Source organism: Gorilla gorilla, chromosome 23 (assembly GCF_029281585.2).
Source record: "Gorilla gorilla gorilla isolate KB3781 chromosome 23, NHGRI_mGorGor1-v2.1_pri, whole genome shotgun sequence".
Lineage (NCBI taxonomy): Eukaryota > Metazoa > Chordata > Mammalia > Primates > Hominidae > Gorilla > Gorilla gorilla.
Genome location: NC_086018.1, coordinates 33,386,675 through 33,528,696, shown reverse-complemented (window position 1 = coordinate 33,528,696; position 142,022 = coordinate 33,386,675). Strand labels below are relative to the sequence as shown.

Genomic DNA, 142,022 nt, shown 5'->3' with positions numbered 1-142,022 from the left:
TTAACGACCACATGCCAAGCACTGGGCTGGGTGCAACATGAATTTGGAGGCTGATCTCTTGGTTCTCCCCCATCAAGTGGGCAGACTAAGGGTCCCTGCCCCATTCCGATCACTCCCCATGGGATCCGCCCCAGTTTGGTTACAGCCTCTAAATGCTGGGGCCTGGACATCAGCCCACGCTGCTTTAAGCCTCCATGGCCACCCTGGGAAGTGAGCAAGATGGAAGTTGTTCCTCTTGGGACAGATGAGGCAACTGAGGCCCAGAGGAGGAGGTGACTTAACTCAATGCCATACAGCAAATCCCTGAAGCAGGTGGTCTGGAACTCAGGCCCCAGTTTTCATAAACTCACATATCTGACTTCAGCCTGCTTACACCTTCCTTGGATTTGGGAAGAGGTGGAATAGGAGGGACCTCATTTTCTGTTGCGGGGGAGAAGGTAGAGAGACCTGCCGAGCCCAGATTGGCATCAGTATCCACCTGGGGTTTGCAAAACCTGCCTGGTGGAGGCAAAATCACCCTTGGTTCCCTTCTTCCCCTGTGTCTCAATGGACGTAGGGGGGTACCTGATGTCCTTCCCCTGGTCTGAAAGACATGAAAGCTAAAAAAAAAAAAAAAAAATCCTGAGAGGTTGAAATTAGTTTTCCACCTTCTTCTGCCCCAGAAAGAGCTGACAACTCACCTGAAAGGAACTCTCCTTTCTGGGAGCTGAGAGGGGCGCTGCATGGGGGTGTCAGTGTCGGGGCTGGAAGGCTGGTTTTTTTTCCCCACCTCCATCATTTCCCTCCCCCACAGAGAAAGCTTGGCACTTTATTCTATTTTAATAATAAAAGTCAAAAGAGATTTGTTTCTGCCACAGGCCCGGTCCCCCTAATGAGAGTATCAAGAAGCTCTGGGGCTTAGCACCGGGCTCAGACGCAGGGAGTCCTGCCGGTCACAGTGGCTGACAGTTAAGGCCAGTGCCAGGCAGCAGCGACAAGAGTGCAAAGGAAGGCAGAAGAGCTTGTGTAGTTCCTGGCCCTGCCCAGACCCCCTGTGGACCCGGAGCCCCTTCCTTCCCCTGGCTGGGCCTCAGTCCCCTTATCTGTAAAGCGGGCTCCTACTGCCTATCTGAATGGGATCCAGTGAGATGGGAAAGGGAAGAGAAGGGCCCCCCCTTAACTGGATGCTGCCTGCTGTACAGACGCCAGGCAGGGACCAGGTGCATAGCATCATGGTTTCGTGTCACCACTCTCTGAGGCTGCTGTCACTAGGCACATCTTCTAGTAGAGAGAGTGAAGCTTAGGAGCATGAGCTGTGCTGGTATTCAAGCCTACATCCTGGTAACTGTGGGGCCCAAGCTCTTTCCCAGTGGCCCATCCGACTGCGTTTTGCAAATTGTTCTGTGCCTTTCGAGTATGCATGGTCACTCCCAGGATTATTCCAGAGAAGCCCCCTGAGCTCCATGGCTGCCCCTGGCCCTGCTCTCAAGTCGGAAGCCCTGAAGCCCCTTCTAGGATCAGGAACCCCAGAGGCCTTTCACCTGGCTCCCATCCATCCATTGCATCTCCCACCCCTAGAGACAGTCCTTCTGCATTCCAGCGCCGTGTGCAGCAGGAGTGCCCCCTACCCACGTACCCCACACCCCTTACATGCAAGAACTTCCCACAGAGAATGAGAGAGGGAGCAGGGGATGGTAGTTTCCATAGCAACCTTGGGCTTCTCATTCCCAGCACATAAAATGCCAAACCAGGGTTGGAGAGGTGCAGTCCCCTCTCTCATTGGAGAAGGTTCTCTCCTCCTTCTCCACCCGCACCACCTCTACCTTGCTTGGTCCCATCCAGACAAGGAATGCTGGAGGAGGGGCTCTGGGGACACATGGGCTGCACTCCATGGACGCCAAACCCACCTGGGGCTGAGGGTGGCCTGGAGGCTTCCCCAACCAGTGCATGGTCGGAAGGAGGAGCAGAGAGCAGAGGAAAAGGGGGAGGGGAGGAGACGGAGAACAGGATGGTCACAAGGCACCCCCTCCCCTCCTTCCTGGGAGAGAGCTGACCCTAAGGACGGACTCTGCCAATGCTCAGAGGCTGTGGGTGCCCCAGGACAGTGCGGGCTCTCCTTGTAGTCAGGGGCCTGGCCTCTGGGGTCCACTGGACCTCAGTGTCCATCCAGGCTCTGGCAAAGATTTGATGAGTGGCCCCCGAGCCACACTGTTTTTTGCATTCTGAGGTGCAGTGCTTGGTATCTCAGAGTGCAACAAATGATGCTTGTTATTATTGCTTTGCTATTATCACTAATAACACTGAAGTCCAAGCACCTCGGCCTGGCAGGGGACATTCCGCAGCCCTCCATTCTGCTCTTGTCAGTTACCCACCCACGACATGAACCCTCTGCTCAGGCCCAGCCAGCTGCTCAGCCCTATCTGTGGACTTAGCTGAATCAGAGGGCTTGGCGGATCCCGGGAAGCTGGCTTTGCACACAAAGCCCAGTCCTACCTCCCAGCCTTTGCTCAGGAGCCCCTCCCGTCTGAAGTTCCTTCCACATGGTCCTTATTCAAATCCTCCCCATTTACATGGCCCAGCCCAAGCTCTCCCTCCCTTAGAAAGTCTTCCCAGCCCACAGGGGTCTTGCCCTCCCCTGAGATCACCTTGTTAGTTGATCCCAACTCTGTCTGTTTCCCAGGAGCACCTTTCCTTCATAAAGAACCACCATTGCACAGCTCTGGGGGGCAGGCTGCAAGCGCATTTGTGGACCACATCCAGGGTGTTGTTCACTGTGCTAAAAATTAATACATTGGACAGCACCCAGTGCCCCGCCAACACCCCACAAATCCTTACCACTCCAGAGGCTTCACACGCATGCTCCCTTAATCCTAACAATCTCAGAAAATGGGTAGTGCTGTTATCTCCATTTAAACGATGAGGAAACTGAGACTCACAGATGTTGAAGGATCTGCTTAAGGTCACACAGCCAGAAAGTGGCAAAGTCAGGATTCAAACCCAGGACCCTTTATGGAAGCAACAAGGCTAAACAGCATTCATGGCCAGCACCAAAATCCGTCCTGAGGAGGAGGCGTCCTTTATTTGGAAAGCTTGGACAAGTCTCTCTGTTAGGAGATGACAGATGAGCCCAAGAGCTCAGGAGACTAATAAAACCTGAGATTTCATGAGCACCTGCTGTATACTAGGTGCTTCCCTAAGTACTTGATGTTGGTTAACTCAATTAATCCTCCCAACAACCCTTGGAGAAAGGGGTTAGCACTAATTCCATCTTGGCGATGAAGAAACTAGGAAACAAGAAGTGATGAAGCCATCTTGAGGTCACACAACTAGTCAGCAGGGGGCAGGATTCAAACCCAAGCCAACTGGCTCCAGTTCCCATGCTTGCAACCCATCTGCTAATGAGCTAAACTGCTCTGCATAAGACAAGGAGTGAGGCCAGGCACGGTGGCTCAAGCCTGTAATCCCAGCACTTTGGGAGGCCGAGGCGGGTGGATCACCTGAGGTCAGGAGTTTGAGACCAGCCCTGCACAACATGGTGAAACTCCGTCTCTACTAAAAATACAAAAAAAAACAAAAAACAAAAAAAGCCAGATGTAGTGTCAGGCGCCTGTAATCCCAGCTACTCGGGAGGCTTAGGCAGGAGAATCACTTGAACCTGGCAGGCGGAGGTTGCAGTGAGCTGAGGTTGTGCCTCTCCACTCCAGTCTGGGCAACAAGAGTGAAACTCCATCTCAAAAAAAAATACGAGGAGTGAAATTTGTCGCTTTGCTTCTGAGAGAAGAAGAGGAGGGACGGTGGCAATCAGTATAGACAGATGATATATAAAGAAGGCATCAAAATGGGTCACGATGGGCGAATGTGGATACACAGCCAGTGAGAACCCCAGTGGTAGGTGGTGAGAGGCTTCTTAAGAACTCAGATGCCTGGTGTACATGGTTACATTACTTGCATTTCTGACAGAATCCCTTGGGCTCTCCCAAGAAATCTTTAGCGAAGTGCTCTCTACTCTCATGACTGTGTTGTGGGAGTGGGCAGGGGGAGGAAAGAAGTTGAGTGGACAAAGAAAATTACCTTTAGTGAGCCCATATGGGGAGAGAGAATGGGTATTTAGGAGATTAATAAAGCTAACCTTTGTCTCACACATGCACACATACACACATACACACATGTGTGCATGCACACATACACACATGTGTGCATGCACACATACACACATGTGTGCATGCACACATACACACAAGCTGTATGCAAGTTTGAACTTTTGCAGCCTATTTTGCATCCTTTTGTGAAACTTGAAGAATGGCCAGAAATAAAGAAACAGTGGCCAGGCATGGTGGCTCACACCTGTAATCCCAGTATTTTGGGAAGCCGAGGTGGGTGGATCACTTGAGGTCAGGAGTTTGAGACCAGCCTGGCCAATGTGGTGAAACCCTGTCTCTGCTAAAAATACAAAAATTAGCTGGGCATGATGGCAGGCACCTGTAATCCCAGCTACTCAGGAGGCTGAGGTGGGAGAATTGCTTGAACCTGGGAGGCGGAGGTTTCAGTGAGTAGAGATTGTGCCACTGCACTCCAGCCTGGGCGACAGAGTGAGACTGTAAAAAAGAAAGAAAGGAAAGGAAGAAAAGAAAAAAGAAAGAAAGAGAGAGAGGGAGAAAGAAAGAAAGAGAGAGAGGGAGAAAGAAAGAAAGAGAGAGAAGAAGGAAGGAAGGAGAAGGGAAGGGAAGGGAAGGGAAGGGAAGGGAAGGGAAGGGAAGGGAAGGGAAGGGAAGGGAAAGGAAGGGAGGGAGAGAGACTGTAAAGGCCAATGGGAAGCAGCAAGACTTAGGAGAAAGTTTGAAAGGTTTGCCAGCTGAGAAGTGTAAGAGTGAAATGTAGGCTAGGTGTCGTGGCTCACACCTGTAATCTCAGCACTTTGGGAAGCTGAGGTGGGCAGATCACCTGAGGTCAGGAGTTTGAAACCAGCCTGGCCAACATGGTAAAACTCCATCTCTACTAAAACAAAAACTAGCTGGTGTGGTGGCACGCACCTGTAATCCAAGCTACTTGGGAGGCTGAGGCAGGAGAATTGCTTGAACCCGGGAAGCAGAGGTTGCAGTGAGCCCAGATCATGCCACTATACTCCAACCTGGGCAACAGAGCAAGACTCTGTCTCAAAAAAAAAAAAAAGAAAAGAAAAGAAAAGGAAAAGAAAAAGAAAAAAGAAAATATGAGTGAGAACTGGCAAGACAAAGAAGAGAGTTTTGAGAAATAGTATGAAATATGATGGAGGTCCTCTTCAGGGTGATTTGAAAGATGAACATAAAAATTGGAATCCCCCTCCCTTTTTTTCTCACACGAGATTTTGCTATGTTGCCCAGGCCAATCTTGAACTCCTGGGGTTGAGGGATCCTCCTGCCTTAGCCTTCCAAAGTGCTGGGATTACAGGCATGAACTACTGTGCCCAGCCTGGAATTACTTTTTAATTACCTTTGTTTACTGGACTGTGCATCCTGAATACAACTCCATCCAAAAACTGGGCCATATGGGACCCTTGCTTTTAATAAGATTACAGTAGAAAATAAGAAAAAAAATGATCTTTGAGTCTCATCAGTTTTGTGTGAGACAAAGGCGATGCTAAGAGAAGCAATCTCCTGGAGACACCAGGTAACCTTGACAATAGGAGTCCCGACCCTCCCTCCAAATTCACAGAAATTCTGATGTAGACTCCAGAAGGCATAGAATTGAGGAGTTCATACTAGTATTTTATTATTATTATTATTATTATTATTATTATTAAAGACAGGGTCTTGCTCTGTTGCCCAGGCTGGAATGCAGTAGAATAATCATAACTTCCTGCAGCCTCAAACTCCTGGGCTCAAGCAATTCTCCTGCCTCAGCCTTCCAAGTATCTGAGACTACAGGCACAGGCCACCACACGCAACTGATTTTTTATTTATTTTTTGTAGAGACAGAATCTTGCTATGTTGCCCAGGCTGCTCTCAAACTCCTGGCCTCAAGTGATCCTCCCACCTTGGCTTCCCAAAGTGCTGGGATTACAGGCATGAGCCACCGCACCTGGCCACATAAAAGTATTTTTGAAGTTCTCAAAGTGTAGGAAGGCTCTAGCTGATATTTGAATTATATAGGAATTATTAACTACTAGAAAAATGCAAGGAAAATCTGAGACTCCCACTCCCTCCCCTGCCAGCTAGCAACTGATGAATAATCAAGCCTGACATGCTGTTTCTAGTTCCCCAAGTCTAGAAGAGTTTGCTAGGCTGTTGCAGCACAGCACACCTGTGACACAATACTTGTCATTGTTCCTCTCAATGCTGAGTTATTTTAGTAAGCCTGCATAGAACTCACCTGGAATTCTGTTCTGAGCCTCCCTCACTAATTTCTTTGGCTCTTTCCAATTCTAGCGATTTGTAAACCGCACGTCTATCTCTAATCTACGGGGTTGCCCAACCAGCAGAGTTTTGATGCCAAGGTAGATTTTCCCATGACATCTGTTATGCAAGTAGAGACCCAAAAGGGATCTCCCTAATCACATAAACTGACAAAGGTGGCCCAAATAGGACTGTCCCTACCCTTGGGAATGATCTTGCCTGGGCCCTCAGTGAATGTTTATGGAGAATCCCACTGAACAGTGAGATCTGGAAGGCAGACATTATGTCTTCATCATCTCCTTTCCCTGTGGCCTTCCCCACTAGAGAGCATCTAAGAATTCCTGAACAGCCACCATTTACCTGCTTGCCCAGGCTAAAATCCTAGCAGTTGTCCTTGGCTCTGATCTTGTTCTTGCTCCACATATCCAAAGTGACAGCAAATCCTACTAAATCTGTCCACTTGTCCCCATCTGTCCTACCCTACCCACCATCGTTTCTTGCCTGAATGAGAGCAGCAGCCCCTAAGTCAGAGTGTTCCTTTGAAAACAGAAGTCAGATCATGTCACTCCTTCCAATAGCTCCCCTAGACCTTTAACTAGAACCCCAAATCCTTACTATGCCCTGGAAGACCCCCATGGGCTGGCCCTGTCCATCTTTCTGCCCTCTTTTCCTGCCTTTCTCCCTCTGGCTCTCCCTGCTCCAGCCTACAGATCTCCTTGCTGGCCCCTCAACATAGCAAACATGACCCTCTCCCAGGGCTTTGCACTTGCCATTCCCTAAACCTAAGATGTTCTTGCCCCAGAATTCTGCACTGCTCACTCCCTCATTGTATGTGAGTTTTTGTAAGTCATTTCTTTTAAAAGCCCTTCACTGATCATCCTAAAATTACATCTCCTATCACTCTCTATCCCCTTACCTTGATTTATTTTTCTTCATAGCATTTGTCCCTGCCTGTCACTATAGTACACACACACACACACACACACGCACACACACACACTATCTCTCTCTCTCTCTCTCGTTAGAGACAAGATCTCACTTTGTCGCCCTGGTTGGAGTGCAGTGATGTGATCATAGCTTACTGTAACCTTGAACTCCTGGGATCAAGTGATCCTCCTGCCTCCTGAGTAGCTGGGATGGTACTGTACCTGGCTCTATTATATTTTTAATCGGTTACATTGCCCTTCTCTTGCACTAGGATGTTAGCTTCCTAGCTGACATCAGGGGGTTGGTTTTCTCCACTGTTGAGTCCCCATTGCTAGAGCTTGGCACACAGTGGCTGCTTTATAATTATTTGTCAAATGAATGAATGAGTCATGTGTTGAAATGAATATAGGATGAAGTACCTAGTTGTTAAATTAATGACAGAAAAGAGATTTTAAAATTAGGGTAGTGTGATTGCCATGAGGATGATGTAATCCCCAGACCAGCTGCATCAGCATCTCTTGGAAGCTGGTTGGAAATGCAAGTTCACAGGCCCCCCTTAAACCTACTGAATCAAAAACTGCGGGGTCAGGGGCCAGCAGCAGCCTGCATTTTAACAAACCTTCCAGGTGGTTCTACAGCACACTCAAACTTGAAACTGCTCTCTGCTAAGGTCCCCTGAGCCAAGTGTCTGACTCCTAAGCCCACACTCTTTCCCTTTCCTACCGTCATTCTCATGGAAAACATGGGAATAAGCAATAATGATGATCCTGGTATAAAGGGGGTAACTTGGCAAAGACTCTGCTCGTGAAAGCAGAATTCATGAGGAACACATGCTGGTATGAGTGTGGGAGCTCCAACCTCAATTGTTTAAACCCCAAAGGGGCTGGCCTGGCACCTCCATGAAGTCTTCAGAGACTGAAGGTCCTTAGATTGTTTTGCTCTGCCATCCTCAGCATGTAGCTTCCCTCCTCAAGGTCTCATCATAGTTCCAGATGGCTGCTGAAGCTCCAATCATCACATCTATGTTCCAGGTGGGAAGCAAGAGGGAGAAGGAAAGGACACAAAGGGTCCATGCTGTGCTCTTCTTACAGAGACTTCAAAACAAAACCTAGTGCTTCCATCTCATCGGCCATGCCAACTGCTCTGGGAAAGATATCCTTTTAATTGAGCACATTGCTGTCCAGAATAAAACCAATGCTCTGTTACTAAGGAAGAAAGAGAGAATGGATGCTGTGTAGACAACTAGTAATGTCTTCCATAACAGCTGAGGTCTTTCTGCTCCTTAAGATGTAGATAAGAATGATTCCAATTCTCATCTATTTCCCAAGGAAGTTCCAAGTCCTCTCCAACACTGATGCAAATTCTCCAAGTATTTATAGGCTGATGATCGCCTCTAGCTCCTTTCTGCTGAGTTAATTCCATTTATGGATTAGATCACCATCCTGCATGTTCTGGCCATTTGGGGTCAATCCAACTGTGGAACCCAACCCCTAACCCTACGTGTACACACACACACACAGACACACACACACACACACACGTATACACACATACACACACACACATATACACACACACATACATACACACACACACTCACACACTTGCAGGGCATTTCTGTGTATAACAGACTGTACTTAAGATCGGAGGGGATGGGCTAAGAGCTTACATCACAGCAGAAGATTGAAAGACCTGCCCATGTCTACCCAACTAATAAGATTCATACAGAACAGTTCAATTCATATGGATTATAGAACATTAAATATTCATGTGCTTAAAAGACCTTAGTCATTGGCTGTTTTGTCCCATTTGAGGGGCCTTATCCAGCCCAAGTGCCCCACTTTCCTCCTCATTTCCGTATCCTAGGTCATAGGTTGGCTCTGCAGAACTAGCATCTGAGGCAGAGGTCCCTGTGCAGGTCATCTATGGAGGGAAGGAGTACTCTCAGGAGGGACTTGTAAGGAAGTGGGGGAGTCAGGATAGGGCAGCGGAAGAAGCCAGGCAGGAATGTGGGGACCGTGGAAGCCCAGCCTCAGCCAGGTCCTACCAGAAGCTCTGGACTGTGGAAGGAACCACAGATTTATCCTACCTTGAGCCCAGGGACTTGGCCTCTTTGACCCCTTGTATAGGTCAGTCATTGAATGAGGACAGGGTGGTGTGATCTCCCAGGCTTCTTGGTTGGGGGTGGTTCTCAGTTTAAGGGTACAACCGACACTCCCAGTAGGAGGGGCCTGGGTGTTTCATTCCTGCAGTGGGGATCTGGGCAGGTCACCAACAGTGCTTGTGATATTCTGCCTTCTCCATGGCCTCTGGAAATGCTAAATTCTCTTCCCTTATTTAGGCAGAAGATTTAACCTCCCCACCACCCCAGCTCCCCACTCCCAAACACGTTTTTTGCAAACCAATCAAACCTGTTTACCTGCTCTGCAAAACACAAGCCAGCTCCAGGCCTGGATTTAGAAGGCAAAGGGTTTCAAAAAGCAGCTCTGTTTTCCTCACTAGATGCTGGATACCTCGAAGGCCTGATTCTGAATCCCAGGCTGAATGCACTCATCTCGCCCCAGGCTGTAGGCCGTGGAGATTTTTTTTGTTTTTCTGGCAAAATTAAATTATTTCCCTCGTTAGCCCACCTTCCTGAACTTTGGGGTAAGTGGGCCTCACCAGCTACTCCCAGCTGCTATCGGGGAGGGGGTGACCACCTCCACGTGACCTGCTCATTAGCTTGGGTCCATCAGCAGGTGATGCTGAAGCTCTTGAAGGAATTGTGTAATCCTGAGCTGTGCAAGTTTATTTTCACTAAAAATACACCCTGAAACTGGGGCACGATGAAGGATTGCTGACAAATGGGGAACAGGAATGAAAAAAAGACTCCGGGGCTGTCTGATTCCTCACTGAGTCACCTCCAAACCGTCACAATTGAGCTCAGTACGGACCCTCTCCACCCCTCATTGGCATCAGTAAAAGTTCAGGCAGCTCACTGAGGCTTTGGGGGGCTTGTGAGTCACTGTTAGGAGACGCCACTGCTGTCATGCAGCCCCTCATTTTCCCAGGAAGAAAATGGAGTGAGAGAGGAAGTGACTTTGCCCTGGGTCAGGCCACTAATTGGTGGTGGAGTCAGGGAGAGTCCATGTTGGCTGACCCATAGGTCAGCGCTTTCCCTCCTGTCTCCTTGTGCCTGAACTTCCTATGTGCTTCCTAAGGAGGTGAAGGCATCCTCACCCAATCAGTAAAGAATGCTTTCAGCTTCAAGTTGCAGAAAATCAAAGCAATGGCGACTGGGCTGTAAGGACAATAGTGCTTACCTAATGAACCCTCCGGGGGGAGATTATCAAGAAGGATCCAGGCTCTCTCCACACTGCCTTTCTCAGCATTTAGACTTTTCAGCCTCAAGCTTATTGCCTCATGTCACAAAATGGGTGCCACAGCTCTGGACATCAAGTCCTCATAAATGATACCCAAATGATATCCAAAGCTAGATGGAGTTTTACACACACACACACACACAGAGAGAGAAAGAGAGAGAGCTGCAGTCTCCCTAGGTAGCCATCTCTTCTATAGGGAAGCCCTTTCTTCTACAGGGAAGGAAAAACTTTCATTACAGTTAATTGGCCAGAATACAATTAATTAACTCCCAGCATCACACAGGGACTTTGTATTGAAAAAAAGACAAGAACAACTTGAAGAACTGAAAAGATGGCAGGGGGAGGGTGAAGATGTCTCTTCATTCAGGGGCTGTGCCTGTAGCCCTGGCTGTGTGGGTCCATGCTAGAGGGTGTCTGAGAGCAGAAGTGGAGGGGCTGGGGGGATTTGGGAGAGGCCCGCCGATTTTCTGGGAGGAGGCATCCAGGGACAGGCTTTGGAAAGCTCTAGGGAAAGGGTGGGACAGCCACTGCGAGGGAGGAGGGAAGGGCAGTGAGGGCCAGGCTGAGCCGCTGGGGCTGGGGCTACTGGCTAGCAGGGGCATGTGGCTGAGAGGCCAGGTGGGGCAGCTGGGAGAATCCGGCCCCACAGGCGGCACCTGCACCGCCCTCCCAGCCCCACCTCCGCTGCGTTGAATAACCTGGTCAGGTTGCTCCTCTCCGGGGGGGGTCTCAGCTTTTCTGTCCATTACATGAGAGTTTGATTCATTTTGTTTTTCATTCTCTCTTTTATTTATTAGTCACTCATTCAACAAATACTTACCAAACTCCTGCAGGAGGCATGTAATGTCAGAGTTGGTAGTGATATTACTTGACTTGCTTAGCTGAACCTCAGTTTCCTTGTCTGTAAAATGGAGATGATCATTGTACCTGTCTCCAGGCATTCATGTTGATTACAGGAATGTGCTACGTGTAAAGTGCTGACAACGGGGCCTGGCACATGGTAAGCGCTCGGCCAATGCTAGCTGCTGTCTTTGTGTTCCATGGAACTGTGCTGGATCCTGGAGATATGGCAATGAGTAAAGCAGGAGAACTGCTGCCCTGGCACTGCCAGTCTAGTGCAGGATTCCTCAAGTCCTGTGATCAAATAATATCTCAAAACAGAATGGTGATAAATGGTGGTAAGAGATCTGAAGTGGCATCGCAGAGTCCCATGACCCTAGGACCTGGCCAGGCATGGGGATCATGGAAGGTTTCCATGAGGAAGCAGTTCTCAGGCCAAGATCTGAAAAATGAAAAATGAGGGGGCTTCACTAGGTGAAGTGGAGAAAGAAATCTTCCAGGCAATGGGAGCAGTGTGTGTACAAACCCTGAGTTGGGTGAAGCCAGCATGCTGGAGAGACTGAGAGGAGGCCCGAGGGTCCCAACTCTGGGTGGCAAGGAGATCCCAAAGAGGGAGTCAGGGCTGCCCGAGCCTGACCCTGGGGCCTTATTATAGACTTGGTGTTTTATCGTCAGTGAAATGAGAAGCCACTGAATGGCTATCAGCAGAGGAATGACATGATCATTGTGATTGTGTATGTGTGTGTGTGTGTTTCTAAAAAAATGTATCTCAGCCAGGCACACTGGCTCATGCCTGTAATCCCAGCACTTTGGGAGGCCAAGGTGGGAGGATCGCTTGAGGCCAAAAGTTTGAGACCAGCCTGGGCAACACAGTGAGACCCTGTCTCTTAAAACAAAGGGGGGTGGTGAAAGGAGACTTTTCTCTGCCTACCCTTTTGCACCTTTCTAATTTTGAACCATGTGTTTACCAGTTTAAATCAATCCATCAAAACCTTAAAAATAAAGCAGCTCCTCTGGCTGCCACGTGGAGACCAGAAGATGGACTGAGAGTAGAAGGCAGCAGGTCAGTGAGGCACCCACCGGGGTCGTCTGGGGTCATACCTGAGGTTCATTGCTTCACACCAAGGAAATCAAGGACAGGAACACACGAGGCACACAAGGAGTGAGGTTAAGAGCAGAGGTTTAAATAGGCAAAAGAAAGAGAAATGCTCTCCTTCCTGTAGAGAAAGAGGAGCTCCCAAGAGGGTCTTCCGGTTCCCTGGTGAAATGCACCAGGTTTTATAGATGAGCTTGAGGAGACAGTGTCTGATTTACATAGGGCCCAGAAGATTGAGCAAACCAAGTGTTCCATTTACATAGCTCACGAAGAAGCTGGCTTCCCGCCCTAATCTTTTTTGGGGGCGAGTCTCGCTCTGTCACCCAGGCTGGAGTGCAATGGTGTGATCCCAGCTCACTGCAACCTCCGCCTCCTGGGTTCAAGTGATTCTCCTGTCTCAACCTCCCAAGTAGCTGGGACTACAGGCACACACCACCATGCCTGGCTAAGTTTTGTATTTTCAGCAGAGACGGGTTTCGCCATGTTGGCCAGGTTGGTCTCGAACTCCTGACCTCAACTGATCCTCCCTCCTCGGCCTCCCAAAGTGCTGGGATTACAGGCGTGAGCCACTGCGCCCGGCCGCTAATCTTTTATTACGCAGATGGGTCCTCTACCTGGCTGGCTCCATGTTCCTTGTTTCTTTCTGTACACGTGGTGACAAAGAAAAGGGAAAATGGAGCCTCCATGTTGAAGATACCTGGCTTCCAGATAGCCTTTTCCTATTGGCACAGCTGCCAGCATTCACCTGTGCAAGCTTCCAGCTTGCTTATCTATGTCTGCAGCTCAATTTTACAGGCTGCTCTTTGTTAGAAAAGAAATGATTTGGGGACTGCTTTTTGTTAAAAGGGAGGGCTTACCGAGGACTATCTTACCCTCACTAGCTGCCTAAATCATTTCTTTTTAGCTCCTGTATCAATGCGAGGCCTACACTGTGGGGGTATAGAGAAGCAGATGGAGTCAAACACATTCATGAGCTGGGCACGGTGGTTCACGCCTGTAACCTCAGCACTTTGAAAGGCCGAGGCAGGTGGATCACCTGAGGTCAGGAGTTTGAGAACAGCCTGACCAATACGGTGAAATCCCATCTCTACTAAAAATACAAAAATTAGCCGGGTGTGTTGGCGGGTGACTGTAATCACAGCTACTCAGGAGGCTGAGGCATGAGAATCACTTGAGCCCCGGAGACGGAGGTTGCAGTGATCTGAGATTGTGCCACTGCACTCCAGCCAGGGCAACAGGGTGAGACTTCGTCTCGAAAAAGAAAAAAGAAAAAAAAAAAAGACATTCATGAAGTAAAACTGAGTTCTCTGGATAGCCCCTTCTGCTCTGATTCTGTCCTCGTCTTAAAGGAAGCATCTGAGACAGGAAAGAGATTTCCCTGGGGACCTTTCATCCAACGCTCCTTTGTCTCTAAAAGATGCTTGCTTTGCACTGGTGACAGAAAAAGTGGAGTCTAAAGAAAGTACGCAGGACCTGAGCAAAAATGGCAAGGAGCAGTGTTAGAGAAGGACCACTCCGGCAACCTCTTCTCTCCAGAGCTGTTTCCTCTGCCTGGCAGAATCCTGGATGTGGGAGTACTCAGGGGATTCATCTACCTATAGTTGCAGGCACACGTACGGTTCACTGGTACCCATATGGCATTCCAAACGCACCCTGTCTAAGGCAACAAGACCCTCCTGCCTGCTAGCTCATAGGAAATCTCTCCCATGGAGAATGAAGCCAATTCTACGACTTGAAGTTTGGGGGAGTGTTTGTTGAACAGAGTAGTTGACTTCTGTTTAAAATGCAAATACCTTTAGGAGAGACAACATATGCAGCTAACATTCGTCCAACAAGAGTACAAAGCAACCCTTATAAACCTGTGAGCCACGTGGCTTAGTTTCACAATAGGGTCATAGTCAGAGAAACACAGTTCACCAACCAAAGTAATTCCAGTTTGTCAGTTTCTCATAAAGAGACACATCACCTGACCCAACAATTGCACTCAGATATTTATGCAAGAAAAATGAAAACGTATGTCCACACAAAGACTTTTACATGAATGTTCATAGCAGCCCTATTCAAAACAACCCCAAACTGAAAACGACCGCAGCATCCATCAACTAGTAAATGCATAAACAAATTGTGGTGTGCCTAGTATATTACTCAGCAAAAAACAGGAACAAAGATGGACGCATGCAGCAACACGGATGACTCTCAAGTGAAAGAAGCCAGACACAAAAGGCTAATCCTTGTATGATTACATGTATGTGACATTCTGGAAAAGGACAAAACCATAGGGACAGAAATTAAATTGAGATAGGTTGAATTATCTTTAATGCAAATCAGTGGTTGCCAGGAGCAGGCGCTGGAAGAGGAACTGGAAGGAACTACAACCTATGAAATCTTTGTATAGGTTAATGGCGTAACTTTGGTATGTAATTGGCTTTGTGGCTTGCTCGTCTGTATCTCTCTGTATTTACATCAGTGAGTGTATATAAAGATGAATATTGCAGGTTTGTTTTTTACTGGCTCGAGTAGAGAGAGGGTGCCCTGGGCACCTCTACACCCAGCTCTCTCTCCTCTCTATTACTTGATCTCAGATAAGGATGGATCCTTCAACACTGTTACAGGAAACAGCAAACATCCTTCTAAGTAAAAGGGCATGGGGGAATTTTCAAGGTAATGGAAATGTTCTGTATCTTGACTGTGACGGTGGTTACATGGCTGTAGGCGGTCATCAAAATTCACTGAACTGTACACCTCCAAAAGTGAATTGTACTGCATGTAAATTACACCTTGATAGACCTCACTTGGAAAAAAAAGCCCTCATGTTCCTTGCTTGTTTTTCTCACTCTGTGAAGTATGCAGTCTTTAGCCACACTTCTTTAAAATCCCTTTTGTCTCCCACATGCTGCTTTTGTCGCCTGTCATTTTGTCCCTGCAAAAAAGGAAACTCCTCCCCCAGGTGGAGTCCACTCTCCCCACGCTCTCTGCCCTTCCCCAACCCCTGCAGTTCTGAGTCTCCCAATCCTGCACCATAAAAACCCCAAAGACAACATCTGGGTGGGAAGGCTGGAAGTCTTTTTTTTTTTTTTTTTTAAAGAACGTGCTCTCTTTCTTGCTTTTATTATTATTTTTAATTGACACATAATTGTGCATATTTATGCAGCACAGTGTGATATTTCAATACACGTATATGACGCATAGTCATCAAATAAGGATAATTAGCATATACATCACCTCAAACATTTATCATTTCTTTGTGCTGGGAACATGCAAAATCTGCCTTTCTGACGAATTGGAAATATACAATAAGTTGTTCATTGCAGTCGCTCCACAGTGCTGTAGAATACTAGAACTTATTCCTCCTATCTGGATACACTTTTGTATCTGTTAAGCAACCTCTGGCTGTCCTCCCATCCTACCCTTCCCTGACTCTAGTAACCATTATTCTACTCTCTACTCCTACGAGATCAACTTTTTCATCTAACACATAGCAGTAAGAACATGCAGTATTTATCTTTCTGTGCCTGGCTTATTTCACTTAACATCATGTCCTCCAAACTCATTCACATTACCGTGAATGACAAAATTTCATTATTTTTGATGGCTGAATAATATTGTGCATATATACCACGTTTTCTATTGAGGAACACTTAGTTTGAGTTCATGTCTTGGCTATTGTGAATAGTGCTGCAATAAACATGGGTGTACAGATATATCAGCAAACTGATTTCATTTCCTTTGGATAGCCACCCAATAGTGGGACTTCTGGATCACATGGCAATTCTATTTTTAGTTTTTTAAGGAACCTCCATGGTGTTTCTATAATGGCTATACTAATTTACCTTCCCACCAACAGTGTATAGAGTTTCTCTTTCTCCGCCTCCTTGCCAGTATTTGTTAATTTTGTCTTTTTAGTAATAGCCATTTTAATTGGGGTGAGATGATACCTCATTATCGTTTTGATTTGCATTTCCCTGATGATTAATGACGTTAAGCATTTCTCTGATATGCTCATTGGCCATGCATATGTCTTCTTTTGAAAAATGTCTATTCAGATTATTTGCCCTTTTTAAAATTAGATGATTTGGCTTTGTTGTTGTTATTGTTTTGCTGTTGGGTTGTTTGCATTCCTTATATATTCTGGTCTCAAACTCCTGGCCTCAGGCCATCCTCCCTTGGCCTCCCAAAGCACTGAGATTACAGGTGTGAGCCACTGCACCCAGCTTTTATATATTCTGTTTATTAATTCCTTATCAGATGAATAGTTGCAAATATTTTCTCCCATTCTGTAGACTGTCTCTTCACTCTGTTGACTGCTTCCTTTACGTGTAGAAGCATTTTAGCTTGAGGTAATCCCATTTATCTATTTTTGCTTTTGTTGCCAGTGCCAAAAAACCTTTGCCCAGAGCGAAGTCCTCCCGAAGTGTTCCCCCAATGTTTTCTTCTAGTAGTTTTGTGGTTTCAATTCCTGCATTTAAGTCTTTAATCCATTCTGATTTGATGTTTTCTATATGGTGAGCGATCAAAGTCTAGTTTCATTTTTCTGTATATGTGTATCCAGTTTTTCCAGCAGCATTCCTTGAAAAGACTGTTCTTTCACCATTGAATGTTCTTGGTGCCTTTGTTGAAAATCAGCTGGCTGGTCTCAGTGGAGACTCTGCTCTGGGAAGGAGAAAGAGGTGGGACCTCATGCAAGCCGTGAAGGTGCACGGTAGGCAGCTGCAATGGTGCTGCCGTGCACCCTAAACAGGTATCTGCTGCTCATGGTCAAGGAGCACCTGGAGTTCCACCTGCCAAACACTGAATGGTAATTGTCTGATGTTGAAGCTTAAATGCCTTAGGAAATAAAGTCTTTGCTTTCGTTTTTTGGAGCTCAGTTCACCAGCAGTCAAGAAACATGGAAAGTCACCATTTTAAATTCTTGGCATTCCCTCTGAAGATATTGCAAGAGATTTCATGAAATGGACAGTCTATGTGTGAACTATGGGATCATGCACAATCTCCCGAGGAGCTGTACAGTTCTCTTAAAAATTACCCTGTGGACAAGATGGTTCCATTTCTACAATCAGACTCTACATATAAAATAAAGATTCACACTTTTAATAAGACATTGACACAAGAAAGGAAAAATCAAGAGAATAGATGCAATTGAATGTCTGCCATCTGAAGAAAAAGTGAATTTAAAGAAACCACAACATACATTCTCTGTTTTGGAGGATCATGGTTTGGACCCAAACTGCATCCCTGAGAATCCACATAATAATTATTTTGGCAGATGGATTGCAGATGGACGGAGAGAGCTTATTGAGTCATACAGTGTCAAAAAGAGGCACTTTGTTGGAAATACAAGTATGGATGCTGGTTTGTCATTCATCATGGCTAACCACGGGAAAGTGAAAGAAAATGATATTGTCTTTGATCTGTTTGCTGAAACAGCAGCGTACTGTAAACTGTGTCTTCTCGAAACTCACTCCACCCGAATGGATAAGCTTTTGTTTAAGAGAGCAAAGGAAAGCTTTTCTGTTCCTCTTGACAACTAGTTCTTCTAGGTGGCCTCCTGATAGCATGTGCCCATTTTGGTGTATATGTTTATGGGACAGACATAGACCACAACATAGTTCATGGCTTGGGAATGGCCAGTAGGAAAAAACAGATATGGAGAGGACCAGATGAAAATATTAGGGCCAATCTTTGTCAATATGGTTTAGAGAAGTATGACCTTGAAGTTCTGGTTCCAGATGCATATAAACCTTCCTGGAGAAAGGGCATATATATATATATATATATATATATATTTTTTTTTTTTTTTTTTTTTTTTTTTGAGACAGAGTCTCACTCTTTCGCCCAGGCTGGAGTGCAGTGGTGGGATCTTGGCTCACTGCAAGCTCTGCCTCCTGGGTTCACGCCATTCTCCTGCCTCAGCCTCCTGAGTAGCTGGGACTACAGGCGCCCGTATTTTGATCCTCCATACGGTATCAGAGAATCTACGAGAAGAACAGTTTCACCGAAGGAAATACCAAATGAGATAGAAAAATGTCCAGAAAGCCACATTCCTGTTTCCTTGAGTTATCATCTGAGTGATATGTTTTTTTGACTTGTTAAACTTCTCAGCTGAGACCCTTGTGGTAGGTGGAAGACTGGTCTATTGGTTGCTAATGTATATACCAGAATACACTGAAGAGATGGTGCCCTGGCATCCTTGCCTGAAACTCATTAGCAACTGCCAGCAGAAGCTTTCCAGTCACACATCAAGGTGCTTGATAACAACGGAAATGGTGAAGAAATTTGAGAACTGCAACCAGTATTCACATCTGCAAAGTGATCATTTTCTGCCAATACCAAGGTCATAATTCCTTCCGTGAGAAATATTTTAGTGGGGTAACAGAAAGAATTGCCAAGGAAAAACAATCCAGCTACGAATGAAAATTAAGATTTTGACAATGAAGAAAGGATGAGAATTTGATAGAAAAGACATGTGGATGTGAACTTTCATGTATGATCCAGACAATATGTCCTGTTTTTCAATATTTTATATAAAAAAGGTACAAAGTAAATTGAGCAATGGTTTTAAAGTTATCTTTGTTTTATAGAATTTTTTCTTGTATGTGTTACAATTCTTTTTTTTTTTTTTTTTTTTTTTTTTTGAGATGGAGTCTCACTCTGTCACCCAGGCTGGAGTGCAGTGGTACGATCTTAGCTCACTGCAACCTCCACCTCCCAGGTTCAAGCGATTCTCCTGCCTCAGCCTCCTGAGTAGCTGGAATTACAGGTGCATGCCACCACGCCCAGCTAATTTTTGTATTTTTAGTAGAGACGGGGTTTCCCCATGTTGGTCAGGCTGGTCTCAAACTCCTGACCTTGTGATCCACCCACCTCAGCCTCCCAGAGTGTTGGGATTACAGGCGTGAACCACCACGCCATGTTACAGTCTTTTGGATCTTATTTAATTTATATTTGTACTTTCAAGTATTCATGGCGATTGACTCAAAACAGTTTTTTTAAACAATCTACAAAGGGAATTAACATTATTGACTTTTAAAACATATCTGCTGGATATACTATAAGCAATTAATAGTAGTTAAGAATTTATTCATTAAGACTGAGCACAGGGGCTCATGCCTGTAATCCCAGCACTTTGAGAGGCCAAGGCAGGCAGTTCATTTGAGATCAGGAGTTCAAGACCACCCTGGCCAACAGGGTGAAACCCCATCTCTACTAAAAATACAAAAACTAGCGGGGCGTGGTGGCAGGTGCCAATAGTCCCAGCTACTCAGGAGGCTGACACGCGAGAATCGCCTAAACCCGGGAGGCAGAGGTTGCAGTGGGTCGAGATCATGGCACTGCACTCCAGCCTGGGCAACATAGTGGGACTCCATCTCAAAACAAAAAAAAAAAAAAGAAAGAATTTATTCATGGGGTAGATTTGTTTAATTTGGTTTATGATTGTCATCGATTTACATTGCCACTAATAAACCATACTGAGAATTTCTAAGAAAACAAAAACGAAAGAAAAAAAATCAGTTGGCTGTAAATACATGGATTTATTTCTGGGTTTTCTATTCTGTTCCATTCATCTATATATATATTTTTTATGCCAGTACCATGGTTATTTTGGTTAAGATAGCTTTGCAGTATATTTTAAAGTCAGATAGTGAGATGATTCCAACTTGCTCTTTTTGCTCAGAATTGCTTTGGCTATTTGGGATCCCCATATGAATTCTAGGATAATTTGTATATTTCTGTGAAGAATTTCATTGGTATTTTGATAGGGATTACAATTGAATCTGTAGATCACTTTTGGTAGTATGACCATTTTCACAATATTAAGTCTTCCAATTCATGAACATGTGATATGTTTCCATTTTTTGTGACCTCTTCAATTGCTTTCATCAGTGTTTTATCATTTTCCTTCTAAAGATCTTTCACCTCCTTGGTTACTTTTGTTCTTAGGTGTTTTAGGGTTTTTTGTATTAATGGTTATTGTAGTCACGTGAGATTGCTTCCTCAATTTCTTTTTTTGCTAGTTCATTGTTGGTGCATAGAAACACTACTGGTTTTTATATGCTGATTTTGTATCCTGCAATTTTATTGTATTTGCTTATCAGTTCTAAGAGTTTTTTGATGCAGCTTTTGGGGTTTTCTGTATAAAATCATGTCATCTGCTAACAAGGACAATTTGACTTCCTTCTTGCCAATTTTGATGGCATTTATTTCTTTTTCTTGCCTAATTACTCTGGCTAAGACAAGACTAGAAGTCTTCTTGGGAGGAAGAGCCTTTGAGGAAGGGGATGATGGAGGAGCTGAGTGGGCAGAGCTGTAAGTCCTGTCTCCGACAGAACAGTACCCCCACCCCACTGAAAAAAAAATGGTTGTGCTTACCTTTTTAAAAGTTTGGGAAACACTGGATCTGACTGTTATTGCTAAAGTCCCTTTCCGTTCTGACATTCTATAGTGCAATATTGGGCTAGGGAAATGCAAAAGAGTGAATATTCATTACTTGTTCTAATTTAATTTAATCCTCACAACAGCCCTATGAAGTGAGGGTTATTATTTTTATTTTTTGTATTTTTAGTAGAGGCTGGTTTTCACCATGTTGGCCAGGCTGGTCTCGAACTCCTGACCTCAAGTGATCCACCTGCCTCGGCCTCCCAAAGTGCTGGAATTGGAATTAAAGGAGTGAACCACCACGCCCAGCCGATTTCCATTTTTTTTTTTTTTTTTTGACAGAGTCTCGCTCTGTTGCCCAGGCTGGAGTGCAGTAGCATGATCTTGGCTCACTGCAACCTCCGCCTCCCAGGTTCAAGTGATTCTCCTGCCTCAGCCTCCCTAGTAGCTGGGATTACAGGTATGCATCACCATGCCTGGCTAATTTTTTGTATTTTTAGTAGAGACGGGGTTTCACCGTGTTAGCCAGGATGGTCTCGATCTCCTGACTTCGTGATCTGCCCACCTGGGCCTCCCAAAGTGCTGGAATTACAGGCGTGAGCCACCGCGAGCGGCCGAAGTGAGGGTTATTTAACTCAGTTCTTCGATACGTGAAATGCAAACTCCACCATCCATGTGCTATTTAGGTCAATCCGTGGCACCCTCAGTACCTTAAGAGCGGTGCAGATAAAGTAACAGAAGGGCAGCGATTGGGGATGGTGATTTCTGGCTGGAATAAAAGCCTCCCCTTCTGGCTGGAATAAAAACATCCCCTTCCTCAAAGGCTACAGAAGAGTTCCCTTCGAGCTGAGCTTTGAAGGCTGGACAGGGAACCCACCAGGAATGGGTGTGAACAAAAGCACAAGACAGGGAAAACCCAGGGTGAGTTCTGGGCAGCCCACGATGGCTGGTGTGTGAGTGGGGAGCTAGGGAAGGGAGAGGAGAGAGGTGGGCCTGGAGAGGCAGGTCAGAGAGGGGCTTACCTTAACCATTAAGTCCCCCTGGCAAAGAGGTGGTACAGATTCTCCGCATAAGCAGAGAGAAAGAAAGAGCACCAGCTTTCTGAAGGCAAAAGTCTGCAGAATGTCGGGCTCAGGGAGAGAAGACAGGTTTTGCCTTCTTTCCATGTTCGCCAGGAGCAATGGCTCCAAGCCATAAGGGAGGAGGAATGAATGAATTCATGAATGAATTAAACCAGTATTTATTCACCACCTCTCAACCCCAGGGTCTGTGCCAGATGCTTTCACTCATATTAACTTATTTAATTTTCGTAATAAGCCCGTAAAGTAAGTGTTATTATTCTCAAACTCTCACTTGGCAAATATATACAGAGTGCTTATCATGCCAGAAACTTTGCTTAGCCCTGGAGAGACAGAGACGAGCAAGACAGTGGGAAGAAACGATTTAAAGCCCAAGGTTTGAATCACAATTCTGTGTTTTACTGGCTCCATGTCATTGGCTAAGATACCTCTCTGTGCCTCAGTTTTCTCATCTATAAAATGAACATCATAACAGCACCTGCCAGGGACTCTTCTAAAACCTGTTAGAAAGCTTGGCTGCCGGAATATCATGTGAACCCTCAGTTGCATCTGACTGGGTAAGGGGCGAGTGCTCTACACGTAGGCAGCCAGCCCATTGGCCATGGGCTTATGACATAGCCTATGGAAAAAGGGGTGGAGCATAACAAATTCTCTCAGTGAACTGGAAAATGCAGGGAATGAAGTCCAAGCAGAACAAAAAACAGTAATTTATTCACATGCATCCACAAAGGTTGGAAAGATAAAGCTGGGCATGGTAGCTCACGCCTGTAATCCCAATACCGTGAGAGGCTGAGGTGGGAGGATGGCTTGAGGCCAGGAGTTTTAGACCAGCCTGGGCAACATAGTGAGACCCTGTCTCTACAGAAATAAAAATAATTAGCCAGATGTGGTGGCACACACCTGTGGTCTCAGCTACTTGGGAGGCCAATGTGGGAGGATGGCTTGAGCTCCAGAGGTTGAGGCTGCAGCGAGCGGCGATCGTGCCACCCACTCCAGCCTGGGTGACACAGGGAGATGGTGTCTCAGGGGAATAAAGAGGTTGGAAAGAGATACGAATGCTTCCATTTTCTAGCTTTTGAAAACCACATGGTTTGACTAGTGAAGCTGCACCTCCTACGATGTATCTGGTGCTGGACAGTGTTCAATGCAGGTTCGCACCCAACGTCCCCACCATAAAGCTGCAAGCTGAATAGGCAGAGATTACTTGCCTCACTTTACAGATAAGAAAACTGAGATGCACAGAGCAAAGTGACTTTGAAGGGGCCCCAAAGCCTCACATAGTGAAGCTGGTGTGCAGATTCCAGTCTGGCTCAGCTCTGGGTCTGGGCTGTCTCCATTACTCAGGCTTCTAGTTTTTGTTTGTTTGTTTGTTTGTTTGTTTGTTTGTTTTTTGAGACTGAGTCTCACTCTGTCGCCCAGGCTGGAGTGCGGTGGTGTGATCTCGGCTCACTGCAATCTCCACCTCCTGGGTTCAAGGATTCTCCTGCCTCAGCCTCCCGGGTAGCTGGAACTGCAGGCATGCACCATCATGCCTGGCTAAATTTTTTTTTTTTTTTGTATTTTTAGTAGAGATGGGGTTTCACCATGTTAGTCAGGCTGGTCTCAAACTCCTGACCTCAGGTGATCCACCCTCCTCGGCCTCCCGAAGTGCTGGGATTACAGGCATGAGGCACCGTGCCCAGCCAGGCTTCTAGTTTCGACTGGCTCACCAGGAGTTCAAGAGGAAAGCTCGTTCACTTTGTAGTTTAATAGAAATAAAAAATCATACCTACTATAGAAAACGTTTGAGATACATTCAGGGTTGGAAATGTGGTACATTTTGTTCCAGCTTTTATTTGGTACATGGTTGAGATCCAGGCCCTGTGAACAAAACAGCCAGGGCTGCATGTCAATTCCTTGTGCCCATAGAGAGCGGATGAGATGGATGAGTAATTCAGAAAAATGGGCAGCCCCTGAGCCCTGCCAGCTTTCCTCTGGGACACCTGAGGGTCTTTTTCGGCCTGTTAACTATTTTAGAAATCCTAAGAATCATTTTTCTGTGGCTATTCCTCAAAGTGGATGTTGAGGAGTTAGGACAACTATCCAAACTGCTAAACTTGGCCTCTGAGCTCTACAAATTGGCACCTTTTTCCAACTAATCTCACATTCTATCATCCAAGTGCTGCTGAAACTCCAGCCAGGATCACGCATTCACTCTTTCAACATTTATTGAGCACCTACTATGTGCCAGGGACTGTCCTAGATGCTAGGGATAAAATGGTATCCCAGTGATATCTTGATACCATCATGGTGTCTCTATGTTCATTGAGCTTATAATTTAGAGTGAGATATAGACATTAATCAAATAATCATGCATATAAATATAAAACTGCAAACTGTAGTCTGTGAAATGAAGGTAAACTCCAGAGTGAAATGATTGATTATTAGTGAGAAACTTGGCATACTTTGTGGGTGAGTAGGTCTGGGAAGGATCGTCTGAGGAAACCATGGCTCCTTCTGAGGCCTGACACCCAGTCTCATATCCCCACCCCACTCCCACCTGACCCTGATCAAATCCCCACTGCTGAGCCTTCCCTGCAGCTGGTATTTCTGGTTTTTTTTTTTGTTTGTTTTATGTTTTTTGTTTTTTGTTTTTCTGAGACGGAGTTTCGCTCTTGTCGCTCAGGCTGGAGTGCAATGGCAAGATCTTGGATCACTGCAACCTCCGCCTCCTGGGTTCAAGTGATTCTCCTACCTCAGCCTCCTGAGTAGCTGGGATTACAGACATGTGCCACCACGCCTGGCTATTTTTTGTATTTTTAGTAGAGACGGGGTTTCACCAGGATGTTGGCCAGGATGGTCTCAATCTCCTGACCTCGTGATCGGCCTGCCTCAGCCTCCCGAAGCGCTGGGATTCCAGGCGTGAGCCACCGCACCCAGCCTGGAACTGGTATTTCTAACAGCCACATCCGACCACACACTCCCCTGCTTGGAAACTGCAAAGAGTTATAACATCTTCACATGGCCCGTAAAGCCAGGGACTTCCAGACAGGATATATAGCCTGTGCAAAACCTGGGAGTGTGACAGCCAGAGGGTGATCCCTGGGGAAGTTCCAGGAGGTGAGGCACCATCTCCAGAGAGGAGACATCCCTGCCCCCATGCCTACTCCATCACTTAAGTCCAAAGAAGCTATGTCTTGAGCACGCCTCTAATCCACCCACTGTAACTCACCTCCATGGTCACGGACTCAGTCCAGGCCTCCTCATACTGGGGCTGGGTCACTGAGACAGCCTGCTCCCTTCTCTCCCTGCCTCTGGCCTTGACCTTCTCCCTGCAGTGGCCAGAGCATTCTGGACCACACTGATGCCCTGTGGCCGCATCACTCCCCCGCATTTAAAACCCTTTGGTGGCTCCCATCACTGCCTACCACACACTGGCCTGCATTCACAATCCTACACCCCTGGCTTTGGCTGCCCCTCTAGCCTCATCTTTGGAATCCTGACTTCCGCCATAGGAATACTCACAGCTTCCCCGTGTGCCACCACCTCGCTGGGGCCAAGCCTTTGCACTTGCTCTTCTCTTTTTGGGGATGCTCCTCTCTTTGCACCCACTCCCCTTCAGGACTCAGACCTGAGCACCCAGCCTGGGCCAGGTGCCTCCACCATTCTCCTGCAGCACCCGGGGACCTTCACAACCTGTATCACGATGGCTTCTCATTGCCTGGATACATGTTGGTCTTTCTAACTGGACTGTGACATGCAGAAGGGCAGGACTGTGGCCACTGCAACACTGGATGCAATGTAGTGGCCAAAAAGGGAAGCTCTGATGGAGGGTGGTGACTGATAGGTGGGTAAATGGGTGGATGGATCTATGGCCACCTGGGAAGAAGTGTCTGATCACAGGTAGGTGATCAGACAGATAATAGATGTGTGGCAGGAAGCTGGGGTAGTACGGGTTGGTGGTAGCCTGTGTGTGCTTAGATTTGAATCTTTTCTTTTCTTTTTTTTTTCTTTGAGACAGTCTCGCTCTGTTGCCAGGCTGGAGTGCAGTGGCACCATCTCAGCTCACTGCAACCTCCGCCTCCTGGGTTCAAGTGATTCTCCAGCGTCAGCCTCCTGAGTAGCTGAGATTACAGGCACATGCCACTACACCCAGCTCACTTTTGTCTTTTTAGTAAAGACGGGGTTTCACCATGTTGGCCAGGATGGTCTCGATCTCCTGACCTCATGAGGATTTGAATCTTAGTTCTCCTCTTACTAATTACGTGACCTGAGGCAAGCTAGTTTACATCTCTATGCTTTAGTTTTTTTCATCTGCAAATGGAGATGATGATAATAATATCTTCCTTGTGTGACTGCAAGGAGGATTAGATGGGTTGCTATCAGCATGGTAGATGGTGCCTGGCCCTTCATACACACTCCATAAGTATGAGCTATAGCGATAATGATGAAGGATGGAGGGACGGCAAGTAAACAGGTGGGTGGGCAGAGGGGTGATGAAAGGTGCATGGGCAGGTAGATGGAGGCACATGTAACTAGGGAGTTACGGCATTGGGGGCCTGCCCCTGAGGAACTTGGAGACAGCACTGGAAAGCCAGTGGAGGTGGTTATACAGACAGGGCCTAGGGCAGCCAGAGAGGACTGGGCCAGGATAGGGCCTCCCCAACAGAGAATAGGGTTGCCAAATTCAGCACAGGAGTAGCCAAAAGAGAAGAAAGTGCTGTGCTGGGTACGTTCATCCACAAATGTGCCAAGTAGTGGTTCTGGTACCCATTCAAAAAGAGGCAGAGCGACTGGCCTGGTTGTGCAGCTGGGGAGGAGGAGAAGTGGGGTTCACATTCCAGTCTGTCTGCCTGCATAGCAGCTCCCCCTCTGCCACATCGCTGCCCCTATGTGAGATGCCATCCATTGCTGGACCACAGACTGGTCCAGCTATGGTCCATAGAATGTGCCTTCTCCTTCTCCCAGGGATGTCCAGGATGGGGAGGGGGGTGCTTCTGAGAGAGAGGGAAGAAGGGGACCATTTGTCTGTGGATTGGGGAGGAGGGTGACCTGATCTTCAATGAACAGAGTTTCTGAGCTGGAAGGGACTTGAGAGATGGTACAGGTGCCAGTGTAATGGAGAAGGTGAGGAAACCAGAGCTAGACCTTGGCAGAAAATACCTATAGTTGCATTGATTAGAACCTCCTGGGAAGATCCAATAGCTCCCTTCCATAGATAAGGTGTGTGGGGGTAGGATCGGGTATTGGCTGATTGGACTGGGCCAGCTGAGAGGGGAAAACAGCCAACTTCTCAATAAAGAGGGTGGAAAGGAAGCTGAGTGGGAAACAGGTGGTCTGGTTCTCCCCGCTCCCTCACCCCGATCTGCCACTAATGTGCAAGGCTGTGGGCAAAGAGGAAAGAACTTACCTTCTGGGGAGACCTGGCGCATGTGAGACACTGTCCATGCTCTTTCCCTGATGCAATCTCACTTTACCCCCACAGCAACCTTCATGATTGGCCCCATTTTACAGATGGGAAAACTGAGGCTAAGAGAAACAAATGACTTGCCCAAGGTTCCACTGCCAGGAAGTTGAAGAACTGCATCCAAACCCAGATGGGTCTCCAAAGTTGGTGCTATACTATACACTCAGCATGCCCCTCCCCTTTTCTGAGTCTCAGTTTCCCCGTCCATACAATAACAAGGTTTTTGATGAAACGACCTCTAAGGCTTCATCCTAGGCTGGAGTGTGCTCCTAGAGCCAACTGCACCAGCTCTTTAGTTCTAGGAGCAAGAGCAGAACACCTACCCTGTGTCCTGTGCCGAGGATGGGAAGATCAAAAAGACCTGGTCCCTGATCTCAAAGAGGGTGCAGTCCATAGGGGACAGACAGTTACAGGGATGGTCCCAGTACCACGCTGTGAGTACATGCTGAGTCTTCCCAGGGACCTAGCCCAGGACTCTCAAGAAGACAATGAAGAATGCGTGTGTACCGCAGCTCCTGAGCCCCAGGAGTGGTCAACCCTCACACATGCACCATCCTGCACCACCCACATCGCCCTTTCACTCAGCCCCATGAGTTAGCTGAGGATGGAATCCTTCACCAGCCTCATCTTCTAGGTGAGGACAAAACTGGGGCTCAGAGCAGCTTAGTAGCTGATCCAAGGTCACAGAGCTTTGGAGGAACAGAGGAATATAAGCCTATTGATTGCCTGGCCTCCTTCCACGTAACCTCCCCTCCAAATCACCTGAAACTCAGAGAAGATCTGGAAACACACAATACTCGAAACCCTGTGAGTCAAGGCTGGCAGACTCCACAACAGGGTAGACTCAAAAGACCTCCTGGAGGAGGTGGGGACTCCTGCTGGTTCCTAAAAATGGTGGGACAATTGGCTAGAGCAGAGCAGGTTTCCTGGCAAAGGAATTGCATGTACAAAGACCCAGGGGCCAGAGTGAGCTTTTGAGCAGTGGTGGGAGCAGAGAATACACCTGGAGCAGGGAGCACACCAGACACAGGGAGCACACCTGGGGGAGGGAGCACACCTGAGGCAGGGAACACACCTGGGGTAGGAAGCACACCTGAGACAAGGAGCACACCTGGGGGAGGGAGCACACCTGAGACAGGGAGCACACCTGAGGGAGGGAGTACACCTGGGGGAGGGGGCACACCTGAGGCAGGGAGCACATCTGGGGGAGGGAGCACACCTGGGACAGGGAGCACACCTGAGGCAGGGAGCACACCTGAGGCAGGGAGCACACCTGGGGCAGGGAGCATTCTAGGACAGGGAGTACACTTGAGGCAGGGAGCATACCTGAGACTGGGAGCACACTAGGACAGGGAGCACACCTTGGGCAGGGAGCACACTAGGACAAGGAGCACACTTGAGACAGGGAGCACCTCTGGGGCAGGGAGCACATCTGGGGCAGGGGACACATCTGGGGCAGGAAGCACATCTGGGGCAGGGAGCACATCTGGGGCAGGGGACACATCCGGGGCAGGGAGCACATCTGGGGCAGGGGACACATCCGGGGCAGGGAGCACATCCGGGGCAGGGAGCACATCCGGGGCAGGGGACACATCCGGGGCAGGGAGCACATCCGGGGCAGGGGACACATCCGGGGCAGGGAGCACATCTGGGGCAGGGAGCACATCTGGGGCAGGGAGCACATCCGGGGCAGGGAGCACATCCGGGGTAGGGGACACATCCGGGGCAGGGAGCACATCTGGGGCAGGGAGCACATCTGGGGCAGGGGACACATCCGGGGCAGGGGACACATCCGGGGCAGGGGACACATCTGGGGCAGGGATCACCTCTGGGGCAGGGGACACGTCTGGGACAGGGAGCACATCTGAGGCAGGGGACACATCTGGGGCAGGGAGCACATCTGGGGCAGGGGACACATCTGGGGCAGGGAGCACAGCTGGGGCAGGGGACACATCCGGGGCAGGGAGCACATCTGGGGCAGAGAGCACATCCGGAGCAGGGGACACACCCGGGGCAGGGGGCACATCCGGGGCAGGGGACACATCCGGGGCAGGGGACACACCCGGGGCAGGGGGCACATCCGGGGCAGGGAGCACATCCGGGGCAGGGAGCACATCGGGGCAGGGAGCACATCTGGGGCAGGGGACATATCTGGGGCAGGGAGCACATCCGGGGCAGGGAGCACATCTGGGGCAGGGGGCACCCTAGGACAGGGAGTACACTTGAGACAGGGAGCACAGCGGGGAAGGGGGAGAAGAGAACACACCTGGGGCAGAGATGACACCTGAAGCAGGCACAGAGTATGTCTGGAGCAGGGAAGGTCGAGGGGCTGGGGATAGGGGTGGAGGGCACCTGGCTTGCCCAGGGACTTGAAAGCCAGGCTGGATTTCTAGAAGATGGGAGCTGGGAGGGGGGGGTGCAAAGGAGGGTGTGGGGGGTGTACCAGGACTTTCCCTCCACTGAGTCTGGGACAGGATTTGGCAGACCTTGCTGTTTGACCTGAACGGTCACTTTTCCTTTCTGAGCTCACTCTCTCCTCAGAGGATCAGAGTCTCCAAGAGTCATGAAGTTCTGACATTTATGACTCCGAATTGGAACGACCTTATTTTTTTTTTTTCCCAGACGGAGTTTCACTCTAGTTACCCAGGCTGGAGTGCAGTGGTGCAGTCTCGGTTCACTGCAACCTCCGCCTCCCGGGTTCAAGCGATTATCCTGCCTCAGCCTCCCAAGTAGCTGGGATTACAGGCATGCACCACCACGCCTGGCTAATTTTGTATTTTTAATAGAGATGGGCTTTCTCCATGTTGGTCAGGCTGGTCTCGAACTCCGCCCTGAGGTGATCCCCCCGCCTCAGCCTCCCAAAGTGCTAGGATTACAGGGGTGAACCACCACGCCTGGCCTACAATGATCTTTCTAAATCAGAAGCAGACTGAGAAGCTTGTGAGTACCCAACCTGGGCTGAATGAGCATGAGGCAGGCAGAGGACCTGGTGTGGGGGCAACAGGGCCCTGGCTAGACAGCCTGAGGCCTCGGGACCCCTGGGAAAGGAGGGGACAGCAGGTGTGCTGGGGGATGGAGGGGACACACTCTGGACGTAGCTGTTCCAGGCTGATGGACCCTCTGCACCCAGGGGGAATTGAAATCTGGAATGGCACCCCCCCACCCTGGAGAAGTCCATCTCTCCCATGCCTGGGTTCACTCCCTGCCCATCCTCCTGGCCCAGAGTCAACGTGTTTTCTTTCCCCTTCCGTGAATACCTCCTTCCCAGCCCCTCTGGCCCTGCCTAGCCCTGACAGCTAAATCTCACCCCCAATCCTCCTGTTTCTAAGAGGCCCCTGAAAAGGGGGAATAGAACACCCATCCGTGTATTCATTTCCTCTGAAAATGCTCAGGAACCACTCGCCCTGGGGCTGCTCCAGGCTCCCAGACTGCTCAGAAAAAATCGGCAGGACCCTGGCCTCCCTGCAGCAGAGATGGGTGATAAATGCAATGGAGAAGAGGCGATACGCGACCTGGAAGACAGGACAGAGCAGACAGCGGGGGGAGCAGGGCCGCTGCAACCTTAACCAGGCCTTGCCGAGACAGCGATGTCTGAGCCAAGGCTTGAAGGATATTTTTCGGGCTGGCTCTGAGTAGCAGTCATTTACTCAAGGCTCACTGTCACCCTGGGAAGCAGCTATTGTACAGAGGAGGAAACTGAGGCTCAGAGGGGGATGACATAGCCCAAGCTGAAGTGGAATGCAAGTCCATGGTTCTGAACACACACAGGGAAACACAGGGGTCGGGGCTGGAGTGAGGACGCCAAAACCCGAGTGCCTGAGCTGAATCTTGCCTTGGCCACATCTGAGCAGAGCCTCAGGTGGGCTACTTATCACCTGGGCCTCAGTTTCTCCACCCATAAAGTGCGAGGCGTGGCAGAGCCTTACTCATAGGGTACTTGAGAAGATTGGATAATGCAATGCACATGAAGTGCCTTCACAGCACCTGGCACCAAGCAAGGGCTCCAGAAGAACGGCAGGTCCTTGTCCCCATTATCACTATTTCCACAGCACCTCATCTGCCTGACCCACACCCTAGAGCCTCCCAGTAGGGTGCCTGGCTGTGGCCTGGGCCAGCTGACAGAGCCTGTGTTGAGGGGCTGGCTGGGGGGCAGCCACTGTGGTTGATGGGCCCGTTCCCCTAGGCTCCATCTTTCCTCCTCTGCTCTCTCGCTTCTTTCTCACAGGCTGATGAAATATGGACGAGCTGGCAGTGGTACTGCTGCCAGCAGGCACCTGGCCCTTAGGGAGGGTGATGGATAGCCCTGATTACACCGGCCTGGTGGTGGAGGGTGGAGATGGAGGCAGGGAGGGAGGGCAGCCGCAGTCGATGCTTCTCAGAGCCCCGCCCCACCTCCTTCCAGGCTCCTCCAGCTGGCCTTGTCTGGCATCACCTGCCCTCCCAGGTACTGCCAGGGGTTCCAGCCCAAAGGAGATGTTGCCTGTGACACTCCTCAGTGCCTCACAGCAGCCCGTGGGGGAGAAGGGGCAGGAGTCTGTTTCCAGATGACAGACAGATGGACATGAGCCCTTAAGAGGGACGTGAGCCCTGCAGAGCCATTGGCTGTGTTGGGACCAGAAGATTTCCATTCCCCAGTGCAGTCAGTGCTCATTCCCTGCCTGTCAAAGCCTGTCCAGCTCTCAGGGGTACTGGCAATGACTTGGGGTGCAACATAGCTTGGAGGATCTGAGTTCTACCTCTGGAGTCAGAGAGTGAGTTTGAAGCCCTGCTCTGCCACTCAGGCGCCCTTGGGAAAATTAGTTAACCTCTCTCTGAGGCTCAGTTTCCCCCATCTGTTAAATGGAAATGATGATCCTAGCCTTCTCCTGTGAAGTGGGAGAAGCCCACCTCCCAGATCTCTGCCTGAGGCTGAGTCATGTCTCTGAAGGATTCAGGTCATCCTCACCCTCCTCTCTTTCCTCTCTCCTTCTTCCTGGAGTGCCTTTCCCCCTCTGCACCTGGTGAGCCCTGGGCTCCTGTTCAAATATCACCTCTGCTGGGAAGCTTTCCCTGCCCACCACGTTTCTCTATGGGGCTGGTCTCTCCCAGTTTGGAAACACCACTAGGTCTCAGTCATCTCTGCACCACAGTCCAGGCCCACTGTGCAGCAGTCGCTGGCTTGTCTGCTTCTCCCTCACAGTGGGCCCCTGGAGAGCAAGAATCCAACTCGGTCCTCCTCCTGGAGCCGCAGTGCTGGGCAGAGTGGCTGAGCAGAGCTGGGGCTCACTTGTGATGAAGAAGAAGCTTCCATGGAGGAAGCCAGGCTTTATACCTCCCACAGGTGTGGGACTTTCCTCAGGAGACTGGACATCGCTAATTGCTTTTCACAACCTTGAGGACAAAGCAGTAATGGGGAACTCTCAGGACATATGACACAATGTGAAGAAGAGATGATTAGGCTGGCAGAGGCTCTAGGAGCCCCCTAAATCCCATCCCGCCAGCAGCTGCCTGTGTCCGCCAGGCATCAACCCTTCCGCCCTCGCCCAGTGTCCTTTACTTTCCACCATGCACATACTCCTTATTTTATTTTTGAGCCAGAATCTCACTCTGTCGCCCAGGCTGCAGTGGTGCGATCTTGGTTCACTGCAACCTCTGCTTCCCGGGTTCAAGTGATTCTCCTGCCACAGCCTCCCAAGTAGCTGGGATTACAGGCGCCCACCACCACATCTGGCTAATCTTTTGTATTTTTAGTAGAGTTGGGGTTTCACCATGTTGGCCAGGCTGGTCTCGAACTCCTGACCTCAAGTGATCTGCCCACTTCAGCCTCCCAAAGTGCTAGAATTACAGGTGTGAGCCACTGCACCCAGCCCCTCACTTTATTTTTGCTAGACTGCTATGAGGGACCTCTCTGTGCTGAACTTTCCTGCCTCAGGGCCTTTGCACAGGCCCTTTCTTTTTCCTGGGATGCCCTTGTCTCAACTCTTTGCCTGGGCTATGTCTACTCATCCTGAGTCTTCACTGAAATATCACTTCCTCAGAGATGTCCTCCCTAGCTTTTTGGACTAGGTTGAACCTCCTCTCTGCTCCTCCAGCACCCCAAGATTTTTTCTATAGCACTTATCACAGTTTGCAATTACACATTTTATTTATCTCATTGTTGGCATCTTGACAGAACTGCAGCCAAGAGCACGGCCTTTGCAGTCAGATGGCCTGGATTACAGAGGTTTTGCCTGGCAGGAGCTGTGCGGTCCCGGCCCCATTACATCCTCTCTCCATGCTGCAGTTTCCTTATCTGTAAAATGGGTCAATAGATGTACCCACTCGAAGCACCGCTGTGAGAGTTAAATGTGCTTCTACCGTAAAGCACCTAGAAAAGTGCACAGCCTCTAGTGGGAGTTTTTTTTTTTTTTTTTTTTGAGATGGAGTCTCACTCTATTGCCCAGGCAGGAGTGCAGCAGCATGATCTCGACTCACTGCAACCTCCGCCTCCCGGGTTCAAGTGGTTCTCCTGCCTCAGCTTCCCAAGTAGCTGGGACTACAGGCACGTGCCACCACACCTGGCTAATTTTTTGTATTTTTAGTAGAGATGGGGTTTCACCGAGTTAGCCAGGATAGTCTCAATCTTCTGACCTCATGATCTGCCTGCGTTGGCCTCCCAAAGTGCTGGGATTACAGGCATGAGCCACTGCGCTGGGCAGTGGGAGCTTTATATATGTCCATTTGGATTGTTACTGTCTGTCTCCTGCCTGGGGAAGCCCCACAGGGGCAGGCACTGGGCCAGTTGTGTTCACCAACTTATCCCTGACCCCTCTCTTGGCACATGGCAGGAACCCAACAGTTACTGAATGAATGAATGAATCTATGAGTGGTGTAGTTAAGTACTTCCTCTAGTTTTCAGTTTTAGAATGTTTTATAATTTTAAGGGATTTTGTGGACTCCCACAGGATACTGGTTTCACTTCAAGCCTTCACTAATGGAGAAGAATAATATCATCAGGTCCCTGGGAGTTTGTGGATGAGTTTAATTACCTTTTTACTATTAGTCTCAATAGTCTTGATAGAGGCTTGAAAAAGAGTCTCCTGGAGGAGACTTGAGGATGACAGGCATATTCCTGCCAAGTTTAGAGGCTCTGGTTGGCACACACGTGGCTTCACTGGGAAAGTAGGAGTCTCGGGGTGCACACATTGGGTTTGAGGTGCCTGCGGGACATTTGGGGAGGGGTATCAAGGGGGCAGCTGGAAGCCAGGAGGGCTGGCACTAGGAATGTGGAGAGCATCAGCTCAGATATGGATTTAAGGGCATGACATCACCAAGGAAGAGAGTGTGGAGGTAAGGAGGGGAGAGGGCAATGGAGAAGGCACCTGGGTTGGTACCACTGAAACTTCAACTCTCAGAGCGGCCAGAACCGGTGGCCCTGGAGAGACTGAGGAGTGACCCATGCAGCAGGAAGAAAACCAGGGGACTGGAGTGCCACCAAGTCAGGGTTCAGGGTCTGAGGACGGAAGGAGGAATTATCTGTGCGGTGCTGCCTCAACAGCTCTGCTAGAATTCAGCAACAGGATGGTGGTCAGTGACTCCACCAAACAATATTAGCCACACAGGCACGGGTTGGAGACAGAAGAGGAGGGAAAGAAATGGGGTCATTTGGCCGGCACAATGGCTTACGCCTGTAATCCCAACACTTTGGGAGGCTGAGGCAGGTGGATCACCTGAGGTCAGGAGTTCAAGACCAGCCTGACCAACATGGAGAAACCCCGTCTCTACTAAAAATACAAAATTAGCCAGGTGTGGTAGTGCATGCCTGTAATCCCAGCTACTTGGGAGGCTGAAGCAGGAGAAACACTTGAACCCTGGAGGCAGAGGTTGCAGTGAGCCAAGGTCATGCCACTGCACTCCAGCCTGGGCAACAAGAGCAAAACTCCATCTCAAAAAAAAAAGAAAGAAAGAAAAGAAAAGAAATAGGGTCATTGAGCTGCTGAGCAGTTCTGCTGAAAAAATGGGCAGTCTTTGGATGACCGGGAGGTCTCTCTGTCTTTCTCTATCTCTCTGTCCATCTCTGCCTCTCTGTCTCTTTGTGTGTCTCTCTCCAGTTGGGGGAGGTCGGATCTCCTCTGTGCACTCATGGGAACGATCCCATGAAAGAGGAGAGGTGGAGGATGCAGGAACCAGAGGCTGATGCCTTTGGAAGGCAGATGGGAGGAACTGCCCTCCTATACCGGCGCAGGCGGTTTTGGGTGCGGCAGTGGTACACAGCTGCCCTTGAAATGGGGGGGTGAATTAAGAGGATCAATGCCTGTGAAGGACCTAGCCCTGTGCTGGCATGTAGAAGATTCCCAATTAGCATCTATTCTCTTCCTTCTGCTGCCTGGGAGGCTTGGGAGTGGCTTCTCACTGGGAACTCACAGTTGCTTCACGGCTCCAGGCCTCCCATTGGGCCCAGGGAGATGAAGGCAAGGAATGAGACCCCAGCATGCTGGCCGCTCCTGCCATCTCCCAGCCCTCCCTGTTTACTCTGGGCCTCTCTCTCCTCCCATCCATTTTGTTACCCATAGAGCAGCAACCCCACATCAGTCACTGCCAGGCCGCTCCCCGTGGGGCAGCGCTGGTTGGAGTCTGGTTGGAACCTCCATGATGCTGACGTCCCCACCATAACATTGTTATGAAACTTGATCGACTGCCAGCAGCCAGTTCCAGGATGGGCGGCCGGGCCTGCGGGCAGAGGGACAGGGCCAAGGGAACAAAGACCTCCAAAGAAGCAGATAAATTATAATTAAAGCAAGTCTAAAGGCAGATCAGAAGAAGGACCTTGCTGGCGCTCCAAAACTCAGGGCAGCATCACGGGCTGTCAGAATCGCAGAAAACCCGAGTGTCTTAGAAGCCCAGAGTCGGCTCTGAGTCATAGATTCTTACAGAAAAACGTTCTGACAGTGCTACAAGTCACTATTCTTCAAATCACAGAGCCTTGGATCTCTAAGGGATGTGAAGAGGCGGTGTGGTCTAAGGGCTAAGAAAGGTGAGTGGGGCCAGGCACGGTGGCTCATGCCTGTAAATCCCAGAACTTTGGGAAGCCAAGGTGGGCAGATCACTTGAGGTCAGGAGTTTAAGACCAGCCTGGCCAACATGGCAAAACCCCATCTCTACTAAAAATGTAAAAATTAGTCAGGCATGGTGGCGGGCACCTGTAGTCTCAGCTACTCAGGAGGCTGAGGCAGAATTGCTTGAACCCAGGAGGTGGACGTTGCAGTGAGCTGCGATCGCACCATTGCACTCCAGCCTGGGTGACAAGAGCGAGACTCCATCTCAAACAAAATAAAAAAATAAAAAATAAAGGTGAGCAGGGTACTTCCATGCCTGGATTCAATCCTGTCTTTGCCACAGATGAGCTGTGTGACCTTGGGCAAATTACTTACCTTCTCTGTGTTTCACTTCCCCCTACTGTAAAATCAAAATAAGGCAGTTGTGAGAATTCTGCAAATGCTGTTTTTGCAGACTCTTAAGCCAACATATCTCAAAATCAGTCTTCCAGTGGTCTTCAATTCTAAGTTCTCATGGCAAGCATCGCCTCTAGAACACTCCCAAGAGATGCCTATCACCTCTGAAAGCAGAGTTTACTGCCTCACAAGACAGCCAATTCCTCTGTACCCATCGTGGGGATTGGCTGTGCTCCCCATATTCACTCACTCCCTTCCTCAAGGCAGCATCACCTCAGTAAAACGTATCAACAGTGCTACCCACCTGCACCAGCTAAGGGCTGCAGGACTCCACCCAAGTGCTTGCTGACAGGGCTTGGGTACAGAAGACCTCAATTACATACACTTAAGAATCCTTCCTTCCTCCCTCCCTCCCTCCCTTCCTCCCTCCCTCCTTTCCTCCCTTCCTTCCTCCCTCCCTTCCTCCCTCCCTTCCTTCCTCTCTTCTTCCCCTCCCCTCCCTCCCTTCCTCCCTCCCTTCCTTCCTCTCTTCTTCCCCTCCCCTCCCTCCCTTCCTCCCTCCCTTCCTTCCTCTCTTCTTCCCCTCCCCTCCCTCCCTTCCTCCCTTCCTTCCTTTCTTCCTCTCTCCCTCCCTTCCTCCCTTCCTTCCTCCCTCTTTCCTCCCTCCTTCCTTTTTCCTTCTTTCTCCCTTCCTTCCTCCCTCTGTCCCTCCCCTCCCCTCCTTCCATCCCTCCCTCCCTTCCTTCCTTCCTTTCTCCCTCCGTCCCTCCCTCCCTTCTTTCCTCCCCTTCCTTCCTTCCTTCCTTGCTCAGAGTCAGGCTCTGTTCTAGGTACTGGGGAAAGACCATGGGCAGATCCAAAGTCCCTGTGCTTAGGGAGCTTACAGTCTCTTGGGAAAGATGTGGGTTAAATAAGCAACAGCATGGAAGGGTGAGAAGGGACAGGGGTGGGGACAAGACAGCATGCCCAGGGGCACCCCAAGTTCTGGGGTGAGGGTAGTGATTGATGAGGGGCTAAGTTCTATTCCCTTCTAGTTTTCTGTGTGACCTTGAGCACATTTCTTAGTTTCTCTGAGCCTTGCATTCTCAAATGACTAGGGGTGGGGGGAGCAGAGGGGAAGCCACAGACACTAAGAAAAGTAGCCCTGCCTACCCCACAGGAGAGTGGGAGGCCCCCAAGAGACAATGGGGCACGCTTGGCATTGTCTGCCCTCTTCCCCACTAATCGCCTTCCTGGGTTGAATTGCACACAACGTAGGAGGCGCATCTCAATTAGCCTAAGGTGATCATGGCAGCCCTTTTCTACTCTTTTCTACTCTAGCCCTTTTCACTCATTGGTCTTGAGTGAGCCAGTTCAGAGTGAAAATCACATAAAGCAGAATCTCTGGAGGGTGTGAGGAGTGGCAGTGTGTTTCCAGGTGAAGATTTTCACCTCTGATGAAAGAGAAAAATCACATGAAGATTCCTTTGCTCCCTTTCCTCTCATCCTATTTTGTTTTTCTGTGCTTTTTTTTGAGACAGGGTCTCACTTTGTCACCCAGGCTGGAGTGCGGTGGCATGATCTCGGCTCACTGCAACCTCCACTCCCAGGGCTCAAGTGATTCTCCAGCCTCAGTTTCCCAAGTAGCTGGGGCTACTGGCGCCAGCCACCAATGCCCGGCTAAGTTTTGTATTGTTAAAGAGACAGAGTTTCCCCATGTTGCCCAAGCTGGTCTTGAACTCCTGAGCTCAAAGCTATCTGCCCTCCTTGGCCTCTCAAAGTGCTGGGATTACAGGCATGAGCCACCATGCCTGGCCACTCTCTTCCTATTTTGGACACAGTTGTGTGAGGACATGATGCCTGGAGCTATGGCAGCCATCTTGTGACCATAAGGTGCGAAGCCTGAGGATAAATGCCAACATGCTGAGGGTGCCAGTGTGCAAAAATTGAAAGCAGCAGGGAGGCCAATGACACTGTTAAGCTGCAGAATCAACATGAGGACAATCTAGATCCGGACATCTTCCCGAGTCAACAATAGATATCCTTAGAAGTTAAGCTACTGATAGTTGAGTTTTCGGATATTACAGCTAAGCACATCCTTCTTTGCTTTTCCTGTTCCTACTCAGCCTTCCAAAGCCAGGTAAAACCATTATCTCCTTCATACAGTCATTCAATAAATGTTTGCTGACTAACAACAAATATTTATAGAGCACCCATATGGCCTCTGCTCGGTTTTAGGTGACAATCTAGTGGGAGAGAGACAAAAACAATAAATAAATTGATTACAAATTGCGATGAGCTTCATACATATACATTAAACAGTGGGGTGCCGGCTGGGCCCAGCGGCTCATGCCTACAATCCCAGCACTTTGGGGGGTCCAGGTGGGCAGATCACCTGAAGTCAGGAGTTCAAGACCAGCCTGGCCAACACGGTGAAACCCCGTCTACCAAAAATACAAAATTAGCCACTTGTGGTGGTGCGCATGTGTAATCCCAGCTACTCAGGAGGCTGAGGCAGGAGAATCGCTTGAACCTGGGAGGCAGAGGTTGCAGTGAGCTGAGATCACTCCACTGCACTCCAGCCTGGGCGACAGAGCAAGGCTCTGACTTAAATAAATAAATTAAATTAAATAAGTGATGGGGTGCTGAAGTAGAGAATGACTCCTTTAGGTAGAGCAACCCCAAGCTTCCAAAGCCAGGTAAGCCATTTTCTCCTTCATACAGTCATTCAATAAATGTTTGCTGACTAACAACAGACATTTATAGAAGACCTATATGGCCCCTGCTCGGTTTTAGGTGATAATCTAGTGGGAGAGAGACAAAATACGGTAGGAAGCCCTCTCTGAGAGGGTAACATTTAAGCAGGCACCTGAATGAGTTCAAAGTGCAGGGCGGGGCGATGTCCAGGAAGTAGGAATGAGTTGGGCCAAGCCCCAACGGTGGACATGGCTTAGCGTGTTCGAGGAACTGGAAGAAACCCGTGTGGCGGGACAGTGGACAGCAGGGAGGAGACGATAACATTAGAGGAGGTGGAGAGAAAGCAGAGCCAGATGGCACAGCAGGACAGAGTATGGAATCTATTTTAGGGCAACGCTACCAGGAAGTGGCACGGTCTGATTTCTGTTTTAAGAAAATCCCTCCGCCTCCCACGTGGGAAACAGGCTTCCTGAATCCTTCCCGGTCTCTCCTGCCTCCCTCTGCCCTCACCTCTGTTTTAAGCCTCTGCATTTTTGCTCTCACCCGCTCCAGACCACAGCCTCCTCCCAGGATGAGATCGGGTGTAACGGGTCTCCAGCTCAGCACCCTCACTGTGGCCAGTGGCCCCTCTTCTCCCCACGGCAGTCGACATCCGGGAAGAACTTCCAGGCACTGGGCTGGGTACCGAGGGTAATAAACTGACAATTCCATTTATGGACAGTGGCCTCATGCACCTCACAGGCCTCACACAGCAGGCAGGGGTGGGCCAGGGCCACCAGGAACCAGCCCCAGGCCTGGGGTTGCTCAAAGTTTCATAACTGTGCCCGTGTCCAAAAACAGAAGAGCCAGGCAATTCTGTCCTCCCATTAATGTCACCAAGCTGGACTTCTTCCTACCCCAGCTGCCCCCTGGCTCCTCCACCTCCTTCTTTGACGCAGTCAGGCTGTCCGGGGACAGAAGGGAGGACAGAAAAAGAACTCGTTCCTTATCTTGGAAAGCAACGTTGAAACACCCTCACATCTCTACCAGCCCTCAGGCTTTGCGGGGAGCAGGGACTCCACCACCTCCCATAAGCTCTGTGTCCTGGGTGGCAGCTGGCAGCCTCTGCCATCAGAGCATGGCGTGTGTCATGGCTCCAGGATGTTCCAGGTGAATCAGCTCTTGGGGTCCCAAGAGAAAGAGAGATTTGGCTCAAAGTGTCTTGGTCTCTTCCCTGTGCAGCCTAGTCACATCCTTCCCCCTGTGACATTTATTACTCCAGACTGTGTTTCAGACACCAAGCCATAGCTTCCTGGAACACCGAGAGCCCTTGGCGATCAACTGGGGCCTGGCCAACACCCAAGGGATCCGAGCCATACCCCAGCCAGTCACGGTGGCTGAGCACAGCCACAGTTCTCAGTCGGGGGGCGGGGGCAGTAGGCGCCACAGAGCTGCATCAGCACCTCGGAGAATCTGAATCACAGCCCCCACACCCCCACTCTGTGGTCAAGACCCTCCGGCAGGATCGCTGGGCAGCGTGTGGTGAAGAGCTCAAACTCCCAGCCAGCCTGCCTGGACTGGAATCTCAGTCCCCCCACTCACTAGATACGGCATCTTAGGCACGGGCCTCAGTTTCCACATCTGTAAAATGGAGATAACCTTCGAGGGTTGGATAACTCTGACCTGCGATGTGCTTAGGACAGGGCCTGGCACATAGCAAATGCTCTATAAGAGTTGGCTGTGTTGCCAATTTGTAAAATTCTGTGAGATCCTGTCTCCTTTGCCATGCCGCTGCAAGGTTATACGCAGATAAAACTTAAGTTACAATTCCGGTTTTCTTCAAGATCTGAGACATGTTAGTTGTCTTCGTTTCTCGCTCTGGTAACGTCTTCCCGCCGCACATATTTCCCGCCTTAAAGAGTTTAAAAGGTGATAAAAAAATCTAACACTGGCTACCCGCTTGGGACTCCTTCCACGCTGTGGAAGCTTTATACTGTCACTCTGCTTAATAAAGCATACAGCTTTTTTTTTCTCTAGGAAAAAAAAAAAAAGAGTTGGCTGTGTTGCTATTTGCCATTGAGGCTCCTCAAGTCAAGGAAAGGTAGTGGCTCGCCCAAGGCTGCCAAGTTAGCCTGTAGCAGATCCAAAGCTGGAACCCACGTGTCCTAACTTCCAGACCAGTGCTCAGCCGCTGAGCTCACCGAGGCTTTGGATGGTCACACGGACTTTTCTTTGCTACCTTGGAGGAAACATTTTCAAGGCATTGCGCTGCCACCCATCACCATAAGCAGAGACTCACACTAGGCCAGGCGCCGTGGCCCACGCCTGTAATCCCCACACTTTGGGAGGCCAAGGAAGGCGGATCACCTGAGGTCAGGAGTTCGAGACTAGCCTGGCCAACATGGCGAAACCCCGTCTCTACTAAAAAATACAAAAACTAGCCAGGGCGTGGTAGCATGCACCTGTAATCCCAGCTACTCAGGAGGCTGAGGCAGGAGAATTGCTTGAACCCGGGAGGCGGAGGTTGCAGTGAGCCGAGATCGCACCACTGCACTCCAGCCGGGGTGACAGAGCAAGACTCCGTCTCAAAAAAAAAAAAAAAAAAAAAAAAACAGAGATGCACACTATCTCCCTGGGGACACACAGAGATTGAATCACAGAGACACAGCGTACGTGTACACACAGTCACAGAAACACTGACATACTGAGGATCACAGAAGCACATATGCGCACACACGCTGCACCCCACGATCCAGACCTCCCCATCTTCTCTGCTCTCTTTCCTTCCTCTCCCCCTCCTTTCCCTCCGAACACGCTTATTGTGGCTGTTTTCCCAAAGTCCCCAGCCTGTCATTTGAAGGAGAGATGATGTTGGCAGCTGCTGCTGCTGCCAGCTAAAAGCCAAAACTTCTTGTTTCCAGCCTCTGATCTTGGTGTCCCAGCTCACCTGGGGAGCCAGCGGAGGCTGTGGGGTGGAGGCCTTAGCTCTGAGCTGCAAGCCTCCAACTGCAGCTGCCTTTTTCTACCCTCATTCACCCCGGGGATGTCCCACCTCAAGGGCAGCTGGGGGCTCTGGCCAAGGCCGTCTAGAGTGGGAAAGCCGGGGGTCTGCATGATCCCCACTATCAGAGCAGCTCAGCAAGACCCTCCCTCCAGAGCCCTCCAAGTTGTATAAAAGATCAATCCTCAGACTCCGACAACATCAGGGCCACAAGGACCACTCCCAGCCATCTAATCCGGGTCCCTCCTGTTACAAATGGGGAGATGGAGGCTCAGAGAGGGGGTGAGATTTGTCCAGAGTCACACAGAAGAACCCAACTGGTGGCCAGGGCTCTAGACTCCCCACCTGGGCTTCTCCTCAGCCTCACTCTGAGGGTTGCAGCGTTGATGACAGCCTGCCTGGGCACCAGCCTGCTGCTGACCCCATATCACTGCTCCTATAACCCCTTCTATACAGCCTCGCTGCAACTCCCAAGGCGGAGGCCAGCCAGCTCTTCTGTGACGGTCTCCAGAGTCAGAAACCTTCCCAGAGCCTGTCTTGGTGATTTATTTGCCCCTTCCTTCCTGTTTATTCAGCCCCTTGGCAAAAAGCCCAGAGGGAGAATTTATGAGAGGAGAAGGAGGGAAGTGGGGAGAGAAAGAGAGGTGGGGGGAGCGGGGACGGGGCAGCTGGGGGAAAGATGAGTGTGGGCTGATAAAAGGAGGAAGAGAGTGGCTGTGTGCAGTGGCTAACACCTGTAATCCCAGCACTTTGGGAAGCTGAGGCGGGTGGATCACCTGAGGTCAGGAGTTCGAGACCAGCCTGACCAACATGGTGAAACCCCGTCTCTACTAAAAATACAGAAATTGGCTGGCTTGGTGGTGGGTGCCTGTAATCCCAGCTACTCGGGAGGCTGAGGCAGGAGAATCACTTGAACCCAGGAGGCGGAGGTTGCAGTGAGCCGAGATCACACCACTGCACTGCAGCCTGGGTGACAGAGTGAGACTCCATCTCAAAAAAAAAAAAAAAAAGAGGGAGAGAGGAGGGAGAAGTTCAGGAAAGAACAACACAGCGTATGTTTGTGTGAGAGGAAGAGAAGACAAAACAGCACGTGAAGCCAGCGCTGGCTTTGGATGAGGGATCCGTTTGACACGGATCTACCTGTCAAGGGAAGATCCTCCTGGAGTATCCCTCAGCTGGGCTGCCAAGTGCTCCATGGGATGCCTGGGGTTGGAGAGGAGGTCCTGGGTGCCCAGGCCACTCCCAGGCAGATAGGCAGCTGGGGACACTGCACCAAGGAAGCTCCTGCCTTCCTCAAGATCCCAGTGTATTCCTTCCTTGGGCTGGTGTTCTCTGCCTCCTTCCAGGTATTCAGCAATGCTCTGGGAAGGACACAGGGTGCCTGATAGCGACTGACTGCAGCGGGGGCTCTAAAACGCTGGTTGGACACCAGGCAGGAAACAGCCAGGTCCTTGGGTTCTGACTGATTTGATGCATGGCCTTGAGCAAGACGCCCCCACTCTCTGGGCCTCAGTTTCCTCCTCTGTCCAGTGAGGGGATAGACTGGAGATGGCTAAGATGCCACCAGCTCTGACAGTCCAGGGGTTTGTGACTCTAAAGGTGATCAGCTAAATAGCATCACAGTGCAGTAGCCCCTCCTCCTGCCCAATCCCACTTCCATGCTCCGGGAATTGCAAAAGCACCCCAACATTTCATGTTCCCATGGTCTCCCCTGCTTCTGGGGGCCTGATGTCCAGGGCAGCACCAACCTCCAGCTGAAATCGGCTGCTTCTTCAAGGTCGACCTCCATCCACCCACAGAAAGCCTCATGAACACAGCAGCCTTAAGTGAAGGTTTCAAGGAGACAAAAATGGGGGGACAGGCATCTCTGTGCTCAAATGCCTTCCAATGTATGGGAGAAACGACATAATACCTAGGATAGAAATGAAGGGGGGAAGAGATGAAACCCAACTCCCCTGAGTCGATCATCATTGGACTCATGATGGGCACACGGAGGTTTATTATCCTGCTCTCGCTACCTTTGGGTATGTTTGGTAATTTCCATAATAAAACTCCAAATAACAACAAAAACTAAAAAGGCATCTTTCTGAGTCACCTATGGAATGCACAGTAGGGGAGACAAAGAAGCAACTCTTGCTCCGAAGAAACAATAATGTGATACTGTCGGTGCATTTTGAAATCTGAGGAGGCTTAGAAGAGCCTATTTCCTGGTGGTTTGCAGAGGTGGAAGCAGCGATCCAGTGGAAAACCAAATACACGGTTGCTTTCCACCCTGTTGACAAAATCATGCTTCATTGTCAAGTTAAGCTCCTTAGACCCATTCTCTAGAGTCTAAACTTACCTGCCCTACGCTAATGGTGCATCTTGACCAGTGTTCTTCGTCCTTTTGTTGCACACAAGGCTTTTCTTTTCTTTTTTTTGAGATGGAATTTCACTCTTGTTGCCCAGGCTGGAGTACAATGGCGCACGATCTTGGCTCACTCCAACCTCTGCCTCCCGGGTTCAAGTGATTCTCCTGCCTGAACCTCCTGAGTAGCTGGGATTATAGACATGCACTGCTACGCACAGGTAATTTTTGTATTTTTTGTAGAGACGGGGTTTCACCATGTTGGCCAGGCTGGTCTCGAACTCCTGACCTCAGGTGACCCGTCCGCCTTGGCCTCCCAAAGTGCTGGGATTACAGGCGTGAGCCACTGCGCCTGGCCTCTTATTTTCAATTAAGTGTGTCCACAGAACTACTAACATAGTTTCTGAAAGGGCAAAAAAAAAGGGTAATTTTAGTCAACTATTTTCATGAAGTTAAAAAAAAAAAAAAGCGCACCAGTCCCCCAGTCTCCCCTCTGCTCCTGCTTCCTTTCCCCCGTCTTCTCCCCCAGTGCCTCCCCACCTGGCGCTATGCCCGGACTCTCCCCCTTGCCTTCTACACAGTGGTTTTGCCCCCTGCACAGCGGTTTCTCCCCCTTCCCTCATGCTTTGCAGCCCTTTCACACACCCAGGCCTATGACCCACACACTCAACAAGGACCCCACAGACTTCCCTCCCCAAGAAGAGCCATGGGGCTGCAGGATCGACACAGGACCAGTGAGGCCAAAGTGTGGCTGGGAACAAAGGAGGCACGTCAAGGTGAGGTCCAGGCCATCTAAGCATCTATAGGGAAACATCTTGCCTTGTGGGACCAATTGCACTGGGAGCAATTTGAGGCCCAGGGCCCTCCCATGCCCAAAAGTTACCCCCAAAGTGGCTCTGCTGAGTCCACGCCTTGTTCTGCATCCTAACCCGGCACCAGAACTATATGGGAGCTAAGGACTGCCAAGGCCGGGTGCGTCATCCTGCAGAGGAGGAGTTCCCACCTAGAAAGGAAGACCCCTTGTTCAAGCTCACAGGGCAGGGTTTGTGGGGATTAGACTCTAATCTGACCAGCCTCTCTCCTGCATAGAACCTTGTAGTAACTCCCACTGCCCATGGGACAAGGTCAGACGTCCTGACACACAGGCCGGCAGGACCTGCTCCTGCCACCCAATCCACCCACCTCCCACTGACCTTGCTAGCCTTGCACTGTCCCTTTTCCCCTCCGTCTTTATCCAGATGACTGTAACTCCCCCTTCTTGACTCTGCCCACGTCCTCTCTGGGCAGCATTTCCTGACACTTGTCCACTAGCCCAAATGGCAGAGCTGGGATTAAAAGTGAGACTCGGCCAGGCATGGTGGCTCATGCCTGTAATCCCAGCACTCTGGGAAGCCGAGGCAGATCACTTGAGATCAGGAGTTCGAGACCAGACTGACCAATATGGTGAAACCCCATCTCTACTAAAAATACAAAAATTAGCCAGGTGTGGTGGCATGCACCTGTAGTCCCAGCTACTCGGGAGGCTGAGGCAGGAGAATTGCTTGAACCCAGGAGGCGGAGGTTGCAGTGAGCTAAGATCATGCCACCACACTCCAGTCTGGAAGACAGAGTGAGACTCTGTCTCAAAAAAAAAAAAAATAATAATAATAATAATAAATAAAAGTGAGACTATCCACCTCCAGAACCCACGGCCCCATCCGCTGAGCTCTGCCGCTCCAGCCAGGGAGGGAGAGCTGGCTGGAGACCCAGTTTCCTGATTCCCAAGCCCGTGCCTTCCCTCACTCCCCTGTGCTTCAGGGCGGAGGTGGGCTGCAGGTTGGATGGCGGCCACAGGGCCAGAGGAGGTTCTCCAGGAGCAGGCAGGGGTGGTCTTCCCAGTGCTCTTTGCAGAGTCCCCTATCACTCTGGTTCTTGAAAACCTCAAAGAGAAGGAAAGTCCAGAATAGGGCTTGGGCCCGGTGGAAAGGAAGATTCTTCCCCTCCCTTCTCACCCAATACCTTTGCTTTCATGGAGCCCAGGCTGAGACCAAGTGAGGAAAGATACTTGCCCAGAGCTCCAAGGGCAGGACGGAGGCTCTGTCCCACCCTGGGTCTCAGTCCCCACCCAGCCCTTCACTCACTCCCCTTGCCTCTGACCCATAAGGCTGACAACCCCCCTCCCCTCTCACCACCAGCCTGTCCAGGGCCCCCCTCAGCATCGCTGTTGGATGCCAGCAGGGAGAGGGCTGGAGAATGTCGTGGATCAGGATATGGACTCTGCAGCCAGCCCCAGGTCTGAAATCTGCCTTTGTCACCTATGACCTGTGTGACCTCAGGCAAGAAACATGACCTCTCTCTGCCTCTGTCTCCTTGTGTGGGAAATGGGATGATACAGTTCTGGCACATCATCAGAACACCAAACTGTTCGTTGTGATCACCAGGCACCAGCACCAGCTCAGTTTCCATTCCCAGCTCAACTAGCTCATAACCTGAGTCTCTGTTTTCTCAGCTGCTAAATGGGCACAGTAACCATACTGCAAATAGCGCTGAACACGGGGACTATTGCAAATGGTACTAGACACCGGGTAGCCCTTCTTAAGATGGTACTAGTGACAGGAATGCCCTTGCCCTCAGGATGCTTACAATCAAGCAAGGGCAACAGAAGAGTAACTGGCCTGTCCCTCTGCAGTCTAGTAGCTGCTTTCCTGGAGTCTCTGAGACAGTGGGGAGGAAGGCCACCAACCTGCTTGGCAGGCTTAGCAGGAACCACGTGAGCAAAGGTCTGGAAGAGAGAGGACATAACACAGTGAAAGAATAATGAAGGACATGCCTTTCTGGAGCATCTGCCCCCACAGGCCTCCTACCCTCTCCAGGTTTCTGCTAGGTGAGCTGGGAAGGACCAGAGGCAGCAGCTGTGGGTCACTGGGAGAATAAAGAAGAAGCTCATGTCCTCGTCATCTCCAAGGAGAGGCCATTAAGGAGATACTCTTGGGTAAGCAGGAGGCAAAACACACACACACACACACACACACACACACACACACAGAGAGAGAGAGAGAGAGAAAATGTAAAAGTGGGCCATGAATCTGGAGGTCTGGGACTAGCTGCTGTGTGAGCATGGACAAGTCACCTGACCTGTCTGGATCTTGGCTTCATCTCTGTCCTGTGTGTGGTTTATGGGGAGCGGAGAGGCTGATCCATCTGCACATGTCCAGCCGGCCTGGGAGACCTCACCTTGTGGTCTGGGGCAGTTGTCCTAGGTCTCGGCAGACGTCACTTCCCAGATTTTTCCCTGTCCCCTGGGATTTGCTGCATGGGAATGCCAAGCCCTACTTCTTCAAAGCCACCGGGTCTTCCACACTGCCTGATGTTCTCCCATCCCCATCACCCAGCACCATCCTCCAGCTCGAGCAGAGGCTGGCAGGGCCCTACCCGCAGCCCCACTAGGTGGAGCGAGAACCGAAGGTGGCGACACACCCACTATGCACCAGGTTATTGGCAGGTATTAACTCCTTCAACCACCCCATGAGGTCACTGTTCATGTTTCCATTTTACAAATAAGGAAACAGGTTCAGAGAGGTTAAGTCACTGGCTCAAGGACACCCAGTCGGTATGTGGCTGAGCGAGCATTCCTGTTTCTGCTAAGTCAGCTGCTTGTCCTGTGCTGTGACACTCTGGGGACCAGAAGCTCACCAGGCTCCTGACCCTGCAGCTCTGAGCTGGGGAGCGAGGAGAAGGCTTGAGGCCAAGAGCATGGAGACTGTCCCAGCAGAGGCTAATGCCATGAGCATGAGCCTTACCTCCAGAAATGCCCTTCCTCCCAGTTCTTCTGAGAACCACCTCTGTAACTGCCCATTCATAGAGGAAAGAGCAAAGAACCGAGCACCCACCATTTGTCAGCTCTGTTCTGAGCACAACCTTGATGACCAACATGCATCCCTGCCTTCATGGGGATCACGGTCCAGGGTAGGAGACAAAGAAACTCAGGTCAGGAGTGCATGGAGTGTTATAGAAGAGGGGCATGGGGACTGTGGGAGCCAGAAAAGGAGTTCCTAGGCCAATCCAGAAATCAGGGAAAGCTTCCTGGAGGAAGAAGTACATGTACAAATGGCTCCTCAGTGGGCTCGGACCAAGGAAGGTCTGCTTTGTTCCTTGTTATCTACCCAGGACTGAGGACAATGCCTGACAAAAGTGAACTCTCATGAAAGAATGGCTGAAATGATTTGCTTAATTTGAAGTGATACAGTTTGGCTGTGTCCCCACCCAAATCTCATCTTGAATTGTAACTCCCACAATTCCTATGTTTAGTGGGAGGAACCTGGTGAGAGGTAATTGAATCATGGGGGTGGGTCTTTCCCATGCTGTTCTCTTGATAGCGAGTAAGTCTCACGAGATCTGATGGTTTTAAGAACGGGAGTTCCCCTGCACGAACTCTCTCTCTTTGCCTACTACCATCCATGTAAGATGTGACTTGCTCCTCCTTGCCTTCTGGCATGATTGTGAGGCCTCCCCAGCCATGTGGAACTGTAAGTCCATTAAACTTTATTTTGTAAATTGCCCAGTCTCAGGTATGTATTTATCAGCAGTGTGAGAACAGACTAATACAGGAAGCTCCATGACAAATGACTGATGCCTTTAAGAATGTCAGGAAAATGTCTGGGATATTCAGGAACTGAGAAGGCAGTGGGGGTGGGGGTGTGTGGGTGAGCTCTGTCTTCAAAACCTGCAGGCACCACCAGCAAGAGAAAACCAACTGGACCTGGGGGACCCCAAGGGGCAAAGCCAGGACTGGTGGGAAGAGGCATATTTGGCTCCATCTCTAAGCAAGAGCATTTCAACAATCCAGCAGTTAGAAAGGCCGGGAGCTGTCTGTGAAGTTCCGAGTCCCCCGTTAGAGGGGTTTGAGCTGAGGCTGGATGGCTATCTATTAAGGATGCTGGAAAAATAAATAGATCAAAGGCCTTGGTGGGAAGCGGAGTCCGCTGAGTTTTCCAGGTCTCGTCTGTGGCTGAGTCTGAGATGTGCCTGCCCAACGGGCGACTCACTTTGTCCCTGCTAGCAGAACTCCCATTCAGGGTAGAACATCATAGTGCCCACTACAGGGGCTGAAAAGGATTGTTCTAAGCCTTTATGACTGTTCTCCTTTGTCAAAGCCTTCCCAGCCTGCTCTGCAACAGCAGCAATCATGTGACCCAGTTCTGGCCAATGGTGTGTCTGTTGAGCAACTTCTAGAAAAGATCTTGTGTCCTCCCCACACAAGGGAGGCTGTCACCTAACCACTGTGGGGCAGCCCTTTCATCTTCCTTATGGGGATGAGGGTGAGAGTATAGGATGCCTGGCAGCCACCTTGAGACCATGAGGCAACAAACCATAAGCTGAAAAGCACACACTCAGGACAGCAAAGGAGTGAAGTTTGGGGCAGCAAAGCTTAGCAATTCTGAGATACACCATCTTTTGATATTTGACATCTTTGAAATCAAGATGTATCTTATGATCATCATTAGGTGTTAGGGTATACTTGGCTATTTTTTTTTAATCAGCAGAGACATGGCATAGTTTAGGGATTTGTGCAATACCATGTAAATAATACATAGTGTAACCAAGAGCCTGACCAGACCGTTTCCAACTCAGCATGTGAGACATGGTCTGAGGGAAGGAAGGGAGAAGAGCTCAAACATACTGAGCACCTACTATGTGCTCAGACACTTCACAGGTGCCACCTCTCCCAATGTTCACACGCCCTGCACTTGCCCAGAGTCACTCACCCAGGAAGTGGCAGAAACAGGATGAAACATAGATTTATTTGACTCTGAAGCTAAGGCTCCCACAGTTTGTTTGTCTCTGTCCTTGGGGCTGTGTCCCCTTCCAGTTCCACAGCCGAGGGGCTGAGTGCAGGAGTTGTTGCCTCCTCCCCAGGCACCAATGTCCAGATGGTTTGCAAACTGCTTGCCCCTCCGTCTCTCCTCTTCATCCTGGGGCCATAAGGAGCTGCCACAGGGCTTTTAAGAAGGGACTGACGGCCGGGCACGGTGGCTCACACCTGTAATCCCAGCACTTTGGGAGACCGAGGTGGGTGGATCACGATGTCAGGAGTTCAAGACCAGCCTGGCCAATATGGCGAAACCTCGTCTCTACTAAAAATACAAAAATTAGCTGGGTGTGGTGGCACGTGCCTGTAGTCCCAGCTACTCGGGAGGCTGAGGCAGAAGAATCGCTTGAACCCGGGAGGCGGAGGTTGCAGTGAGCCGAGATCATGCCACTGCACTCCAGCCTGGGCAAGACTCTGTCTCAAAAAAAAAAAAAAAAAAAAAAAAAGGAGAATGACATGGCACTAGTGACTTATTTCTCTGGGTTAAGCATGGCCCTCTCCAGCTCTCTTGCTTAAAAGACAAGGTGCTGATGCAGGGAAGTCTCACTAATGACTCTACCCTCAGGCACAAGCATGTATCTTGTTGGGCTCCTTGAGTAGAGGAAGGATGAGGGACATGTCCCAGGGAAGGCCCCCAGGTCAGCCTCACTGGCTTCTCCAGGAGGTCAAGGGATAGCAGAGGCCCCGCCCATCCCTCTGCCTTTACACTGACCTCCCCGCTCTGTCTTCTGCTGCTGTCACCCATGCCTTGGGCAGACCACACAGCTAGCCTGGCTACCCTGAGTCCATTCCCCTGACTTCACCTGAACAGCGGACAGCAGGAGTTGAACCTCTGAGCCTTGGATTCAGGACCGTCTGGGTTCAACTTCTGTCTCCCCCAGCTGTAGACAGGTGACCCTGGGGAGTTATTTATTCTCTCTAAACCTCAGTTTCTTTATCTGTAAAATGTGGGTAATGACACTTTACTATACAGACTTCTCGTGAGAATCAAATAAGACAAAAATATAAATGACAGAGCACCATGCTAGAGCAGAGAACTCTATAAACATCACTCTTATTTCTATTGTTGAAATTGTCTAGCAATGGTATCTGTGGAACATAAGGCTCAGAGAGGGGACATGAATTGCCCAGCACCATACAGCCAGTTGATGGCACAGCTGGAATCAGAATGTGAGTTTTTTTTCCCACTTAATAACAATAAAAATAACATTAATGGGGCCCATGCGCGGTGGCTCATGCCTGTAACCCCAGCACTTTGGGAGGCCGAGGTGGGTGGATCACCTGAGGTCAGGAGTTTGAGACCAGCCTGGCCAACATGGTGAAATCCCATCTCTACTAAAAATACAAAAATTAGCCCAGCGTGATGGCGGGTGCCTGTAATCCCAGCTACTCGGGAGGCTGAGTCTGGAGAATTGCTTGAGTCTGGGAGGCAGAGGTTGCAGTGAGCCAAGATTGCGCCACTGCACTCCAGCCTGGGCGGCAAAGCAAGACTCTGTCTCAAAAACAAAACAAAACAAAACAAAACATGCTGGGTGCGGTGGCTCATGCTTGTAATCCCAGCACTTTGGGAAACCGAGGTGGGTGGAGCATGAGGTCAGGAGATGGAGACCATCCTGGCTAACATGGTGAAACTCCATCTCTACTAAAAATACAAAAAATTAGCCGGGCGTGGTGGCAGGCACCTGTAATTCCAGCTACTCGGGAGGCTGAGGCAGGAGAATCGCTTGAACCTGGGAGGCAGAGGTTGCAGTGAGCCGAGATTGTGCCACTGCACTCTAGCCTGGGTGACAAAGTGAGACTGTGTCTCAAAAAGAAAAAAAAAAAAAAAAACCACACACACACAAACAAAAACAAAACAACCAAAACAAAATAACATTAATGCCAGCTAACGCTTACCAAGGGACATTCTACATGTTTTAAGTGTGTTTTTTCATTTAATCCTTACGACTTTCTGAGATAGGTATTAGTCTTATTATAGCCATTTTATATATGAGAAAACTGAGGCACACTAAATAATTTTCCCAAAGCCACAGAGCCTCAGTGGTAAGCCCAGGATTTGAACCCAGGGAGTTCTGGCCACAGAGTCCAGCACGTGCTTGTTGCACGTGCAACCAATTCACTAGTACATTTCCCCCTGAAGACGCAAAGATGACTCTGGCAGTGTTCAGGCTCCGGACAGTGGTCTCAGACCAACCTAGGAGAGCTCATCAAAGCACACTGTGATGAGAAGGTGTCTTATCATCTCCTGCCTTCCTCATGAAAAAAAAAAAAAAAAATGGAGTTCACTGGGCCATTCCAGGGCCCAGTGTCAGGCAGGACACTGGTTTCCTGAGCCTGGCATTGTGGCCCAGCACCCCAGGGCCATGCCTGGCTCTGCAGTTTCGTTTGGTGCCTACATGGAAGCTGGCCCAGGCCATGGCTCCTGTGAAAGCTGCAGACCTGGGCATTCCCCGCAGGCAGCTGGAGAGTTGGCTGTCCAAGACAAAGGCAGCCTCTAAAGGTCAGAAGCTGCTCTGGGGCCTGGGATCTTTGCTTCCTGCTCCCTGCTCCCAGCACAGCCTGTCCTCAGCCTGCAGGCTCCTCCTCCCAGTGCTCTCAGCCAGAAGGAAGGAGCAGGCAGATGGCACAGCCCAGCCTTGCCTACAGCCCCCAGATGCGGAGCCTGACCCTGCCCTCCTTCTGCCAGGGGAAGGAAGTCCACTTCTTAAGCCTGGCATCCAGGGATGCTGAGGGGCTGAGATTAGAGAATTTCGGGGGGGGTGATGGAACTGCTCCGTGTCTTGATTGTGGCAGTGTTTGCGTGACTTTGTTTTTCAAAACTTGTAAAACTGTGCACTGAAAAGAGGCAAATCACACCTCAAAAAAACCTAAAAGTCATATTTATAAATATAAATAAGCATAAGACTTGAAAAAAAGGAGATGGGGAAACTCTCCAGGACGTTGTTCTGGGCGGATTTCTTGAAAAATACCTCACAAGCACAGGCAACCAAAGCAAAAATGGACAAATGGGATCCCATCAAGTTAAAAAGCTTCTGCACAGCAAAGGAAACAATCAGCAAGGCGAAGAGACAGCCCACAGAAGGGGAGAAAATATTTGCAAACTATGCATCTGACAAGGGATTCATAATCGAATAGATAAGGAACTCAAACAACCCTATAGGAAAAATCCTAATAACCCAATTTTAAAATGGGCAAAAGGCTGGGCACAGTGGCTCACGCCTGTAATCCTAGCACTTTGGGAGGCCAAGGCGGGCAGAACACAAGGGCAGGAGATAGAGGCCATCCTCGCCAACATGGTGAAACCATGTCTCTACTAAAAATACAAAAATTAGCTGGGCGTGGTGGCGCATGCCTGTAATCCCAGCTACTTGGGAGGCTGAGGCAGGAGAGTCGCTTGAACCAGGGAGTCGGAGGTTGCAGTGAGCCGAGATCGCGCCACTGCACTCCAGCCTGGCGACAGAGGGAGACTCCATCTCAAAAAAAAAAAAAAAAAGAATGAAATCCTGTCATTTGCAACAACGTGGATGAAACTGGAGGTCATTATGTTAAGTGAAGTAAGCCGGGCACAGAAAGACGAACTTCACATGTTCTCACTTATCTGTGGGAGCTAAAAATTAAAACAACTGAACTCATGGAGATAGAGAGTTGAATGATGGTTATCAGAGGCTGCGAAGGGTAGTTGGGGGGCAGGGGAAAGTGGGGATGGTTAATGGGTACCAAAAAAATAGTAGAAAGAATGAATAAGGCCAGGCATGGTGGCTCACACCTATAATAGCAACACTTCGGGAGGCTGAGGCAGGAGGAATGCGTGAACCCAGGAGTTCAACACCAGCCTGGGAAACACAGTGAGACCCTGTCTCTATAAAAAATAAACAAAATTAGCCGGACATGGTGGCGCACACCTATAGTCCCAGCTACTTGGGAGGCTGAGGTGGGAGGATTGCTTGGGACCAGGAGGTCAAGGCTGCAGTGAGCCATGATCACAGCACTGTACTCCAGCCGAGGTGACAGAGCAAGACCGTCTCGGAAAAAAAGGAATGAATAAGATCTAGTATTTGATAGCACAGCAGGGTAATTATAGCCAATAATAATTTAATTGTACATTTCAAAATAACTAACAGTGTAATTGGGTTGTTTGTAACACAAAGGATAAATGCTTGAGGTAATGGATACCCCATTTACTGTGATGTGATTATTACACATTTTAAGCCTGTATCAAAGTATCTCATCTACCCAGTAAATATATACACCTACTATGTACCCATAAAAATTTTTAAATTTTTTTCAATAAATAATTTAAAAAGATAGAGCGGCCAGACAGATGGCTCATGCCTGTAATCCCAGCACTTTGGGAAGCCGAGGCAGGAGGATCACTTGAGCCCAGAAGTTTGAGACCAGCCTGGGGAACATAGCAAGAACTTGTCCCTATAAAAATATATATATTTTTAAATTAGCCAGGCATGACTTTGGGAGGCTGAGATGGATGGATCACTTGAGGCTGGGAGTTTGAGACCAGCCTGGCCGACACGGTGAAACCTCATCTCTACAAAAAATACAAAAATTAACCTGGCATGGTGGTGTGCACCTGTAATCCTCAGCTACTTGGGAGGCTGAGGCAGAAGAATCACTTGAACCCGGGAGGTGGAGGTTGCAGTGAGCTGAGATGGCGCCACTGCACTCCAGCCTGGACATCAGAGCGAGACTCCATCTCAAAAACAAACAAACAAAAAAACTAGCCAGATGTGGTGGCACATGTCTGTAGGCCCAGCTACTGGAATCTGTAGTCCTAGGATCACTTGAGCCCAGGAGTTCAAGGCTGCAGAGAGCTACGATGGTCCCACTGCACTCTAGCCTGGGCAATAGAGCAAGACCTTGTCTCAAATAAATAAATAAAAATAAAAGGAGAAAGACCTAACACACTGAGGAGGCCGAGAGGAGCCCTGGCCACCTCGGCACTCATAGGCCCAGAAGGTCAAACACCAGCCCCGGGCTCCTGGCCACAGCCCTGCAGTGCTACTCAGGACCGCAGGGAAGACACTGAACCATAGGAATTTGAACACCTGAAGCCAGTGTTCAAAGAGGCAGCAAGACCAGGCCCCAGAATGCACGGATGCTGGCCCCAGCCACGGCCCCTGTGAAAGCTGCAGGCCCTGGCATTCACCCCAGGCAGCTGGGGAGCAGGCTTCCCAGGACAGCCTGTCCACTGTCAATTGCCTCATCCAACCCAGCCACACATCCAAATACTCCTAGGACCCAGTCCCTTTGCCCCGCAACCAGACATCCCTCTCATCTGCTTGGGTCTCTCCACCTCACTGAGCCTTTGTCACGTGTGAGGTCCCAGCTGGGTTTCTTCTCATCCCAGATAAGAGGAAAGTGGGGTCTAGAGAGGCTGAGTACCTGCCCACAGTCCCCCAGCTGATACAGAAATAAGACCGAGGCCAAGCTCCTGACCGCCATTATCCCATTAATCTTCACATCAACCTTGACGGAAGCACTGTGAGTGGTCTTATTTTATAGATGAGAAAAATGACACACAGAGAGGGTAAGTTGCCCAAAGTCACACAGGTAGTAAAAGGCAGAGTTGGGACTCAAACCCAGGAGACTGGCTCCAGGATACCACTCTCAGCCACTATCCTCTTATCCCCCTGAAGAGGGCAAGCTGCCACTACCTCATGCCACTGCCTAAAGAGTGTGCTTGGAGCCTTTTACTGTCCTTGGTGGTCCACTGTGACCCCAGGCACCATTCTGCTAATAGTTGAGTTGGCAGAGTGGAGTAGTTGAGGCAGTCCGTGGAAGAGTGTGACCCTCCAGTGTAACCCCAGCTACAAGGGCCTCGCTTGGTTTTGCCACAGCTGAGTGAGTTTAGGAAGTTACTTCACTGCCCTGTGCCTCCAGGGGCCACACCTGTTTAAGGAATGCTGGCAGCAGCCCTACCTCTAATTAGTAATAGGTATCCAGGGCACATAACTGCACCTGGTACAGGGCAAACCTCCCCCGCAGAAGTGTTAACCAGTGTTGTCCTCACTGGCATCATTACTGTGTGAGGGTGGGAACAAAATACAAAACAATATGGTCTCCCTACTGCCAGAATCCAAAATAATGATCACTCAACTTCCAGATCTCAGCAATAGCTTCCTGCCACACATGGGGCAGCGCTCTTGTCTTGTCAACTTGATCCCAACCAAGGGACAGGGCCTCACAGCTAGACCCTGGGCCTTGCCTTCTGCAATGACTATCAAGCATCTTTCTTGGAGCCCCTTCTTTGTCCTCTGTCTGTCCCTCTATTTCTTCTGCTGTTGAAAGGGTTGGGGCAGGAGAGCACTGGAAGATTTCAGACACTGCAGGTAGGGAAGGGGAGATGGTGAGACCAGCACCGAGATCTGGTCCCAGGGTGGACTTCCCCAAAGACAGCCAGACTTGCTGTTCTACCACTTGGTGTGCTAAAATAGAGTCTGTCTTATTCTTGACCTAGAGCACTATTACAAAAGGCTACCTTCACCGGAGCAGGACACTGTCCTATAGCATTTTGTTTAAAGCAATTATTTAATTGTTGTCTTCCAGATGGATGAGAAGAGGGCCTGTGTTTCTCTTATTCATGGCTGTGTCTTCAGGGCCTGGCACACAGCAAAAGTGAGGATAGATGAATGGATGGATGGATGGGTAAGTAAGTAGATGAATGGGTGGATGAATGGATGGGTGGATGAGCAGATGAATGGATGGATGGATGGATGGATGGATGAGTGGATGAATGGGTAGATGGATGGATGAGTGAATGGATGGGTGGATGGATAGATAACTGAGTGGGCAAATGGATAGATGGGTGGATGGGTGGATGGATGGATGGATGAATGGATGAGTGGATGAATGGGTAGATGGATGGATGAGTGAACGGATAGGTGGATGGATGGGTGGATAGATAACTGAGTGGGAAAATGGATAGATAGGTGGATGGGTGGATGGATGGATGGATGGATGGATGGATGGATGGATGGATGGTGGGTGGATGGGTGGGTAGATGGATGGATGAATAGATGGATGAATGGGTAGATGGATGGATGAGTGAATGGCTGGGTGGATGGGTGGATGAATAGATAGTTGAGTGGGCAAACGGATGGATGGATGGGTGGACGGGTGGGTAGATGGATGGATGGATGGATGGATGGATGGATGGATGGATTGTGGGTGGATGGGTGGGTAGATAGATGAATAGATGGATGGATGGATGGATGAATGGGTAGATGGATGGATGAGTGAACAGATGGGTGGATGGATAGATAGTTGAGTGGGTAAATGGATGGATGGATGGGTGGATGGGTGGGTGGATGGATGGATGGATGGATAGTGGGTGGATGGGTGGGTAGACAGATGGATGAGTGGATGGGTGGATGGATGAATCATGGGTGGATGGGTGGGTAGATCGATGGATGGATGGATGGTGGGTGGATGGATGGATGGATGGTGGGTGGATGAGTGGGTAGATGGATGGATGGTGGGTGGATGGATGGATGGATGGATGGATGGATAGGGTAAATGATGTCCTGGAAAGGCTGGGTCTGGGGCCTCAGGGGGACCACTTGCCTTCTCTCCACCTGCTGCTCAGAACTGCAGACTTGTGACATCACCTCTACAGATCCTCTGTTGGAGGCCTTGGTTCTTAAGATCCGTGGACCAGTCCCTGAGCCCCTCAAGCAGGGCCAGAGTGGCAAACTAAAAAACCAGATCTGACAAAGGATAAAGATAGAAGGAAGGAGAAACTGGGGGTAGGGGTTGGTGGTGGGGGCAGGACAGCCCAGAACAAAGGGCTGGGAAGGCAGAGAAAGTAGTAGGTGGAGAAGGGAAGGAGGGCAGGAGAGGGAGGCAAAACAGAAGCTGAAGGCAGACAGGGGGACTTGATCAAAGGAGAGGCAAATAGGGCAATCACCCACTCCCTGTGTCTCTCTCAAGACTTTAATGAGCCTGCGCATGGGTAAGAGCTCCACCTGGCTGACTTTCAAAGCCCTTCCTCTCCATTAGCACATCTCAGTCTCACAACATCTTTGTGGGTCGGTTTTATTATTATTATCCCACCAGCATGACCCCGAGGAAGGAAGACGTCAGAAGCAGCTGGCCTGGGCTCAGATTCCAGTCCTCACTCCTGGCTGGGGGACCCTGGCAGTTGTGTGGCCCCTGAGTCTCATCTTCCTTGCCTGTGAAATGGGGGGTGACAATGATGCCGTCTGGCAGGGATGTCACGAGAAGCAAACAAGAGCATGTGAGAGGGTCTGGTACCCAGGCAGGGCTGCCCATCCTCTGTCCTCCCTTCTTCCTCACTGAGCTTGGGTGCAGGCAGATGTGTGTGTGCCTGCACATCCGAACTGCCAGGAGGCTTCGGCGTGGCCCAGTGCCTGGGCCTGCCCCCACAGACTCTGGTTCCATTGATGTGGAGTAGGGCCTTGATATCAGGACTTTGTAAAACTCCCCAGGAGATTCTCCTGTGCAGCCAGAATTGGGAGGCTCTGGTCTAAGTATGTACACGTGGGTAAGACAGGAACTCTACCAGGAGACCCAAGGAACTAGTCCCATGGACGGTCTCTGGGGAGAGCAGCCAGTGGCCAGGGCCCGAGGCGGGCAGTGTGGGAAGGAGGAAGATGTTTCTCTGGATACCCTTGGGCCTTGTGAATTTTGTTCCATCTGCACGTATGATCTATCCAAAGAGTAAATTTAAATGTTTATAATCAGAAGCAAATGGGGCCGGGTACAGTGGCTCGTGCTTGTAATCCCAGCACTTTGGGAGGCCAAGGCGGGCAGATCACTTGAGGTCAAGAGTTCGAGACCAGCCTGGCCAACATGGCAAAACCCCATCTCTAGTAAAAAATACAAAAATTAGCCGAGTGTGGTGGCACATGCCTGTAGTCCCAGGTACTCAGGAGGCCGAGGCAGGAGAATCACTTGAATCCAGGAGGTGGAGGCTGCAGTGAGCCAAGATCTCACCACTGCACTCCAGCCTGGGTGATACAGCGAGACTCCATCTCAAAAAATAATAAGAATAAGAATAAGCAAATGGGATTAAATTCAGCTCAACTCACTCCCAAGATTGGCAGGAAGTCCTTGATAGAAGTATTTTCAGGCCAGGCGTGGTTGGCTGTTGCCTGTAATCCCAGCACTTTGGGAGGCCAAGGCGGGTGGATCTCTTGAGCCGAGGAGTTTGAGACCAGCCTGAGCAACATAACAAAACCCCGTCTCTACTAAAAATACAAAAATTAGCCGGCTGTGGTGGTGCGTGCCTGTGATCCTAGCTGCATGGGAGGCTGAGGTGGGAGGATCGCCTGAGCCTGGGAGGTCAAGGCTGCAGTGAGTTGTGATGGCACCACCCACTCTCACCTGGGTGACAGAGTGAGACCCTGTCTCAAAAAAAAAAAAAAAAAAGAGAGAAAGAAAAAGAAAGAGAGAGAGAGTGAAGCATTTTTAGTTCCTTCCTCTTGGGTCCACGGGCCTTACAAGAACCCCAAGTTTCCCTGGTCCCCGGGAAATGGAGGTGACACTGGCCTCAGCTGTTATGGGCTGAATTGTGTCCTGCAAAATTTCATCTGTTGAAGACCTAGGCCCCAGTACCTGAAAACAGGACTTCATTTGGAAATGCGGTCTTTAAAGTGGTAATTAAAGTCAAATGAGGTCCTTAAGGTGGGCCCTAATCCCATAAGCCTGGTGTCCTCCTAAGAAGAGATTAGGACACAGACACACACAGAGGGACAACCAAGTGAGGACACAGGGAGAAGACGACCATCTACAAGACAAAGGCAGAGGCCTCAGAAGAAACCAACTTCGCCAACACCTTGATCTCAGACTCCTACACTCCAGAATTGTGAGACAAGAAATTCTGTTGTCTAAGCCACCGCATCCGCCTAGGCTTTCAGACAACAGTGTCTTCAGAGCATCCACCCTGTGTGCCAATTTCTCCTTTTCAGCTCTTCAAAATACAAAGTCCTGGCTAATGCCCTTCCTTCCCCGAGCAGCTGTAGGGCTAGACACCATGTAAGGACGTTTCTCAGTCTTCTTGTCTTTCTTCCTCCCTCTTCCCACCCTCCCTTCCTTCCTTCCTAACCTTCTGCAGCCTCAGGACCCTTGCAGTTGCAACCAACCTCATTTTTGCTTGTTTCTTTTCTTTTCTTTTTTTTTTTTTTTTTGAGATAGAGTCTCACTCTGTTTTTGTTTTTGTTGTTGTTGTTTTTCGAGACAGAGTCTTGCTCTGTTGCCCAGGCTGGAGTGCAGTGGTACATTCTCAACTCACTGCAACTTCTGCCTCCCGAGTTCAAGCAATTCTCCTGCCTCAGCCTCCCAAGTAGCTGGGACTACAGATGTGCGCCACCACACCTGGCTAATTTTTGTATTTTTAGTAGAGACAGGGTTTCACCATGTTGGCCAGGCTGGTCTCGAACTCCTGACCTCAGGTGATCCTCCCGCCTCAGCCTCCCACAATGCTGGGATTACAGGCATGAGCCACCATCTCCGGCAGGCTCTTTAACTTTTTAAATTTTTTTTCCTGAGACAGAGTCATACTCTGTTGCCCAGACTGGAGTGCAGTGGCATAATCTCGGCTCACTGCAGCCTCTGCCTCCAGGGTGCAAGGGATTCCCCTGCCTCAGCCTCTCAAGTAGCTGGGACTACAGGCACGCGCCACCATGCCTGACCCTGTCACCCAGGCTGCAGTACAGTGGTGCAATCTCGGCTCACTGTAACCTCTGCCTCCCGAGTTCAAGTGATTCTTGTGCCTTGGCCTCCCGCATAGCTGGGATTACATGCGTGCAACACCACACCCAGCTAATTTTTGTATTTTTAGTAGAAATGGAGTTTCACCATGTTGGCCAGGCTGATCTTGAACTCCTGACCTCAGGTGATCCACCCACCTCAGCCTCCCAAAGTGCGCAACTAACCTCATTTTATTTTATATCATTTTATATTTATTTCATTATTATTTTTTTGAGACTGAGTCTCTCTGTCGCCCAGGCTAGAGTGCGGTGGCATGATCTCGGGAAGAAAATAGCAGCTGAACGATCCAGCACAATAGGATGGGCAGAGCCCACTGGAGTTCCCTTAGAGTGAGCAGGAGCATAAAGCCCAGTGGCCAGAGATCTTGGGCAGAGCCCGCTGCAGGAACACAGAGATCAAAAGGAAGATAAACAGAGGACAGAACTCAGACCCAGAGTCAGACAGCACTCTGCCCAGGTCTGCGGCCACCAGCTGCAGGAGCCTGGGCACCTTCCTTAACCTCTCAGAGCCTCTTTGCTCATCCATAAAATGAGGAATAAATTATTCCTCCCTCGCAGGCGGTGCGGTGAGGATGAAATGAGAGAGGAGTTTGAGGCATGTGGCTCTGTGCACAGTTTTGTATAGAATACCTCACTTAGCCTTCCTCCGAACCTCAGTTTCCCCATCTTCGAACTGGGGGTCGCAATAATCCCTCCTCAGAGGATTGGGGTTTGATTGGAGAAGCAATGGGCAAACCACTGGAACATTTAAGACATCCACACCAGAGCACCGGCATTGGTGTTCCTCATCCACCGGAGGGCATATCCCACGGGCTCTGGGACTCAGAAAGGAAATTCTCTCAGGGCCTGCAGGCTGAGGCTGAGTCTAGAAGAGCATGAGTGGCCTGGGGAAGGAACCCATTATCTGCCCAGGGTGGCCAGTGCTCAGGTGCACCCTGCAACCCCATCTCTGCACCCCACCCACAGTGACATGCTGGGCGACGGAGCAGAGTGGAGACGTCAACCTGCCTGAATGTGCCAAGTGCCCACGTGAGCAGGGGGTGCTGTTATGCAGCAAGAGCCTCTTGGTCTTCCCGTCTCTTCTTTCTCTCCAGATGTTTGACCCTCAGGGACTCCTGTCTCCTACCCGGCCTGAGGTCCCAGACGGTGTGGAGTGTGGAGAGGCGCTCAGCCTCAGGGGTGGTGCAGACCTGGGCGTGGGACCTTGCCCTGTCCCTTCCTGGTGGCGTGACCCCACTGGGACTCCCTCTCCTCTTCTAGGGGCTCTACTGAGTGAGGAAGGATGCTTGTCTCTGCCTGCAGGAGGCCGGGAGAGACTCCAAGGGGACCTCTCACTAAGCAATCTGAGTATAATTGAATCCTATTTTCCGCACCCTGGGAGACTGACAGTCAATGGGAACCCAGCGAGGGCCTGCTGAGATAATGAACAAGGAAGTCCTTGGAAAACTGCAGTGTGCATGCAAATGGGCCCCTGTGCCAGCCTCATTCACATGGATTTTTAAACTCCGGAAAGCCGGGGCAGTCATCCTTGCTTAAAGTGAAGTAGACCCATGCATTGGGGAAGATCCTTTCCCTTCCTGGGGGCTGGAGAGGGCGACAGTGACAGGCACCCGTCAGGCTCCTGGAATGCTGCAAAATAATCTGAGCATCTTCTGTGGCCTGCCCCCGCCGGCACCTGCACCCCCATCTCTGCACCCCACCCACACTCAGTGACATGCTGGGTGGAAGGAGCAGAGTGGAGACGTCAACCTGCCTGAACATGCCAAGTGCCCACGTGAGCAGGGGGTGCTGTTATGCAGCAGGAAAAGGACAGGAGTGGATGCTTCTGCCCAGAAGGGGTTCTCTTCCTCGCTGCCTCCATTTCCAAAAAGACACTGAGGTTCAGAAACTGAAGCTCAGCAAGCCCCATATACACACACAGCTTGGAAGCAGCAGAACGGTGATTCCAGCCTGAGTCACCACAATGTCCTGGCTTTGTCCCATGACAGCATGAAGCCTCCAGGTCCTCCATTTGTCCCCTCCCTCTGTCCCCCACCTCTCCCTAATCCCAGTCCCCTCACCTAGATGGCTCTCCTACCTCCAGGCTCCCTCCACTTAGCTCCAGCCTGGACCCATCTGCGGAGGTGCCTTTTCCACAAAAAGCTTGCTTTACGTTTCTGTCCTAACTTCGCTCAAGAACCTGCTATGACTCCCTATTACTTCTAAGAATCAAGACTGAAATTCCTAGCCAGGCACAAAAGGCTTCTTGAGCATCTGGTTCCATCTCACCTATATAGTCCCATCTGTCCTTGCCCTGCTTACAGACCCTCTTTCTCCAAGTGGGCTGATCTGTCAGCCCCTCCTCTAAGAAGCCTCCCCAGCGGCACAGACCCACAATAGTTTCATCTCCTCTGAATCATATATATAGTGGGGAGAATAACGGCTCCTCAAGAAGTTCATGTCCTAATCCCTGGAGCCTGTGGATATGTTAGGTTACACAGCAAAGAGAAATTCGGGTTGCAGAGGGAATTCAGGTTGCTAATCAGCTGGCTTTATTTTTATTTTGTTTTATTTTATTTTATTTTTTGAGACAGAGTCTCGCTCTGTCGCCCAGGCTGGAGTGCAGTGGTGCGATCTCGGCTCACTGCAAGCTCCGCCTCCTGGGTTCACACCATTCTCCTGCCTCAGCCTCCCCAGTAGCTGGGACTACAGGCACCCGTCACCACGCCTGGCTAATTTTTTTTGTATTTTTAGTAGAGACAAGGTTTCACCACGTTGGCCAGGTTGGTCTCGATCTCCTGACCTCGTGATCTGCCCACCTCAGCCTCCCAAAGTGGTGGGATTACAGGCGTAAGCCACCCTGCCCGGCCTCAGCTGGCTTTAAAATAGGGAGGGTATCCTGGATTCCCCTGGACCCAGTGGAAGCACAAGGCCTTTTAAAAGTGGAAGAGGGAGGCAGACAGGTCAGAGCGAATGTGATGTGAGAAGGATTTGACAGGCCATTGCTGGCTCTGAAGATGGCAGGCGGCCACAACTCAAGGAGCATGGGCAGCTGGAAAGACAAGAAAATGGATTCTCAGCTAGGCACGGTGGCTCATGCCTAGAATCCCAGCATTTTGGGAGGCCAAGGCAGGAGGATCATTTGAGCTCAGAAGTTTGAGACCAGCCTGGGCAACATAGTGAGACCCCATCTCTACAAAAAATACAAAAATTAGCCTGGCGTGGTGGCACATGCCTGTGGGCCCAGCTACTTCAGAGGCTGAGGTGAGAGGATCACTTGAGTCTGGAGGGTCCAGCCTGCAGTAAGCCGTGTTGATGCCACTGCACTCCAGCCTGGGCGACGTATAGGAACCTGTCTCAAAAAAAAATAAAATAGCCAGGAGCGGTGGCTCACGCCTGTACTCCCAGCATTTTGGGAGGCCGAGGCGGGTGGGTCACCTGAGGTCAGGAGTTCAGGACCAGCCTGGCGAACATTTGTACTAGAAACTACAAACATTAGCTGGGCGTGGTGCTGCGTGCCTATAATCCCAGTTACCCGGGAGGCTGAGACAGGAGAATTTCTTGAACCCAGGAGGCGGAGCCAAGATCGCGCCATTGCACTCCAGCCTGGGCAACAAGAGCAAAACTCTGTCTCAAAAAAAAAAAAAATTAAAAAAAGAAAATAAAATGGCTGGGCGCGGTGGCTCACACCTGTAATCCCAACACTCTGGGAGGCTGAGGCAGACAGATCACTTGAGGTCAGGAGTTCGAGACCAGCCTGACCAACATGATAAAACTCAGTCACTGCAAAAAATACAAAAATTAGCCAGGCATGGTGGTGCGTGCCTGTAATCCCAGTTACTCAGGAGGCTGAGGCAGGAGAATGGCTTGAACCCAGGAGGCGGAGGTTGCAGTGAGCCAAGATAGCACCACTGCATTCCAGCCTAGATGACAGAGTGAGGCTATCTCAAAATTTAAAAAAAAAAGAAAAAAGGAAGAAACATAAACATAAAATAAAGAAAATGGATTCTCCTCAAGAGTTCCAGAGGCACCACACCCCTGCAGACACCTTGATTCTAGCCCAACTGTATCTATGTGAGATTTCTGATCTATAGAATTGTAAAATAACAAATTCATTTTGTTTAAGCCAGTAGGTGGTAATTTGTTAAAGCAGCGATAAGAAGCTAATACACCCACACAGAGGAAACCATACCAGCTGCCAAAATAATCTGGGGCCTGAGTCCTTTGATGAGCCACCTAACTCATTAGCCTTGATTTCTTCATCCGTAAAAGCCGAACGGCAACGTGACCTCTTAGGTCTCTCGGGAGGGCTGAGGGATGCTGAGGACAATGTAAGTCCCATGGTTCTCATTGCTGCTGAGGTGGCGCAATTACTCTGAAGACAGATATTAATGACCCCCAGGTTCTCCCTTCTGCAGATTAAAAATCCCAGCTCACACCTAGTGTCATTCCTTGCGTTTCTAATCACTTATAGGAAGGGCCTTGTCTTCATAAATAAGTTGCCAGCATCGCAGGGCTCAGACTGTCTTCATTAAGGACTTTTAAAAAAATTATTCTTCTGGGTATATAGGTAGCTCATGTCTGTAGTCCCAGAACTTTGGGAGGCCAAGGTGGGTGGATCACTTGAGCCCAGCAGTTTGAAATCAGCCTGGGCAACATGGCAAAACACTGTCTCTACCAAAAAAAATATATATATATATATACACAAAATTAGCCAGGCATGGTGGTGCACACCTATAGTCCCAGCTACTCAGGAGGCTGAGGTGGGAGGATCACTTGAACCCAGGAGGTCAAGGCTGCAGTGAGCCATGATTGCACCACTGCACTCCAGCCTGGATGGCAGAGAAAGACTGTCTCAAAAAAATCATTCTTACTATTAATAATAATAGATTATTATAAACAATTATTATAAATAATCTATTATTTTTTGTGTCTTTTGTCTCTATCTTTTATCTTTTGTCTCTATCTCTGTCTGTCTCTGTCTCTGATGCTTTTGCTTGTCCTGACAGGAGGGAGAGCTGAGGAGGGAAGAGGAGATTATTATAAATAATCTATTATTATTATAAACTATTATTATAAACTATGATTATTCCAGTAGTTCTCGACCAGGGCCAATTTTGTCTCTGGGGACATTTGTCAATGTCTGGAGACATGTTTGATGGTCACAACTGAAGGATGCTACTGGCATCTAGTGGGTGGAGACCAGGGGTGCTACTCCACATTTTGCAAGCACAGGGAAGCCCCCTACAACGGAGACTTATCCAGGCCCAAATGTCCACAGTGCAGAGGCCGAGAAACCAGATGTTCAGCACGTGCTAGGCTAGTTGGAGACATTTTGCATCCATGATCTCCAAACGTTACAACAACTCTGCAAGTCAGCACTGTCCGGCAGAAGGTCAGAGGCTCAGAGAGGTCAAGGAAGGTGTCCAAAATCACACAGTGGGGAAGAGGCTAAGCCAAGATTTCCTCACGGGACTCTGCCGTCTGCTCTCAAAGCCAGGGGGGCCCTCCTGTGTCCACCTTCTGCAGGTTGTGGGGTGTCATGTCTGTGTCATAGGAACCTCTTGCTGATGAAGACCTTGGTGTCCAGGCTTGTCCATCCCATCAGAGCCCCTGGAAAGCTCCTACTGCCCCCACCTGCTGCAGCCCAAAGAAGAGAGAGGGCAGGGGAGAAGGGAGGTGCTCGGGCGATGCTCTTTTCTTCAGTGGCATGTGTTTGTTTAATAGAGGGCAACGAATTTCCCCAGGACACCCCTGTGGTGTAAATATTTACCCATCAGGAGCTCCAGGAGGACCCTGTCCTGGAGACAACGTGAAGCCTTGAAGAACGTGCAGACTTGGAAGGGGAGCAGAGGGAGCCAGGAAGGTGGTGAAGGGGGAGGCATTGGGGAGAGGAGGAGGGAAGCAGAAAGAAGGGGAGAAACCCCTCTCCCAGCACCAACCTCACACATGCTGCCGTCTCTCTCTCATTCACTCTATCACCGTCTCCAACTCTGTCTGTCTTTCATCTCTATCTCTGTCTGTCTCTGTCTCTGATGCTTTTGCTTGTCCTGACAGGAGGGAGAGCTGAGGAGGGAAGAGGAGAGCGGGCTGGTGGCAGCCAGGTGGAGACTTGTCCCCCGAAGTCTCCAGACACCCCTTCCTAAGTATCTCTGTCTCTGCATCCATCTCTGATTCTGCCTCTTTCCCAGGACCCACTCCCTCTCCCTCTCTCTCTCTATATATATATCTTTTGTCTCTATCTCTCTTTCTATATTTGTCCCTCTCTGTCTGTCTCTGATTCACTCTGTCATTCTCTCCTTCCCTGTCTGCCTTTTGTCTCTATCTCTCTCCCTGTCTTTCTGTCTCTGATGCTCTGCCCTCTCTCTGTTTCTGTATATCTGTCCCTCTGTCTCTGTCTTTATCTCTCTGTCTCTATTTATGTCTCTATCTCTGTCTCTGTCTCTCTCTGATTCACTCTGTCATTCTCTCCTCTGCCTTTTGTCTCTATCTGTCCCTTTCTGTCTCTTTCTGTCTCTGATGCTCTACCCCATCTCTGTCTCTCTATATCTGTCCCTCTGTCTCTGTCTTTCTCTGTCTCTGTCTCTGTTTCTATCTCTCTGTCCCTGTCTCTATCTGTCTCTGTGTCTCTCTCTGAATCACTCTGTCAGTGTCTCCTTCTTTGTCTTTTGTCTCCATTTCTGTCCCTCTCTGTCTCTGACGTGCTTGCTCAGCCCCCTGTTGTCTCTGTCTCTCTATCTCTGTCCCTCTGTCTCTCTGCTGTCCTGTCTGGAAACACAGACTTGTGACATAAAACAGGTGACAGCACTCAGGTCCAGGCTCTGTGAGGCCCAGTGTCTGTGCCTGGACCCAGGGAGGCTGCGTGTCTGCAGGGAGGGCAGGCCCGTGTCGTGTCAGGATGGACGGGCAGGCTGAGGTCTTCAGGGAACAGAGGGGCAGAAGCCAGGAGGGAGGAAGTGGCCAGTGAGAGCCCCTTCCCCAGACAGCAAGAGGCCGTCACCCTCCCCCTGCCCCTGAGCCACACAGATAGCATCTCAGCCCTCAGCTTCACCCTGAGCAGCCCTCTCCATGCCTCCCAGCCTCAGTTTCCTCATCTGCAAAGCAGGGATAGCGGCACCTTCCTCTCGGGGTGGGTGAGAGTGCTCCAGAGTGACATGAAGGAAGCCGCTGGTGAGACCCACATGCAAGGCGGACGGGACACACGGGATCCTGTCCCTCTCTCTCAGGGCTGAACTCTACAGCACGTAAATATTTGCTGAACAAGGACAAATTCCACAAGTGGCAGAACTATCTTGAAAATGTTCTATTTGCACAAGAACTGGCCACACTGGCACCACGACCCCAGGGGAGGAGTCGGGCTGATTATTTAACACAAACTCACACACAGGGCTAACCAGGAGCTGCAGAGTCGACGAAAAGCCAGGCTTCCAGTGCCAAGGGCTTCTTTCTCACTTTACAGCTAGTACAGAAAGTGAAGTGCCCTGCCCTGCCCTGCCCGCTGCCAGACGTTTCCGCATGGTATTTCATGTAGCCCAGAGGTGACTATGATCCTTAGCGTCACTTTACCGTGGAGGAACGTAAGGCGGCCACCCACCTGTTTATTCAACACACATCTGCCGGGCACCTGCCCGGCTCCATGCTCCAGACACAAAGTGGCCGACCAGGAAGCCAGAGTCCCTGTGGCGTGGAGCCTACGTCCTACTGTAGGCAGACAACAGAAACACCACACAGTTCCAGGGTGTGACATCTGCCATAAAGAGGGTGGGGGAAAAGTGGTGTGGTCAAGGCCTGTGTGGGGGTGGGGAGGGGTGGAGTGATCCAGGCAGGGGGTTCCACAGGTGCAAAGGCCTGGGGGCTGGACGAAGCTGAAGGCTGTTGGAGGACCAGGCAGGAGGGCAGAGTCTTGGAGGCCTAGGTCAAGTGATGCCCAAGCCCCCCTGCAGGTAAAGGCAGGCACCAAGTTTCACCCTACTCGTTTTCTGGGTGCCTGGTTTTTACACATGGATGAGGGGAGCAGGAGAGGGAAGAGAAAAGGGCAGAAGCCAGGGGCTGAGATAGCACAGGGCAGGTGGGGGCCCAGGTGCGTCTAAGCCCCTCCCACCCCATCACCCTGCAGGATCAGGCACCTGAAAGGGGATCTTGCCCCAGGGGGTCTCAGTCCCCTGCAGAAGCCACAGGGCCTGGATTCCCTGGAATCAGCCTTGTCTGTCAGATCCCAGCTGCTCTCCCTACCATCCGCAGGCCTCAGGGCTTCCCCGCCTCTCATCCTCCCTTTCTTCTCCCTAGAGAGAGGGGCTCATCCTTTTTACCCACTCAGGAACCGCTGCTAACAAAGCCAGGCGCCAGAGCCGCTGACATCATATGCTGAGGGCCCATGTCTGCTTCTGCAGGGGGACAAAGGACAGACGAGTTAACAAAGACAGGGGCAAAGTGAGGCAGTAACTGAGAGAAAACCCAACCCCTGGGTCCGGCACAGAGATAAATGAGGGCACAAAGCCCCCTCTCGAGTCACCTGGTCGACCTGGAGACACTGCCAGGCTCGAGGCCCGTCTGGGGCTTGTCATGAGTCAGAGAACTCTGGAGATGGCAGATCAATAATTGTCAGAAACAACCGGCTGGCTGAGGTTAGGCTGGGGGCCTCCCCCATCTCCATGAACGCACAGCTTGCGTTGGCAGAGCCGCCTGGCAAGGGGGCCGATCTCTTCGCCTTGCTGAGGATAATCTCCCCACACTAAGACCTGCAAAGTTTGACTTAAATGTTCCCGTTGCCTGGGCAACCTTCTCCACTGGTTCTCCCCTGTCATTCTTCATCGAAAACCCTGGTAGGAACTTTTTGCTTCAATTGGAAACTTACAGTTGCCAAGGCAACCCCATCAAAGCATCCTGAGGTTGCAAGTGGGCTGTAGGTGATGGGGGGAGTCCCATCTATTGTTGGCCCAAGGTGGCTGCAGAGAGGGGAGGATGGATGGGGCAATGGTGGGTGAGGTGAACACCATTTGGGGTAGAGCATGGAGGGGAAAGAGGGAGTTTCCGGGAAAGAGAGGACAGCAGGACTCCACAAGCGCATTCATTCATTCACTTGCTTGTCCATCATTCATTCCCTTGCTCATCTACAACCACTTGAGCACTTGTTATGTGTTGGACTCTCTGTTTCCTGAGGGCTTGGGGGATGAAGGAGTGGGTAGACCCCTCCTCAACACACACAGCCCTCTGACATGGAAAAGCGTGAGCGGACAGAGTGCTGGTTTTGGAGTCAGATGGACCCGGGTTTTTCTCTGGATTCCCAACTCTTTCCTCATTAACAAGTGCAGCATAAGAGTAGAACCACTTCTGAAGATGTGGGGAGCCCCAGACGAGGCCTCAGGTGAGGAGGACCAGTGTCAACGTGTTGCCGTGGGGACCGGGTTGTTGGTTGGATCTTCTCATTCGATGCTCCTCCTGTCTTCAGAAGTCCCTGGTCAGTGACTGTGGCTCCGGTTGGATTCTCCAGTGGGAGTGAAAGGGCCAACCCTGAAGGTGGCCATTTGGTGGCGAAAGGGTGGCAACGTAGAAACCAGGCGGAGTCAGGCGGGCGAGTCTGGGCGAGTCCTCACCCACTCAGAGACAGCGCTTCCTCCCCTGGAGTCTGTCCCAGGAGGGGAGAGGGAAAGGGACAGGGGAGGGAAAGAGAGAGGTGTGTGACCCTGGAGGGGGTCTTCCTGCGAGGGCTGTCTGGGCACGATCTCATTTAATGCCAGCAGTCCCGGGGGGCAGTTTTCCTTCCCCCTGTTCTGCAGATTGGGAAACTCAAGTTCAGAGAAGTGGAATAAGGTCGCCCAGAGAGGAAGCAGCCTCTCCAGAACTCAACCGTGGGCCATGTTCTTTCCAAAATCCCTCATCTAATTCTCGTGACAGTCCCAGGAGGCGGATTCCATTATCCCCATTCTGTTGATGAGAAGAACAAATCTGAGAGGTCAGACAGCTCACCTAGGATCACACATCTCCTATAGCACCCTTCCCTGTCTCCTTCTCAGCCCAAGGCCCAACCATCCCAGTACTGTGGGAGGCTGAGGCAGGAGGACTGCTTGAGGCCAGAAGTTCGAGACCAGCCTGGGCAACATAGCAGGACCCCATCTTTACAAAAAAAGATTTTTAATTAGCTGGGCATGGTGGTGCACACCTGTAGCCCCAGCTACTCCAGTGGCTGAGGCAGGAGGACCACTTCAGCCCAAGAGGTTGAGGCTGCAGTGAACAGTGATCGTGTCACTGAACTCCAGCCTGGGAGACAGAGTGAGACCCTGTCTCTAAAAAAAAATAAGAATAAAAATATAAATCTTAGGATGAGTAGGATTTCGCCCAAGAAAGAGGAAGGGCTTTCCAGGCAGAGCATAGAGCATAGCCAAAGCCAGTAATAGGACAGAGCAAGGCGCCGGAAAACTGCCACATGTCAGCATGGGCGGGGGCACAGAGGCCACAGCAGGGGCAGAAAGACCACGGCTGGGACAGAGGGGCCACAGCTGGGACAGAGAGGCCACAGCTGGGACAAAGAGGCCATGGTTGGGACACAGAGGCCACAATCTGGACAGAGAAGCCACGGCTGGGCAGAGAGGCCACAGCTGGAACAGAGAAGCCACAACTGGGAAAAAGAGGCCATGGCTGGGGCAGAGAGGCCACAGCAGGGACAGAAAGGCCATGGCTGGGACAGAGAGGCCATAGCTGGGGTACTCAGCATGGGCTTAAGTGCAGACACAATAGGGGCAAGAAGCCTGGGCCTCTGTCAGTTCCAAAGACACAGCGATTCATTTCTGCTTCGTTTCTGTGCTTGCCTAGAACGTTCTTCCCTGACTGTATGGCTGGCTCTCCTCCTCCTTCAGTTCTAGGCCTGAGTGACAGCGGCTCAGAGAAGCCAACCCTGACCAGCCCTGAGAAGCAGACGCCTCAGTGAGTCCTCATCTCACTACCCTCGGTTTCCTGCAAAGCCCATACGGGTTGCTTTCCTGCTCCTAGTTCTTCAACCTGCCCTGCTGACAACCCCCTTTCCTCCTGTGGCTTTGCCTCATCTCCCACCAGAGGCAGGGTGTCCTTTCCCACCACACTGATGCTGGACTTGACCATGAGGCTTGCTTTGGCCAATGGAATGTGGGCAGAAGTGAGTGTCCCAGTGCTGGGCATTGCAGGTCCCCATTCACTTCTTGCCCGTCTGCCACCACCATGGGACAAACAAGTCCCAGGTGGCCCAGTGGTCCATGGATGAGAGGCCCAGGAAGCAGCCCTGGAGCTAAGCCCGGTCTAGTCACTCCATCTGTTGATCCCCACTCAACAGACAGCCTTCAGAGTGAGAATAATGCGTGTCGTGTGAAGCCACTAAACCTGGAGGGTGTTCGTTTGTGGCATTATTATGATAATAGATGACCAATGCCCAGCACTTAACACCTCCCTCGGTTCCCTCTGTCTCCTCATCGCTGTCTTCTCCCACACCAGGCTGGATGCATGCTCCTGGAGAGCCAGGACCCTTGTCTGTCTCATCCCCCATTGCATCCTCGGGGTCTGATGTCCGGCCTGGGGCACTGCGGAACTTCAGATGTGTGCTGAGTGAGTGAATGACGAATACGATGATGTTTTGTGGGGCCTTTAGCAGGAGTGGAGGGTCTGGCATGTGGTTAGGAAGATTACTCCAGCTGCTGGAAGAGGGGAGGGATGGCAGTGGGGAGGACTCTGCAGAGGGGGCCAGTGGGGAAGCTCCCACCACGGTCCAGAGGGAGACAAAGGAGGCTGGGACCCCAGAATGAGCAGAGACGAAGACATAGCTAAAGCCAACTTCGCCTTCCCGTAGGCCAGGCTCTCCGCATAGCTCTCTTCGTTCGATCCTCACGACCACTGTACGAGGCAGATGCTTTGATCATTCTTACTTTCTAGAAGAGGAAACTGAGGCATAGAGAGTCCGGCCCTGAGGTCCTCATGCTGACTCCTCCCCCAAGCCCTTGTTTCCGGTCTCATTTTCAAAGTAAACATCAGCAGACATGAGACACCACATGTGTGGGAGGAGGGGACAGTTCCCCACCTGGGGAGAAACCAGGGAAAGGGCGTTGTTGCTTCTTGTAGTTTTATCAAACCTGCTGGGTCATTCCCCTGGATTTTTTTGGGCACAATGCCAGGCCCCAGGGGCCCCATTTCCCTGGGTGGACTCGGGGAGGCAGGATCTGTGAAGACTGAGGGGGCTAAGGGCATAAAGGGGCTTCACAAGAGCACGCTGCTGCCCGGTCTCTCCCAGCCCCTCTCCTTGCCTGCCCCAACCTGAAGGCTGTGGACGGTTTCCTCCTTAAGAGTTAATGAGCTGGCCGGGTGCGGTGGCTCACACCTGTAATCCCAGCACTTTGGGAGGCTGAGACAGGCCGATCACTTGAGGTCAGGAGTCCGAAACCAGCCTGGCCAACATGGTGACACCCCGTTTCTACTAAAAATAGATTACGGGCATGGTGATGTGTGTGCATAGTCCCAGCTACTCAGGAGGCTGAGGCAGGAGAATCCCTTGCACCCTGGAGGCAGAGGCTGCAGTGAGCCAAGATCGTGCCACTGCACTCCAGCCTGGGCAACAGAATACGACTCTGTCTCAAAACTAAATAAATAAATAAATACATAAATAAAATAACAACAACAACAAAAAGTCCATAAGCCCCACACCCTCCTCCCAGGAATGAGAGAGGACTCCTTATAGATACAATCTCGGGCATCGCTAAGCCATGTGTCACTCAAACCCAGAAGGAACAAGGGGCTCTTGTGCAGGCAGCAAAACCCTCATGTGGGCTGGGAACCCCCAAACCCGCCGGGGAAGGAGCGCGGAGAGTAACACTCCCATCTGTTCCACCCTTTGCAGTTTACAAAGCACTTTCCCACACAACTTCATGTCGAATCCTCACAGCAACACCGAGAGGGACGCAGGTTTCCCACCCAGAGCTGGGAAGCCCAAGGCTGATGCTGCACACCCTCAGCCAGGAAGGACCAGCAGGACCAGCCTTGGGGCTGAACCCTGGTCTTCTAGCTGCCGTCCCTGAGCTGGTTCTGTCCTCCTAGTGAAGCGTGGGCCACTGCCCCGAGTCACAGGGCAGAGCAGACTGATGCCTTAGGGTATGGGTGATGTTGAGGCCCCCGGAGGGCTTGGCTCATGCAGGGGCCTCGTGACCCACCTGGGGAGTTGGGGCAGGACACTGGTGACCGGAGGACTTGTCTCTGCGGACGGAACTAGAATCTCTAGAACAAACCCCCCCTTCAGAAAAGACTCTCAGAAAGGATTTGGGTGATGAAGATGCTCAGGGAACCGAGATGAGAGAAATATGAAGGTGAGGGGGTGCGGTAAGGCCAGGACTAGAGGAGAAGCCAAACTGGAAAATTCTGAGCGCAGAGTTGAGGGAGGCTTCCATTCCTCACTCCTTCCTCCCACTGCGGACGGGCAGCCACTCCCTCCTGCAGGTGCCCTGGCCGTTCCTCTCCACATGCCGTAGTGCTCACTGGCAGCATTCTCCTTGGTTGTTTCTTGTCTGCCTCGCCCACAAGACTGTGAGCTGGCCTCTGAGTCATCTGCTCGTCCACTCGCCCATTCACTTCCAGGGTGCGCAGCAGCTCTGTGTGCTGGAGGTACAGCGATGGGGTACTAGACAAAGTCTTACATATGGCTGGTGTGAGAGACAGTGCTGGAGTCAGGAGAGAGGGCTTCCCTTTCATTTACACCTGGACACTTGGCTTCCTCTGTGGGGAATCCCAGTGCTAGAATGTTCCAGCCAGGGCCTTGTTCTAATGACCCACTTTCATTACGGATCATGGCAGGGACACCTCTCCCTGCAACACCCTGACATACCCTTATTAGGGCTGCTTTGTTCCTTCTGCTCAAGACGTTGCTTCCTGTTAAATTCGGATATGCCTACCAGAGGAGAACACACAGAGCCTCATCCATCATTATGCTGAGTTTTTTTATTGGGATGATTTGTTCCAGCGCTCAGTACAGAGCCTGGCACAGAGAAGCACTTGCTGAACAGATACAGACCAATCCACTCACTCTGTAAATATGGGCGCAAATGCCCACTATGTGTCAAGCACTGGGCTAAGCAGAAAGATGTGGAGACAAACCAGATGCAGTGTTGCTGACCTCAAAGAACACAGGTTGCAGTATGACCTGACTGAGAAGTACCATCTGGGAGGTCACTCCAATTTTCTGAGTATCGGGTATCAGTAAGTTATCTACTCAGCTGAATTGGACCAAATGCTAAAACATCTTCAAAGCATAGTCAAATGCAGGGCCAAGTGTGGTGGCTCATGCCTGTAATCCCAGCACTTTTGGAGGCCAAGGAGGGCCGATCACCTGAGGTCAGGAGATCAAGACCATCCTGGCCAACATGGTGAAACCTATCTCTACTAAAAATACAAAAAATTAGCCAGGCATGGTGGTGGGTGCCTGTAGTCCCAGCTACTCAGGAGGCTGAGGCACAAGAATGGCTTGAACCCAGGAGGCAGAGCTTGCAGTGAACTGAGATCGCGCCACTGCACTCCAGCCTGAGCAACAGAGGGAAACTCCATCTCAAAAAAAAAAAAAAATACAAAAATACAAAAATTAGCCGGGTGTGGTGGTGCATGCCTATAATTCCAGCTACTCGGGAGGCTGAGACAGGAGAATCACTTGAACCCAGGAGGTAGAGGTTGTAGTGAGCCGAGATCGAGCCACTGCACTCCAGTCTGGGCAACAGAATGAGACTCCGTCTCAAAAAAAAAAAAAAAAAAAAGCATAGTCAAATGCATCTAACACAGGTTACACTTTCCCTTAATGGCCCAGAAAGCCCATCAGGACTCTGAAACATGCCAGGGTCCGTGTCAGGAGCAGCTGCCCTCAGGTGTATCCACCTGTGAGGTCACTCTTACTCCCATTTCACAGATGAGACAACTGAGACTCAGGAAGTTCCCACGGCTAGGAAATGGCAGAGCTGGGGAGCAAACCCAGGCTGGTGTGACCCCACAGTCTATGTTCTTTCCGGACAGCCCAGCTCTCGGTTTCCAAATAGAATGTCCACCTGGTGAGCTTCCACCTCCATCTCATTGGCCAGAAGCAGGTCACAGGGTCGCTCTGGCCACAGAGGAGTCTGGGAGGTGAGTGCGTTCACTGGGCTGCGTGGGCATAACTGGCATTCTTTAGAGAGGAAGAAGGAGAGGGGAGCATGGGTAGGCAACTTTGCTGCATCTGCCTCATTTTCTAAATTTTTTCTATAGACAGGGTCTTGCTACATCACCCAGGCTGGTCTCAAATGCCTGGCCTCAAGCAGTCCTCCCACCTCCGCCTCCCAAAGCAGTGGAATTATAGGCATAAGCCCCTGTGCCTGGCCTCTGCCTCATTTTGGATGATGATGCTTATCACTGCCATAAACGTCATCATTATTATCATGGCCATTACCTGCCTGTCTCCAGCATACTCCCAGACCCAGGCCAGCAGGGCAGCTTCCCCTACCCCTGCCCACCACACACACAGACCCCACAGGAGGGACCTCCAAATCCCCATCTCAACCACAAGTCACAGGCCACAGGGGCTCCTCGCCAAGCTCTGGGCCGCGACAGCCCAGGAGGGATCCAGGATGTGCCCAGATGGGGTTCCCAGCCCTGCCCCTCCATCAGCCCCAGCCCCAGCAAGGCAGCTATTTTGAGAGCAGCTGGCTGCAGACAGCACCTGGTGATGGAGCAGCTCTCACTCGAGTCCACAGACCCTGCCTGACACCCTCTGCTCTCTCTCTGCTTCCCCCTTGAATTACCTGGCAGCCTTCACTCCTCAGCCTCAAGCCCTCCTCTCCCCACCTCTCTCACCCATTAATTCCTCCCCACTTCCTCTCCTCTCCCTCTCTCCCTCCTCCCCTTTCCTCTCTCTCTTCTCTGTTCTCTTCTCTTCTCTCTCTCTCTCTCTCCCCTGCCTGTCAGTTCTAATGAATTCAGTCAACCTTTCCTGAGTCCCTCATATGACCACAGCACCAATGCTAACATGGATTGAGCCTTTACTGTCTGCCAGGCACCAGGCTCTTCCTTTGTAGCATCATCTCACTTAATCATCAAAGCCAGGACAAAAGGCAGGAACTATCCCTGCTCCCATTTTACAGATAAGGAAACTGAGGCATAGAGAGACCAAGTAAATTGCCCAAGATCACAGACCCAGTAACAGCAGGGCAGGGATTCAAACCATGTGTTCTGGCTCCTTACCCTCCAAGTCTACGGCCCACGGCCCCCTCCGAGGCCTGCACTGGGCTCAAGGGGCACCATCCTGAACAAGGAATTCACATGCAGTGCAGGAGACAGAGCCATGAACAAGTGCAAGGACCTGGCAGACTGGAATACACAAGAGCGTCCCCTCCGGGCCCCCACTGTGCAGGAGGCTGCAGGGCTGGAAGCGGAGGAACTGTTACCAGAAGGTGGTCCGAGCAGGCTGCATTTGGAAAGGTGGAAAGGTGAGGGAGAAGTCCAGGCAGAAGGCACAGCCCAAGGGTGTGAGCAGGTTCAGGCAGGAAAAGATTCACAGGCCAGGCCAGGGTGAGGTAGGCGCAGCACTGGCATGGCCCTGAGAGGGAACCCTTGCACAGATTTTGCACCTTGGCGCCAGACACGGTGGCTCATGTCTGTAATCCCAGCACTTTAGGAGGCCGAGGGGGGAGGATCGCTTGAGGCCAGGAGTTTGAGACCAGCCTGGCCAACATGGCAAAATGCTGTCTCTACTAAAAATTTAAAAAAAATTAGCCAGGCGTGGTGGTGCACATCCCCAGCTACTGGGGAGGGTGAGGTAGGAGAATCACTTGAACCTGGGAGGCGGAAGTTGCAGTGAGCTGAGATCATGCCACTGCACTCCAGCCTGGGTGACAGATCGAGATTCCATGTAAAAAAAATTTTTTTGCACCTTGGGCACCTTGCTCGCCTCACTCATGCTCATGTGGCAATCGAATGAGTGGCAGTTTAATGAGGAATGGCGAGGAAAGTGCAGGGCTGGGCTCAGGAGTGCTGAGAGGGAGAGTGTGGTCCTCAGGCTGAAAAGCAAAAGCCATCTCCATGGCTGCCCAGAGGAGGATGCAGTTTCCAGAGCTGTAAAAGGGGGGCCCAAAGGCCAGGGCAGGAGCTAGGACCCTGTGAGAAGGGGGCCAAGGACACGTACCCTCACTTTATCCTCCTGCCACTGTCCAATCTCCAATGTTTCCAAGGCAAACCCAATGGGAAACAAACAGAGCCCACTGATGCCTCCTGTCGGGGGCAGAGTAGTGGCCTGGAAAGATGTTCATGGACAAATCCCTGAAACCTGTGAACACGGCGCCTTCCATGGCAAAGGTGCAGATGAGATCAAATTAAGATGGGGAGATTATTTGGGGATTATCAGGATGAGCCCAGTGTAATCACAGTCATTAAAGAAGGAGGCAGGAGGCAGAGCCAGAGTAAGGAGAGATGGTGACAGGTCCAGAGGGTGGGAGGGAATTGGAGGGAGCGTGGAAGGGGATATGCTGCTGGCTTTGAAGACAGGCTTAGAGGCCCCGAGCTAAGGAATGTGGCAGCCTCTGGAAGCTGGCAAAGGCGAGGAAACTGATTCTCCCCAGAGCTTCCAGGAAGAACCAGCCCTGCCTGCACTTTCATACTTTGACTGTAGCCCCGTGAGGCTGATTTTGAACTTCTGACCTCCAGAACCATAAGAGAATAGAAACATAAGAGAATAAATGTGTGCTATTTTAAGCTACTGAGTTTGTGATGGTTTTTTTTTCTTCTTTTTTAGTAGCCACACTTCTCCATCCATGGATGTCGGCCCCCTAGGCCGAACAGCAGAGAGAGAAGCGCAGACGGAGGAACCCACCACGCAAGCAGGCAGGCAGCAAGCGAGTGGTGTGTCTGGGGGTGGTGGGCCTTCCGCTGGCACTGGAGTATAATATACACGGGTGGCATGGGGTGGCAGGTGGGGCCAGGGGGTGAAGGACAGGACAGCCGGGAAACAACACCAAGCAGGGGAGCGTGGACTTTCTCCTTGGGCAATGGGGAGCCACGGGAGGTTCCTGAGCAGGGAGTAGCTCGATCAGATTTAGATTCTACCAGATTGGTGAGGAGCTGAAAGGGAACAGGGGAGACTGGAAGGACAGAGGGAGGGACCCGTGGGATGCTGTTGCAACACGCAGGCTGGCCAATGGGAAGGGGCCTCTGAACCAGATCAAGAGGCCCGGCTTGTGGCTTTGGATCTCCTTTAGGCAGTTCTAGCCATGCCAACTCGTCCTGGCCTCACCTTCACACCCATGCCACATTCCACCTCTAGGCCTTTTGTGCTTTTTCCTTCCCTGGCCTGGGACACCCTTGCTGCTCCTCTCCATTGATCCTTCCCAGCCTTCAAGGTTCAGCTGAAGGGCACCTCTTCCAGGGAGCCTTCCCTGATAAGCCACTGAAGCCACAGGGCCTCAGGAATCACCTTGCCCAGTCCTCCTCTGCCCTTCCATCCCTCACCTCTGCCCACATACCCCCACTGCCAGGACACCCACTGCCTGGGTTCCAATCCCACCCACTCCACTTCCCAATATGTGACTTAGCCTGTGCCTCAGTTTCCACACCTGTAACATAAGCACAAGGGAATCACCTACTCTGTGGGGCTGTGTGAGGGATAATAGGTACTTACATGGAAGAGTACTCAGCACAGCGCCTGTAGAGGGGGTGGGAGGGCACCCAGAGAGCCTGCAAGCATCTGCTGTTCTGGTCCCCAAACCAAGAGCCCATGAGTGCGAGATTGTCCTCCCTGAGCTGAGCCCACCCTTAGCTCGCTCCTCCCTCTGGCCCCAGCCCTGCCCCTGGGGCCACCAGCACACATCTAATCCATCTTCCATATAGCATCCTGTAACTCTGATGGAGACAGTGGTCATGTCCCCTGGGCTTTGCAGCCCAGTCCCTTCTCCAGCCTCTCCCAGAGGAAGCTTTCCAGACTCTTCTGCACAAACCCCTTTCCCAGCACATTCCTGGGCAGGGCCCACCTTGGACGCAAGGTCCCTTCACCACACGGTCACTGGGATCTTACCTTTTTTTTTTTTTTTTTTTTTTTTTTGACAGAGCTTCACTCTTATTGCCCAGGCTGGAGTGCAATGGTGCGATCTCAGCTCACCGCAACCTCCGCCTCCCAGGTTCAAGCGATTCTCCTGCCTCAGACTCCCGAGTAGCTGGGACTACAGGCATGCGCCACCACACCCGGCTAATTTTGTTTTTTTAGTAAAGACGGGGTTTCTCCATGTTGGTCAGATTGGTCTTGAACTCCTGACCTCAGGTGATCGGCCCTCCTTGGCCTCACAAAGTGCTGGGATTACAAGTGCGAGCCACCACACCCAGCCAGGATCTTACTTTTTACTGGACTCTGGGGACAATGAGGCAAAGAAGATACACCCCTGCCTCCAGACCAGCCCCTGCCTTCCTCGGATCCTCTGGAAGCACAAGTTCACTCTGGCCAACTGGGCCAGAATTAGGGTCAAATGGAGTCTGCATTGCTGCGGTAGAATGCTATACTGTTCTTCCTTATATCCTGTCCTTGAATGGGTTTTCTGGCCTGAATTTATGGTCCCAAGATGACTGTAAGGACATGGAAGGCAGGGTCCGTACCTCCTCCCCTCTCAACCCCTGCAGCACCTGGCATACCTAAGATATTCCAGGCAGTTCAGGGGTCACATACTCCCTAGAACCCCAGAGCCTCAAGGGGCTTCAGGGATCAGCCAGTTCAATGCTCCCATTTCAGAGATGGGTGACCTGAGGTCCAGAGAAATAACGTGGCTGGCCCAAGGCCATTTCCAACATCACTTCCTAAGGGACCTTCTGCATGCTTCCACAGACCCAGGGGGGCCTATTGATCTGACGCAGGCTTCTTTCTCTAAGCCAAGTCCCTGTTTCTCATGATTTTTTTCACTAACATCCTTTATCACAGGGCCTACTCAAGGATTCTTTAAAAGTCTAAGTATCACGAGATGATGTTAGGGGAAGTGCTACGACCCCAGACTGTGCCTACAATTGATTACAAGTGTGTAAAAATGATGTCTCCATGTGAACTTGGACGACAGAAATGGAAAATTGACAGTAGGCAACTTAAGGAAACTGCTGGGATTCTAGATGATTCTTTTTTATTTCTTCCTTTCTTTTCAGGTTCACTTTCACGTTCTTCTCAGGTTCATTTCTATGTTCTGCAATCAATGTATAAGGAAGGTGGATGCAGCCAACACTGCGTGTGCCCACTCTGCTTCGGGCACCATGCCAGGCCTGCATGCTATTTGGTTGCATCTCTACAACAGTCTTGCAAAGTATTAGCATTCCCACTTTTCAGATGGGGAAAATGGGGTTCAGAGATGTTTAGAAAAATTAAATGCCCAACTTCACAGAGTTAGTAAGTGGTAGAGGCAGCATTAGAACATAAGACTTCCAATTCCAAGTTTAGTGTTCTTCCCTAAAAGACAGAGTGGGGGTGGAAGGAGGAAAAGAGGGAGGGAGGGAGCGAAGGAGAGAAGAAGATAACCTAAGTATGTTACATTAACTAGTTTGTCCCTGCTACACATTGTGTTCAGTATTTGTTGGATGGATGGATAGACATATGGGTGGATGAATGGATGAATATGTGGGCGGGTGGATGGATGGATGAATATGTGGGTGAGTGGATGGATGGATGGATGAATGAATATGTGGTTGGGTGGGTGGATGTATGGATAGATGGATGAATATGTGGGTGAATGGATGGATGAATGAATATGTGAGTAGATGGATGGGTAGATGGTTGGATGGACGAATATGTAGGTGGATGGATGGATGATTGGATGGATAAATATGTGGGTGGGTGGATGGATGGATGAATATTTGGATGGATGGATGAATTTGTGGGTGGATGGGTGGGTGAGTGGATGGATGAATCGATGGATGGATGGATGGATGAATATGTGGGTGGATGGATGGATGGATGAATGAATATGTGGGTGGGTGGATGGATGGATGGATGAACGGATGGATGAATATGTGAGTGGATGGATGAATATGTAGATGGATGGATGCATGGATGGATGGATGGATGGATGGATGGATGGGTATGTGGATGGATGAATATGTGGATGGATGGATGGATGGATGAATATGTGAATGGATGGATATGTGGATGGATGGATGGATGGATGGATGGATGAATATGTGGGTGGGTGGATGGATGAATGGATGGATGAATATGTGGGTGGGTGAGTGGATGGATGGATGGATGGATAGATGGGTGGATGAATGGATGAATAGGTGAGTGGGTGGATGGATAAATATGTGGGTGGGTGGATGGGTGAATGGATCAATATGTGGATGGATGGATGGATGGATGGATGGACGGATGAATATGTGGGTGGGTGGATGGATGAATGGATGGATGAATATGTGGATGGATGGATGGATGGATGGATGGATGGATGAATATGTGGGTGGGTGGATGGATGGATGGATGAATGGATGGATGAATATGTGAGTGGATGGATGAATATGTAGACGGATGGATGCATGGATGGATGGATGGATGGGTATGTGGATGGATGGATGAATATGTGGATGGATGGATGGATGGATGGATGAATATGTGGGTGGATGGATGGATGGATGGATGAATGGATGAATAGGTGAGTGGGTGGATGGATGAATATGTGGGTGGGTGGGTGGGTGTATGGATGGATGGATATGTATGTGGGTGGATGGATGGATGGATGGATGGAAGTCAGACAAGCAGCAGTTCCCAGGCTAAGAGCAGGGTTATTTACACATACCCCTTTGGCATCTGTCTGAAAGGTAGGGATGGGGTTTCCTAAGAGACAATGGTCCGTGCCTGGGTCCTTCTGCCTGGAAGATCTTTACCCTTTCCCTTCCTTGCCCTCGCTTGGTGAATAGGGAAATGAAGAAGACGATGGGAAACGACAGGCCGAACATTACCACTAACTTGCTGTGTGTCCTGGGACTAGTCACTCCCCTTCTCCTCTGGGCCTGTCTCCCTCACTAAAATGTGAAAAAATTGGACTAGATTGACACTTTCCAACCTGGCTGGTATCAGAATCCTCTGGGAAGCTTGTGAAAATGCAGATGCCCAGGCCTCAGACCCCTTAAACCAGCATCAGTTTTTAACAAGCTGCCCAGGCGACTCTCACAATTGGCCAGATTTGGAGATAAGGGACTAAAAGGTCCCCAGGGCCTCAGTTGTGACACCCCTTGACCCACGGCTAGGTATGGCCCTCTCTGTAACCCTTCCTCTTTCCCTCCTTCATCTCCTCTCTTTCTGATAGTCAGGAACCTTTCAGTTACAAGGTCAGGAGCCCGACCCACCCTAACTGAAAGGAAATCTATTTGCAGACATACAAATAAATTCACAAAGCAGAACTGCCTTCAGGCTTAGCTGGATCCAGGGGTTCAAAGATTCTCAAGGCTGTCATTCCATCTCTCGGCTGTTTCCTCAGTGTATCAGTTTCATTCCCACGTAGGCTCTGTCTACATGGCATGATGATGGCTGCTGGCACACCCAACTCTTTTTATGCCACCCCACAATCCTGTAGAAAGTGAGAGAACCTCTCTCTTTTGGTGTCCATGAATCAAATCTCAGAGAAGACTGATTGGCCCAGCCTGAGTCATGTGCCCACCAGGAGCCAATCCCTAGGCCAGGGGATGGGGCATTCTGATTGGCCAGTCCAGGTCACATGACCAAAAGAAACCCAGTGTGTTCAGGGTACTGCCCATTCCCTAGGCCTAAGCCCTGGTCAACTCCCAGCCATGGGGACTTCCTGTAAGGGGGAGGGGAGGAGAGCCCAGCATCCTCCTGGGACTGGTCTGCATGCAGGTGTCAGACAATTGGTCACCTGCCCAGGAGTCAGAAGTTTGTGGCTGTGTTCAGAGAAATTTCTGGAGGATCCAGGCCAATGGCCTCCTCATGTCCTCTGAAGGAGGTGGCCCTAGTGACACGAGGCTGAGTCTTGGGACCCCTCTCCATCTGGCTTTGTGAAGTCACCCTTCCATCCTCATCTGCGAACTGACTCTCCCCCTGGCAAAGCTTGGGTTTCTAGGCCCAGAGATAAACGTCTTTTCTACCCACCCCATAATCCCAAGGGCACTTTGCCAGCCCCTTCTCATTTGTGTTTGTGAAGGTCGGATGGGGATATTACAGCCAGGCTGCCTTCCTAGGACAGGGTCCTGACCCAGAATGGCCTGTGGCCCTGCCCCAATGGGTTTGGACATGGGAAGGTGATGCAGGGGCAGAAAGCCAGGGCTGGGGAGAGCTGAGCAGCTCTGCACAAGAGTGAAGGGGGGAATTGAAGGGGAGAGGGCACGAAGCCAGGGAGACGGAAAACGGCCAGGAGCCCCGGCCCATGAGATGTGCAGGGTGCAGTGGGCACTGGCAAAGGAGTAGAAACAGCAGGGCCCCCTCATAGAAAACATGAAGCCCCCAGGTGCCCCTTCTGCCCAGCTTTCAATAAAGCCTTGCACATAAGAGAGGGCTTTGGTGGAAACTGAGGAAGGGGCTGAACTCCAAGCCTGGATGCTGTCACATGTAACAGACAGCACGTGGAGGTAGTGGCGAGGCCTGGAAGCTGCGGAAGGTCAGAGAAACAGCAGCCTGAAGCCTCTGGGGCCCGTGCGGTCTGTGGGTGGGGAGGCTGTTAAGAGCTGGATCCAGGCCAGGGAGGGCAGGGGTCCCAAACACCATCTGGGACCCATCGGGGCTAGCCATTTTCCCTCCATTTTCTTTTCTTTTCTTTTTTTTTTTTTTTTTTTGAGACAGAGTTTTGCTCTTGTTGCCCAGGCTGGAGTGCAGTGGTGCGATCTCAGTTCACAAGCTCTGCTTCCCAGGTTCCAGCGATTCTCCTGCCTCAGCCTCCCGAGTAGCTGGGATTACAGGCATGCACCACCATGCCCAGCTAATTTTTGTATTTTTAGTAGAGATGGGGTTTCTCCATGTTGATCAGGCTGGTCTTGAACTCCCAACCTCAGGTGATCCGCCCGCCTCAGCCTCCCAAAGTGCTGGGATTACAGGCATGAGCCACCGCGCCTGGCCATTTCCTTCCATTTTCATTCAACTGTGGGAAGCACAGCAAAAAATACCCTCTCCTTTTCCCTCTCAAGCAGACATGCCCGAGAGGTCGCCCAGCAGGCCTGCAGCAGAGGCAGGACTAGAACCCAGGCCTCCGCCTCCAAGGCCAAGTTAGGGAGGCTGGCAGGGCGTGCCTACTGGGTCTCCCCCTCCCTCTGCCTGCCCCTCCTGGCCAGGGTTGTGCCCCACTCAGACCCACTGTGCCAAGGCTTCAGGCGACAGGCCCACAGGACAAAGGCTGCAGCAGGAAGACCCGGGAACAAAGCTGCTGCTGTGTAGACCAAGTTCAAAAATAAGCCAGACTCCCCGAGAGTCTGGTCACCATAGCAACGGGGGAGTTGTTCTGCAGAAGCCTCCTCACTGAAAGGCCCAGTGGCCACCACCTTCTTCCTCCCCTCCCTGAGGAATCAAGTCCCACCAGCACCAGGAGGAGCCTCTGGTGTCTTCACACATGCACATGCTGTCCCACCGAGTCCCCATCGAGGCCCCACCGCGGCCCTGAGAGACAGCCAGGGTCATTGTCACTCTGTACACTGGACCCCTGGGGCTCTAAGACAGAGGTCCTCGCCAGGGTCACACACAGCTCAGGTCTGTCTGCCTCCAGGTCCAGCAATGCACAGCAAATTGGGAGGCCTGGATTCAAACTCCCATCTCTCTCCCTGCCTCCCAGCCTCCTCCTCATTCCTTTTTGTTTGTTTGAGATGGAGTCTTGCTCTGTCGCCCAGGCTGGGGTGTAGTGGTGCTATCCCAGCTCACTGCAACCTCCACCTCCCAGGTTCAAGCAATTCTCCTGCCTCAGCCTCCTGAGTAACTAGGACTACAGGCACCTGCCACCATACCCAGCTAATTTTTGTATTTTAGTAGAGATGGGGTTTTGCCACATTGGCCAGGCTGGTCTTGAACTCCTGACCTCAAGCGATCCACCCACCTCGGCCTTCCAAAGTGCTGGGATTACAGGCGTTGAGCCACCGCGCCCTGCCTCATTCCTTCTGTGCCTCAGTTTCCCCCTCCCACCCAAAGCATTGTCGGGGTAAAGATGGGGACAGTTGTGCATCCTTCCCAGGCTATTAGTGGTGAACAGGCATGATCACCCATGAGCAGGAACTGTGGGACTCTTGTCATAATCTCCTGTCCTCAGTGTTTCATTACAGCAGTGTCCTCTGTGGCATTCACTAATAGTTCCTCCCTGTGGGGTAAAGGTGTTGTCAGACAGGCTGTGGTAGGAATGCCCAAGCTTTCTCGTCCCACTTCTGGAGATAGGCCCTTTCCTGCCTGGTCACAAAAGCAGAAAATGATCTGGACCTGACCAATTGATCTTGGCATCTCATCTCTCTGACAACTGTGATTGGTCCAGGAGATAATGACTGGCCCAAGCACAGCCAATCAGAGAGCTCCCCTGGGACCGATAAATGGATACTGAGAGAAAAAAGCTCTTACTCTCTTGGCAGAGAGGGTAGGGAGTTCAGGTTACTGACTTGGGACTTCCATGGGGCCTTGTCCCACACAGTGTGTAGAAGATGTATCATCAGGGTTCAGCGACAGACAACGGAATCCATTCCAGCTAGTAGGGAAAAAAAGGGTTTTTTTTTTTCAAGCATATTATTACTAAGTGCCTGAGCATCCAGGAAAGCCGCCTAAAACCCTGCTGAACTGGGCTAAGATGCCAGGGCTCCTGCCTCCATCAGGAAGCTGTGGAATTCAGAAGCCACCATTACAACTGCCAGCTCCAGAATTATGCCTGCACTCTACTACCATCCACACAGCAAAATGGATGCTTGGATGCTCTGTGCCCTGCCTCTCTCCCCACAAAACTCAGTTCCAAATTCTAGTCTTGTGCGTGTGCATTCAATGGCAGGATTTCCATGCCATCAGAAACACTAGCTGCAAGAGAGTCTGGAAATGTGGTTAAGTTTCCCAGCCTCTGCAGCACGGGAAAGGATGCCACATGGGATCCGTTGAGTCCATGGGATCTTGGGGCCATTTAGTGGCTGCCCCCGACAGGGCTTGAGGGGAAGGACCTCACCACAGGCTCCAGTCCCTGGCCCACTGCCTCTGAGAAGAGGGATGGGGAGGGTGGGGTAGGGGAGAATATTTCCAGCCTGTTGCACCAAATGTGCCCAGCCCTGGGTCCTGCAGATGGAAAAGTAGAAATGAAGCCTTGCTTGGCTGCTTCCCCCTCTCCTGCAGGATCCACCCCCAAGAAGGGGCAGGAGGACAGAGTGGGGATATGAGGACAGAAGAGCAACTTACATACACCAACAATGGCAACACGTGGCAACCAATGACATTAGGCACTCCCAATGAAATGAGAGACCCCCCCAAGGTCCCCAAAGGCAACCTGGGTTAGGAGAGGAGCATTGGACTAACAGCCAAGGGGTATGAGTTCTGACCCAGGGGAAGCCCCTAACAGACTGTTTGTGAGCATGCCACATGCCCCCTCTGGGCTGTGGTCAGAGAGGTTGCAGGCAGGGCTGTGATCTCATCTGAAGGCTGGATGGTGGTGTTAAAGATGGTGATGTTATACATGGTCTCATCTATAACACGGATGGTGACTTGATACTGCCTGGATCCTCTAGGGCTCCAAGGGTTGAAGTTCTATCATGCAAAGGGAATCAAGGGGCCAGGCCCAGTGGCTCATACCTATAGTCTCAACACTTAGGAGGTGGAGGCAGGAAGATCGCTTTGAGCCCTCAAGCTTGAGGCTAGCCTGGGCAATATAGCAAGACCCCGTCTCTACAAGAAAATTAAGAAATAAGCCAGATATGGTGGTGCATGCCTGTAGTCCCAGCTACTCCAGGAGCTGAGGTGAGAGGATCCCTTGAGCCCACAAGGTTGAGGGTGCAATGGGCCATGATTGCACTACTGCATTCCAGCCTGAGCAACACTGTGAGACCATGTCTCAAAAAACAAAGAGGATCAAGGATGATGGGACAGAGACAACCTTGGGGGTTCACCGGGGCTCCACCATCTGCCCCTGAGATACCTGCCCCCAACAACCCTCACCCTCCTGGCTCTCCTGAGTGCCGAATTTCCTGGTCTTCCTCTAGGACCTCCCATCTCTAGCCTCACACAGCACTGCCTGGCCCCAATCCCCGACCCCCTCCACTCTCCTCCAGCCTCTCACCCACCACCCACCCCCACCCCCACACACAGAGCAAGATGAGGCTGGACCAGGCTGGGCTTGCCGAAGGGGCTGAGCAGATGGCCAGGGCCAGGGACTAGATAGTGACTGGGAATTATTCACCTGACTCCAGGGGCTGGTGTTAAGAGTCTGGGCCCTTGCTTTCCTCCCCAAGGAAGTTGGAGGAGATACTTCCAGACTCCATGCAGCGGCTCTCTGGTGCTTCTCCTCCCTGCTCTGCTCTACTGACAAGGAGCATGTTCTGTGTGGGGGCCGTGAACAGAACCGTCACACAGTACTTGAGTTCCCAGGCTGAGGGGCTTATGTAACTGATGCCTGCCTGCCACCTGCACTCCCAGCTAGACCCCGTGGCTTCATCTCAAAGCACAAGGCCACCCCGGTACCCACACACACCAGGCCTCCATGGGGTCCCATCTCTTGAAATATCACAGAGCACTTGTACTTTCTCACAAGGCTCTTCATGCTGGCGCTGACATTCTTTCTGGATCTTTCTCCCCCAAGCAGGAAGAAACATGCTTTGTTCTCTGTATTCCCAGTGTCCCGGAAACCTGTGAATGCTTGGTAAACTTAGTTGAATGAACTAAAAGTATCAATAATAATAGAAACCCATAGAGAATGTAACAGGCACTAGTCTAAGAGCTCTGCATACATTCATGCATTTAATGCTCACCTCGCCCTTTATTGTAGGTATGGTCATTATCTCCATGACACAAACGGATGAATGAACAAATGCCACCACGTTCCTTCTGTGGAAAGGCACTGACCCGACAGATAAGGCCCATCACCAGGCATAAAGTGAGAGGGTGCCATGCTGAGCGTCCTCTATTATACCACCAGAAGCAGGCAGGGTGTTTCTGGAAGGAGGGCCCCCTGGAGGAGGAGAGGCACAGAGGGAACTGAAGTCTGGGTCGCAGGAGAAAACAGCCCCTTCAACTCTAAAGGAGTAGCTGGGCCTGAAGCTGGGGGGTTCCAGGAGCCAAGATCCTCAAACTCACCCATGAGTTTGAGTTTGACAGGGATGTCAGTAGGAACCTTAGGGCTGGGTGCTAGAAGCTAATGGGTTCCAGAGACCAAGTCACCCAGAAATCCCATCTAATTCTAAGATTTGATGAGTCCTATATCAGGATGAGACGAGACCCGAGAAACTATCACTGTGGTCACCTCCAGGGTGGCTGGGGATGGTCAGAGAGAAGGGGGACTCGGTTTTACTTTTGTCTTTTCACCCATGGCACTACCCATGCAAAAAATAATACATGTGTATATTTGAACTGAATATTTCTAAGAGTCTAGCCTTCTAAGCCTCCAAGATTATTACAATCATTCTGAGATCCAGACTGATTCTCAGAGACTGCTGGCAAAGATTCGGGGGTTGGGCATCCCTGGGTTTGGACCCCGGCTCCGTGCATTTCTGTGCCTCAGTTTCCTGGTGTGTAACCCAGGATGAAGATACCCACTTCCGCTGGAGCATGACAACGATAACTCAGGCATCCCCCAGGATCTGTCACGCAGCAGAGCCTTTGTGCAAACAAAGCCAGTGGTGAATGCCCAGAACCAGAGGATCCTCCAGGCAGCGTCTGGGCTGCCGCGTCTGAGCCAGGGAGTTTCCAAATTCCCAGGGTAGGAGGCCGGGAAGTCCCTGGGAGCGCCTGGAGAGCTGGCCCGGCAGGCCAGGCCGGGTGGGTGCGGGAGGCTGCAGCCCTGGGTCTGGTGCTCTGGCGCCCCCTCATGGACACTGTCCTCCTCGCACCCCTGGGACAGCTGGAGAGGAGTGCCCTCATTCATCAAAAAAATTCTCCTGATTATTCGGGGTTATTTTTTTTAAAAGGACCAAAGCTAGAGACAAGGTAAGAGTCCCCACTGGTCCTTCTGTGTCCTGCATGGAAATACGACTGAAAAAAAAAAAAAAAAAGGCTGGGTACAGTGGCTCACGCCTGTAATCCCAGGACTTTGGGAGGCTGAGGCCGGTGGATCAGGAGGTCAGGAGTTCCAGACCAGACTGGCTAGCATGGTGAAACCCCATCTCTACTAAAAATACAAAACAAAACAAAACAAAACAAAATTAGCCAGGCATGGTGGCACGCGCCTGTAATCCCAGCTATTCGGGAGGCTGAGGCAGAAGAATTGCTTGAAACTGGCAGGCAGAAGTTGCAGTGAGCTGAGGTCGCACCACTGCACACTCTAGCCTGAGCGACAGAGCGAGACTCCATCTCAAAAAAAAAAAAAAAAAAAAAGTCCCCACTGGCTGGTTTTGGGGCTCCAGGCCCAAAACACAGCATTAAGTGTTCAGAAGCTTTTGACACCTTTTGAGACACATAATGATTAACCACAGGCACTCCTGCCCAGCGGGCACCAGGTGCCCACTTCCTGGCAAAGCTCTTGTTATTTCACTGTATCTTCCTATACTCTCACTATACTCAGCCCACACTATTATCAATCCTCTTAACATCTAGGGGAACAGAGACCCAGGAAGATAAACTGAACTCAGGACACACAGCTGGAAGTGGTGGCATTAGGTGTCACACTCAGGCCATGGACTCCGTCACCCTACGTAAGGAGCAGTAATTTTCTCTCCCATTCTCTGCAGGCCCCTGAAAGGTACCATGCTCAATACCAGTGCACACCGTTCAGCCCAACCTGACCACAACTCTTCCAGACGGGCTTTTATTTCCCCCATTTTTAGGGTGACCAACGGGTGTGCCTAGGGCTGAAGGGGCTCCTGGGATGCAAGACTTTCAGTGTTAACACCAGAAAAGCCCGACCCATTTTACAGACACGGAAACTGAGATTTGGAGAGGGTAATGTATTCCACGGCTATTAAGCATGGAGCCCAGAAGTCTTGCTCTAGAATGAGGCCTACTGGCTGAGAAGCACTAGGCTGAGCTGGTTCTCTAAGGAAGAACAAAAAATGGCTGGGCGCGGTGGCACAGGCCTGCACTTTTTGAGGCTGAGGTGGGCGGATCACCTGAGGCCAGGAGTTTGACACCAGCCTAGCCAACATGGTGAAACCCCATCTCTACTAAAAATACAAAAATTAGCCAGCTACAGTGGCGCACGCCTGTAGTCCCAGCTACTCGGGAGCCTGAGGCAGAATTGCTTGAACCAGGAGGTGGAGGTTGCAGTGAGCCGAGAGAGCAAGCCACTGCACTCCAGCCTAGGTGACAGAGCAAGACTCCATCTCAAAAAAAAAAAAGGAAGAACAAAAAACAAGGGCAGGAGGGGTGAGGAGGAATGGCAGGAGAGAATTCTAGAATCTCAGAGCCCGGAACAATCAATCTTGAAATCTCGAAGGCAATAACATCTCCTAAGAAGACGACTCTTGGTGGCTCACCCAGATCCTTCACTTCTGCCTCTGAGACATTGAGTCATTTCCTCAAAGTCTTGTAGCCTCAATTTCTCATCTGTAATTTGGAGATAATAACCTTAGGACCTAGCATTTCAAAGAAAAGATTTGGCCGGGCACGGTGGCTCATGCCTATAATCCCAGAACTTTGGGAGGCTGAGGCAGGTGGATCACCTGAGGTCAGGAGATCAAGACCAGCCTGGCCAACATGGTGAAACCTTGTCTCTACTAAAAATACAAAAATTAGCCAAGCATGGTGGCAGGCACCTGTAATCCCAGCTACTTGGGAGGCTGAGGCAGGAGAATTGTTTGAACCTGGGAGGCGGAGGTTGCAGGGAGCTGAGATCATGATACTACACTCCAGCCTGGGAACAGAGCAAAATTGCGTCTCAAAAAAGGTCAAAGAAAAGAGCTGGGAATACTGGCATGCGCCTGTAGTCCCAGCTACTTGGGAGGTCAAGGCAGTAGGATCGCTTGAGGTCAGGAGTTCAAGGCTGTAGTGCACTGTGACTATGCCTGTGAATAACCAGAGCTGGAGGATTCCAGACCAGACAATACAGAGAAACCCTGCCTCTAAAACAACTAGTAAGTATGAAATAGGTGGTGGTGAGCCCTGAGTAGGAGCCGGGGAGAAGTCTCCCTGACCTGGAAGACCAAGCCCACCAACAGATGCTGGGTTGCCTCTACCTGACCACGTGCAGAAACAGGGAGCTTACTACCTTACAACACAGCCCTTCTGTTAGAGCAAGCCAATGTGTGTAGGTTTACATACGTCAATAGTAGGTTTTTTGTATATGTAAAAAAACTATCTACATATGTAGATAGTTTACATATGGAACACTGAAAAAGCCTTTACCCTGGGCCAGGTGGTGTTCTGAGTGCTTTGGGGCTGTTAACTCCTTTAATCCTGGCTGGTGCAGTGGCTCACGCCTGTAATGTAAGAACTTTGGGAGGCCAAGGCAGGAGGATCGATTGAGCCCAGGAGTTCCAGACCAGCCTGGGCAACACAGTGAGAACCACCCCCATCTCTAAAAAAATAGTAAAATAGGCCAGGTGCAGTGGCTCACGCCTGTAATCCCACCACTTTGGGAGGCCAAGGTGGGCAGATCGCTTGAGTTCAGGAGTTTGAAACCAACCTAGCCAACATGGTGAAACCCCATCTCTACTAAAAATACAAAAAATTAGCTGGGTGTGGTGGTGGGCACCTGTAATCCCAGCTACTCAGGAGGCTGAGGCAGGAGAATCGCTTGATCCTGGGAGGCGGAGGTTGCAGTGAGCCGAGATCGCGCCAATGCACTCCAGCCTGGACAACAGAGTGAGACTTGGTCTCAAAAAAAAAAAAAAAAAAAAAGAGAGAGAGAGAGAGAGAGAGATGGGGGTCTCACTATGTTGCCCAGGCTAGTCTTGAACTCCTGGCCTCAAGTGATTCTCCTGCCTCAGCCTCCTAAAGTGCTGGGATTACAGGAATGAGCTACCACACCTGGCCCCAAGTCCATGTTCTTAACCACTGTGCTTTACTGCCTCATATTTTTAATAAAAAATGCTTGTTTTTGATCTATAAAAACAAATTAAAACCATTTTAATGTACTCTTTGGCCTCACCATAATGTCTTAAAATAAATATCTACCTTGGTTCATCCAGACTTGGCACTCCTAATTAAACATTTGTAGGGGGTGGGGGGCTAGGGAGGGATAACATTAGAAGAAATACCTAATGTAGATGACGGGTTGATGGGTGCAGCAAACCACCATGGCATGTGTACACCCATGTAACAAAACTTTACATTCTGCACAGGTACCCCAAAAACTTAAGTATAATAAATTAAAAAAAGGAAAAAAATAAAAATAAAAAAATAAAGCCCTTGAAAGCCAAAAAAAAAAAATGTGTTAAATACCAAACAGACGTATTCATGTTTAAATACATACGAATAATAGTTACAACACCCAAAAACATAAAACCTTCTTCCATGAGCTGGTGTTTGGAATGCTTAAGTTTCGCATTTTAGAAATTCAACATTTTTGAAATTTTGTTGCTTACAGGCAAGAGAATGGGACTTTAGGCTGCTCTTTATAAGCATTCTCTAAATAACATATCTGAAGTGTGAGCCATCTTTATTTCCAATAAAGAGAAACCTAAATTGGATATAGTCTTTGCTATGTTTTCCAGCACTGGGTTTGTAAGTCCCTGTGCTCTGTGACTTTGGATCTGGTGGCTGGAAGCTCACAGGTCTGGTGAAGATTGTGTAGTTAGCATGTGTATCCTCCTCAGTGATACCTGCACTTAGGCTTCCTGTGTGACACCAGTGGCCCACAATGGGTGTAAATTAAGTCATATGTGACTAAGGACAAGCAACATGGTCTTAGTTCCCAAATCAACAGAGGTGGTATCTGTGAACGGAGAGAGAAACCAGGTAAAAGGACTCCATCATGAGCAAGCTTGTCTGCTCTCTCCTTCCCAGACCTGGAACTGGAGAAGGGGTGGGGCGGCTCTCATAGTGGTGAGCGAAGTGGAGAGACCCATGCAGCCAGGAGTAGAATGGGGCAGGGAACGCAGCAGCAGAGGCTCGGCCTCTGCTCACACAAAAGCATGAAAAGGTGAAATCCGAGACGGCAGAGGCTGTGAGGCAGGGAAAACCACAGGCACCCAGCCCTTCCTGGGAGCACCTCCCCGGGGCCAGGCCCAGCTGCTCTGATGTCTACCCCCTCAGTTAATCCTCACAGCCACCCCTGGGTGAAACGGCTACTGTACTGCTGTGCCCTTTCTACAGATGAAAGGAGGCTGAGGGGTGAAGTGATTTGCTCAGTAGAGAGAAATGTCCGCTGGGTCGCGGCCTGTAGCTGGTGAGGGTAGGGACAGATCTGAGAAGACAAGCCTAAGGGAGCCAGGTCACAGGTGAGTGAAGAGCTCAGCCACCCTGAGTGGCAGCACCAGCTCGGGAATCCAGCTCCCCCCCTTGCCCCACCTCCCTGCCTCTCTAGGTGTCACTGAGGCCTGACTGGAGATTCCACTAAGCCGAGCCCCAACTATTACTCAGCCTGAATGCTCCCCTCTCCTGGCCTCCCTTCAGGCTCTCTCCTCAGCCTTTGCTTTCCCCAACAAGCAGGTGTTTCCCTGGCTCAGGGGCCTCTCTTCATGCTGCTGCCCCGATCTGGAAGGAGACTGGCATGTTCTGAGCACAGCTGCTCCTCCTATGAGCCCTACCCCAACTACCACGGAAAAGCCAGTTGGACCCCCTTTGGCCTCTCAGTCCTGTGCCTGCCAGTCAGGCCGCCTACCCCTGGGAACCTACCCCAGCGTCAGTCTCCCCCACCTGACTGGCACCTGCCTCCCCCAGGCCAGGACTGTCTCTGCCCAGCATCCCACTCAGGCCGGGGTCAGGGACTGCCAAGAGAGAATCTGGCAGAAAAGGTGACATGGGTGGAGTTCGGAGCCACCAGGTTCGAAGCCTGCCCTGCACTCCCTCACTGTGACACTTGACTCTCTGAGCCTCAGTTTCTCCACCTGTAAAACAGAGGTGACCACAGCAGCACCACCCACCACAGGGGTGGAGAAAAGGCCACCAGCAAAGTTGCCGCTGCAGGGTGAATCTCATGAGAGTCCCACACTCCATGAACAAGCAGGACAGGAGGACCTTGGGCCTGAGATGCACGCGAGTCCCCACCTGAGCAAGATGAAAGGCTAGCAGGAACCGGAGATGCAGCCTTGGACGCAAAACCCACAGCGCACCCAGTAAGGTTGCCACCCCACCAAGAAAACAAAAGCTGTTCCAGACACTCTCAAAATTATCAGAAAAGAAATGAGCTTTGAACGCGAGTGAGTCAGAGGAAAGCTGATTTAGCTCCTCTCATCTCTCCATTTCCCGGAACAGTATGGAGTCAGAAAGGGCTTTGAGCTGCAGGAATCTTCTGCACAGAAATACATTTATGATTCAACAATGACCACGCGGATGCACCAAGCTTTCTTGTATTTTCAGAAAAATCAAATAATCTTACTTCAAGTTCGTGTCATTTTTACATGGCAATTACTTTTAAATACCTTATCTAATGTTTCATAGATTTCCAAATTCACGTTTTGCTTGACACTTTATATTTCTAAATGTATTTTAAATATCAAATATTTTATTTCACTGATTTCTATTTAATTTTATGAATCCTAGCTTTTTTAAAAACACAAAACATACCAACTCAGAGTGACTTTCTGAAATTAGGCAAAGTGACCGAGGCACTCGGCAACACTCCTTCCTCCAGCATCACTGTCACTAGTGCCTTCTGTCATTCAATCCTCACAACTCAGGGTGAGGAATGCCCCCATCTCCAGTTTACTGATAAACTCAGGCACAGAAAAGTGAAATGTCTCGCCCAAGGCCACACAGTTACACGTGGCCCACCAGGAAAGAACTGGCTGGAGTCCTAGTTCCTGCCTGGTGGCCACTACATTCCCCTCACTGACAGCTGCTTACTGACCCTAAGCACAACCCTGTGAAGCAGGTACTAGTGTCAGCCTGCTTACAGATAAGGAAACTAAGGCATGGAGAGGGTCCATGAATCCAGGCAGTCTGACCGCCGCACCACGGCTCGCAGCCCCCCAATAAGTTACTGGGGAACAGGTGAGGCGGATCAAAATCACACACTTTGAGAAGCGCTTCCCCACGCCCTGGTCTCACTGGATTCCCAGCATCAAGGGAGTGGCTTTATGAGCCCCGTTAAACAGACGAAGCAACCAGAGCACTCGAGTCACGTGACTTACCCAGAAGTCTGAAGTGGCAGATCCAAGTCAGAAACCCTGGCCTGTCTGCCTCCAGACCCTGTTCCCTCACACTTACCCTGCCATGAGGGCACGATGGAGGTGCCAGGTCACCAAGTGCACAAACCCACAGATACCTGAACACACCGTAGCTTTATTATTAACGGATGCCAAAAGCACACTTCCCAGAACTGCGCTAGAGGCGGGCGCCCAGAGGCAGCAGGACACTACAGCTCCTTCCTCTGGGGCAGAAAGGAGGGTGCCTGGGAAGTTCGAGGGCTGCAGTGGGGAGGCAGAGGTCCCAGCAACATTGTCAATGGCAGGCAGCGGCAGGAGGGGTGAGGCGTGGGCGAGTCCATGAGTCCAGTGAGGCGGCGCGACTCACTTGAGGCGGTAGAGAACCTTGCGCTGCATGCGATGCTGGATCTCGCCGCGCCGCAGCATGAGCTGCAGCACCTTGCGGATGGCGTGCTCCGGGTATTTCTGTGGGAGCACATGGCTGGCTAACGGCACGTGCTGCCCGAGGGGACCCCGACAGAGCCCAGACATCCGCAGGCTCACGGGGAACTTTGTACTCAGGCTCCTTTGACCTAAAGGGCCCACACTTCCTGAGGGCCCACTGTGTACCAGACACTGAGGCACACAGAAGCTAAGCCACTTGCTCAAGGTCACAGCAATTAAGCGGTAGAGCTGGGACTTAAGTCCCATCTGACTCTAGAACTGAAGCTCTAAACCTTTCTCTAAGCCTCAGTCTGTGCACCTATAGAATAGGCACGATACCACCCATTAAACTGCCCTGAATCAAAATGAGATGATGTACAAGGAGCAGAGACCAGAAACTGGGATTAATCCTGAGATTTTTAAAGGTGACAGGTTTTCCAGAGCATCTGGAAAATCCCATCTTCTCTCTATGGGGCCAACAGTACCCTCCTCAGTGAGCTAGAAAGCTCACTCTCATAGCTCTGCCCCTTCCCACTCCATGAAACGCCCGCCAACGGGGAAAGGCACAGACGGGAAGGGCTGCGGGGAACTTGTGTGGGGTTTCACCAGAATCCAACCACCTCTGCTCTCCCCTCCCCTTCGTGGGATAGAAAAAATACCCCCATTCCTGCTCCTGATGAAGACGTCCCTAGGGAAGGAATGATGGCTAGAAAAGGTCTGAGAAAGGGACAGTTGTCCATCCTACCCCCGTTCAGGGCCTGTCTGCTGAGTAAGACGCCGGTGCTGAGTGGGTGGGAACCAGCAGAAGCCCTGCACCCCGTGCCGGCTCACACCCCCACTCCAAGGCAGGCTCACCTGCTTGGTGAAGTCCTTGATGATGCTGTGCTCAGACACCTGGGAGCCAATGGCAAAGCGGCGCTTGAGCTGCTTCTCGATGCGGCTCAGCATCTCCTGGTCCTCCTGGCTGGTGAAGCCCTCCACCCCTGTGGGCATTGAGAAGTGAGGCAGCCGGGGAGCTGGGACAATGGGAGTTCTTGGACAGAGACAGCCTCTAGCCCAAGGAAGAATAGCCTGAGCCAGGCCCCGAAGAGTAAGTCAGAAAAGGGCACCGAGTGTGCCAGGGTGGTGCAGGCCTGATTGAGGAGACAGGATATGGCACATGTGGGGACACTCCAGGCCAAGCACAAAGTCACAGAGGCAGGAACACACCTGTCTCATTCAAAAAGCAGCCCAGGGCCCAGCGCAGCAGAGACATGGCCAGAGTGTCACTAGGGACCAAGTCCTGCGGGCCCTTGGAGGCCACAGCAGGACTCCTTTTGTTGCTGGAGCAGATAGATTAGAGAGAGAGTTGGAAGGGGCCCATCAGTGACCCAGGAGGGAAGCCAGCCTGCCCTGGACACATCTACGAGGTGCCCTGAGGAGCCCTCGGCAACCAGGAGGCTCGTGACTTCCAATTACTGCCACAGAGGCCTTGGTGTTTCAGCTAAGGAGATGGTGGGCTCATGGTCAAGAAGTCGTTGAGAGGGGAGTCTGTGAGGCAAACTCCTACATAGCCCACAAGACCCAACTCGAATTATCACCACTCCATATCACCCCTGCCCTCTGTGCCTGCAGCATCCCAGAGGCCTCCACCTGCAATGTCTCATGTGACAGGAAGTGTCTCCAGGGTAGAGGCTGAGCCTTCACCAAGGGGGACAGGAGGAACAGGCCCCACCCACCCCATTCTTCACCCAAGTGCCTCCCCATTCAAATGCACCAAACCTGCTCCCTCCTGGGGAAACTGACACTTAGCGCTGCCTCCACCTGAGCAGCTCTTCCCCCAAGGAGCCACACTGTCCACTCCATGCAGCTCCCTGCTTGGCATCACCTCCTTGCAGAGGCCATGCCCACTCACTCCATGGGAAAGAGCACGTCCTCCTTTTCCAACACACCTGGCCCTGCCATCATCTCCCTCACTGCCTTTTTCACTACCTACACTACCTGCATTTGTTTCTCTACTGTCTATCTCTCCCCAGCTAGAACGAGAATGAGAACCCAGGAGGGCGGGGACCTTGTGATTGATTGCTCTTATACTCCCAGCACCTAGAACAGTGACTGGCAAACAGTAACACTAATGAAGTATCTGCTGGCTGAAGGAACAGATTTTCCCCAGCGTAGGTAGCCTGGCTCATGATCGGTGCCTGGGACAGTCTGTTGAAAGGCTGACCGAAACCAGACAGTATGGCTTATGGTGTGGAAAACGCCGGCCTAGGGGCCAGGAGACTTGCATTCCAGCCAAGCGACTGTGATCTTGGGCACCAGGGAAAGGCCCCTTCGAGTGTCAGCTGTCTCATTTCTAACATGGGCAGGACTGACTGCTCACCTGGCTTCCAGGGGGCAGCTGTAAGGAAAAATGCAAGAAATAACTCTGGAAGCACTGAAAATGCTGACGAGCTCTAGGAAGCAGAGTGTCAACTGTTGTTCCTAGCCAGTGAGAAGGGTAATTATCAATGACCTGGGTCAAGAGGATTGTGTTCAAGGGTCTGGAGAGAAGATGCTTCTTCCCATCTTGGAGGAAACAGCGGTGGGGAGAAAGGAGGAGAGGGGTCTTATTGCAAAAAGAAACTCAGAGCTCAGCAAACTCAGAGAAGCAAGACACACACTGCAAGCCCCCAGCAGGCCAGAGCCCTGCCCACAGAGCTCCGAGCCAGGGAACCCAGATCAACTGAGACAATGTCCCCTGCATCTGCTCACCTGACAGGGTACCGGACAAGGCAGCATCCAACGTGGACACTTGGAAGAGCCGCAGGGCCTCCTCCACATCTGCCTCTGTGGCGAAGGGCTGCAGCTTCATCTTGCTGAGGGCTTCCGCGATGCGCACGATGGCCTCCAGCTGCCTGTGGGGGCAACAGCGTGCTCAGGGTAGCCTCGGTCCGCTATTCCCTTCCTCCCCAGCCACCCCGTTACCAGGGAGGTGCTTGCCCAAAGTGGTAAGACTGTGGTGCAGACTGCTAGGTGTCCCCATAATCCATCTCCCTTTTGATCTTAGTCATAGCACTGCAATTTTTTTTTTTTTTTTTTTTGAGACAGTCTCGCTCTGTGGACCAGGCTGGAGTGTAGTGGCATGATCATAGCTCACTGCAGCCTCGAACTCCTGGGCTCCAGTGGTCCTTCCACCTCAGCCACCTGAGGAGCTGGGTCTACAGGCATGCACCACAATGCCTGGCTAATTTTTTATTTTTTGTAGAAATAGGAGTCTTGCTATGTTGCCCAGGCTGGTCTCAAACTCCTAGCCTCAAGTAATCCTCCTGCCTCAGCCTCCCAAAGTGCTAGGATCACAATGTAGGCTACTGCACCTAGCTTGGAACCCCAGTTTTTAGTCTGGCACACAGCGATCCACTAAAACACATCCCAGACATCTTTTGTACCAGGTTGTATTTGTCTGACCAATCTATGGCAGTAAGTTGTAAGTCCAAGCATTGTGTGGGAATTCATGAGTGTCCTTTAAAAGGGAAGCTCTCTTTCCTTCCTGTCCTGCTGCCTGGAGGTGACGGCTGAAGTTCTAGCGGCCATCTCGGACTAAGAGTAAGGGAGAGCTTGAGGAGTCCTCACACCAGTCCCCATACCATCTTCCTCCAGACAGTGCTACAGAAAAGAGAAATCAACTTCCTATTTCTTTAAGCTACTTTATTTGGATTTACCATTACTTATAGCCAAATCCATTTCCAACCAGTCAGTGCTGGAGACAGGATTCAAACCAGGTAAATCCCAACTCTTACCCACTGTATTGTCTACAAAGTCACAAGAATGAACAGAGTTAGGAGCTAAGGAACACTGAGGGCCAGAGAAGGAATGTAATTTCCCTACAGTCACACAGTGGGCTAGAGGCTGGGACCCAAGACTCTTGACTCCCAGGCCTGGGTCCTTCCCTCCCTTCGGGCTTCCTACAATGGGAGAAGCCAGGCCAAATCCAGACAAGAGGGGTCCAGGTTTGCCCGGCCTTAAATCAAGAAACATGGATCATCAACGAGATCAAGGAGGCCATAGCTTATGCTCCAAAGGGACTCTTCCTGCCCAGAGCTACTATGGGCCTGTGCCAAGTGAAAAGCCTGGACCACTGCCCCTGGTTGCCAGGCACACCCTGCTGTGTAAAGCAAGCCCCATCTGCCATGGCCCAGCCCTGCCCGCCTGCTCACCGCACAGTGATGGGGATGCTGGAGCGGCGGTCACTGTCCCTCTCGTGCTGACGGGCCCCGCTCCGCATGATGATGTAGCGGTTCTTCAGTTTCTCTGCAGCCTCTGCTGACAGCCGGGGGCCACACTTCCTGCAGGACAGTGGGGAGAGGCTGGTGTGAGGCCAGGAGGGACTCTTAGGGCACCTACCCTTTCCCCCAGCCCCCTGCCAGCTTACAGACATGCACTTTCCCACCACACCACAGCTGCCCACTCATATGGGCTGGGGGACAACAATCGGAAAAGATTGAAGTGAAATCTGGCTGTGGGCAGCTGCCACAAACATCAACACTGGGGAGAAATATGGGTGCCTCTCTTAGAAAACAGGTGAAGAAAAGCCAGGCACGTCTGCAGGGTGAAAACCGCCTCTTCCCCACTGTTAGACGCTGTGTGGTGTCTTGCCATAAGGTCCCCCATACATGTAATGAACAATGGCACAATCACAGTGGCATGGAGGCCCACTGGGTGGTGGGCTTTGCAGCAGTCTCAAACTCCTCCACCCAACACATCTGAAGACACGACAAGCTGATGACACCCACAGGAGGCTTGGCGGTGACTGCAGTCCAGGGGCTGGGAGCACCTCAGACTCTCCTGGGAGGGTAGGTGTGGGGAAGTCTGATCAGCATCTACCCTATCCCATCCCCTCCCCTCTAGCCCCCAGGCCAACTGACAATCACTGATGTAGGGAAAGCCTTAGCTCAACCATCCTAAGGGTGTGGAGACCGAGACCCAGAGGGAGGGATGGAACTCCCCAAGGCTACCTGGGGACTTAGTGCAGAGGGAAGATTAGAATCCAGGGCTCCCTGACTCACAGCTGTGGGCCCAAACCTCTCAAGACTGGGCCACACAGAGCTCAGACTTGGATGAAGACCCAGGGACTACCCACTCACCCTGGCAGAGGTGCTGAATCAGGGACCCACCAGCCCCCCACTGGTAGTGCATTCAAAGAGCCCTCAACCCCTGGGTTTTAGCTCCTTCAAAAGATCACCAAAGCGCTGTATGACAAGAATCGAAGCACTGTGGTTAAGAGCACAGCCTCTGGAGGCAAGCAGCTGGGTTCACATCCTGACTCCACTACCTCTGGCATGTGACCTTGGACAACTTACTTAACTTCCTTTGCCTCAGCTTCCCCATCCATAAAGGGAAGGGAATAATAGCACACCTTACCTGGTCGGTTTTGGGGGAGGGTTATAATTTATTCATATAGAAAGTACCGAATAGTAATTCAGAATGCCTGGCACAAAGTAGTGTGTGAGTAAGAGTGAGAGAGAGCGTGTGTGTGTGTGTGTACACATATATATATATATATTTTTTTTTTTGAGACAGAGTCTCACTCTGTTGCCCAGGCTGAAGTGCAATGGCATGATCTCAGCTCACTGCAATCTCTGCCTCCTGGGTTCAAACAATTCTCCTGCCTCAGCCTTCTGAGTAGCTGGGACTATAGGTGTGCACCACCACACCCGGCTAATTTTTGTATTTTTAGTAGACATGGGGTTTTGCCATGTTGGCCAGGCTGGTCTCGCACTCCTGACCTCAAGTGATCCACCTGCCTCCGCCTCCCAAAGTGCTGGGATTACAGCGTGAGCCACTGCAACCAGCCAGTACTATGTATATAATTATTATTGAAAATCTGTGAGAACAATCAAATTGCAGCTGCCACTCACTGAGTATCTACCCAGGGCAGGGCTATGCCAAGCACTTACTCATCTTCTTGTGCAATCCTTACAAAAATCCTAGCAAACATCGACAGGCCTGGGGAAATCAAGGCTCAGAGAGGCCAACCAACTTGCCCAAAGTCATAGAGTGAAGGCAGGTATGACCCAGAGCCCATGTCTACCATGTCTGCACTTCACTGCCTCCTGCATGTCAGACTCGAGGTCTTCAAGACCATCTAAATCCCACCTCCTTGGTGTGGAGGTGGGAACACTGAAGCCAAGAGCCAGTGAGCTACGCAAGGTTAGAAGGGAGCAGAGCAGATTCAGTAGAGCTGAGAACCTCAGAACAGCAACATCTGGGCTGTTCTTCATGAGGAGGAGCAGGACCAGGGGACTGGGTTCTCTCCCACCCAGGGAAGCTGGGCAACCTCACCCCCGTGGGCCTGCGTCCAGGACTCACGCTCGGCAGTAGGCAATAAACTTCTTCAGCTTGGCCAGGTCAATCTCGCCCTCCACAGCCTGTGTCTGTGTCAGTGCGCTCACGTGCAGAGTGATGACATGCTTGGCCAGCATCTGGAGAGCAGAGGGGATACTGGGTCATCCCACAGGCCGTCCCAAGCCTGAGTCCCAGCACTGAGGTGGAACAGCCAGAAAGAGCTGATGGGGCCCTGGCATCAAGGAGCCGGAAAGGGTGCTGAGATCTCAGGCGTGCTCAGCCTGTTTGCTCAGCACCAGGCCCTCATTCTGATGGGAGCATCTGGATTCTCCTTTAGACAGAACTTAATGCTCCTTGCTCCTCTGCCCTGGTCCATAAAGGGGTGGGTTCAGCTTGTCCACCCCGACTTGGGGCATGTATCTTGTCCACCCCAACTTGGGCATGGACATTGGATCTACCCAAGCCAATAGGAGTCTATCCTGGGACTTTTGATAGAAGTACTGGAAAAGACGGGGCCTCCTCTTTCCTGGGGGCTGTTAAGCTACAAGCTAACAGGACAAAATCTTATTTTGTCTTTGCCACCACAAGAGGAACAGCTGCCCAAGTACAAAGATTCCACCAAGGGAAGCAGAACAGAAAGGCAGAGACAGTTGTTTGAGAATCCAGATCTACCTGGGCCTTAAGCCGCCGGACTTATCAATTCTATAAACCGCTATGTTTTTTTCTTTGAAAAATTTACTAACCAGAACTGAGGTTCTATTACTCATAACCCAATGTCAACTCCTCTGTTTCATATACAAGGGACTGAGGCCCAGGGAGAAACCGATTTAGCCCAAATCACACAGCTTATCACTCACGGCAGAGGCAGAGCAGGCCACAGGACTCCAGACCCTGCTTCAATCCTCTGCAGTCCACAACAACCGCCCTCTCACGTGCTCCCCAATGTCACAGCCTGACAGTCAGGACTTCGCCAGCCAAGGCCCTTGTTCTCCATTCTCCTTCCCACACAATCACAAGCCTGCCTGGAGGCAGGTCCCATGGCCACCAGCCCTGCCCCTGGACGTACCACATCCCTCTCCTCATTGTGCTCATCCTTGACGATGAAGATCATGTCGAAGCGCGACAAGATGGTGGGCATGAAGTCAATGTTGTCCTCCCCCTTCGTCTCATCCCAGCGGCCGAACACTGAGTTGGCAGCAGCCAGGACGGAGCAGCGGGAGTTCAGGGTGGTGGTGATCCCAGCCTAACAGGCGACAGACGACGAAAAGGGGGAGGAGATGGCAAAGATGCCTTCTTATATACAGGCGCGCACACACACACACACACACACACACACACACACACACACACACACACACACACACACACTTCTAGGCCTGGGCAAAGAGAATTTGGTCCCAGTCAGGGCAGCCTGAGGACGGTTGGGCCAGGCTGGGCTCTCCATGGAGGGCCACTCACCTTGGCGATAGAGATGGTCTGCTGCTCCATGGCTTCGTGGATTGCCACACGGTCATCTTCTCGCATCTAAGTGGGGAAGAGAGAAATATCATCAGACGTACTGAAGTGAGGGAGCAGGGAGCAGTAGAAACAGGAAAACTAACGGCAGCCCTCACTCCTGAATACCAGCTCCACGCAAGGCCAATGGCAGCAACCAGGTCACCTCTAATCATGGGAACAACTGTGTGGGCTTGCCTTTCTCCTCCCCACTCTTCAGATATGGGAACTGAGGCTTGAAGAGGTTAAGCAGCTTCCCACAGTTACTAGAGTGACCGGCCCAGGGATTGAAAACATGTCTCCCAAGTCAGAGGTGATTTCTGCTGGCTGAGCACAGGAAGTCACATACCCTGGTGCCACCCACCTTTTGGCTACTACCCACCTCATCAGACTCACCTTGTCAAACTCGTCAATACAGACGACCCCACCATCGGCCAGGACCATGGCTCCGCCCTCCATGATGAAATTCCGGGACGAAGGGTCCCTCATCACCGAGGCTGTCAGTCCAGCTGCGCTGCTGCCTTTCCCAGACGTGTATACCTGGGGCAGTGGGGTGGTGTCAGGGCCCAATAACAACTCCATGCTTTGACCCCCATAAGTCAAAAAGACCCACTGAGGTTGTGATTTGCCCAAGGTCACACATCAAAGCTGGCTGCAGGGTACAGAATAGGACTCAAGGCTCCAACTCAGTGCGTCTCCCTCTGGAAGGGGATGCTGCCCTGGGCCTCGGTGTGCCCAGATGTTCTCCCCGCTGAGGGCATCACATCCATGGCTCACCTAAGCCTCACCACAGCCCTGTGACACAGTCTTGTGGGGCCAAACTCACAGATGAGCAAACTGAGGCCCAGAGAAGAGGAGTTAGCCTCAGGGCTAGGATGAGGACTCCTGACTCCCAGGGAAAGCCTGCCCCCATCGTGAGTCCCTTGTCGTCCTATATAGACCTACACGCCACATACTGCCATAGAGCCCCTGAAATTGAGAAAGTCCTAACTGAGATGTCCTTAATCGTGCAAAATACGCACGATTTCAAAGACTCAGAGCTCCTAAGAATGTAAAGTATCTCAATAATCTACATATCAAACAACATGTTGAAATGAGACTTTAGATATAGCGAGTTACACAGAGTAACTTCACCTGTTTTTCCTTTTTTCTTTCCCCTTCTTCCTTTTAAATTGAAACGGGGTCTTGCTATGTTGCCCAAGGTGGTCTCAAACTCCTGGGCTCAAGTGATCCTCCCACCTCAGCCTCCCAAGTAGCTGGGACTACAGGTATGCACACGACCGCACCCAGCTACTTTTTAATGTGGCTGTTAGACAATCTAAGAAGACATACACGGGTCGCATGTGCAGTGCACGTATTCCTACTGGACAGTGCCAGTGTGGCAAATTTGGCACACTTCCTATCTATCCAAAGACCACCATCTCGCCCTATGCAACCCCGCCACTCGGATCATGACAGTCAGACCTTCTCTGGCTCTGATCCCCGCAGACCCATTCAACAACGCAGCAGAGGACCCAGCTACACTTGGGTTCAATCACATCCTGCTCTAATGCTTCCCAGCAGTGAGACCTGGGCCAAGACACTTACCCATTCTGTACCTGAGTTTTCTCACCCCTAACACAGGGGTAATAGTACCTACCACACAGTTGAGGTGAAGACTAAGTAAATATATGCAAAGTACTTCAAGCAGTGTCTGGCCCTTCATTTTAGCCATTATTATTATTATTATTATTATTTATTATTATTATTATTTGAAACATGGTCTCACTCTGTCACCCAGGCTGGAGTGCAGTGGCACGATCTTGGCTCACTGCAACCTCCCCGTTCTGGGCTTAAGTGATCCTCCCACCTCAGCCTCCCAAGCAGCTGGGACCACAGGTGCATATCACGCCTGGCTAGTTATTTTGTATTTTTGGTAAAGACAGGGTTTCACCATGTTGTCCAGGCTGGTCTCAAACTCCTGAGCTCAAGCAATCCGCCCACCTCGGCCTCCCAAAGTGCTGGTATTACAGGGATGAACCACCGTGCCCAGCCAGATTTTAGCTATTAATGATAACAATATCATTATTTAGCAAATGGATAAACTGATGCTCAGGGAGATTGGGTGACTTACTCAAAGCCCACAGCCAATTTCTGGCCAGGGTGAGACCCAAACCCCATCCTGACTCTCAGTACAGTGTACTCGCCCCCTGCCCCAAACCTACATACACCTGTTGGCTCCCTTCTTCCTCCCATCTCCTCGGCCATCCTGACCGCAGCCAAGAGAAAGGAGGAAGAGACTCCGGGTGAGCCAGCGCACCACAGGTGTCCTGGGGACCCAGAGGCCCTGCCCTGCAGCCTTCCTCCCTGCAAGCCAAGGTGGCGAAGGTATCCCAGGCCACTCACCCCAATGGGAGAACATTTCTCCACAAACTTCAGAAGCTGGGACTTGGCTGTCCCAGGGTCCCCTAGCATCAGCAGGTTGATGTCTCCTCGGCGAGTAAGTCCATCAGGGAGCCTGGGGGATGAAGGGTAGATGGACAAGGTGAGAATCCATGAGGGCATCGCATGTGACATCCAGTCACCAGATTGGTGGGCTGGCAGTTGACTCCCCCAACTATCATGGGCCTCAGAGTTGGCAGGAAGGTAGTGGCTGTGGCCTGAGACCCATGTTCCTACCCAGCTCTGTAGTTCCCAAACCATGGTAGGTCTTGCCTAGCAATGAGGACAGAGCTTGCCTCCCAGAAGAGGAGGGTTAAAGGAAATGGCTCTTATGGCTGTGCTCGGGTACACCCAGCATCTGAGCAACGTTCCTCCCAGCTTGAAAGACAAGGACAGAGAGCTGCCTGTGGGCTGTGCACGGTGCGGCAGAACAAGCACCATGACCGCAGGCTCCTGGCTCCCCTGCATGTGCTGGGGAGCAAGTCCCTTTAACTCTCTATGCCTCAATTCCCTCATCTATAAAATGGGCACAACAGCTGCGTTCTCAACAGGTTACTGTGAGGAATGACTAGGCTTCAGACACATAAAGCACTTAGAAGAATGCCTGTGCAGCCGGGTGCAGTGGTTCATGCCTGTAATCCCAGCACTTTGGGAGGCCAAGGCGGGCGGATCACGAGGTCAGGAGATCGAGACCATCCTGGCTAACACGGTGAAACCCTGTCTCTACTAAAAATACAAAAAAAATTAGCTGGGCGTGGTGGCGGGCGCCTGTAGTCCCAGCTACTCGGGAGGCTGAGGCAGGAGAATGGTGTGAACCCAAGAGGCGGAGCTTGCAGTGAGCCGAGATCACACCACTGCACTCCAGCCTGGGCAACAGAGTGAGACTGTCTCAAAAAAACAAAACAAAACAAAACAAAGAATGGCTGTGCATAGGAAGAACACAGTAAATGGCAGCTGCTAATAATATCCCTGCTACTGACCTCAAGCTCAGTGCTGAGATTTAAGTCCTGGTACCTACATGACCCCAAGCTCAGTGCTCTCCCACTGCACTTGCCAGGCCCCCAGTCCCCCACCTTGCCAGGGTCAGGGCATCGCTGAGACAGGTGCGCAGATCAGCCACTAGCCAGCTGATGGCAAGCTTGGGGGCTGGCAAAGGTGCCTGGCAGACTGAGGGGCCCAGGAAATACAAAAAAGAGTGCCCAGTCCTGATTATCCAGTAATTATCCTACTGTGAGCCCCATCATCAGCCGCCTCCCCAAACCCAAGGGAACTCAAGCCCCTACCTCTTTCGGGAGCCCCCAAAGAGCAGGCAGGCAATGGCCTTCTTCATGTCCGTGCCCCCAAAGATGGAGGGGGCAATGCTCTTGGAGATGACCTCATAGACATTGGGGAGGGCAGCCAGGCGACGGAACTCCTCCTCCTCCTGGGGGCTCACGGCCCCAACAAAGCTGCGGCCTTGGTAGGCAAAGCAGGCGCATGAGTGAGTACGAGGGAGCTCTTCCAGCCCACTGCCCATCCTGGCACCAGCTCAGGGACCTCCCAGAGGGCAGAGCCCTTAGGGCCAGGACAGCACAACCTATCTGAGTAAATAGAGATCCCAGCTCTCAAGCCCTCAGGAATAGGCCTGGTGTGTTCCAGGGTCCAAAGGGTGAGGGGAAGTGGGGAGGAGGGTTCTGAGGAAACAGACGGCCAGATGGCATAGGACCTTGGAAACCACTGGAAGGTCTCCCCTTTCAGCCGAGGAGTGATATAGTGTCTTGGTCATGACAGCATCGCTCACTGGCTGCTGCAGAACAGAGAAGGTAGGGCAAGGTGGAGATGAACACTGAGGAGGATCAACGGTGATCCAGGGAGGGCTGACAAGGGCTCAGAGCAGGTGGGGAGGATAAGAAGTGGTCAGATCCTGGAAACGTTTTAAAGGTGGAGCTGGCCAGAGTTCCTGAGTGATTAGATGTGGGGGATGAGAGAAAAGAGCACCAAGGGTGACTTGGGGGTTTTTGTCTGAGCAACTGAAAGGGTGAAGGTGCGAAGACTGAGAGGAGCCAGTCTGAGGGTGGGGAAAGGGGAGCTTAGCTTCAGCCATGTAAAGTTCGAGATGCCTTTCAGATATGTAAGTGAACATGTCAAATCAGCAGTTGGTTATTAAAGTCTGGAACGTGGGGAGAAGCCCAGGCTAGAAATGGAAATGTAAGAGCTACTTGCCCGTCAGTGGTTTTAAAGTTGTAATAATCTAGGTAGTTTGTGTAAATGTGGGGTGGGCCATGGACTGAGCCCTGGGGAAGCCACCCCTCTGAATCAATTCACTGCAGCCAGAGGGCTGAAACAAACCTGAAAACCCTCAGTGGCCCCTGCTTCCCTCAGGTGTAAGCAGGAGCTCCCCATCTCGGCACTCAAGGCCTCTTACACCACCTGGCCCCTCATCCCCTAGACTCCCACTCGGCCCTCCAGCCACTCAGTACCTTGCCCAGGCCGGGGTCTTCACCTGCTCCTGCCATCCCCTCCCGCCTGGAAGTTCTTCCACATCCACCACTCTTCAAAGCCCAGCTCAGATTAACCTCCTCCCAGAAAACCTTCCCCAAGGCCCAGCCCCCACCTCCTCCTTCTCGGACCTCCTTTACCTCCTTGGAACTGCATGACCCACAACAGCCGCCACTGTACCCACATGTCCCCAGCGGTCTCAGTTTTCTTATTTCTCCAACTAGACACTAGGCGGCTGCCTGCCTGGAACCCTGAATTTCACTTCTCTTGTATTTCCTGTCACAGAAGTGAAGACTTGGCTTTCAGTAATTCCCCAGTGACTTGACCTCAGTCCTTCTGCCTTAATCTTGCACTTAGGCAAACACCCTCAGCCCAGGAGCCACAGCTAGGACCAACATGTGGAAGTTCCGGGGATCACTTAATATAAAAATGAACGTTCTAATGATATGAGCAACACAAGGACATCCTGGGCTACCTCATGAAGTAACGAGCTGCCTGTTACCAGAAGTGTGCAAACACAGCCTTTTAGCAGGGCTAAGCCAGGACCCCAAAGCCAACTCACCAGAGCCATCTGTGTCCACCTGGATGCCCAGGACACGGATGTAGGAGCTTCGGATGCCCACGCCCACCCTGTCACGGCCCCTGCTGGTGGTCAGGCCAAACTTCTTGATGGAGTAGATGCCCATGATGGTAACCCTGTTCCCAGGGACGACCTTGTCACACAGGTACCTGAGAGGAGGGTAGGAGAAACGAGAAAAGCTGAGATTCTGACTTGGACAGCAAGTCTCTGATCCCACCCATCCCCAGGACACGCAGGGTCCACCGCAGCATTTTTGCCACAGGCACCACATGCTGAGCTGGCTCCAGCCCCACAGAGCCCAGAGAATGGCCTCTCTCCCCACGTCACTCAGCCCATGCTCAGCTGCTTGGAGGATGGTGTTGCCCACAGTGACAGCCAAACAGAAAGGCAGGTGGTGGCCTGACTCTCGCTGAACTCGCTAACTCATTTGTACGCTGGTTTAGGAAGCTTAGTGCCAGCCCACAGAGCCCTCCAAAAGCCCCATCTCCACGTGTCTGCTGTCAGCTCGCTGTGTGGCGCCCTTTAGCCTCTCAGGGCAAGACTTCCTCTTCATGCCCCCCAGCCTCCTTGAGGGGCCACTCGCCCTTTTTGCCTCTTCATGGCTCTGTGAGCTCATTTTGCCTCTGGGTTTTCATTTCCTGTTTTAAAAATGAGATGTTGAAACAGGGAAGTCTCCAAGTCCCCCAGTCAGAGCCAGTGTGGTGTGGAGGGACACTTAGTCGCTGTGTGACCTCAACGAAGTCATTGCACCTCTGAGCCTAGGGGGATGATGAAGTGGCCTGCCTCTCATGTTGTGGAGTCAGGTGAGGCAGCAGACATAGAAGTGCTTTATACCATCAGGCATCACAGCTCCAGAAAAGACCATCACCGTCACTCCATGAGCCTCCAACTCCCCTCTTCCCATACCCACTTCGTAAGTTTTCAGGATTCATGAACTGCTTGGAAAATCATACATCCTGATTACGTAATCTGCATGAAGGAATTGTGCTAAACACGACATGCATTTTCAAGCAGCCCTCTGAGAGATTAAGGACTGTCCTTATCCCCATTTTACTGATGAGGAAACTGAAGCTTGACAAAGTCACATAACTTGCCCAGGGAGCAAGAGCCTGACCCCTACATACTCTGTTGCCACTAATGAAGTTAACAGAAGCTACAGATCCGCTCTCCTCAGAACATCTGCATGCAATTTCAGGATATGCAAGCCGAGGTTAGAACCCTAATCAAAGATCTCAAAACCTTCCACCCAGGTTACTATGAGGGGCCCAAGCTCAGTACCCTCTCCCCCTCAGTAGAATCTTTTCTGTTTTCCTTTTTGAGACAGGGTCTCGCTCTGTCACCCAGGCTAGAGTGGAGTGGTGTGATCACAGCTCACTGCAACCTCAACCTTCTGGGCTCAAGTGATTCTCCCACCTCAGCCTCCCAAGTAGCTGGGATTATAGGTATCTGCCCCAACACCCAGCTAATAAATTTTTTTTTTTTTAGATACAGGGTCTCAGTATGTTGCCCAGGCTGGTCTTGAACTCCTGGCCTCAAGCAATCCTCCTGTCTCAGCCGCTCCAAGTGCTGGGATTACAGGCATGAGCCACCATGGCTGTTCAGCAGGATCTTAACAGAAAGCCTGGGGTATGCTGGGCGCAGTAGCTCACGCCTGTAATCCCCGCACTCTGGGAGGCCAAGGCGGGCGGATCATGAGGTCAGAAGATCAAGACCATCCTGGCTAACAAGGTGAAACCTCATCTCTACTAAAAAATACAAAAAATTAGCTGGGCATGGTGGAGGGCGCCTGTAGCCCCAGCTACTCGGGAGGCTGAGGCCGGAGAATGGCATTAACCCGGGAGGTGGAGCTTGCAGTGAGCCGAGATCACGCCACTGCACTCTAGCCTGGGCTACAGAGCCAGACTCTGTCTCAAAAAAAAGAAAGCCTGGGGTAGGAGGTGGGGTGTCAGGCTGGGAAGAGGCTTTGCCAGCTATTGGTTATCTAGCTGTGCGTCCTGGGCCTCTTATCCTAAGAAGAACACAGACTTTGGAAAGCAATGGACATAGGCTGAAAGCCCGGCTCTCCTCCACACAGGAAGTCATTTAATCTCTCCAAGTTACATTTCCTCATCTGCAAAATGGGGCTGACATGCCCCTGCAGATTATGGAAAGACAAGATGAGAGGAACTTATGGAAGCATTAGGCACAGAGCAGGTGCTCTGCAACTGGCCACCTTCTCCACCCTCCTCACCCTGCTCCAGATGACCCACTCCCAACACTCAGGTTAGGGCCACAGCTGGGACACCCACCATCGTAGATGCCCACCTCCCAGCCCGTCTGCCTCACCTGTCGCAGTAGAGCTGCATGTGTCTGGGCATCTCCCCGTGGGGGACTGCATCAGGCAGCTCCTGCAGCTTCAGGGTCTGGAAGTCCACGCATTTGCATTTGTCGGGCATGATGAAGTACGGGTCCAATGGGCATTTGGGGCGCCCAGCCTGATCTCTGTACAAGGTAAGGGAAAAGAGTCACCAAAGCTACCTGGAGAATCCAAAGGTGGGGCTCATTCATCCCAGGAGCCAGCAAGGAGACGTTGCCAGCGGCAATTTATGGGGTCTCCAGAATAAGCTGGAGATAAGCCAGGCAGGCAACGCTGCCTGGAGGTAAGAAAGGAAGGCAACGCTGACGGACCTAGCACTGGATTAAGAGTCAAGGGAACTGCTTGAGGCTGGGTTCTTCCATTAACTTGCTGAGAGGAGGCAGACAGGTCACACTCGGTCTTCTTGCAGGGTCATGGTGTCCTCATGAGTGAAGAGCTAGTTCATCAATTCTCTTACTAAAGCCCCACTCAAATCCCAAGATCTTTTCCGGTGGGATTCTAGGCAGTTCTAGACCATTCTGAGGGTCTAAGCCTCTACGTATCCCTAGGTAATTATGTCATTATTCAATAGATATTATAGCAACATAAAGAAGTAAACATCATAGCAAAACCTACTATGTGTCTGACACTATTCCAGGTGCAGGGGGCACAGCACTGAACAAAAAGGTCCCTGCTCTTGTGGAGCCTAAGTTCCTATCAAGGGAAGCTGAAAAGACATACAAGCAAACAACCACATAAAAGAGTGACAGCTACATGCTGTGAAGAAAAGTAAAAAAGTAGGCAGGTGTGGGAGAGACGAGGTACGTGCACACCAAACTGAAGATGAAGGGTTGGGCAAGATGCCCCTGGTGAGGGGACATGTGAAGAGAAGCCTGAAGAAGTAAGGACACAGACTATGGTAGCTTGAGGAACAGCACTCCCAGTAGAGGAAACAGCAAGGTCAAAGGCAGTAAGACTGGGGGTAGTCAGTGTATTCCAGGAACAGGAAGGAGGCAGTGAGGCCGGGCCTGGAGAGAGGAGGGGCAGCGAGGCCTGGGGGAGCCAGGAGCAGATCATGGTGGGCTGTGCAGGACTTGACTAAGAAGTAAACGACTGGACCACCTGAGTGTCAAGGGACACCTGGCCGCTGGGTGGAAAACAGACTGAGGGGGCGGAGGGTGCACGCGGGGGATCAGGGAGGAGGTAGCGCGCCTCTCCAAGTGAGAGATGTCAACAGCATGGAATGAGGCAGCTGTGCCACAGGTGGATGGGAAGCTGAGGAGGCACCAGCGAAGGAGCCAAGAAAGAGCAGCCAGTGAAGAGGGTGGGGTTCCTTCAGACTGGGGGCAGCAATCATTTTCTAGAAAGGGCCGGAGGATGTGCATTCCAGGTTCTGCCAGCCAAGAGGCCACATACTCTGCCTTTGTAGTGCGAAACCAGCTGTGGGCAATACTTAAATGAATGAACGTGTTCCTGGGCCATAGGGTCAGCAGGCTAGATCCGGCCTAGTGAGCAAACCATAGTTTGCTTCAGAAGATTCCAAGTAGACTCATTACCCTGGACTGCTTTTCCCTCCCAACCCTGGGTTCCCTACAACGCTGTCTGGGTATCCTGGTGAGATAGAAGTCACCAATGTAGAGGGACACTGTTCACAGTGTCTCAGAGCCACAGGGCATCAGATCTGTGCCAATCCTAAGGGCACACCCCTGCCCAGCCCATCCCAGTGTATCTCTAGAAGCAGCTGCAGGCAGTGCTTGCTACTTGTTCTCATCCTTTCTGATCTTCACTCAGGTCACCCACCTCCCACAGTCCCTTTGGGCCACAGACTCACGTGTTGCACTTCCTGGGCAGGGCATAGCCCTCGAGGCCAGGGCGCATGGCAATGTTGGTGAGGGTGTTGCGGCAGCTGCGGCACTGGATAGAGATGCGGGTGGCCTTGGCACGGACCGCAGAGGCCGCGATGATGATGCCAGGGATCTTCACCAGGTGTGACATCATGTCCGACTGTAATAGAGCCATTGGGAAGTTTGTTGTTTAAGGGGAGCCAGGAGGCATCTGAGATATGCCAGTAAATATCCTGGGCAGGAGCCTGGAGGAGGTGGGCACGGAGCTGCAGGGAGGGCCACAGCTCTTCTGTTCGGCTCAAAAAATGCCTCCAGAGCATCCACCCAGTGCCAGGCTATCTGGACCCCGGGGTCCAGAGGAGCCTCAGGCACAGCTCCTGCTTTTAAAGACCTCGCAGCACAATTGGGGGGGCGGTGGCAGGGCAAGAGATACACAAAGCACATTTCACTACAAAGTGGCAGGTGCCAGGAGAGAGACCTGAACCCCAGCTCTGATGGCGACATCCCTGGACCTGTAGAGTACAACACAAAACAAACCTGGGAGGCAGGGGCCCACATTCTAGTTCAAGTTCTGTCAAAACCTGCTGTGTGGCCTTCTGTCTGAGTCACTTCTCTTTGAGCCTCAGTTTCCCCATCTTAATGACTATTCCCACACTGGACAATAAGGCAGTAATATTTTTTTTTTTTTTTTTTTTTTTGAGACGGAGTCTTGCTGTGTCGCCAAGGCTGGAGTGCAATGGCAGGATCTCGGCTTACTGCAACCTCCGCCTCCCGGGTTCAAGCGATTCTCCTGCCTCAGCCTCCCAAGTAGCTGGGATTACAGGTAACTGCCACCACGTCTAGCTAACTTTTTGGATTTTTAGTAGAGACGGGGTTTCACTATGTTGGCCAGGCTGGTCTCGAACTCTTGACCTCAGGCAATTCACTGGCCTTGGCCTCCCAAAATGCTGGGATTACAGGCACGAGCCACCGCGCCCGGCCGTAATGTTAATTTTTAAGTGTGATGTTATTGTAGCTATGCCTTAAAAAATGATTCTTCAAAGGCTGAGCGCAGTGGATCATGCCTGTAATACCGACACTTTGGAAGGCCGAGGCGGACAGATCACTTGAGATCAGGAGTTCGAGACCAGCCTGGCCAACATGGTGAATCCCCGTCTCTACTAAAAATACAAAAATTAGCCAGGTGTGATGGCATATGCCTGTAATCCCAGCTACTCGGGAGGCTGAGGCCAGAGAATTGCTTGAACCAGGGAAGCAGGGGTTACAGTGAGCTGAGATCATGCCACTGCACTCCATCCTGGGCGACAGAGTCAAACTCCGTCTCAAAAAAAAGAGATTCATCTTTTAGAGATACATGGCGAAATAGTTCCAGATCAAATTATATGATGTATGGGACTTGTTTCAAAAGAACTCCAGGGCCACAGATGAAACAAGATTTGGCCTCTATGGATCACCTGAGGTCAGGAGTTCGAGACCAGCCTGGCCAACATGGTGAAACCCCATCTCTACTAAAAATTAGCCGGGTGTGGTGGTGTGTGCCTGTAATTCCAACCACTTGGGGGGCTGAGGCAGGAGAAGCGCTTGAACCCATGAGGCGGAAGTTGCAGTGAGCTGAGATCGTGCCACTGCACTCCAGCCTGGGCAACAAGAGCAAAAACTCCATCTCAAAAAAAAAAAAAAAAAAAAAAAATTGGCCTCTAGTTGCTAATTATTAAGCTGGGTGATGAGTACAAGAGGATTCGTTATACTGTTCTCTTTATATTCTAATGTTTGAATTATCTATAATAAAAAGTAAAACATAAAATCTCAGCCAATCTGCTCCTTCCTATGGCCACCCCTTGCCCTTCACAAAGCTCCTGAGCCACTAGTGTACAGGACTGGGACAATCTCTCTCCACCTTGTCTCCGTTTCTCAACGCCCTCCTCGGGCTGAACGAGAGAACCAGACATGAGCAGAAGTTTTGCTGGGGCTCTCAAAGAAACCAGGAAGAGGCTGTGGGAAGCAGAAGCGAGGCTGGGGAGGCGGAATTCAAGACTCCATGCCTGCATCATTACAATAAAGTGACCATCACCACCTCAACCTAGCACCTGGTCAGTCTCAGCATAGTGGATGGAGGGATGCAATGAGGGATCCAATATCACCCATAAGCATTCTTGCCCGGTATGTGAAATCGAAACACAGTCATGCCTTTGCATCTAACTTCCAGCTTCCAAAAATCACAGGGGGGAAGGGGTATGTTGTAACCACCCCAAGGAGGCCTTCAGATAAATCTAAAAGGCAGCACATTCTACAGGATAATGGCTCCTGCTTCTTCAGCAAATCAATAATGTATCTGTGAAAGAACTTACACCCAGAGTAAAGGAAGCTGTCCTGGATTAAAAGAGATTTAAACAACAATCCAGTACAATGCCTGGTCCTGGCTGAGACACACGAGCTGTAAGAGGCATGTGAGGTAATTTGGTCAATCTGAATCTAGACTGTATATTCAATGATAGTAAGAGATCTTTGATGTTTCAGTTGAGGTGCTAATGAGAGTACTGAGAGTACGTAAGAAAACTTTTTTTTTTTCGGGATAAAGTGTCATGTCTGTAATTTATTTTTTATGTTTAGAGACAGGGTCTTGCTCTGTCACCCAGGCTAAAGTGCTGAGAGGCACCATCAGAGCTCACTGTAACCTCAAATTCCTAGGCCCCTTGATCCTCCCATTTCAGCCTTCCAAGTAGCCTGGACTATAGGCATATGCCACCATACCTAGCTTTGTTTTTTGTTTTTTGTTTTTGTTTTTTTTTGGACAGCCAGGATCTCAAACTCCTGGTATCAAGCAATCTTCCTCCCTCGGCCTCCCAAAGTGCTAAGATTAGAGGCATGCGCCACTGTGCATGAATTTACTTTAAAATTCTTTAGCAAAAAAGAAAAAGGACAAAATAGGAAACAACACAAAATGTTAATTATTAAATCTGGGTGAAGCTTTATGGGATTCATTATATTACTCACTGCTTTTGGGTGTGTAATTTTTCATAACAAAAAGCAAAAAAAACAAGAAAAGTTCCTTTTGTCTCCAGGGGGAGACAGGTTCAGAAAGGTCAAGTGCCTCACTCAAGGTCACAGAGCTAGCACTCAGGTCTGGCTGCATCCAAAGCCCTCTGCACCATGCAGCAGCCACTGCCCTCCGACCCACCTTCAGGCTACGAATGCTGGAAGGGCTGGCGTCCGACTTGAGCATGACCTGGATGTCCTGGAGCACCTCCTCCCCAGAAGGCCGGGGCCGGGTCACCTCATCAGCTACCTCCTTGGCAGCTTCCTCCAGCTGGAGAAAGGGAAGGGCACAGGCTATTAGTAACTGGGGCAGAGCAGCCCTGGGAAGCTCAGGGATGGGGTCCCACTCACCAGCTGCAGGTGCTCGGCTGGCTGCTTGTACAAGTAGTCGGCCAGGTCCTCATCAAAGCTGGCCAGATCCTCCATCTCCACCTCAATCCAGTACTCCCCCAGGTTGTAATGCCGCTTGAGTTCATCCCTGGAGTGGGCACGTAGCAGGGTGGGGCAGGAAGGGTGCAAAGAGGAGGAAACCAACACTGGCTGAGGTGTGCCTGCACCCCTGAATCTGCCCACACCACAGCCACCATGACCTCACCATTCCTCTTCCCAAACACACATCTAATTCCAGATCATTCCATTATTTAACCCTGCAGAGGCTACTCACTGCTGGCACAGGCATGCCCTAAAGAAAGCTCCATGGAAGGGGTCCACAAGACAGTCAAAGGGTGTTTCAACACTCAGGCCAGCGTGCACAAAACAACAAACCAGTTCTGTCACGGAAGGACTCCACGGAGCCTTTAACTTCTCTTGGAGAAGAACAATGCACACAGCTCAAACTTGGGGCCCAGTGAGGTGGCCCATGCCTGTAATCCCAACACTTTAGGAAGCTGAGGAGGGTGGATTACTTGAGGCCAGGAGTTCAACACCAGCCTGGGCAACATGGCAACACCCAGTCTCTACTAAAAATACAAAGACTAGCCGGGCATGGTAGCAAACGCCTGTAGTCCCAGCTACTGAGGCATGAGAATGCCTGAACCCCAGAGGTGGAGGCTGCAGTGACCAGAGATCTCGCCAGGGCACTCCAGCCTGGGCGACAGAGTGAGACTCTGTCTCAAAAAAAAAAAAAACCAAAAAGGTACCAGCCTCACCAACATGGAGAAACCCCATCTCTACTAAAAATACAAAAAAAAAACTAGCCAGGTGTGGTGGCGGATGCCTGTTAATCCTAGCTACTTGGGGGACTGAGGCAGGAGAATCACTTGAACCCGGCAGGCAGCAGTTGCAGTGAGCCAAGATCACGCCACTGTACTCAAACCTGGGTGACAGAGCAAGACTCCATCTCAAAAAAAAAAAAAAAAAAAAAACAAAACAACAAAAAAACTGGAGGCACCAAGGCAGCAGAAAACACATCTGCCTTATCAACCTCTAGTAAGACTGTTTTTTTTTAAATAGAGACTGGGTTTCACTATGTTGCCCAGCCAGGTCTTGAACTCCTGGGCTCAAATGATCCATTGGCATCGGCCTCCCAAAGCGTCAGAATTACAAGCATGAGCCACTGCGTCCAGCCCAGATGCTTAGCAGAGCATCCCATGTGACTACTGTTGCAAGAACATATTTGGGGACCACTGACCAACGCACAGGCTGTTCCCCAGCCTCGCAGTATCACAGGCCTGAGCCCCGTCTCCCTTATGTCCTGGAGCCAGTAAAATGGCCAGACTGGTACTGAAAGCCACTTGCTGTGAGGACACCCCACACCTCTACACAAGCAATTGCTCCTACCTAGACAGAAAGCTTTCTATACCTGCAACTCTGACCTCAGCTCAAAGGTCCCCTCAAACTTCAGTCCCCCGGAAAACTTCCTTAAGTCCTTTCACCTTCCTCTGTGGAGGAAATGACCACCGTGGAAGTTATCTGTTGGTCTTCACGACTCACTCCTCTGACTTAGGAGCTTCTCTAGGACAAGAAGCACGTCTTTTCATCTTTGTAGCGCAGTGCCTGGCACACAGGTGGGCAGTATCAGCTGCTGCATGAATAAGTGAAAGCAGGAATGGCTTTACCCATTTCTGGCCTGGTGAGGCCCAGAGACACCGACACCTGGAAGTCACTCAGCTAATAATGGGCCAGTGCTGAACCTGCAACCTCATGTTCTCTGCATTTTAACATCTCAGGGATAGAGGCCGGGCCTATGAGGATTCTCATGATGTCACAGGTCGTATAATCAACTAGAAGCAGGAGCCAGGTCCAGCTTCAGTGCTGCAGCCCAGCACCCAGAACAGGATCTGGCAGGCAGCAGGTGCTCAATCAATGAAGGTGCAAGACTGGTATAAATAAATGAATGAGCAAAGTGAAGTGAATCCTAACCACCATCTTCACCTTTTACACCTACAGGGAACTTGAGTTTGTAAGGTCTCAGACATGACATGGAAGGATGATAGGAAGCAGATGAACAGGAATAAGATCTGGATAAAGAACTAAACGGTCCAAGTGGCGCTAGCTGGTTGCTGGTGGCCCACTCAACAGGTGACTCACCCAGAAGTTAACTCCAGGTATAGATAAAATACACAAAGCAGGCCGGGCACGGTGGCTCACGCCTGTAATCCCAGCACTTTGGGAGACCGAGGCGGGTGGATCACTTGAGGTCAGGAGTTCGAGACCAGCCTGGCGAACATGGCGAAACCCCATCTCTACTAAAATTACAAAAAATTATCCAGGCGTGGTGGTGGCGGGGGTAGTCCCACCTACTCGGGAGGCTGAGGCACAAGAATCGCTTGAACCCGGGAAGCGGAGGTTGCAGTGAGCCGAGATCGTGCCACTGCACTCCAGCCTGGCGACAGAGCGAGACTCCGTCTCAAAATAATAAATAAATAAGTAAATAATAAAATAAAATAAAACAAAATACACAAAGCCTTATACCAAGGCGTGAGGCTGCCGGGATGAGCCCTGTGACCCAGGACCGGCCCTTTCCCCCGTCTGGGCCCATCTGTGCCCTGACTGTCCAGGACTCTAGCAGGCTGGTAGAGGCGTGTGAGCGGCCACATTGGAACTCGAGCCCCCGGCCCCGCAGGAGCCGCACCTGTATTTGAAGGTGAAGCCCGTGCGGTCGGTGCCCACTCGGTACTGCCGCAGGAACTCCTTGAAGCGCCTCTGCAGCTGCGATTTGCGGGCCTGCCCCTCGTCGGCCTGGGCGTCGCCCCCGAAGCTGTCGCTGTAGAAAATGCCAGGATCGTCGAATCCCGACATGACTGCGCCTGGGGTGGGAACAAACGGCCAGAACAGGCTGGGGGCAGCGCCTGGCACCTCCTCTCCTCCGACGCCTGGGTCCCTGCCCTGAGTCCGAAGCGGGGGGACCCCAGGCCGCGCTCCCGGACTCCAACCCCAGTTCCCGAGAAACTCCTGTCCCACTCCAACTACACCCGGAAATCCAGATGCCTGCTGGCCCCCAGTCCCAGTCCCACTCCCACTAGCCTCACCTCTGATTTTCCGCACTTCACAAACTAGGGGAGACAAGAACCTCCACGCTCTGCCGCCGAGTTTCGCGGGAAAAACAAGAGGCGGTGTTCGGAAGCCGCAGCCGCTGCGCTCCCATTGGTTCGCCGGAGCCTCGCGGCCAGCGATTGGACCGTTCTGAGCCCTCCAGCCCCCGCCGCCCGGACTGTCTGCCGAAGATGATTGGCTGCAAAGTGCATGACCTCGCCTCCTTCCGGGCTCCATTTTGTGTGCGGAACAATTTGGCGCGAAACTTCTGGCTGGGAAGGAAGTGGCGGCGCAGGGCGGGGCGGAAGCAAAGATGGCGGAGGGGCGGGCGCGCGGAGGGCGCCTTTAGGTGGTTTCTTTTTTATTTTCTTGTTGTTTTTTTTTTTTTTTTCCTAAGGCATGGTCTCGTTGTGTTGCCGGGGATGGAGTCCAGTGGCTCGATCACGGCTCACTGTAGCCTCAACCTCTTGGGCTCAAGAGATCCTTCCGCCTCAGCCTCCCTTGTAGCGGGGACCACAGGTGTACGTGATTTTCTTAAAATATTTCATAAAGGCGGAGTCTCACCATCTTGCCCAGGTCTCGAAACTCTACTCTCAAGCGACCCGCCTGCCTTGGCGTCCCAAAGCACTGGGATTACTGGCGTGAGCTACCCGGCCAGGCCTGCGTGCTTTTCTTAAGCCTTCTGTTAAAGTCCTATGAAAAAAAATGACCCTTTTCATAGCCATAGGGAGAAAAAACTAGAAGTTCAGAAATGATTGGGTCCAGGTGCCCATTTTGCATTGGGAGACCGTGCCGAGGAGTATTCGCTTCCCGGTCGTGGGGCCAGTTCTCTGGGCCTGAGGCTCTGAGGAGCCCCTGTTCTCCAGCTGGTGGCAGGACAGGGCGATTACCGTGCGGCTTACCCGCGTCCCCGACCCGAGTTCTCGCACCCTAACACACTGCTTTTATTTGTTTATTTATTTATTGAGACGGAGTCTCACTCTGTCCCCCAGGATGGAGTGCAGTGGCGCAATCTCGGCTCACTGCAACTTCTGCCTCCCCGGTTCAAGCGATTCTCCTGCCTCAGCCTCCCAAGTAGCTGGGACTACAGGCAGGCGCCACCATGCTCAGCTAATTTTTGTATTTTTAGTAGAGACAGGGTTTCACCATGTTGCTCACACTGGTCTCGAACTTCTGGCCTCAAGTGATCCACTCGCCTCGGCCTCCCAAAGTGCTGGACTTACAGGCGTGAGCCACCATGCCCAGACCGTGCTCATTCTGTTTAACAGCTGCTTAACTTTCTGTAGTATGGTGACAAAGACTCTCCTTGACCAAACTCTAGCCAGGTTCCTCTGGGCTCCCTTCACTTCTAAGCCTCAACCTTGATCTATAGGCACTGTGGCTCATGCCTGTAATCCTAGCACTTCAGGAGACCAAGATGAGAGGATCCCTTGAGTCCAGGAGTTGAGTCCAGCCTGGGCAACATAGCAAGATCCCGCTTCTCTAGAAATTTTTTTATAATTTTTTTTTTTTTTTTTTTTTTTGAGACAGAGTCTCACTCTGTTGCCCAGGCTGGAGTGCAGTGTCACGATCTCGGCTCACTGCAACTTCCACCTCCTGGGTTCAAGCAATTCTCCTGCCTCAGCTTCCCAAGTAGCTGGAATTACAGGTGTGTGCCACCACGCCTGGCTAATTTTTTGTATTTTTAGTAGAGACAGGGTTTCACCGTGTTGGTCAGCCTTGAACTCCTGACCTCAGGTGATCCACCCGCCTGAGCCTCCCAAGATGCTGGGATTACAGGCATGAGCCACTGCGCCCGGCCTGAAATTTTTTTTTAATTAGCTGGGCATGGTGGAGCACACCTGTTGTCCTAGCTACTCAAGAGGCCAAGGTGGGAGGATGGCCTGAGCCCAGGAGTTTGAGACTGCAGTGAGTTTTGATTGCACCACTGCACTTCAGCCTGAGCGACAGAGCGAGACTCATCTCTAAAAAGAAAAAAAAGACAGGCCAGGCGCCGTGGCTCACAACTGTAATCCCAGCATTTTGGGAGGCTGAGGCGGGAGTTCAAGACCAGCCTGGCCAACATGGTGAAACCCTGTGTCTACTAAAAATACAAAACTTAGCCGGGCGTGGTGGCAGGCGCTTGTAATCCCAGCTACTTGGAAGCCTGAGGCAGGAGAATCGCTTGAACCTGGGAGGCGGAGGTTGCAGTGAGCCGAGATCGTGCCACTACACTCCAGTCTGGGCGACAAGAGTGAAACTTAGTCTCAAAAAAAAAAAAAAGAAAAAAAAGACTTAAACAAACACTAACAGTTTCTAACAGCTGCTAACATCTCTAAAATGACTCTAGCCAGCCCCCACTAAGGTGCCTGCCTGAGAAAACTCAAGGCTGCTGGTAAATGTTTACCGTTTATTCCAGGCAACAACTGAGGATGTGACCTCTGTCTCCCAGTCTCTGTGGGAGGCAAAAATTCTAACTCTGATCATTGCCAACTGGCAGACACAGCTAGCCTCACTGCATTTACACTGACTTAACCTTTTGTAATTTTTCACTTCCCTGACTCTACTAATCACTTGCCCACCCCTTCCTCCCTCAATCTTCCTTTATTTTTTTATTTTTTATTTTTTGAGACAGGGTCTCTGTTGCCAATGCTAGAGTGCGGTGGTGCAATCACAGCTCAGTGCAGCCTTGACCTCCCAGGCTCGTGCAATCCCCCCACCTCAACCTCACCACCATGCCCGGCGAATTTATTTATTCATTTGTAGAGATGGGGTTTTACCATATTGCCCAGGCTGGTCAACCTCCCTTTAAAATACCTCTATACAAATTAAAGCTGAGTTCAGTTCATACTGAACTCTCTTCCCTGTTGCAATAATCATTACTGATTAAAATCTGTCCTTACCACTTTTTTTTTTTTTCTGAGACGGATTCTCGCTTTATCACCCAGGCTGGAGTGCAGTGGCGTAATTTCAGCTCACTGCAACCTCCGTTTCCCAAGTTCAAGCAGTTCTCCTGCCTTAGCCTCCTGGTAGCTGGGATTACAGGCGCACGCCACCATGCCCGGTTAATTTTTGTATTTTTAGTAGAGACAGAGTTTCACCATGTTGGTCAGGCCGGTCTCAAACTCCTGACCTCGTGATCTGCCCGCCTCGGCCTCCCAAAGTGCTGGGATTACAGGCATGAGCCACCGTGCCCGGTCGTCCTTACCACTTTAACTAGTGTCTGGCTTTGTTCGACAATTGATAGGAAAAAATTATTCAGCCATTCTCCTATTAGTAAAATTCAAGATAGTTTCTCTCTCTCCCCTCCCCTCTTCCTTCCTTTCTTTGTCAGTACAATGAATATCTATTCCCCTTTCACAGATGAGGAAACTGGGCCCAGGGCAGGAGAGTCCCAGCTGCTATTTGGTTTTTGTTTTGTTTTTTTGAGACAGAGTCTTGCTCTGTTGCTAAGGCTGGAGTGCACTGGTGCGATCTCGGCTCACTGCAACCTCAGCCTCCCGGATTCAAGTGATTCTCCTGCCTCAGCCCCCGGAGTAGCTGGGATTACAGGCATGCGCCACCACTCCCAGCTAATTTTGTGGTTTTAGTAGAGGCAGGTTTTCACCATGTTGGCCAGGCTGGTCTCGAACTCCTGGCCTCAAGAAATCCGCCTGTCTCAGCCTCCCAAAAGTGTTGGGATTATAGTCGTGAGCCACCGTGCCCAGCTCCAGCTGCTATTTGAATGCCTATGCTTTGCATACGTGACCATACGTGCTCCTGGACGTGGGTGCGCATTGGACTCTCCTAAGGTACTTTTCAAAAATACTGATTCTAGGCCGGGCGCGGTGGCTCGCGCCTGTAATGCCAGCACTTTGGGAGTCCAAGGCGGGCGGATCACGAGGTCAGGAGATCGAGACCATCCTGGCTAACACGGTGAAACCTGTGAACTCTGTCTCCACTAAAAATACAAAAAATTAGCCGGGCATGGTGGTGGGTGCCTATAGTCCCAGCTACTCAGGAGGCTGAGGCAGGAGAATGGCGTGAACCCGGGAGGCGGAGCTTCCAGTGAGTCAAGATCGCGCCACTGCACTCCAGCCTAGGTGACGGAGCAAGACTCCGTCTCAAAAAAAAAAAAAATACCAATTCTAGAGCCCCATCCCAGGTGGAGCCCTGGATTCTGTGGTTAAGTATCTCCAAGTAATTCTGATGCCACCATGCACAGACTGGTGTTTGGACACCACTGGATCCTCCCACCAGCTGTGAGAGGTATGTGTATTGTTCTCATTTTACCAGTGAACAAAATGAGCCTTGAAGTGGCATAGTCAGACTAGGGACAAAGGTCTCCTGACTCCCAGTCCTTAGGTACTGGTCCTATAAAGAAACACCTTGGCTGGGCACAGTGGCTCACACCTGTAATCCCAGCACTTTGGGAGGCCGAGGCGGGTGGATCACGAGGTCAGGAGTTCAAGACCAGCCTGGCCAACATGGTGAAACCCTGTCTCTACTAAAACTAAAAAAATTAGCCGAGTGCGGTGGCAGGTGCCTATAATCCCAGCTACTTGGGAGGCTGAGGCAGGAGAATTGCTTGAACCTGGGCGGCAGAGGATGCAGCGAGCTGAAATCGCACCACTGCACTCCAGCCTGGGCAACAGAATGAGACTCCAGCTCAAAAAAAAAAAAAAAAAAAAATACACCTTGGCCAGGCACAGTGACTCACTCCTGTAATCCCAGCACTTTGTGAAGCCAAGGTGGGAGGATCACTTTAGTTCAAGAGTTTGAGACTAGCCTGGGCAACATAGCAAAACCCCATCTCTACAAAAAAAATACAAAAATTAACTGGGCATGGTGGCGTGCACTTGTAGCCCCAGCTACTCAGGAGGCTGAGGCCAGAGGATGGCTTAAGCCCAAGAGGCAGAGGTTGCAGTGAGCCAAGATCACACCACTGCACTCCAGTGTGGAGGACAAAGCCAGACCCTGTCTCAAAAAAAAAAAAAAAAAAAAAAAAATCTTGTCCCATGCTCTGCCCAGGACACTTTCAGCAAAAGGTTTTTCACTTTCCCAGATTGGGAGGCTACATATTTAGTATTTTCTTGACTTAGGGCCATAGAAAGGGCTTGGGTTTTAGAGCTGGACAGACCTCAGTGAAATCCATCCTGACCCTCAGATAGTGGAAACACCCCCTCAACATAGGGATGACATAGATGAGGTGACTCGACAGTACAAGAATCACTAAACGCTGGTCTCCTTCTTTGCATAATAGGTGCTAACTGTGTATGGCGTTGGCATTTCACTTGCATCTTGTTTGCTTCTCAGGACACATAGGTGAGTTAGGTATCACTATATTCATGTCACCAGTGATAAAATGGAGCCTCAGAGAGGTTAAGTGACTAACCTCAAAGTGGTGTAGCAGGAATTTGAACCTAAGAATTTCACTCCAGTCCCTAATAGTCACTGGACAGAAAATACAAATTTTGCCCCAGAATCTGCTCATTTCCACCAAACAGGGCAACCCCATCTTCCATAAAGTCGAGAATTGCATCAAGCAGGGTTCAACACAAATATTCGCCCACCAGCTACTTAAAGCTCACCTCCTGGGCCGGGCACGGTGGCTCACGCCTGTAATCCCAGCACCTTGGGAAGCTGAGGCAGGTGGACCAGCTGAGGTCGGGAGTTCGAGACCAGCCTGGCCAACATGGGGAAACCCCATCTCTACTAAAAATACAAAAATTAGCTGGGCATGGTGATGAAATTCTGTAATCCCAGCTACTCAGGAGGCTGAGGCAGGAGAATTGATTGAACCTGGGAGGTGGAGCTTGCAGTGAGCCAAGATCACGCCACTGCACTCCAGCCTGGGTGACAGAGTGAGACTCTGTCTCAAAAAATAAAAAATAAAAAAAAAATAAAAAGATAAAAAGAAAAGCTCACCTTCTGTATTCTCAAACAGACCAGTTCCTGCCAACCCCCTATCACCACTTCTCCTACCGAGCACGCAAGAAACCAGGGAGGAAAAGGTCAGTTCCCCAAGAATAACAAAGCCCATGAAAACTACTTCAAGTTACTCTCAGACAATGTTGTTTATTATTTCACACGAAAGTTAGACGAAGGCCACGGTGCCGTTAAATACCTCCCTCCCCACCCACGCATGGCTCAAAAACCACCCCAACCCTGCTATAAAAACAACAGAACACAACCAAAATACTGCATTTGAGGCTGAGCCAGGAACAGAGTGGCTCCAACAAAAATAAGACAAAAACACAAGACACAACATCTTTTCAGGTTTGTGTAAAAATTGCCATGGCCCACGGGGAAAGTGGTCATGGCCGTGTCAACAAGGATACTTGAAACTCAGGGCTTTTGGAGGTTTGAGACAGCTGCCACATTAGGGTGTCTTCCAGGCTCTGCTGCAGGAACTGAGGATGCTGAAGGGCAGGGCTGATCCCTTGGCCCCCTCTGAAGTTTAGGCCATTGCCTGGATGTGCTTTTCGTTGGGGAAGATGCCGTAGGCTCCTTCCTCCTTTCCAGAGAGAGGGACACAGTGAGAGGGCTGGAGGCCCTGAAAGCCTCCAGTGCCCACGGTAAGGAAGCCAGCCAAGAGAATTCCCTCTCTAGAAAGAAGGCCTTCCACCAGACAAAGTTCATGGCCCTGGGAGCCAGCATGCCTGCATTCACATGGCATAAAGCCCTACAGCAACTGTCGCCACCAGAAAGCTGAGTGTAAGGACCCATCGGAGAAGCGGAGCCTGGGAGTGGGTGTTGAGTGGGGGCTTCCCTCTGGGAGTCTCCACGGGGGCAGAATCTGAAAGAGAAAATGGGGCAAGGTCATTAACAGGTGGGCGTGCATCAGGGTGTCTGACGTCATAGGAAAGCAAAGCAGAGTGGCCTCAGGGTCTGTGGTACAGTCCCTGCCCAACGCCAGGATTCTGCAAGACCACAGACAGGTGTCCCTCTAGCCACTGCTTGAATACCTTCAAAGACGGGCAGCTCACTACTTCTCCAAGCTGTCTGTTCTTCCCTGTGCAGCCAGGCCACATTGTGAAAACATTCTTGGGCCCAGGCGTGGTTTTCAGACTTCTGCCTGCTCCCTGTCCTCTCCTTAAACTTTGCCAGCGATTAGGTCTGAGCTGTAAATCTTCCTCTCGGACTCACACATTTGCTAAGCATGGTGATGATGGGGCAGGAGCTAGAAAGCCGGAGCTCTGAGGTCAAAATTCAAGTTCAGTCCCATCCCTGGTTATTAAAATGTGATAGGGCCGGGCGCAGTGGCTCACACCTGTAATCCCAGCACTTTGGGAGGCCAAGGCAGGTGGATCACAAGGTCAGGAGTTCAAGACCAGCCTGGCCAATATGGTGAAACCCCGTCTCTACTAAAAATACAAAAAATTAGCCGGGTATGGTTGCGAGTGCCTGTAATCCCAGCTACTCGGGAGGCTGAGGCAGAGAATTGCTTGAACCCAGGAGGCAGAGGTTGCAGTGAGCCAAGATTGCGCCACTGTACTCCAGCCTGGGCAACAGAGTGAGACTCCATTTCAAAAAAAAAAAGATTTAAAACGTGATAGGCCAGAGCCAACCATGCAACCTGGGTAGATGTGCCACCTGCCTCCTCAGGCACAGAGTGGGTGCTCCCTAGGTCTTTAGAAGCAGGACAGAGTCCAGGGCAGGTCTCTGGAGCCAGACCAGCTGGGTTTCAATCCTAGCCCCGCCCTGGGCTATGAGAAGGGCTTCCCCAGAGAAAACAGGGCCGTAGGTCTGGTGGCCCAGGGCTGTGGTCACAGGAAGTACAAGCAAGCAAGCAAGCAGGTACACTGTGACATTTACATGTGTGTTGTTCATATTAAAGGCTCCTGCTCCTTCTGATGCATTAGGGGTGCAGTTCTCAAATGTTTTGGTTCCAAAACTCCTTTATACTCAAATGCAACCAAGGATCCAAAAGAGCTTTTGTTTGTGTGAGTATAGCTATCACTATTTACAAAATTAGATATTAAAACTGAGAAATTCTTTTTCTTTTCTTTTTTTTTTTTTTTTTTGAGATGGAGTCTCGCTGTCGCCCAGGATGGAGTACAGTGGTGCAATCTCGGCTCACTGCAACCTCTGCCTCCCGGACTTAGGAGATTCTCCTGCCTCAGCCTCCCGAGTAGCTGGGATTACAGGTGTGCACCATCACACCCAGCTAATTTTTATATTTTAGTAGAGATGGGGTCTCACCACATTGGCCAGGTTGGTCTCAAACTCCTTACCTCAAGTGATCCCCGTGCCTCAGCCTCCCAAAGTGCTGGGATTACAGGCATGAGCCATCGTGCCCAGCCAAAACTGAGAAATTCTTAACATACAAGAACATACAAGAACATACAGGCACACATTCCATGAGCCATCAAATCCATGAGAGAGCATCACATGTCACATAACCTTTGGAAAATGCCAACACACATTCATGAGAAAGTGAAACTCTCATTTTCTCATTTATTTTTGGCTTTTTTTAAAAAGCCAAAAAAAAACAAAAAAAATCTGGGTGTGGTGGCACGTGCCTATAGTCCCAGTTACTCAGGAGGCTGAGGTGGGAGAATCCCTTGAACCTGGGAGGTTGAAGCTGCAGTGAGCTGTGATTGTGCCACTACACTCCAGCCTGGGTGAAAGAGCGAGACCCTGTCTCAAAAAAAAAAAAAAAAAGGCCGGGCGCGGTGGCTCACACCTGTAATTACAGCACTTTGGGAGGCCGAGGTGGGCGGATCACGAGGTCAGGAGATCGAGACCATCCTGGCTAACACAGTGAAACCCCGTCTCTACTAAAAATACAAAAAATTAGCCAGGCATGGTGGCTGACACCTGTAGTCCCAGCTACTTGGGAGGCTGAGGCAGGAGAATGGCGTGAACCTGGGAAGCGGAGCTTGCAGTGAGCCGAGATCATGCCACTGCACTCCAGCCTGGGTGACAGCAAGACTGTCTCAAATGAAAAAAAAAAAAACAAAAAAATAGTAGTAGTGTTATAAAAATGCTTTGTCCTCACAGACCCCATTGAGGGGATACTAGGATTACCACCTCCCACAGCCAGGGTACCACACTTTGAGAACTGCTTCATTAGGGTGACGTCTCCCTACCCCACCAGATAGCCAAGCCCTCCGGGGTTACAAACCCCTAGCAGAGGGGTCTGTGTGGTCTGGCACAAGTGAGAAAGCCACAAGCCAGGTAGGTTAGGGTGGCACAGGAGGGGAGGCCTAATATAACCTGCCAGGAGGTAGCTAAGCCTTACCTCTTTATTGCTACCCATCCCAAAGCCACACTCCCTCCCTCAGTGTTTTAGGCTTAGTGAGGGTACATTTTGTGGAGCACTTTGGTCTTTTTGGAAGTTTCCAAGATGTTTCAGTATAGCCAGCCTCGATCGTTCTTAGGCACATGAGGGAGGGGCTCACACACAACAAGACTCAGAAGGGACATTTTCCTGTGGTGGGTTCATAGGTGGATACAGGTCCCCAACTCCCTGGCCAACATCAGGGGACCAAAGGCCTAAAAAGGAGTCTAAATTAAGGGGGCAGGAGTTTCCCATGATTTCTGAGGGGTTCTTGTGCACTTCTGAGCCAATAAGCTAGAATTAGCTGAACCTCACTGGATTTTACGGGTGGGGAAACTGAGGTAGGGAGAAGTCTCATGGCTTGCCCAGAGCCACACGCTGAAGGTTGACCCCAGGTCCTTTTGCCTGCACTCCACTTCTCATACAAAAACACGCAGGTGGCCGGGCACAGTGACTCACGCCTGTAATCTCAGCACTTTGGGAGGCCAAGGTGGGCGGATCACCTGAGGTCAGGAGTTCGAGACCAGCCTCGCCAACATGGTGAAACCCCATCTCTACTAAACATACAAAAAAAAATTAGCCAGGCATGGTGGTGGGCGCCTGTAATCCCAGCTACTCGGGGGGCTGAGGCAGGAGAATTGCTTGAACCCAGGAGGCAGAGGTTGCAGTGAGCTGAGATCGCGCCACTGCACTCCAGCCTGGGTGAGACTCCAGCTCAAACAAGAACAACAAACATTCAGGCTGGCATGGTGGCTCGCGCCTGTAACTGCAGCACTTGGGGAGGCAGAGGCAAGAGGATTGCTTGAAGTCAGGTGTTCAAGACTGGCCTGGGCAATATAGCGAGAACCTGTCCTTACAGAGGCAGTGGGGTGGGGCAGCAGGAAACAACACCCACCACCACCAAACATTCAGAGAACAGAGGCATAGAGATACTACAGTCAGACAGCCAAGTCCCTCCATATGTAGCCCAGAGGAAGTGCCCCTTCCTGGATGCTCTCACCTTGCACTTTGTTGCTGGCCCGCTGGCGAAGCCCTGGTGCCCGTGAGGGGCTCTGGTCCTTGGTGTCATGGGTCAGCAGCTCCTGCAACTCCTCAAAGAGCTAAAAGACAAAAGACACACATGCCTATCTCAGTGAGAGATGCTACCAGGTCCCAGCTGAAGGTAGGACCTTAAGTTGTGTTAGGAAATACTTTGGAAATAACAAGATGGTAAGAAAAATATTGGCTGGGCACGGTGGTGCGCCCCTGTAATCCCAGCACTTTGGGAGGCCAAGATGGGCACATCACGAGGTCAGAAGTTTGAGACCAGCCTAGCCAACACAGTGAAACCCCATCTCTACTAAAGATACAAAAAATTAGCCGGGCGTGGTGGTGCATGCCTGTAATCCCAGCTACTCAGGAGGCTGAGGCAAGAGAATTGCTTGAACCTGGGAAGCTGAGGTTGCAGTGAGCCAAGATCGCCCCATTGCACTCCAGCCTGGGTGACAGGGCGAGACTCTGTCTCAAATAAATAAATAAATAAATAAATAAATAAATAAATAAATAAATAAAATTCATATCCCTTTCATCCACCTTAAGAGATAAGATGTTCCAAGCCCAATTGGCTCCCCTGCCTGCTCTTGCCCTCCCAACCGATAACAATGATCCTGGATTTAGAGTTCGCTGTGGCCACCCATGTCCTTAGCCTGTGTCTCCATGTGAAAGGCTGCGTTGCTTGTTCTGAAATAATATTAAGTGGTATCCTAGTACATGCAGTCTTCTGTGGCTGCTTTCTTCCCTTGAGTTTAGATTTGTGAAATTCAGCCTTGGTGAGGTGTGCTGAATGGTATTTGTTAGCCTTGCAGATGAGGAAACTGTGGCTCCTACAGGTTAAGTGCTTTGCCCAAGGACTGATCCAGAGGTCTGGCACCAAGAGCCGTTTTTTTTGTTTGTTTGTTTGTTTGTTTGTTTTAATACGGAGTCTCGCTCTGTCTCCCAGGCTGGAGTGCAGTGGCGCGATCTCTGCTCACTGCAAGCTCTGCCTCCCGGGTTCACGCCATTCTCCTGCCTCAGCCTCCTGAGTAGCTGGGACTACAGGTGCCCACCACCATGCCCGGCTAATTTTTTTTGTATTTTCTTTTTTCTAGTAGAGATGGGGTTTCACCGTGTTAGTCAGGATGGTCTCGATCTCCTGACTTCGTGATCCACCCGCCTCGGCCTCCCAAAGTGCTGGGATTACAGGCGTGACCCACAATGCCCAGCCAGCCAAGAGCCGTTTTTTTTTGTTTTTGTTTTTGTTTTTTTGGTTTTTGAGACAGAGTCTTGCTCTGTTGCCGTTGCCCAGGCTGGAGTGCAGTAGCATAATCATGGCTTACTGCAGCCTTGACCTCCTGGGCTCAAGCAATCCTCCCACCTCAGCCTCCCAAGTAGCTGGGACTACAGGTGCACGCTACTATGTCTGGCTAATTTTTTCATGTTTTTGTAGAGATGGGGTCTCACTGTGTTGCCAGGGCTGGTCTCAAACTCCTGGGCTCAAGCCATTTTCCTGCTTTGGCCTCCCAAAGTGTTGGTATTATAGGCGTGAGCCTGAGAGCCAGTTCTGATTCCAAATCCCTTTTCTTTTAAAAACATTTTTTTCCTTTAAATTATTTTTTATTTTTTATTTTTGATAGAGACAGGGTCTCACCATGTTGCTCAGGCTGGTCTGAAACTCCTGAGCTCAAGCAATCCGCCCACCTCGGCTTCCCAAAGTGCTGGGATTACAGGCATGAGCCACTGTACCTGGCCCTTTTCTTTTGCCTACACTTCTCTGAAAGACACAGATTTTCTTCCTCCAAGACTGACTGGATTTTCTGAAGGCGGAGGGTGGAAGGGAAAGGCCTTGTTCCGTAACAGGGGCCAGGACCAGAATCTTCTGCAATCCACGGCTGGGAGTAGGGAGCCAGGAGGGCATGACCCCGAGCCAGGAGGGAGGACCCCATGGCACCTCCAGGGGGTGGCAGAGAGAGAAGGCTCTATGACATCTGGTTAGAAGGAGCCCCTCACCCCTCCACCTCTGCCCAAGAATTCATCCTTCCAGGCTTTGCCCAAACCCCACCTTCCCCCTGGATTTGAGACACTTGTAGAAAGAGGTAAACCTCTCTGGCTAGGCTGAGAGTCCCTGGAAGGCAGAGGCCACCTGTAACCCTGGGAGTGCCAACCTGGCTATACACTAGTGCACACACAACTTATACATTGCCACAGACTGTTGTCACAGAGAGCTACAACTGATTCTCATGTCCCATTATGACAGTAGTGAATGTTTGAGGGCTTCCTCTGTGCCAGACACTGCTGTGGGGACTTTACTGCTGTAAACTCACTCAAGCCTTATAAGTCTAAGATGTAAGTACCATTATTATCCCTATTTTACAGATAGGGAAACTGAGGTACAGAGAGATGAAGGCATTTGCCCAAGATCACCCAGCTAGTAAGTGGCAGTGCTGGAACCCTGGTTCCCTGTGTTAACCATGACCTATAGCACCCTCCCCTACAATGAGAAGGGTCCCTTGGAGGAACAACGGGGGGAGGCAGAGGCTGCCCCAGGCTGCCCGACCCTCACCTGGATGTTGAGCAGGAATGCAGTCTTGGCCTCTTCTATCACCCTCTGCCTGACTGCGGGAGTCATCTCCAGGGAGTTCATGCGGGAGCGGTAGAGCTGCTTGAACTTGGTGGCACTGGCAATGTTGGGGAAGGTGAAGAAGGCCAGGCCCTCGCCAGAGCTGGGCAGGTCCAGGGCTTTCTGGGCAATCTTCTTGAGCACCTGGCCCCCAGACAGGTCACCCAGGTAGCGGGTGTAGGCGTGGGCCACCAGCAGCTCGGGCTCCGTGCGCCCCACCTCGTGGAGCCGCTTCACATAGCGCTGCATGGCTGGTGTGTAGGGGATGACCTCCTGCCAGCGGGGCCCGTACCAGAAGGCCAGGTCCTGCTCCAGGGCAGCCTTGCGGTGCAGCTCTTCTGGGAAGTAGACAGGGGCGAAGACTGGGCTCTCCTTGTTGCGCTCAATCTCCTCCTCCAGGGCCACATAGATGTGGTACAGGGAGGCCATCACCAGCTGAAAGCAGAGTGAGCAGGTCAGGCTGCCAGCCACATAGAAGACCCCCACCTCTGTCAGTCCCCTCCACTACTGCCTTTGGAAAGGCCCTCCTCACTTCTCAGCTGGGCTCTGACTCCTTCTGCCACCCCTCGCTACAATCCTCTTCACACAGCAGCCAGAGGGATTTTTACAAGAGGAAAAGACAATCATGCACTTTCTCAGCCTAAAACCCTTTTACCCCACTGGGCAAAACAAGCAGCCTAATTGAATCCTTACATAAAGATCTAACAAACTGGCCCAGTGTGGTGGCTCAAACCCCTGTAATCCCTGCACTTTGGGAGGCTAAGACGGGAGGATTGCTTAAAGCCAGGAGTCTGAGACCAGCCTGGGCAACATAGCCCAAAACCCACCTCTACAAAAAATTATTTTAAAAAACTAGCTGGCTGGGGCCAGGTGCGGTGGCTCACGCCTGTAATCCCAGCACTTTGGGAGGCTGAGGTGGGCGGATCACGAGATCAGGAGTTCGAGACCAGCCTGGCCAAGAGACCAGCCTGGGCAATATGGTGAAACCCTATCTCTACTAAAAACACAAAAATTGGCCAGGCATGGTGGCAGGCGCCTGTAATCCCAGCTACTCGGGAGGCTGAGTCAGGAGAATTGCTTGAACCCGGGAGGCAGTGGTTGCAGTGAGCCGAGATCACACCATTGCGCTCCAGCCTGGGTGACAGAGCAAGACTCTGACTCAAAAAAAAAAAAAAAAAAGCCAGGTGTGGCTGTGGTGGTGCATGCCTATAGTCCCAGCTACTCCAGAGGCAGAGGCAGGGGTATCACTTGAGCCCAGGATTTCAAGGTTGCAGTGAGCTGTGATCATATCACTGTACTCCAGCTTGGTGAACAGAGTGAGCAAGACCCTGTCTCAGAAAAAAAAAAAAAAATCCAACAAAGGAATTGCTATTCCCATTTTACAGAAAAGGAAACTAAGGCTCAGAGAGAGTATGAGACATGGAGGTTGCACAGCTAGTAAGAAATGAAACTAGATTGAAGACCGGGCATTGCCAGGGACCCACCATGGCTCAGGAGAGGGGAACAGCTGAAATGAAAGTGCTTAAAGGAGATTGGCCATGTGCTTCTGGCTTTTGACCTCTGCGTAACCAACTACAGGGCACAATTCTCCTTCCTGGAGGCCTATTCTGAACCCCACCATCTCTGGATGCTGGGCTGAGGCAACAGGTCTTGAGTGTACCTTGGCTTGGGGCACTAACTCCCGTTACACATTAATATGCCCGTTTGAATTTGAAGGAGGACAAAGTTAAGACATTTAGATTGGAGTTTCCAAGTTATTTCTGAGCCACAAACATTCAAAGCAGCTCTATTCCTTGAGGGGACAGAAAGCCAGGTGGTCTGGTACAAAAGAGCCTGGGTTTTTGAGTGTGACCGACCTGGTTCTTACCCAACTCTGCCAGTCCTTAACTGTGTGACCATGGGTGAGCACACTTGCTTTCTCTGGTCCCAGCTTCCTATCCTATCCTAGAGCAGATGATCTGAGGTCCGTGTGACTGTGCTAGCCAACTGTGCTAGTCAGTTCCCTCACCTGCCACATACTAGATGGGGCTGGTGTGAGGATTAAGTGAGAGGATCTGGGCCAGCACAGAGGGCAGCCTGGCACTTAGCGCTCACGTGAGAAAGGCTGTGATAAGTGCCACGTCCATCAGCTTAATGTAAGTGAGCACTGGATTCTCTCACGGATCTTGGCGCCTCCTTAGAACCCTGTGACTTAGAGGCAAAATCCAAAGTCTAAGCTGGCTGGGGATGGGATATTCCAGCATTCACCTCCCTGCACCCACTGTCTCCAGTCACACTGTAGCAACTGGGTGTACCTCATCTTTTTAAGGGAGAGGGGAGGAGGATGAGGAAGACCCATTACAGGCCCAAGGACCCCACCCAGCCTGGAACCACAGATGAAATCTCTCCTCATTAAAGCATGTCTCGGCCAGGTGGTGGCTCACACCTCTAATCCCAGCACTTTGGGAGGCCAAGGCGGGTGGATCATCTGAGGTCAGGAGTTCGAGACCAGCCTGGCCAACATGGTAAAACCCTGTCTCTACTAAAAAAAAAAAAAAATTGGCCAGGTGTGGTGGTGGGCACCTGTAGTCCCAGCTACTTGGGAGGCTGAGGCAGGAGAATCGCTTGAACTTAGGAGGCGGAGGTTTCAGGGCACCGAGATCTTGCCATTGCACTCCAGCCTGGGCAACAGAGTGAGACTCTGTCTCAAATAAAATAAATAAAGCATGTCTCATGTTGGAAGTAGGGGGTGGCAGAGGGTACAGATTGCAAAAGGGACTGGGATGAACGTGGTGGGATATAGCGCCTTACTCCCCACCCCTACACCCTCTGTTCAACCTGAACAGGCCTTTCCCCACACTGATGTTTTAACACCCAGTATCTTCCCGGTTCTTCGTCAAGTGCTTTCCTTCTATTTGCATGAATTTCACAACAGTGCTGGGAAACAGCAAAATCAGTACCTGGCATATAGTGGGTGCTTAAGAAAACCCTGCTGTTGAAATACTCTTTTACAGATGGGGAAAACGTGGCTTAGGGAGATTAGATGAGGCACCCTCAGTCTCACTGTTAGAAAAGGGTTCTGTTAAGACTCCAACCTATATTATTCCTTATCTTCAGAGGCAAATTAGAATTAGATCAGGAGTACAAGCTCTGAAATACAAGGAGTACAAGGCTGAAATCGGTCTTGGTTGATTTCAGCCTTTTCCACTTACCGGCTGTGTGACCTTCTGTTAGTCACTTAACCTCTCTGAGCCTTCCAGTCCTCATCTTTCTCGTCAGGGTTGAAGCACAGATTAGAAACCATGTGTACAAAATGCCCAACATGGAACCAGTGCTCAGTCAACAGCACTGCTGCCCCAGCCCCTCCACAACATTACAGAGCAGGCTGAACTTGCTGTGTGACCTTGGGTAACTCACCTTCCCTCTCTGAGCCTCAGTGTCATCATTTTTAAGATGATTCTATTGGACATGCCCATCTGGTCCCTCAGCATCCCCACTTAAACCACTGGTCTGAGCCTTGGGTCCACCCACACCTGCCACACCCTCCACCAGGGCTAGTCCCACCAAGCCACATACCTTGAAGCCGTCTCGGGTCACCTGGCCCTTCTGAAAGTTCCTCATGAACTCAGCATTCTCTGCCTGGGTGTGCACCTCCTTGGTGGCCTCCTTCAGGGCCTCTGACAAATCCTGGGGCATGCTGAGGAGGAAATGGGAAAGGTGAACACAAAGCTGGCTGGGGGTGGGGTCCTTCCCAACTGCTGAGCCACCCACCTGTGGGCAGGCCTTCAAGAGACTCCCATCCTCATTCAGGCCACGTTCTCAATCGCTTTAAGATGCAGCCTTGTGGCTGGGCACGGTGGCTCACGCCTGTAATCCCAGCGCTTTGGGAGGCCAAGGCAGGTGGATCACCTGAGGTCAGGAGTTCGAGACCAGCCTGGCAAACATGGTGAAACCCCGTCTCTACTAAAAATACAAAAATTAGCCGGGCATGGTGGCGGGTGCCTGTAATCCCAGCGATTATGCCTGTAATTGCTTGAATCCCGGAGGCAGAGGTTGCAGTGAGCTGAGATCACACCACTGCACTCCAGACTTGGTGACAGAGAGACTCCATCTCAAAAAAAGAAAAAAAAAAGGGCCAGGCATGGTGGCTCACGCCTGTAATCCTAGCACTTTGGGAGGCTGAGGCGGGCAGATCACCTGAGGCCAGGAGTTTGAGCCCAGCCTGTCCAACATGGTGAAACCCTATCTCTACTAAAAATACAAAAAAAAAAAAAAAAAAATTAGCCGGGCATGGTGGTGGGCGCCTGTAATCCCAACTACTTGGGAGGCTGAGGCAGGAGAATCGCTTGAACCCAGGAGGCAGAGGTTGCAGTGAGCCGAGATCGCGTCACTGCACTCCAGCCTGGGCAACAGAGCAAGACTCCATCTCAAAAAAAAAAAAAGCAAAAAAACAAAAAAACAAAAAACAAATTCAGGCTGGGCATGGTGGCTCTCGCAGCCTTGTAAACACTCTTCAGTCATTAAAACACTAAATAATACAGTCCCCCAAACCAAGGGGGAAATCCTGGTACAGGTAGTTCGCAGTGGAGAGGAGGAGGAGGTACAGCATAACCCAGGAAGAAGCAGCAGCCCCATGAACCAGCATCTCCAAGTTTGTAATTGCTTTGATTGGCTTTTAGACCCAATATTTAATTCAGTTATTTTGTTAAAGTTTCAGACGCAAATCTCATGACCCCCTATCATGTTATGCTCATCATGAAGGCGTCAGGGTTAAAAAGCCTGAGAAAGTCTGCTTTAGTCAAAGAAAAAGTCTTTCTGGGAGTATTTCTGTCATGGGTCCGTATCCCTGCCTCCCCACAGAACTGTCATTTTTCACTTTTCTCCTGCCCTGCTTCCCTGTTCTACAACACAGCTGGTCAAATTCTCGGGAGAAATGGCACATGTCTGTAAGTCCCAGCTACTCTGGAGGCTGAGGTGGGAGGATGCTTAAGCCTAGGAGTTAAAAAAAAAATACTAACAAATTATTGAAAGAAGGGAATGAGTGAGACCTGGAGGCGGGCAGACCAAGGTTCAAGGCCCAGTTCTGACACCAGCTAACTAAGCACTCTTGGGCATGTCGCCTCCCTGAACTGGGCCATCTGTGAGATATGGAACACCGTAGCCAGGGTAATGTCTGGCTCAGGTCCTCCGTAGCTAGTGAGGGACAGATGCCACCAAGAGAACCAAGCATGCTCCCCCAGGCTGGCAGAGCCCCAGGGATCTAGATTCAGCAGAGAGCAACTCCAAACACACCTCGAAAGTAGGATTAAAAAAAAATTGGCTACCTCAAAGACTGGATACTCTAGGGACACTCCCATCTTGGTCACCAACCGCATACCAGGGTGCCAGGCATGTAAATTACCGTTCCTCCCTCCAACTACCCTACGGGCACAGGCAGGATCAGAACCCCGCACCTCCTGACTCCAGAGCCCAAGTTTCTGGCTCCTGGGCTCTGTCGCTGTGTGGCAGTGTCCCGGGGTGGGGCTGGGACGCGAGCAGGGTTGGGAGGGAAAGGCGCCCGTCCCGCGTCCCGCGCCCCGCGCTTGCCTGTCGGGTTGCGGACGCTCCATCCGGCCGGTGCTGGGCTCGTTCGTGCTGGCTCCGCGGGCGGCGGCTGCGCTGAGGACGCTCGAGAGGAGGCAGGCGTTGACTGTGCCGGAGCCGCGGCCGGTCACATTTATGCTCGGCGGGTCACGTGGGCCAGGCGGAACAGCTGATGCCCACTTTCTGGCCGGGCGTTGCAACACCCGCAGGGGCCCGCGCCCAGCCCGCCCCGGGCCAGTGTGGGGTGGAGAGGAGCAGTCATATGACCCTTGGGAAACAAAGTCTGGCCATAGGACTTTTAGAGAAAACACACACACACACACACACACACACACACACACACACACAAAACCTTTAAGGAAATCTGAGAAGCTGCAGGCTCTGGGTGTGATTTTGCTCCTTTCAGAGCCCCCCATTCTGCTCCCTGTCCCCTCGGGACTTGATGCACCCCAGGCGTCCCAGAAGGTTCCAGAAAGCTGGGAGGCAGCGCTGCTCAGAGCAAGAGGCTGGTGGGCAACATCAGGAACTTAGCAATCCCAGGCTCTGCTGTCTCCAGCTCCCTAAAATGTCACCTGCTGGAATCCTCTGCTGACTGCTTGCCTCCTCACACCCCCTTTAAATGTACATTTAGGATCTGTTTTTTGAGTTCCTGTCAAAAAACAGAGACTCTAGTATTTTCATGGTTCATCCCTACAACTGACCTGTGAGGGTAGATCGCTTCTATTTTACAGATGGGGAAACCGAGGCTCAGAGGGGTGCAGTGGTGTCACACATAAAGCAGGAAGCCAGTGTCCAAACCCAGGGAGGAGACTAAGTCCCCGCCTGCCTCCTCCACACTCCGGCAGCACCTGGTACCCGCCTGGACTGGGACACCTGTCATACAAACTGCTTCCCTGCTGGAATGCGTGGGACACTCTTCCAGGCACATTGGGGTCTGACTTATACTCAGTGCCTGCTCAGGGCCCGGAGCAGAGCTGGCCCTTGCTGATCGCCTGTTGAATCAATTCTGCATGAGGTGGACTCCTTAGAACTCGGGGGAAATAGGGTCACTGGGTGAACCCAGAGGACAAAACAAATGGACCAGATGATTCATACAGTCCTTTCCCAATACTATGATTCTCATTCTAAGATTTTTTTTTTTAAGATGGCTTTCAGGCCTGGCATGGTAGCTCACACCTGTAGTCCCAGTACTTTGGGAGGTTGAGGTGGGAAGAGTGCTTTGAGCCCAGTCGAGGTGGGAAGATTGCTTTGAGTTCGAGACTGGCCTGGGCAACATAGGGAGACCCCGTCTCTACAAAATATAAAATAAATTAGCTGGGCATGATGGCACATGCCTGTGGTCCCAGCTACTTGGGAGGCTGAGGCTGGAGGTTCACTTGAGCCTGGGATGTAGAGGCTGGAGTGAGCTGTGATCACGCTACTGTATTCTAACCTGGGCAACAGAACAAGACCCTGTCTCTCAAAAAAAAAAAAAAAAAAAAAACTTCCTGGAATTCAGCCTAGGGCCACTACAGCCCAGAGGCACTTCTGAGATTGTATTGGAAAGGATCATCCTCCCAAGGGTGAGCTAAGGGGCCTTGAAAAAAATTCCCCTTCTTCCTCTGAAGGTTCCCTGAAAATCAACCGACAAAAGTCAGGTTAAGAGGAGAAAAGACATACAAGAATGTATTGTAATGGGGTAATCACGGAAGAATGGTGACCCTGTAACCCAGTGCAGTACAGAGGCTACCTAGCCTTTTTTATAGGGGAGAAGGCAGATAGGGAATGCAGACAATTCTTTTGAAAGACAGTAAATCATCAGCAAGAAGGAATGGCCCTGGAGGTGAAAGGCAGACTTTAAGGGAAGGTGGAGGTGGAGCCGCACAGGGACAAAGGTTGTCCTAGGCAGATGAAGTCCCCCAGGTAATCTCTTGGCACTGTCCTCAGAAGAACAGGTAAATCTGTCTGGGTCTGGTGATGACTCCCAGTCTCTTTCTCTCTCCAGTGGTTGATCTTTCCTGGATATTTGATGAGATTCCTAGAAAAAGGGCTTAACACTGGCCGGGCGCAGTGGCTCACGCCTGTAATCCCAGCACTTTGGGAGGCTGAGGCAGGAGAATCGCTTGAACCCGGGAGGAGGAGGAGGTTGCAGTGAGCCAAGATAGTGCCACTGCACTCCAGCCTGGGTGACAGAGCGAGACCCTGTCTCACAGGAAAAAAAGACTTAACACAATTGCATTTCTTTTGGAAAGAAGTGTTCTTGGTCAGATAAGGAAATTCCAGAGAGCGTCTCTCCCTGTGCTTGTCGGGGGAACAAGACAAGCTTACAGGGACCTTGACTCTGAGGCAGCTCCTAAGGCCTCTCATCGTGTCAAAGCACCAATTGTCCTGGTGTCACTTTCTGAGCCCCAACAGTGGCATGTAAAGCACAAAGGTGGAGACCT

At 51.0% G+C, this 142,022-nt stretch overlaps 2 protein-coding genes and 1 pseudogene across 4 annotated transcripts; 1 reads left to right on the top strand and 2 right to left on the bottom strand.

Annotated features, from left to right (window-relative positions):
- The first annotated feature begins 17,287 nt into the window (after positions 1-17,287).
- Positions 17,288-18,986, top strand: LOC101126078 (tRNA (guanine(10)-N2)-methyltransferase homolog; annotated as a pseudogene).
- A 77,901-nt stretch (positions 18,987-96,887) lies between these two features.
- On the bottom strand, positions 96,888-122,020 carry MCM5 (minichromosome maintenance complex component 5). 2 transcript variants are annotated; one of them, XM_019018516.3, is made up of 17 exons: positions 121,156-122,020; positions 120,759-120,933; positions 118,037-118,163; positions 117,828-117,956; positions 114,637-114,809; positions 112,796-112,951; positions 110,453-110,619; positions 108,696-108,867; positions 107,377-107,488; positions 105,388-105,531; positions 104,956-105,021; positions 104,564-104,740; positions 103,522-103,634; positions 101,370-101,498; positions 99,928-100,070; positions 98,050-98,177; positions 96,888-97,236 (listed from the first exon to the last, which is right to left on the bottom strand). In XM_019018516.3, exons 1-17 carry the CDS (start codon positions 121,394-121,396, stop codon positions 97,135-97,137), a joined length of 2,454 nt encoding a protein of 817 aa, XP_018874061.2. In that variant the 5' UTR covers positions 121,397-122,020; the 3' UTR covers positions 96,888-97,134. The 2 variants fall into 2 exon arrangements, with proteins under 2 accessions (XP_018874061.2, XP_063560800.1); XM_063704730.1 differs by having other exon boundaries at positions 96,888-98,177; positions 121,156-121,627.
- Positions 122,021-127,175: 5,155 nt separating this feature from the next.
- HMOX1 (heme oxygenase 1) lies at positions 127,176-140,200 on the bottom strand. Of its 2 annotated transcripts, none has more exons than XM_031005530.2 (5): positions 139,603-140,200; positions 137,593-137,713; positions 133,981-134,472; positions 131,404-131,503; positions 127,176-127,916 (listed from the first exon to the last, which is right to left on the bottom strand). In XM_031005530.2, the coding sequence occupies exons 1-5, from the start codon at positions 140,013-140,015 to the stop codon at positions 127,786-127,788; spliced, it is 1,257 nt and encodes a 418-aa protein (XP_030861390.2). In that variant the 5' UTR covers positions 140,016-140,200; the 3' UTR covers positions 127,176-127,785. The 2 variants fall into 2 exon arrangements, 1 of the variants encoding a protein (XP_030861390.2); XR_010133159.1 differs by lacking the exon at positions 127,176-127,916 and adding an exon at positions 129,150-129,234 and having other exon boundaries at positions 129,989-131,503; positions 139,603-139,741.
- Positions 140,201-142,022: the final 1,822 nt, after the last annotated feature.

What these genes read in the sequence shown, in the direction of transcription:
- MCM5 (XM_063704730.1), bottom strand. Translation starts at nt 121,396, where the DNA reads ATGGAGCCCGGAAGGAGGCGAGGTCATGCACTTTGCAGCCAATCATCT. An exon ending in TGAAGTGCGGAAAATCAGAG is followed by an intron (nt 120,934 to 121,155) that starts GTGAGGCTAGTG and finishes TTCCCACCCCAG; the next exon opens with GCGCAGTCATGTCGGGATTC. An exon ending in AGCATCCCCATCACTGTGCG is followed by an intron (nt 100,071 to 101,369) that starts GTGAGCAGGCGG and finishes TTGCCCCCACAG; the next exon opens with GCAGCTGGAGGCCATCGTGC.
- HMOX1 (XM_031005530.2), bottom strand. Translation starts at nt 140,015, where the DNA reads ATGGGGGGCTCTGAAAGGAGCAAAATCACACCCAGAGCCTGCAGCTTC. An exon ending in GAGCGTCCGCAACCCGACAG is followed by an intron (nt 137,714 to 139,602) that starts GCAAGCGCGGGG and finishes TTTCCTCCTCAG; the next exon opens with CATGCCCCAGGATTTGTCAG. An exon ending in TGACCCGAGACGGCTTCAAG is followed by an intron (nt 134,473 to 137,592) that starts GTATGTGGCTTG and finishes CTCTGCTTTCAG; the next exon opens with CTGGTGATGGCCTCCCTGTA.